The sequence below is a fragment of the Camellia sinensis genome, chromosome 12 (assembly GCF_055761805.1).
Source record: "Camellia sinensis isolate YWXY chromosome 12, ASM5576180v1, whole genome shotgun sequence".
Taxonomy (NCBI): domain Eukaryota; kingdom Viridiplantae; phylum Streptophyta; class Magnoliopsida; order Ericales; family Theaceae; genus Camellia; species Camellia sinensis.
The window spans coordinates 144,618,124-144,762,302 of NC_138972.1; the positions used below are offsets into that span (position 1 = coordinate 144,618,124).

Genomic DNA, 144,179 nt, shown 5'->3' on the forward strand with positions numbered 1-144,179 from the left:
AATCTCTCTATGAGTTCTGCCCTCATCAACCTTATTTCTTGTGTGGACAATTTGGAGATGATAGGTTCATGCTTGCTATATTGTTTTATTATATAGCAGACAAAGAGGCCACAATCCAGACTGCATACAAATTATAGGTATGGTTAGTTTTAAGAAACATGAAAATCAGATTATCTTATTTATAGATGTATGAAACTTACGAATCACTTTCTTGTTGTGGAGCATTGTTGACATACTCAAAGCCGTAACTTGTGTTTTGTGAATTTATTAATTTGAAAGAGGGTTGTGATTGAGCATCTCTTTCAAGGCAAGCCTTCAAAAAATTCTCCACGTAATCTTGCTGCAAAAAAATAATTTTTAAATAACAGAGAAATTTACGGACAAATCAATGGGATTCTATGAAAATTATCATCACATAAAGATGATGATGGATCAGAGAAATTTGCACTCGTTACCAATTGTTTTGCATCTTTGACATATTTGTCTTTTGCATCATCCCTTCTTGGCCTCAGTGAGTTGTAGAACCTCCATAAATTGTCTTGTTTGTCCAGGACAAGCAAGGTCCAGTGATTTCCATGTGTGGACTTCTCATTACCTCTAGTATTTATTGGGAAATTGAGGAACCTGTAGTTCCTCCATGCTATTTCAATATGCTTGTCAAATAAGGACACTCAAAAAGATTGATTTTCTGTCATCTTGATGAAATTCTGTGTTCAGAGAAAATCAAAATATGGTTTTGTTATGACTAGTGACACAACTGGCTTCAAAAAGTATCTTAAGAAGAGAAAGTAGTAAGTAAATTTCAGAGAAAATCAAATAAAATAGTAGTAACATACTAAGCTCATAGATGTGAAAAAAAATGAGGTTGGTTGTTGTCTTTCTCTTATTTGGTCAGCCAAAAGGATCTCTCCATAGCCACCAATGACCTGAAAAATATGATTTATAATTGTGATATTGGTTTATAAAGGCTGATGGAACATTGCAGAGAAATTTTGATGAAAGGGAAAGACTTACATTGTTGGCAATTTCTTTTTGCTTTATTAGGTTTCCAATGTCTTCAAAGGTAATGAGATTCAACTCACTTGTCCAAATTAAAGCCCTACAAGATGACAAAAAAGGGATTGAATTGTTGTTAATGCAATATAAGTTGTAATTTGTTATTTGTTATCTTCTATTTTGTTTGTTGTACTTACTCAAGTCCAGACACATTTGATATGTGCTGCAAGATGTCTTTTACATGATCTTTTATCAATCTTGAAATCGGAAGAGTTTGTGGAAAGACCCAAGATTTTATGATGTTCATAGGTTGAGGCAAGACGAACGCATCAGCATCAAGCACTTCTTTGTCCTTCGTGCTTTGCTCAGCTTGCTTTGCAGCTTGTTTTGAAGCTCTAGTCACTTTCGCAACTTTGAGATATTGGAATTCTAGATCGTGCTACTTTTCCTTCCTTTCTTTTGCCTTTAAATTTTTTATCATTGACGTTGGATCTTTTTTGACTGTAGACAGTGAAAATATTAATAAAAGTGAAATTTTTCTAAAGTAACAGATGATATTTCAATATGTAAATTTATTTGATTCAATATTTTGCAGTTACCATAGACTTTTGTCTTTTGTTTCGGTTGTTCTTTGTGTGCTATTTGTTCTTGTTGGGTTGTTGGATGTTGTTCCACTTGTATTCCAACTATATACAGTGAAAATCAAACAAGCCCCAAAAATGGAATAAGAAAATATACAGAGAAAATGAAATGAGCAGTAGAAATATAACTAATGTATTCAGAGAAATATAACTTCCAGAGAAAATTACCAATGACAGAGAAAATTATAATAAATAGAAATTTCTCTGAGTTATGTTGACACAAGGACATAACTTTTTGTGGCTCAAGATTTTCACTGACCTTGTGGTTGAAGTTGTGTTAGAGTTCGGTATGGTTGTGTTGCTAGTTGGATGGATAGTTCTTGAACTTGTTTATTTAGCATTTTCAGTTTCAAGCTTCGAATTTGAACACCTTAACTGTTGAATTGTTTTTGTATCGTATGCTTTTTTAACCTCCAACATCCTTAGTTTCATTTGGATTGTGCTTTCTTTTTCTTGAAGTTCTGAGTTAAGTGATATCAGAATTTTTATTGAAATATCCTTTTCAGCAAGTAATTCAATCCAATTTCTCTCTTCTTCTTTTTTAGATTGAGAAAGTGCCTTCAGTCTTTGACGTAGATCAGCAATTTGGGCATCCTTTGATTCCTCAAATTCTTCAGGCTGATGCATTATTGAGCCACAAATGCTATCACGTTATTGGTCCATCGGCTCATTATGTTCTTCTTCATCACTTTCCTCCTTGTTTTCTTCTTGTTGTTCATCTTATTCTTCATCTTCTTGTTCACTGTCTTCTTCTTTCTGTTCATTTTGTTCTTTGTCTTCTTCTTCTATTTCTTCACTTTTTTCTCTGGTTTCCTCTTCTCCACTGCTTGCTTGATGTTCTTGTCCATTGCTGGCTTCGTATTCTTCTATATTGCCTTCTGCTTGTTCATTCCCTCCATCTTCAAATGGATCTTGTAATGTCTCCTTGAATTTGACAATTGCCTTTTTTGATTCTTTCTTCGTCTTTTTGCTAAGACAGAACTCCTCTGATGGGTTTTTGACTAGCTGCTTGTTATCTATCTGTAACAGGAGACTCTTTTATTAGAGAAATGTTACAAAATTCACTGAGAGAAACAATTCAAATAAGGAAAATAAAATTCATCTAGATGATACTAATGGGAAACAAACTTCAGAGAAAATCGTATGGGCCAGAGAAAATTAGAGACAAGGAGTTAATTTTACGAGGCAGAGAAAATTATGAAACAAGCAACATAATTTAGATATCAGAGAAAATCAATCAAGGCATATAAGTTAATGTTTTACTATAATTGTGTCAGAGAAGTTTGGATTCCAGAGAAAATTCATTAGAAGAGTAGAAATAAACAGTGTTTATCAAAGATGTAAGGCACATAAGTTATGGGCAGAGAAAATTACACACAAGGAGATAAAATTTTATGGGCTAGAGAAAATTATGAAACAACCAACATAATTCAGATATTAGAGAAAATCAATCAGAGCATATAAGTTAATGTGTTACAATTGTGGTCAAAGAAATTTGGATGGCAGAGAAAATTGATTACAATGGCAGAAATAGACTAGTGGTAACCAAAGAAGAAAACATAAATTGATAGTTCAGAGAAAATTGATCTTAATCAATCAATGCACAAGGAGGGAAACAAAGCAGTGGTCAGAGAAATTTTAGAATTTCACTGAGATTTCAGTAGCAATAGGAATCTAACCTGTCGAGGTGCAAGAGAGTGGACTGGTGTCTTCTGCAGCTGTTTCGTCAAGGTTTGTAGGTTCCACTTGGCACATCTTGGGAAGTCAGCTGTGTTACTGTCTTTCGAGTCAATGATAGTTGCATGTTCACATAGCCAATACTGTGATGAAAATTAAAGTAAATAAAATTTTCTAAACGCACAAATTTGTAAGTATGATAACTGCAAATTTGAATGGATATTATACTTACCAGCAATGCAATGACACACCCCGTAACTTTTTCTGGAGTTTTGTGCAATGCCATGATAGAATCAATCAATGTTAATGTGATTACTTCCGGCCAACCATACTGTTTCATTGATTCAAGAGGTTCCACATATTTTATAAAAACCCAACCTATTGAATTCTCACTTGTTGCAAAAAATAGGGTGAGACACAAGTACAATGTAACAATGATTGCTACAACTTTGAAGTCAGTTGGTTGTTTGCCTTTCATTGCTTTGACCAAGACATTTTTAAGAACAGGACTAGTGAGCCTTGTGTCCTTTTGGAATCTTCTCCTGAGGAATGCAGAATTTGGCTTTTTAGGGTATCTTAATGACATGGCTCCTTTACCTCATTTCAAACCAAAAATCAAGGTCACGTCATTTGTTGTAAAGGTCAGGTTCTTCTTACCAACTGTGAATGCTTTTGTTTTTTCATTGTAACATTGGATTATGGCAATTACATCATCATCGGATTTCCTAGATTTCTTTGGATCCATCCTTCCAGTGGTTAGAGCTTGGATCAAATACTAGAATGGGGTCTTTTGAAGCTCTAGAAGTTGTTTTGAATTGAATTTAAGTGTTTGAAAAAAGGAGACGACAGATGAGAGGTTGGATCGGAATTGAATGCTGTAGTGAGCTCTCTTTCTGTGGAGTTTAACAGGATTTTTTCCTCCTTGAGCTTGAGTCTTTTGAAGTTGGGGTACTCATCTGGATGCTAGTTGCTGCATCACCTTGGACTTGTGTGTTTTGGTGAGGAGTTTGTGGTGTTTTGCTGCTGATTTTTGATCTTAGATGATAAGAAGACTAAGAGAGTTGTTATTTCTTGCTTGGTGTTTCTAGTGTTTTGCTGCGGGTTTTTGATCTTAGCCCATAAGAAGACTGAGAGAGTTTTTATTTTTTGCTTGGTGTTTCCGGTGTTTCGCTGCTTTTACGTTTTGCCATTTCTAGACAATGATTAAAACATAAAGATGTCAACATTAAATCCCAGAGAAAATTGGACATGTCAGAGAAAACTGCAGATAAGGGAGAAAATTACAGAAAAGAGAAAATTGGAGATGCCAGAGAAAATTACAGATAAGGAAAAATTACAGAAAATTGGACATACCAGAGAAAATTTGACATGCCAGAGAAAATTGGACATTAAAAATTAAATGTCAGAGAAAATCAACACAACATCATAAACGTGGGAGAGAAATTTTCAATAATTGTTAAAATTACATATAGAAGTAAACATACCAGAGAAAATGAATGATAGAAAAAAGTAAACATGGCAAGCCAAAGAAAATTTTCATTCCACAATTAGCAAGATAAAATAAACAAAGTAATGTAAACATGCCACTGAGAATTACACCATATTGAAACCAAGAATTGAACAAAATAAACATACCAGAGAAAAATACACATTCCGAAGAAAATTACACATTCTTGAGGAAATTTCCATTCCAGAGAAAATTTCAATTCATAATATTAAAATGCAAGAGAAATTTACATACACAACCAGAGAAAATTAACCATGATAGAGACACACAAGGGAGGAAAGTGGTGTGATGCGGTCAGAGAAAATTATAAATACCAGAGAAACTTAGACAGGGGCAAGAGAGTAATAGACATTGTAGAGAAAAATACATATTCCAGAGAAATTTACAAAGCAGAGAAATTCATAGACAAAATCATAAAAACATGTTCAAGAATAAGATCAAAATTCAGAGAAATAACTTTTTCTAAAAATACACATGTCAGAGAAAATTCAAAGAAGAAACATTCATTCCAGTCCATAATATTAAAATTCCAGAGAAAATTAAAAATGATAGAGAGACACAAGGGAGGAAAGTGATGTGATGTGGTCAGAGAAAATTATAAATACCAGAGAAACTTAGATAGAGGCAAGAGAGTAATAGACATTCCAGAGAAAGATAGACATTCCAATTAAAAATATATATTACAGAGAAATTTACAGAGCACGGAAATTTATAGACAAAATTACAGAAGCATGTTCAAGAATAAGATAAAAACACAGAAAATTATTTTTTTGAAAATAAACATGCCAGAGAAAATTGAAAGAAGAAACATACATCAAGCAAAAATCAGAGAAATTCAAATGCCAGAGAAATTTACAGATAAAATCACACAAACATGTTCAAGAATAAGTTTAAAACACACAGAAATAACTTTTTCCTAATTCAGGTAGCTTTTTATTACGAAATTGAAACCCTAATTTATGGAAGGTTAATATAAAATGCTATTAACTGTGTTTCCAGAGAAAATCTAGTTGTATTGTAGAAAAACTGACCAGAGTTAGGATGAAACTTGAATGACGAGCTGATATGGCCTGAGATGAAGATAGGACGTGACGAAGATGGACTGAGATGATGATGAGCAGTGAAAACGAAGCTTTAACGTAAGTCAGAGAAATTTGTGAGGAGGGAATGTGAATGATTTTTGCAGAAGATAACGAAGCTCTAATGTCGATGGTGAAGATGATGTTGAAACCTTAATTCTACTGTTCTCCTGTTCGTGAAGATGCTGGATGTTTGGAATGGAACTCAGACATCGGAATGAGCTTCGTTTCTGTGTTGATTTTGGCAAGGGTATTTTGGTCCACAAAATAATTAAAAACGCGCGCCAAGTTGTTCAGGGACCTAATGCATCACTATTTTTTTGAGTGTCCTTTATCCTCTAAATTATTATTATTAGGGACCTTAAAAAAAATTTCCCATTTTTTTAATTTTTAAACATACCTAACATACATATACCTAAAAAGTAAAAAAAATTAAAAAAAAAACCTTTTAAAAATTCACTAAATACAAAAAATATAAAAAATATACGAGAATTCAGTACATTTTTTATATTTTTATGTATTTATTAATTTTTAAAAATATTTTTTTACAAATTTTTTACTTTTTAGATACATCTAAGTAAGGTGCATCTAAAAAAATTTAAAAAAATGTTTAAAATTTTAAAAATATTCACTAAAAAGAAAAAAATACGAAAATCAAAAAACTCAATTGTTAAAAAATTTAATTCAAAAAACTCTAACCAAACACATTATATAATTTTTTGAAAAATGATCAAGACACCTTCCCCTTTCCCTTTGACCCCCTCTCTTTTTGATTGATTAGTTTTTTATTTTTATTTTTATTTTTATTATTATTTTTTCTTCTCCTCCAATTACCATCCGCTACGTGTGGAGGGTGAGTAGTGATTGAAAGGGTCTCAATCACCTTTCAATTTTTTTTACTTTACTCCCTCACAAATTCATTTATATCTCATATATTTTTATAATTTTTTTTAATGTCCACTTTAACGTAATTCCTCCATTCATAAATGCAATTTTGGCAGAGAGTGCAAGGGTAGAACTGCATAGATATTAGCGAAAATCGTAAATAAATTAAACTGTTTTAAAATAATTATAACACAAACAAAAACAATTTATAAAATTTATAAAAAAAAATTCAAAATTTGATATTTGTAACCAAATCAAACGAAACCATACTAAGTCTCAAGTCTCATCAAATGAGAAAATTTTGATATTTGTAGCAAAATAAATTTTAAGTTTTTAATTTTATCAATTTAAATTTTAATATTTTGAATTGTTTCAATCTGAATTACCAGTCAATTTTTGTTAAATAAAATCAATAAAAAAATATTTTAGTTATTAAATTTAGGTGTACATAAAAGATCTAAAATACTATTTTTCGTTGAGTTTAATTACTAAAATATCATTTTGCTAGTCAATTTTATTTAAAGAAAATAGACAAATAGTTTGTATTGAAAATAAAAAAAAAATTAGAATTTAAATTAATAAAATTAAAAATCTAAGATTTATTTTGTTATAAGAATCCAAGTCTAAAGTTATTTTTTGTAATTTTTCAAAAAACAATTTATGCAAGTCTCTGATATACAAAAAAAGACTTATACTAAATACAAAAAAAAAAAAAAAAAAAAAAAAAAAAACTTATATACTCATAAAAAACTTACACTACTATAAAATGAAATTATTTTTTACTATCCAATTAAAATACAATTTCCCTAGTAATAGTACAATTGGATCAAGACTCATTTATGTTTTTAATTTTTGTTGTTTTGGATGGTTATTTTAAAGTTATTACATATAGGCCTTATTTAGGAAGAGGATTGAATTAAAATAACTCACTAAAAGATAAAATAGATTAAAATAGTCAATAAGATAAAATGTTACATCTAATTCATAATTTTTTTTTTCTCACAATCATCAAATCAATTATGAAAAAACCAACGAACTTTTCAAGCGCAACTTTTTTACAAAGTTAAAATAACTAAAAAAAACTAAATAATCAATTAAATAACTAACTTTCTGAGCAAGACCATACTTTGGGTCAATTATAGGGGTAGGGTGGGTCTCATTTTTTTATTTTGTAAAAGCTTATCACAGGCATATTTTATTTGATGTCATGCCTCAATGACCCAAATTAATTTTTTTTTTTAAATAAAATAAAATCATGATTTTGGATGGGTTGTGATGATGAAAATTGTCTCACTTTTTCCCTCCTCTCTCTCATGAGTTTCCGTTTAGAAATTTGATTTTTTCTTTTTTTTTTTTGACTAGACAAGTTAAAAAGTGAAAATTAAAATTAAAAAACAAAAAATGCTATTAAAAAAATTAAATCATACAAACTAAACTTTCACATTTTTTCACACAACTGAAAAAAAAAAATCATTTTCAAACACATAGATCTTGTTTTTCTACTAAAAAATAATCAAAAAATTACTGAAAAAAAATGAAGACAAACTCCAATAATTTAAGTCACATATTTGAATTTTTTTTACAATTTGTCAATAAAAATTTTGGATGCATAGTTGCTTAAAAAGAATAAAGATTATTAAACTAAAAACAGAACCCAAAGCTCGACGGGGTGGTGGCGCAGTTGGCTAGCGCGTAGGTCTCATAGCTTCTCTGAGTTATCCTGAGGTCGAGAGTTCGAGCCTCTCTCACCCCATTTCTTTTCGTTGATAGGATTATATTTTTTTGATGCAATAAATCCTTTTAAATTTAAAAGAAAATAAAATCAAATATGAAAAAAATATTTTTTGCTTTGGTTGATTGGATTTTTTATTTGATGCAATAAATTCTTTTAAATTTAAAAGAAAATAAAATCAAATATTAAGAAAATATTTTTTGTTGGATTAGTTAAATAATAAATAAATATTACTAACAACTCTCTTTTTTTTCTTTTTTTCTTTTTTTTTTGGGGGGGTGTTCAATAAACTATAAAAATAAGCATGTATACAAAAATTTCTCTCATAATATAACTCCATTTCTGTATTTTTTAGTTGCAATAGCTTATTTATTTTTTGATGGGATATGCAATAGCTGAATTTAAGATTGCCTTTAAGTTTCACAAAATATATATATATATATACATACTACACGTCTCAGTTTTAAAAATTACACAACACCCCATATTTTAAAATTAATCACAAAACCAACCACATAGACCATTACAGATCAAATAGTGAGACTACAATAAATTAAAAAAAAATTCAAAATGATTTCCCTCAAATTACTTTTTATATTTTATGAGTTAGGAAAGATACTAGAATTATTAGCCAAAACTCTATGGAGAATGTCAATAATACCCTTTATGCAAGATAGGGGTGTCTATCTAAACCTTGACAGTATGTTTGGTTAGAAAATTTAAAAAGAGATTTAGAAGGAAAAAAATAGATAAAATATGAACAAAATATACTTACATTTCAACTTGTTTCACACATCTTTTTTTCTTTCCCTTTCAAATTTCTTTTCAAACTCCCCAACCAAACACGGCGTGAAGAAAACTGCAAGACTAATATAGAATGATAAATAACAAAACTGTGAGTTGGAATCAAAATGAACACTGTAATTTCCCATAAACATGTAGTCAAGAACGTGGGAACAGAAATACAAGTCCAATTTCCAGAAATAGTATAAAAGGTACATCCCTAAACTGTTTTCTCTTCCATCCTCAAGTATAATGTATAATGCACAGTACAAAACTAACACCGAAAAATTTCCTAATACAAAAAGCAGCCACAACTTGACCGATTGAGAAATCGGTGTGAAATTCACTGCTGTCTATACAATCACTCAAGACACACGGAATAAAAAGCCAAAGATGGCCATCTCCAAATTTCTACTATCTCCTACTGCTGGTTGCTTTTGCACTGTTTAGGTTAGCAAGTTCTTCAATAAGCTTCCTCTCTTCACTGCTCAGCCGTTTCGGGATCTCAACTTGAACCTTCACCAACTGATCTCCCCTCATGTTGCTTTTGTTTAGAAGCGGTACGCCCTTTTTCGCCATCACCAGTGTTGTTCCTGGCTGGGTACCGGGCGGAATCTTCAAGTCAACCATGCCATCAACCGTAGGAACCTTCATTGTTGTTCCTAAGATAGCATCGATATAAGAAACCTTGCAAGAGTAGAGAATATTGGTGTCGTCACGTTTCAATACTGGATCGGGAAGAACGTCGATCATCACAAAGAGGTCTCCGGGGGGCCCACCTCTCCTTCCTGAATTACCTTCACCCCGGACCCGTAACCGGCTACCGGCGTCAACCCCGGCAGGGACTTTTAGGCTAATCCTCTTTGACTTCCTCACTCGCCCGTCACCGCCACACGTGTTGCAAGGAGTAGAAGTCTCCCCAACACCACCACAAGCGGAGCAGGTCATTACCTGTTGGAAGACACCTAGTGGGGTCCTTGCCGATGTGACGACTTGCCCTTGTCCACCACACGTGCTACATTTGGATGGTGTGGTCCCCGGTTTGGCACCTGACCCATCACAGGTGCTACATGTCTCAAGACGGGTTATTTCAATCTCCTTTTCTACCCCAAATACCGCTTCTTTAAAATTCAAAACCAAATTGTAAATTTGGTCCTCACCCTCTGTGGCTCTATTTCGAGAGCCTCTTCCACCCATACCGCCCATACCACCCATGCCCTCAAATAAGGATTCAAACAAATCAAAGGGGTTGCTGAAATCCTGTCATTATGGAGAGCTCCCAATGTGAAAAATAGTGCAGTAAAATTAAGACAAAAAAATGTTGGAAATTGAAACGAGTGATTTCATCACTTAGTCTTTATAGTGGAATAGAACTCACCCCCGTGCCCACGCCAGCACCTTTAAGCCCAGCCTCTCCATATTTGTCATATATAGAACGTTTATCATCATCTGACAAAACCTGTAGTACATGTCTTTTGCTAATGAATCGTATGCTCAAATAGTCCACTGCCCAATCAAGAATCGTCAAGCAGGATGATACGTATAAGGTTCCATAAGTTTACCTCGTAGGCATTGCTGATCTCCTTAAATTTCTGTTCAGCTCCAGGTTCTCTGCAGGAAAGGAAGAAGGAGTTGTTAAAACAGAGCATTTTAATTCTAGAATTGAAAAACAGAACACAAGGCTGTAGTATTGGCGGAACTTCTTCTCTAGAGCAACAAGAATTCACATGGTGTAGGGTTCAAACGATTGACCTTCCACATAAAGCAAAGGCATGATACAATCTAGAAAAAATAATATTGGTATGCATGAACAAATTCCAGAGCCATAGATTATATGCCAACCTTTTGTGCCCTACTAAGAAAAAACATACTATACATGGAGCAACTGAAAAAATAAAATTAATCATAAGATATAAAATCAAAGTAAGTTGACTCAAGTAGAAAAGTGTGTCTAACATATTACGTGATTGATGAATACTAAGAAAATTAAAAGTAAAATTTATAGAATAGCTATAACACCGAAACTTTACAAGACGAAATATTTGGCAACTTAGAAACAACACATTCACAAAATGAGTGTAACTGAGATGAGGACGCTCACATAAATATGTAGCATGTAGGCAACCCACCTAAATGGGGCACAAAGGTTAATTTGGTTTGGTTATTTAACTCTAAATTATGCATCACTATGATTACTAACACTTCACAGTTTTTCATCCAATACTTCCATTATTTGATATAAATATCCACAATTTCTCTTTTTTTCAAAATTAGAGATATTGATATATATACTTGTGATAAATTTATCGATATATCCCCATTATTGGACATGTGATATATCTTTCTTATTTGAAATTTTATTCCCTAATTGTGGTAGCACAAAATATTTTCAAATTTTAGCATTAATTGATAAACAACAAGTCCTACACCATGGACATTATTTTCTTCAAGCAAACCACATCTTAATTTGCATGGAACTCAAAGCCTTGGGTTGAGCTTCCAAATAATGTCTTATCTAACTAAGAACAGGTAACACAACAAGCAGTAATTATGAAAATAACTTGGAAAATTGTCGGTGAAAAACAAGGGAGCTTGGCATGCAGAATCAATATAACACAGCAAATCATCAATCAGAAAATCAAAAAGAAATTATCAAAATAAAAATCCAAAGTATGACACTGGAACAAAAGTGTAACCTGTAAAATAAAATAAAAACACGGCAGTTCAACTTACTTGTTTACATCAGGATGATAACTCCTGGCAAGCTTTCGATAAGCTAAACAAGAAAGAAAAAATAGTTAGCCATATGATGTAAGCAAAAGATAATAATACGAATGGTTATAATTGAGATCAACAACAAATAAAAATGAACAGGGGCAGAATGATCCTTTTCATATAAAATAGAAATACTTTTTTTATGAAATACGCTGGAAAGCTCTACAAAACAAGCAAGGAGTACCAGAAAGGAAACAAAACAACCAAAGTGTTAGAATTGATGTATTATTGATTGATGTAATATTTTTATATTACAAATGGTGAGGGGCTCCTTATATAGGAGATGTAGTGGAGTAGGTGGTAGTAGGTGGTAGTGGTAGGTGTGTAGTAGGTGGTAGTAGGTGTAGTAGGTGGTAGTAGGTAGTGGTAGGTGTAGTAGGTGGAGTAGGTGATGGTAGGTTTTAATAGCCCCCCGCAAACTCAAGGGGGATAGGAACTAACCAACTTGAGTTTGGAGAGAGTAACAAAACAAGAAAATAATCTGAAAAATAAAAAATGGATAGGAGACACTGTATGGTCGTGTCAGACCGTTGTAGAAGACTGTATGGTTATGGCAGACTGATGTAGAAGACACTGGCTTGTGTTAGACCGATGTAGAAGACAGTTTATGGGGTCATGTCGGACCGTTGTAGCAGACAATGTTGTGACAGTTGTTGTGATAGTTTACGGAGTCTTGCTGGACCCTTGTAGAAACTAACCGGAATCAATGTCGGGACAGTTTACAGAGTCTTGTCGGACCCATGAAGGAGCTAACCGGAATCAATGTCGGGACAGTTTACAGAGTCTTGTCGGACCCAGTTTACAGAGTCTTGTCGGACCCATGAAGGAGCTAACCGGAATCAATGTCGGGACAGTTTACAGAGTCTTGTCGGACCCATGAAGGAGCTAACCGGAATCAATGTCGGGACAGTTTACAGAGTCTTGTCGGACCCTTAAAAAGTCGCACCCTCAAAAGGTGTGCCCAATTTTTCAAAAGGCGTGCCATCAAAAGGCGTGCCCAATCCATAAAAAGACGTGCCATCAAAAGGCGTACCCAATCCATAAAAAGGCGTGCCATCAAAAAGCGTGCCATCAAAAGGCGCGCCCATGTTGTCGTTGAGTGCCGAGCGGCGCATGATGCGCGTGTCTGCCTCTTCATCATGGTCTTTATAAACCGAAGCGGAGGCTGAGGCTTGGAAGCATAACAAACCAGTTGAAACCTCTTCGTTCTCTAAGAGCTTGTCGCTAAGAGCGGCAAATCTTGAAACACTCTGTAAACACTCTGTAACCAACCCTTCTCTGAAACACTCAGCAACCCATAACATGGCCTCGTCTTCCCGTTCAGCTACCCAGAATATGGCCTCTTCGTCCCGTGGTCTGCTCACTCTCTTTCCCGACCTCAACGAGTCAACAAGAGAGATAACTGGTGCGGTGGCCAGTGAACCTCAACCAAGCGCCTCTGGTTTTGCTCCGTTGAACTTTCCGATGCGGTCGGTGGAGCAAAAAATGGCGGTGCAAACTGATATTGAGGCCAATCAGTATACTTTGAAGTCATGTGTGGAGACCATGACGGCGGTCACAAACCTGTCGCACCGGCTGCAGAGTAGGACAAATGAGGTGCAGCAGTTAAACGCCCAACTGGCTCTGCTCCAATGCATGTATAAGGATGCGCGAGCAGAGATAAGTGTGCTAAAGACGGAAAATAAGGAGCTGAAGCGGAAGGCCACCGTGATGTTCCGATTTGGAGGTCCGCCATATGCTGTAATGGAGGAGCAGGGGGGAGGCAACGTGCTTGGTGGCCTAGGAAGCACGGAGGCCGGACTGGCACGGGACACCCAAGATAAAAGTAAGAAGAAGAGACCCGTAGCAGAGTAGAGAAGAAAAATCTCACTGTGGGTGTGGTGGTTTGTTTGTGTTTTTTTTTGATGTAAAATGGTGAACGGGGTGAGCCCCGACATGAATAAAAGGAGTTTGGTGTGCAAGTCGTCTTCGGCTGTGTTTTGTTTTTTTTTTTGTTTTTTTTTTTTTTTTTGTTTTTGTTTTTGTGCAAATCGGATGGCAAGAATGACACAATAGGGAGCAGAAATAATAATAGAAAAAAGATGAAAATTAAGGTGAAAGAAAAAGAAATAAAAATAATAATAATAATAATAATAATAATAATAAGATGAAGATATTGGAAATCAAAACGAAAGAGTGAAAAAAAAAAAAAAGAAGGAGAGATTGGTGCACGTGGGTTTCTTGGCCCACGGTTTGGTAAAAATTGTTTTTTTTTTTTTTTTAATATAATATAATAAAAAGAGATATATATATATATATATATATATAATAAAGAAAGTGGGGAACAAGAGTGTAATGAAAAGAAAAAGTATAGGTTGCATCGTGGGTCACATGGGTGAGTAAAAGAAAAAAAAAATAAAGAAATGAGTGGGTGCCCCCCATGTGCAAGGATAGTGCTGGCACTTCAAGAGGTGGTACAGCCTTCTGAGCATCAGCTTTGACAGGAGCTGCCTTTGGACCTTTTCTTTGCTGCAGACGAACAAAATAACCAGGAGGAGATGCATGTGCCTGGTCGGTTTGGGTTTGGAAGATCGAATTGTTTAAAAATGGAGAGAGATTTCTGCCGTGTGCACTTACAGAAAAGAAACTTTGTGCAGAGCAGAGCAACGCCTCCAACTTCCATCTCGAATCCGAATGCGAGATTTGAAGTGAGAACTCGATCAACTAGTTTTCTTGAAGGATGCGAAGTGGGTCTTGTTGTTGAGCATACAGTGGACGGAAGCAAGGGAAGCAAGTGTCTCTTTCGCTGCGTCCTCGCTGCCGAGGACGGAAGCAAGGGTGCGGATGAATTCTACAATGGATGATATGAGCTTAATTCAGCAGGCACAGAGACATCACCTGGTTGTTAGGGAGCTTGGAGAAGAAACTGATTTGGAAATTGAGCCTGGGGATGATGACCCAACATTTGCAAGCACTCCCCTTATCAGTGGCCTGCCAAGAGAGTCTTCAGTTGAAGAGCATGATGATAGCAAACAGATGCCAGATAGTGATGGTTTCCCAACTTGCCGGCGCAGATCTGGATTTGTCTAAGGCACAAAAATGTGAAAAGAAAAAGCAGGGTGGTGATGCTGTAAAAGAAAGAATCTGTGAAGAGGGCATTGATCTAGGTAACACACAACACACTTCCAATCTCAAAGGTGAAAGTGATGGTCCATGGCAGCAAGAAATGTGACAGCGGAGTGAAGGTATGTGTAGAGGTCCGGCGGGCGGCCAAGGCGAGGCTGCCGCCGGCCGGTGAAGCAGAATTATTAGATTCTAAACCTGCTCTGATACCATGTTAGAATTGATGTATTATTGATTGATGTAATATTTTTATATTACAAATGGTGAGGGGCTCCTTGTTAAAATTCACCTACTCTCCACCTACTTCACCCACTTAAACCTACTCCACTAAACCTAACCCACTACACCACTACCACCTCACCTACTCCACTAAACCTAACCCACTACACCACTACCACCTCCACTTCACCTACTCCTTACCTACTACACACTCACCCTCTTCTATATATAGGAATCATGAATCATTGTAATAGATATCAATAAACATCAATCAATAATACATAAATTTTTACATGGTATCAGAGCAAGGTTAAGACCTTAGTATTTCTCGCTTCACCGGCGGGCGGCAACCTCGCCTTGGCCGCCCGCCGGTCCTCAACCTATTCCGCTTATTTTCTACACATACCTTGACTTCTTCAACATTTTCTTACACCCCTCCTCCGCTATGTCGGCGGCGGCACCCGCATCATCGTCTAGCCTCTATCGCCGTTCACCTCGCCTCTCACATATCCGTGGTTGTACTCTTACTCGTCGTCGTCGTTGGCGTTTCTGGCGCTGCTTTTCTGCTCGTCACTGCTGTTTTTTTTTTCCCGATTTGCTCTCTCTCTCTTAGCCATGGATTTGGGTGTGGGGTGTAGAGCTGTGGCTCTGTTGTTGGTAGCCATGTTTGCTGGCTTGAAGGTTTCAATGGCAGCAGTGTACAAGGTTGGGGACTCCGCTGGTTGAACCATCATTGGGAATATTGATTACAAGGCCTGGGCTGCTTCCAAGACGTTTCATGTTGGAGATGTCATCATTTTCGAATACAATTTTCAATGTCACGTGTTGCAAGTGCCCCACAAAGAATACCAAGCCTGCAGAAGTGTAAGACAGTAACATGCATCTTCACATACAGCACAAGCTTCTTGGACATCCCTCTCTCTCTCTCTCTCTCCATGGACCCAACATCATCATCATGCACCCACTCTATCTCCCTCTCTCTCATCTTTTCCCACTTTCAAACCCACTTTAATCATATCTCTCATTTCTCTTAATTTATTTCATTCACGTTCTTTCACCCTTTTCTTTTATTTTAATATATATATATATTTTATTATAATATATTTTCCCTATCCCTTGTTAGTAAGCATCACCCGTTTTCCATTCTCTTATTATTATTTATTTTATATTCCACCAAAAAAAAAAAATCACACTGCTGTTTTTCTTATCACCCATCCACAAATATTTTTCTCTATTTTCTTTATCCATTATTTTCTTTTCTTTTATTTTTCTTATTAAACAAAACAACACCACAAAATAACACCAACAACATTCCACAACCTTGTCATTTTATTCATATCAGGGGATCAACCCCGATCACACTTTTACATCAAAAAAAAAAAAAAAAAAAAAAATCCACACAAACAAAAACAAAACTACCACACCCACAATGGGATTTTTCTTCTCTACTCAGCCGCCGGTCTTTTCTTCTTGCCTCCGTCCTGGGTGGTCCTTGCCGGTGTTGCCTCCGTGCTTCCTAGACCACCAAGCAAGTTGCCTCCTCCCTGCTCCTCCACTACAGCATACGGTGGACCTCCAAATCGGAACATCACGGTGGCCTTCCGCTTCAGCTCCTTATTTTCCGCCTTTAGCACACTTAACTCTGCTCGCGCATCCTTATACATGCGTTGGAGCAGAGCCAGTTGGGCGTTTAACTGCTGCACCTCATTTGTCCTACTCTGCAGCCGGTTCGACAAATTTGTAACCGCAGTCATGGTTTCCACACATGACTTCAATGTATACTGATTGGCCTCCACATCCGACTGCACTGCCATTCTTTGCTCCACCGACCGCATCGGAAAGTTCAACGGAGCAAAACCAGAGGTGTTTGGTTGAGGTTCACGGGCCTCCGCACCAGTTATCTCTCTTGTTGACTCGTTGAGGTCGGGAAAGAGAGTGAGTAGACCACGGGATGAAGAGGCCATATTCTGGGTAGCTGAACGGGAAGAAGAGGCCATGTTTTTTGGGTTGCTGAGTGTTTCAGCGAAATAGCAATTTCAGACTGATAATGTTCGGAAGGGGAGTGTTTCAAGATTTGCAGCTCTTAGAGGCAATCTCTCAGAAAAACGAAGATCTCTCTCAGAAAATGAAGAGTTTTTCAGAAGTTTTTTCCCAGGTTTTTTTGTCTTCGCTTCTGCCTCAAGCACAGTCTCCACATTGGTTTATATCGACACTGACGACGCGGCCGACACGCCACTCTGTCGCTCACGTGCCTCGCCGCGTCTCCGGCTCACCTTTTGATGGCTCGACGCTTTCTGTCGGGCACGACTTTTGATGAAGTGGGCGCGCCTTTTGAGGGCGCAACTTTTGATGGCACGTCTTTTTATGGATTGGGCACGCATTTTGATGGCACGTCTTTTTATGGATTGGGCACGCCTTTTGGTGGCACGCCTTTTGAAAGATTGGGCACACCTTTTGAGGGTGTGACTTTTTAGGGGTCCGACAAGACTCTGTAAACTGTCCTGACATTGATTCCGGTTAGCTCCTTTATGGGTCCGACAAGACTCTGTAAACTGTCCCGACATTGATTCCGGTTAGCTCCTTTATGGGTCCGACAAGACTCTGTAAACTGTCCCGACATTGATTCCGGTTAGTTTCTACAAGGGTCCAGCAAGACACCGTAAACTGTCACAACAACTGTCACAACAGTGTCTGCTACAACGGTCCGACATGACCCCATAAACTGTCTTCTACATCGGTCTGACACCGCCATCCAGTGTCCTCTACACCGTTATGACACCACCATACAGTGTCCTCTACATGGTTATGACACCCCCATACAGTGTCCTCTACAACGTTATGACACCACCATCCAGTGTCTTTACCAATGGTCTGACACGACCATACAATGTCTCTTATCCTCTTTTATTTTTATGTATTTTCTTGTTTTGTTACTCTCTCCAAACTCAAGTTGGTTAGTTCCTATCCCCCTTGAGTTTGCGGGGGGCTGTTAAAATTCACCTACTCTCCACCTACTTCACCCACTTAAACCTACTCCACTAAACCTAACCCACTACACCACTACCACCTCCACTTCACCTACTCCTTACCTACTACACACTCACCCTCTTCTATATATAGGAATCATGAATCATTGTAATAGATATCAATAAACATCAATCAATAATACATAAATTTTTACACTCCTTATATAGGAGATGTAGTGGAGTAGGTGGTAGTAGGTGGTAGTGGTAGGTGTGTAGTAGGTGGTAGTAGGTGTAGTAGGTGGTAGTAGGTGGTGGTAGGTGTAGTAGGTGGAGTAGGTGATGGTAGGTTTTAATACAAAGCTAGGCCAAAGAAAGCCAAATAATGGGATCCTTATAGAGCCATCAAAATAACTTAAGTAGCTCTCAACAGTAACTCAATAAATAGTCAATAACATAGTTTCCCCATTGAAACTCAGCGGTTCCATTTTCTGAGGGGTTCCCAGAAAAGTGTGGATAACACTGTAAATTAGAATAGCCTTTGAATGGTCACAAATCCAAGGAACTGTCAAAAAAATTGGTCTGCCACTCAACACCACAGTTATCATTCATAATAACAAAAGAATCATATGGTACTCTGAGATATACAAATTTTCAAATAAGTACAAAACATTTGGACTCAATATTTAATAAAGTTCCTAAATAAAATACTTAGTTACAAATTGCCCAAATTTCATTCTCATTCAAAACAAGTTTTGGGAATTTGGAATTTATTGTATGCTAGGTTTGGAAAATAAAGTTTCCAATTTTATAATCCAGATACCCTAAATGCTGTTAGGATGAGAGCAAGTGATGTTTATATAAAGAAAATAAAAGAAACTCCAAGAAAGAAAGGGTAAAACATAGGAAAGAAGCATTTACACAAGTAACAATAGCATGCACAAACAAGCATATAGTACATCCCATTAAAGATGCATTATAAGCAATGACCAAAGGAAGGGGGAAGGTAAATTAGGACAGGAAATAGTCATGACAGTGTCCTCACCACTTTTGATTTCTGATTTGCTAGCATTTTTTGACACCCCAAGGACAGCATAGTAATCCTGCATGTACACAACGTTAATACTAGAAGTACATATAACAATAAATTTTCAACAAAGCAGCAAAACCTAGAAGAGAACTCCCAAAAGAAATTTTTTTTAAAAAAAAAAAAAAAACTTACACTATCAGCTCTAACAATCAGGCGAACTCCCCTGCAGCGACATGGATTCCTAGATTGCACCAAATTGAACATTGCATGCAAGGAATTTTGAGAAAACATGGCTGAACTTGATGATGCCAACGCTCTTATCTCGCTTGAGACACTACACACAAGATGATAATGCATACAAAATGTTAATCTAAAGAATGTGTTATCTTTCCATGCATCAGGAAAATGCAAACCAAGAAACATCCAAAGCAACAAAATGCATTATGAAGCCTGGAAGGACATGAAACCATTAGATGATCAATAAGTTACCGTCTGTCAGTCGTATATAGCCTTAGAAATCTAAGGCTATAATAAAAACTAGCTCAGTCCAAAATGAAAACTACAACCATCACTCATACAACTTTACTAAGTTATGATAAACAAAAACAAACAAACAGGCTTTGGTGAGATGAGCAAGAAGCGATGGTGTTTTGCGATCACCAGTGTTGCAAGGCTGTAGCTGAAAGCTTCAATTTTGAAAAGGCTACAACAATGATGAGTAGGCTGGTCAACACAATAATCTGGTATGAACTTCAAACAATGATGAGTAGGTGTTTTTATACATATATTTTTCCATTAGTCGTCTAAGTAGAAATTACCTTCCACATAGAAGATCTGGCAAGCATAAAACCAACTTTATTTCTGCTCAATTACTCTCTCTCTAAAGATTTTATTCATAATTTTAATACCACAAAATAAGTAATACTTCTTACAACACGTAAAAAAGCCGCTCGGATCCCTTATGAAAATGAATCCTACTTTGAATCGTTTAAATGCTAGGTCGTTCCCCTCAAGTGACGCGTTGCGCCTGCCTCCGGGTGTTTCGAAAAGTGAGCAAGGGGCGCCGCATCGACGCCTGGGTGCGGTGAAAAATGGGCAAAGGTTTCCGCGCTTTTCTGGACGAGCGCGGGTAAAGAAGCTAGTCCAAGACTATAGGTTTAGGATAGCCACTTGGAACATAGGAACCTTAACTGGTAGGACGATAGAATTAGTAGATGTTATGATTAGGAGGAGAGTTAGTATAGCTTGCATACAAGAAACTAAGTGGACGGGAGAGAAAGCTAGGGAAATTGAGGATACTGGTTTTAAACTTTATTATAATGGTAAGGATAGACGCAGGAATGGGGTATGAATCATAATTGCCAAGGGTCTTGTGGAAAGTGTGGTGGCGGTCATTAGGAAAGGAGATAGGATTATGCTAGTTAAATTAGTTATTGGAGGGAATATAGTGAACATTATTAGCGCTTACGCCCCTCAAGTAGGGTTAGATGATCAGACTAAGAGGGATTTTTGGGAGCAAATGGATGAGATCTTACAGGAGATACCCGTAGGAGAGAACCTGGTTATAGGTGGAGATTTTAATGGCCATGTGGGCATAGATAAAGTAGGTTATGAAAAGGTGCATGGTGGATACGGTTTTGGTGACAGAAATGAGGCTGGAGAGAGAATCTTAGATTTTGCGTTGGCTTCTGACTTGGTGGTGGCTAATACTATGTATAAGAAGAGGGATGAGCATTTGATAACCTTTAAGAGTGGATTAGTTAAGAGCCAAATAGATTATTTCTTAGTGAGAAAAGTAGACTGCCTAAAATGCAATGATTGTAAGGTGATTCCTGGAGAGAGTCTGGTCTCTCAACATAGGATTTTGATACTAGATTTATGTTTTAGAGGGCAATACCAAGCTAGGAAGGATGGTGGGCATCGTAGGACGAGATGGTGGGACTTAAAAAGGGATAAACTAGAAATATTTAAGAATCGAATGGATAAGGAAGGTACTTGGGACTTAGAAGGTGGGGCTAACACTATATGGAATTCGATGGCCAATTGTATGAGGAGAATCTCAAGGGAAGTGCTTGGAGAGTCGAAAGGAACGGGATCCAGCTCTAGGGAAACTTGGTGGTGGAGGGAAGAGGTCCAAGCGGTAGTTAAGGCAAAAAAAGAGTGCTTTAAAAAGTGGCAGAAGGATAGAACTGAGGAAAACCTTAAGAGCTATAGATTGGCTAATAAGGAGGTCAAGAAAGTAGTGAGAGAGATTAAGTTGAAAGTTTATGATGACCTATACACTAGACTAGATAGTAAGGAGGGAGAGAAGATGGTATACAAACTTGCTAAGATGCGGGAGAGGAAAACAAGAGATTTTAATCAAGTAAAGTGCATCAAGAGTGAGGATTCTAAGGTATTAGTGAAGGACGATGAGATTAAGGAAAGATGGAAGAATTATTTTGAGAAACTATTAAATGAGGAACATGGAAGTACGACAATAGGGGAAGAAATAATCAGTAATACGATAAACCAAGACTATAGGTTCTATCGCAGGATTAGAAATTTTGAAGTGGAGATTGCACTTAAGAAGATGAAATCAAATAAGGCTTTAGGACCTGATGATATCCCTATTGAAGCTTGGAAGTGTTTGGGTAAAAAGGGAGTTGCTTGATTGACTAGGTTGTTTAGTAAAATTTTGTTGACTAGGAACATGCCAGATGAGTGGAGGAAGAGTATTTTAGTGCCAATCTATAAGAATAAAGGTGATGTTCAGAATTGTAACAACTATAGAGGAATTAAGCTAATGTGTCATATAATGAAAATGTGGGAGAGGGTGATGGAACGTCGATTGCGAGACATAACAGAGGTGTCAGAGAATCAATTTGGGTTTATGCCTGGTAGGTCAACAATGGAAGCGATCTATCTTTTGAGGAGAGTAATAGAAAAGTATAAAGAAAAGAAAAGAGACATTCATATGGTGTTTATCGACCTTGAGAAAGCATATGACAGAGTGTCCCGAGATATAATATGGTGGGCGTTAGAGAAGAAAGGGTTGACAAAAGGCTACATTGACGTGATTAGGGACATGTATGAAGGGGTGGTGACCACTATTAGATCGCCAGCTGGAGAAACAAATGAATTTCCTATCACTGTAGGGTTACACCAAGGATCTACCTTAAGTCCTTATCTTTTTGCTTTAGTTATGGACGAGTTGACGATAAATATTCAGGATGACGTGCCATGGTGTATGCTTTTTGCAGACGATATTGTGTTAGTGGATGAGACTAGAGAAGGAGTTAACACAAAGTTGGAGATCTGGAGACAAGCTCTTGAATCTAAAGGATTTCGGATAAGCAGAACTAAGACAGAGTACATGGAGTGTAAATTTAGTAACAGTAACAATGAAAGCAGAGGAGAAGTGAAGATTGAGAACCAAGAACTGCCTAAGAGTGAACATTTTCGTTATTTAGGGTCAATTATCACAACAGCGGGAGAGATTGATGCAGATGTGGCCCATAGGATTAAGGCGGGATGGTGTAAGTGGAGAAGTGCGTCTGGGGTATTGTGCGATAAACGAATACCTACTAGACTCAAAGGTAAGTTTTATAGAACGGCTATTAGACCAGCTATGTTGTATGGGACGGAGTGTTGGGCAACTAAGAAACAACATGTAGATAAGATGAGTGTGGCTGAGATGAGGATGCTAAGGTGGATGTGTGGTAAGACTAGACAGGACAGGATTAGGAATGAGTGTATTCGGGAATGGGTAGGAGTAGCACCGATAGAAGATAAGTTGAGAGAGAATCGTTTGAGATGGTTTGGTCATATTCAACGGAGACCAACAGAGGCAGTAGTGAAGAGATGCGATGCTGTAACGGTAGATGGAAGTGTTAGGGGACGAGGTAGGCCTAGATTAACGTTGACTAGCGTTATAAATAGAGATATGAATCTACTTAATTTGACCAATGAAATGGCCTTTGATAGGGCCGTGTGGAGAAGAAGGATTCATGTAGCCGACCCCATTTGATGGGACTTAAGGCTTCGTTTGGTTTGGTTTGGTTTATATTAGTCAACCAGACTGTCCTTCATCACCCAAACATTTTCAAACTTCAGTAGGAATTTCAATTGTTCCTACAACATATTTAAGATCACAGTTATCAAATAGACACATTCCTCCATCCAAACAAACAACTTAAGAGTATTTTTGCTCACTACACAAGGAGAAGTACACTTATAATATTCATAACAAGGCAAAGCAATATTCATCTACATATTTTAAAAACATGTTAACTGTGAAAAGTGATAATGCCCATTACAAGCACAAGTTGAGAAAACAGCTATTAGAAGTTGATACATTTGCTTTTCAAGAGGTTAGTCTTCTATGTTTCTCAAAAAATTACCACAACACTAGCTTAGAGTTTCAAAGAAATACAGCAAAAAGCCCTTTATCAATGGGCATACACAAGAAACAAGGGTAAATTCACCATAGCTACATTAACCATTCATTAAAAAAAAATAAAAAATAAAAAAGAAGAGCAAACTGATGCTTTTGGTTTAGTGTGAAAGGAACCTAAATCGCCTGTCTGATTTGAACACTCAAAGGACCATCTTTTTGTTATCGTTCAACTTCTAAGTAACTCCCACTGAAAGCATTTTTTCAATCATAGTTCCCCCATTCATCTACTCACTTTTATTATTATTATTTTTTGTGTGGAACATCTCTACTTGCTAGCACACCACCATCACATGGCAGAAAAATAACATCAAATGGGTAACACCAAAAATATCCACAATTGATAAGCATATATTACTACAAACAAAAAGTAACTAAATACTCACCACTGCGAAGATGTAGATAACTTCTTGTTTGTAACAGAAAATCTTAATACAAATTGAGGTTGTCCCCACCGAGCTACCCATGTACTTCCACAAGGTAATATTGCCATTTAATACACTATAAAAATAAATAAATAAATAAAGAAGAAAAAGAAAAGAAAAGGTCAGCATCTTTGTGACATTTTGCAATATGAGAAATGGTAGAAAATTTCTACAGAAGCTCTCAAACTATAAACCAAAAACTAGTATGCAAATTGTTTTTAGAACACATCCAATGCCTAACATTAAAAAAATACAATAAAAAATCATTTAGTGAAGTTAGTAGCATCAAAACATTATTAAGTACTAGAGCCACCCAGCACACCAAATTCTGAATCCCAAAATGGCAACTTGAGAAAGAAAACTCGTCTACCGTTTTCTAGGAAAACATATAAATCAGATGCACTTACACAGAACAATTTTCCGGAGAAAAAGCCTTCACACTAGAGCCAAACATGACCAGAGGGTGTATATATATATATATAAATATATACACTCAAAAACATTACCATTCTCAGTAACTCTTTTTTCACAGAACCTCTTGTTTTAGGGTTTGTGGAAGACCATATACATATATACACTAGCATATATATATATACAGAGAGAGAGAGAGAGAGAGAGGGTTGAAATCGAAGACGAACCTGGGGATTGTAATAAGCTGAGAAGTCGTTTACTGGTGGAATTCGAGCGGTGCGATTGCGGTGGTTGGTGGTGGCGGAGCAAAGCGGAGGAGAGGAGAGTTGTGTGTGTGTTTGGTGTGGTCTTCTTCTTCTTCTTCTTCTTCTTGGGTCGAAGATGAGGCTCTAACGAATTAGAGAGAGAAATTGAGGTCTTTCTAGACTAGAACTATTCATGTTATTTATATTTTGCTACCTAACTTATTATCAAATTCTCGTTTAACCCCTTTTTTGATACGTTAGGTAAATAAATATTAACAAGGCCGCATGTACGTTTGTCGCAAATTTTTACTTATTTGTTTTTAAAGAATTTTTAGTCGCAATTTATCAAATAATTTTTTTTAAAAAAATTCATTATAAAAAAATTAAAGGTAATTATAGAGAAAAATTACAATATAAATAAACAGATACAATGCTTGCAATTTTGTTGTATGCTCCTGCATTGCAAAAGAAATAATGTTAAATATTAATTGTAAGGAGGTGTCATTCTCTCATTGTTAGCTTTGTTTGGGAAGTTGACTAGTTTAGTTGATCATCTAATTTTTTTTTGACTATTTTAATAGTTGTGTTTGAGAAGTTGATTATTTTTTTTTGTAATTGATTTGGTGGTTGCGGGAGAAAAATTAAAATGATTAATGATTAGATGTAATATTTTATCTTATTAACTATTTTAATCTATTTTATCTTTTAGTGGGCTATTTTAGCCAACCCTCTTCCCAAACACCCCTTTTCTTATTTTCGATTATCTCTTGAATCTTTAACAACTTATCGTCGATGATCATAGTTATTTTTCATTTTTCCTATTCTTATGTCTTCTTACCATCTTTTACACTCTCTAAACAATTTCATCCATTCAATTTCTAAGGCAAAGGTTTCAGGTTGCAATGGTAATGATTTGAGAGTTATAGTATCTAGGTTTTGAGTGAATGTAATTTTTGAATAGAAATAAAAAGCTTAGAAATAATAAAAAAAAACACAATGAATGTGATAAAAAAAGAAACAACAATAATATATAGAGGTCAAAAGATGGTGAAATAGGATAATAATAATAGTTGGAACTACAAATGAGAGATTAGGGTGATAGTGGGAGGTGTGACAATGGAGTCCGGATCCTCGACCGCACTTCCCCGTGGCCCTTCTTGCCGCACTCGTCAAAACGACGTTGTTTTGATCAGAACCACGTCATTTTGTTCATCTCCTTTTCTCTCTCTGCAAACTTTGTGGGTGTTGTTCTCAACCTCCATTGAACATTCAGACCAAAAAAAGGAAAATGAAAAAAAAAAACAGAACTGCCAGCACCGACTTCCTTCCTTCCCATCTAATTTCCCTCATTTGTTTGGTATCAAAATCATCAACCTCTCACTGAACAACTTCAATAGCAAAGTGAGATTTGGAAATGTGTTTTCTTCATGTTTACAATTTCAATTTTAACACTTTAAATGCCCAAAATTTCATAAATCCACCTCACAAAATCACCAAAAAAAAAAAAACACAAATCCAAAAAAAAAACACAAATCCATGGTTGTGGATATGTATTGCATGTACAGGAAGAGAGAGAAACATAAAAATCTAGAGAGAAGGAAAAAAATATCAATGGAACAAGGCATTAAGTCTTCAAATTTCTTTATATTTTCTAAATCATATGTACAGGAAGAGAGAGAAACATAGAAATTTAGAGAGAAGGAAAAAAATATCAATGGAACAAGGCACGAAGTCTTCAAATCTCTTTATATTTTCTAGATTACAGTTTCAATTTGATCTCACGTGTCAACAATGCCCAATCGACCTTACCGCCAAGATTCTTCCTCCATCTTCCTCCGGCGAAGATCTTACACATCAATAGGTCACTCGTCAGACTTGCTCGCTGTCGTTTTCTCGCCGATTCGCCGATTTACTCTTTCTGTCGTTTCTCTCTTTCGACGTCACTACCACTCTATTTTCTTGGTAGGGTTTAAAAACGAAAAGGCGCTGAATAAGAAGGAAGAGAGAGGAACAAAAAAAAAATTATTCAAAACGATGTCGTTTTGAAGCGCCGCAAGGTGGGCTGCAGGGTAGTGCGACCAATGATCCGAACTCGTGACAATGATAGTGTGATGATGGGTTACTAGAGTTGCAAAAGAAAAATAATGAAAGAAGATGTAAATAAGATGCCTTTTGTTCCATTCGTTTGTAAATATTTTTCACGTTGTTGGCAAACATTTTTGATACCTCATTTAATTGGCAAGTATTTCCATTTATTTGCAAAATCCCCCTAAGTCTAACTTTGGTTATTTGATTATCAAATCAACAATGATTCATCCCACTAAAAATATCACCACTAATATCACTAATGCATTAAAAAAGTAAAAAAAAAAAAAAAAATACAACTCCAAGATCAAAACATCACATCATTAATGACGAAACCCACTGCCACCTAATTAGTGGGAGCACTAATTAGTGCTCCCAAGCATTTTTCTTATCAAATACTCAAAATTTCATCTTAAGGAGCCCTAGCCCTCCCCGTAACAGTGTGCTTATTATCACTTCACTCACTGTCACCCCCGCGGAAAAAAACGATGGACTCTCCCCCACCAGAACTCTCCGATCCCAACAATGTCACCTCCTCCGACTATTCGCCGGATAGCCACCAATCTCCGCCGCCGGAACCTCCATTCTCCGACTCCCAGCTCGACGACACTCTCGACTCTCAGCCCGAACCCTACCAACCCGACCCAACACCTCCCACCGCCAACGCCCTCCCACCTCCCAAGAAGCGCCGCCGTCGGAAAAAACAGTTCCCGGAGATGATCTCCTCCGCCGCCGCAGTCAACGGCCTCCGAGTCCTCCGCGCCCGAGAAAAATCGAACGACTCCGCCGTCGAGATCGACGACGCTCCGTCTAAGAATCGCCGCCGCCGGAGAACCTCCGATCTTTCCAAAGAAGTCGACATTGAAGCCCTAATCGCGATCTCCGTCGGATTCCCAGTCGATTCCCTCACGGAAGAGGAAATCGAAGCCAATGTCGTTTCGCAGATCGGTGGAATTGAGCAATCGAACTATATCGTCGTTCGGAACCACATTCTCGCGCGGTGGCGATCGAATGTGTCGGTTTGGATGACTAAAGATCATGCCTTGGAGTCGATTCGAGCTGAGCATCGAGGGCTTGTGAGCTCTGCTTACTCTTTCTTGCTCCAGCATGGTTACATCAATTTTGGCCTCGCTTCGGCCATTAAAGAAGCCAAATTGAAGCCCCCGGAGGGTTTCACGAAGAAGAATGTGATCGTTGTTGGGGCTGGACTCGCCGGATTGGTCGCCGCGAGGCAATTGATCTATTTAGGGTTTAAGGTTGTGGTTTTGGAAGGTCGAATTCGTCCCGGTGGCCGAGTCCGAACGAAGAAGATGAGCGGCGGAAAAGGACTAGTGGCTGCTGCTGACCTTGGTGGGAGTGTTCTCACCGGAATCAATGGCAACCCACTTGGAGTTCTTGCTAGGCAATTGGGTTTTCCACTTCATAAGGTGAGAGATATATGCCCACTTTACTTACCTGATGGAAAAACTGTGAATTCAGAAATTGATTCTCGTGTTGAAGTTTCATTCAATAAATTGTTAGATAGGGTCTGCAAACTTAGGCAAGCAATGATGGAGGAAGTTAAATCAGCAGATGTTTCCTTAGGGACCGTGCTCGAAGCTTTTCGGTGCGTTTATAAGGTTGCTGATGATCCCCAAGAGCGAATGCTCTTAAATTGGCATCTTGCAAATTTAGAGTATGCTAACGCTACGTTGATGTCCAATTTGTCAATGGCATTTTGGGATCAGGATGATCCCTATGAGATGGGTGGCGATCATTGTTTCATTCCTGGAGGGAATGAGAGGTTTATCCGGGCTTTGGCAGAGGATTTACCCATTTTTTATGACCGGACAGTGGACAGTGTTAGGTATGGAGTTGATGGGGTTTTGGTGTATGCTGGTGGGCAAGAATATAGGGGGGACATGGTACTTTGTACCGTGCCATTGGGTGTGCTCAAGAAGGGATCTATTGAGTTTGTCCCTGATCTCCCACAACGAAAAAAAGATGCTATCGAGAGATTAGGATTTGGGTTGCTAAATAAGGTTGCAATGTTGTTTCCATATGATTTTTGGGGTGGGGAGATTGATACTTTCGGGCATTTGACAGAGGACTCAAGTATGAGGGGTGAATTCTTTTTGTTTTACAGCTATTCTTCTGTATCGGGAGGGCCACTTCTTGTAGCTCTTGTTGCCGGAGAGGCTGCGATTAAATTTGAAAAGATGTCCCCAGTGGACGCCGTGGGAAGGGTTTTGGACATATTAAGGGGTATATTTAACCCAAAAGGGATTTCTGTTCCCAATCCACTTCAGGCGGTTTGTACCCGTTGGGGGCAAGATCAGTTTGCACATGGATCTTACTCATATGTTGCAATCGGTGCTTCAGGTGATGATTATGATATTCTATCAGAGAGTATTGGAGATGGGAGAGTGTTCTTTGCTGGAGAGGCAACTAACAAGCAGTATCCAGCAACAATGCACGGAGCTTTTCTCAGTGGGATGAGAGAGGCTGCTAACATATTGAGAGTTGCTAAGAGGAAGTCTTTGGTTACAGCAGAAAAATCAAATAATCTCAATGCTGAAAGTGATGATGTTGTGAAATTGTTTGAAATCCCTGACCTTAAATTTGGTAGCTTTTCTGTTTTGTTTGATCCCAGGTCAAATGATCTTGAATCTGTGTCTTTATTACAAGTTGCATTAAAAGGTGAGAAATTGGATTCTGGTTGTCTACATCTTTATGGCTTGATCCAAAGAAAGCAGGCTATTGAACTGAGCAAGGTGAATGGAGATGTTAGCAGGATGAAGTTGTTGAATTGTGAGTTTCGGGTGAGGTTGGTCGGGAGACAAAGTCTGTGTAGCGCTGCGGAATCTCTTATCGCATGCGGCAAATCAGCTCGATCCAGCTTAAATTGAGAATTCAAATACGATGACAAGTTTGCAGAAGTTTTCCTAATGGCTTTAAGCAATAGGTAGCAGTGGTAAACTCACTTGGAGTTTCTTTCTGTTCAAATGTGATTGACTTGCAGAGAGCTCTTGGATGATTTGGTTTATCTTCAGGATATATGACTCTTGTTGAACTAAAAGCCTGCTTTGTCTGTACAGTAGTGGTGCATTTTAGAGTTTACATTATTATTGGGTTCAAAAGAGATGCATAATTGGTTCCATTTTAAAATGCCTACAACTTGGTGACAGGAACGCTGAGATTTATCTCAATGTAGTTTATTTTCTTTGCCCACATTGTTGTACATTTATCTTTGTGGAGTATATGATAAATCACCATTATTCTCTTCATCATTTGTATTGTGTGGAATCTTTGATTTTTTCTTCTTCCTATCTCTATACTATAGGGCTATATATAGTGAACCCAGACAGCCGGCAAAAGAAAATAAAAGTGAAAGTAAAGAAAAGAAGTACCACATCAAAAACAATAAAATAAAAGAAACCCTGAACTCTCTCATCTCAATATCAGAACTCAATTTAATTCAATATCATAGTCTGAATGAACAACCCTAATACATAAAAATAAAAGAAACCCTAAACTCTTTGATTCCTAAATTTGAGTTTTTTTTGGTCTTTTGTCAGAAGACTATATCAACTTTGAGAGAAACTTGAATGGTTTCTATTGATTGTCAGGTAGAAGCTTCCACGTAAATGCTAGCTCCACCAGTAAGACTTTAAAAAGGAACAAGTGGCCTATTGGAGCTAATAATAATGCATTTTTGCTACTTTCTGAACTTTTGTAGCTCAAGATGTGACCTTATTGAATGGTTGTACAGAAATTTTTTTTGTGGGCAGTCTCTGTAACCAATACAAGACTTGGAATTACTTAACAGTGCTTGTTTTTAGTTGTGACAATCAAAACCAAATTGCAGAAGAGGAGGATAATCCAAACCTTCCAACAAAAGAAAACATGCAAAGGCTGTGAGATGGCTTGTGGATGACTGTAGGTCAGGGGACTCCTTGGTCTTTTACTTTTCTGGACATGGCTTATGACAACCTGATTTTAATGGAGACGAGATTGATGGTACGATGAAGCTCTCTGTCCTGATTTTATGACTGCTGGCACGATCCTTGATAATGATATTAATAACACCATTGTCAAGCCACTCAAAGAAGGCATCAAACTTCTTGCTATTATTTGATGCCTCTCATAGTGGAACAATTCTTGATCTAGAGTATGTTTACAGCTTTAAACAGTAAGTGATCCTTTATTTATTTTTGTTTGAATCACTGAATATTGATTTCTCAACTACAGTAGTGTCCTGAACAAGTTAACAGCAGTGTCTATGATTTTCAGCTGCTCCAATATAAGGGTCTGTTTATTCCATTAAAACTCACAATCTGAGTGCCATTATCAAATCGTCTTATGTTACTGTCCTGAAATATTTTTTTGATTTTTTATTTGACTAGTTTGGAAAAAAGGTTAATTACATTAATATCAATTTAACTTTATTTGCCAAAAACTTGTACGTTTTGACTCAATGATAAGGGGGTAAGTGGCTTTGTCAAAATCACTTTTTTGTCTTCCTACAGTATAAAAAGTCATTTTTTAACTATATCATTTCTGTGATTCTGATGCTATTTTAATACAGCAAACTCTTATATTAATTTTTGACCATTAGAATTATTTCTCAAAAAATTATGTAACAAATTTGATAAAGCTTACACAAGATATGACACACCATTTGAAGGGATTTTTGAAATTTTATTATTTTTATTTTTATTTTTTTTTACGATGGTATAGCTAAAAATGGTTTAACTAAATAAGCCATTTAGGCTTTGTTTGGCATAAAAAGCCTAGGTTAAAATAGTCACAAAAAAATAAAATAGGCTAAAAAGCTAATAAGACAAAGCATCACATCCAATCTATAATCATTTTATTTACAAAAGTCAAAAAGGCTATTCCAAACGAAACTTTTTAACTTCAGGTTAAAATAGTCAAAATGCTGAAAAGTCAAAAGCCAACTCACATTCCAAACGAAGGCTTATTACATTTATATACATAAATGGTAGATTTAAACTTGGTGTGACGTATGTTATTTTTAGAATAAATCCTATTCATATTTTAAATTTTAATCACCTTTTAAATATTTTTTTTAAAGTAATATCTCTATAAGATATAACCTTCGCCTTAGACATAATAAGGAAAAATTATGTAGCGGTCTTAGATTAATTAAACTATTTTTTAGAGTATCTCCAACGGTGATTCAAATTTTTCACCAAATTTGAGTAAAAAATGACCCATTTCATTAAATTTGATACCACTTACTCCAACGGTTCACCTTTCACCAAATCTACCCTGGGACAACCGGGTAGGCAAAATTTTTTTTTTTTTTTTTCCCGCGAATTGTCTGAACTTTTTTTTGAACTTTCTGAACTTTTTTCGGGATGACCGGATGGTCGACCGGCCGGTTGACCGGTTAGGCAATTTTTTTTTTTTTTTTTTTTTTTAACGGTTTGAACTTTTTTTCCTGAACTGTTTCAATCTTTTACTGGTTGACCGGTTGGTCAACCGGCCGGGCAACCGGCTGGTTGACCGGTGTACCTCTTTCAACGGTCAGTAACAGTGATTTGGTAAAATCTGTGTCTCGTTCTCAGTTTGATGCTTTTTTTGCTGAAAGCTCATTTTGATATCAATCTGGTGCAACGGTTGGAGCATAAAAAAGTGTCTTTTTCATCAAAATTTGAATCTGAGATGGTCTTATTGGTTAAAGGAGTGAAATTCAGTATTTTATGCTTTTTTTTTTTTTTTTTTTAAAAAAAGAACCCGTGTCACAAAGTGAATGATATAAAACATAGCTCCAAATAATAAATGTTAAGAACAGTGAAACCAAACATAGAAACACAAAATCAAGGAATGGATAAGATTTTTATGTGACATCTATTTCTAAAAACTTCTATCTGTTAATTTATTTTGTGTATCTGATTCTGTATCCAAAACCATCAAATAACCTCACCATAACAAAAGGCACCGCACCACCATTGGACTTTCATTTGAAGAAGTATGACTGTTTGGCTGACATGAAAGTTTTTGTAACCTCTGTTTCTCTCTCCTAGTTATTATTCTTTGAGTGGCTCTTACTGCAGTTCTGACAGAAGGTATATGTGCTTGGCTTCTCAAAAAAAAGCTAGTCCCCAAAATATATTTAAATTCAAGTCCTTCACTGCAATTTCACTGCCTTTAAAAACTTTTTTGTCATTCCCTCACTGGAACAGAGAGAGAGATAGAGAGAAAACAGATTTAATGGAGGAACGAGAATATTTTCATGAAAGAATGAGTTACAAATTACGGCGAAAAGTTTCACTATAAATTTACGTTCATATTTGAAGGACAGTAAAAAAAAAAAAAATTTATTATCAATGAAAAGATTATAATAAGCTGACTCTTTTAACTAAACTTATTATACAAGATCTCTAAAAAAAAAAATAAATAAATAAATAAATAAAAACTGTCAAATATTTGAAATTTTAAAATAATTCAATCTATACCAAGAAGAGTGGTCGAAACATAGCCAAACACAAAAATCAAATAGGACACCATGCCATTTGCTTATGAAACGGGTCATGCAGATTGTTAATGGGGTAATAAGCATAATTCGAGTTGAATAATTGTGATACACCTAACATATGCCGAGGTCATAACAGAACATGGCTGGTACATGTGATCACCATAACATTATTCTACTACAAAATTGGATCAAATACACAAAATATCATAAAAATAAAAGTAAAAAACTTAAGTTGGTGAAGGCAAGTGTGAAAAACAAGTCACATAAACTATTTTAGATTCATGAGGGAAAAAGGAAAACTTAATCAAAAGAAACTTGATCAGATTCCTTGAGTGGGATTTTCCTAATTTTGACTCTTTTCTTTGGAAAATATTATTTTAGTTTCACTTTAGTTTTGTTTTTCTTGATCTTCATTGCAAATTATTCTCTTTTTCTAAAAAAAATTAATTGACGGCGAGTGTCCATCGCCCATACTCCCATTACAGGATTTCAAAAGCGAGACTACTCTCATCAGATACACGCAATCACTCATTTTAGTTTCTTTGTGTATTCTTGGAGCAATATATCTATGTGTCCGAATCAAATTCTCTCATTTCTCTACCTCTTTGCCTCTGCAAATAAAAACCCATAACAATGGACAGGAAAAACAATCTACGTAGTTCCTTCTTGGGTTTGATGTTGAAAATGTCCGGCAGCAGCGGTGGCCAGCCGGCAGCAACAGCGAGTGCGGTGCCAACATTGCCGAAGCCAAATCCTATGAGTTATCATGGTGAACATCAAAAAAAGAGGGCTGTTCTTTGTGGAGTGAGTTACCAGAAGAAGAAACACAAGCTCAAGGGGACAATCAATGATGTAAAAAGGATGAAGTCTCTTTTGGTTGATCATTTTCAATTTCCTGAAAATGCTATTTGTGTTCTTACAGGTATTTTATGATTGCATTTTGATTCTTGTTCTTGTTTTTTGTTTTATTCAATTTGTTGTTTTAGTCGCTTTCTTATCGGGTATGTTATTCTATTTAGAATTCGACTTAAGCTATGTGGATGACTGGAATCGAGAGATAGAGAGTGTAGGAGAGGGTTCAAGAAAAGAGTTAGAAAATTCGAAAATCTTTGAAGATCCTTGAAGAACAGCTTCGAATTCTCTAGAATATGATGAGAGGCTTAGATTCTTCAATAATCTCAACTTAGGAACACGACAACAAAGGAGATGATGGAGATAAGAGATTGGGTGAAGAAGAAGGCAAAATGGCTAGAGAATAGAATAATGGCAAGGCTCTCCCAGGGATCTCCCACTTTCGCTCTCAAGGTTGATAATGGAGAAGGGAAATTAGTTCTTTCCCAAGAGTTAAAAAATCTCCAAAATCCATCCCTTGTAAAGCTATGGGTGGGTGTTATTTATAGGCACCTCATGATGTAGGATGGAGCCCATGTGCAAGGCACATGGGGGATATTCTCTCTAACCACCTTGTCCGAGGAGGTGACCTCTCCGAGGAGGTGACTTCTCCGAGGATGAGAAAACCCCGAAGAGGAGATCAATCCCTCGGCGAACCCTTCTTCTTAGCCACACCTAACCAATGATCCCCAATCATCCCAAAGGGTCAGGGGTAGTCCCAGAGGACGTCCTGCCGCAAAATATTGCCGAGTCTCATGGACCCCCCGGGGTCGTGCCACCTCGACCCGGGTATAGGCTAGTTTAACCGAAGAGTGAATTTATCTCCACTCACCGTCCTCGGGATCGGGTCCTTTGTTCGAACTCCATTACGCCCATGGTTCTGGTGCGTAGATCCCGGAAAGCTCCGAGCCCGCAAGTGTTCTGGGACTCATTAACGGAGCGACTTCTAGATTGCGTCTGAATCCGTTCGAAGCCAAGTACTTCGGATCTCTAGATTCGTAGATCCGAATCCTTTCGAGTCCGAGTGCCTCGGATCTCTAGGCTTGCTTAATACCCTTTCGAGTCCGAATGCCTCGGATCTCTAGGCTTGCCTAATACCCTTTCGAGTCCGGGCCTGAGTAAGTCTCTAGGTTCGTGGATCCGAACCCTTTCGAGGCTTAGAGCCATTTAGCCCGTTTGACGGTGATAAATCCAAGCCCACCAATCTTGGACTTGCGATAAATTCGGGCCCACTAATCTTGGGTTATTGGGCCTAAATAATTTAGTGGGCTTAAATTAGCTCCTCTTACATTTGCCCCTTGCGTGTGCGAGAAATTGTAATTTTCTCGGACATGCATACTGTCATTTCTTCGATCCTGCTTCGCATCACGTTTCCCAAAAAAAAAAAACATGTTGTCACGACAGAGCCTATGGATAAAGTTGATGACGCACTTCGATTTACAAAAAAAATTGACAAGCAAAAATTTTATTTTTTTGTACTCTTTTTTTTTTTTTGCTCAAGATTCACGGACGTTTTTTTTCTTCGTTGTTTGGCAAACACGGTATACATATATTTAGAATACTCTAATCAGTATATTCAAGGATAATGCTCCCCTATTATTCTATTTAAAGAAAGGCTCGAAAACCCTATTCTGCACACCTTCTCTTTTCTTCTTTGTTGCACAGCGGCGCTCTCTTGCTGCCGACACCACCAGCTTTCTTTTCTTTTTTTTTTTTTTTTTTTTTTTTAAATCCATGCGGCTGACTCTCTCTCTCCAAGACAAACCCAGATGTCCTCTTCTTCAATTGGAGCTCCGTAGTTGCTGGACCAAAGGCCACACAAGCCATTGTCGTCGGCCTTCGTGAGGTCACTGTTGACGCCGACCACGCCGCCCTCTCAACGCGTCGTTAGTCGGTCTAGCTAGAAATTTCTCGGACTGATTTGGCTCTCGGAATACCAGTGCTCACGCTGCTGCCAACCTGTCCTAGTTGTTCTTGGACCCAAGCCAGCTCTTCATTTTGATGAGCTTTGGTCTAATTCTTCCTTCCACAGTGCTTACTCTGCCCATTTCTTTTATTTCTTCTACACTGCTTCAGATCTGTGAGTGAGTTCTTTAAATGGGTTTTGATTTTTTTTTACTCAACTAATTTCATTCCCTTCACTGTTTCAGATTTATTGATCTTTGGACTTCAAGATCTAGTTGAATCTTTGCTCAAAGCCCTCTTCCTTTTTCTTTGTTGCACAGCCACTTCGACTCCCCCCCTTTACACAGAGATCAACCCAGCTGTTCTTCTTCTTCAAGAAGGCTCTGCCATTTGCACACTAATCTTCATCCAAATATCAGAGGTAAAGTTTACTATAGCACTTGAAAGTACAACGTAAGTGTGCATGGAACATGGTGCCAGTCAAAATTTCAATTTTAAAAGGTGAATTGATGTCCATCCAGTGTGTTCCTAATGCTCTAGTCACCATGAAACCAGTTTGCTTCAGCTTATTCAGTGTTCTTTCGTGTTTCAGGTGTGATATTTGTTTCCTCTGCGGCTAGATACATCTGGTTATCATTTAGATTCCTTTTAAGAGCGGTAGACCATGATGAGACAGGCCACTGGAAGGGTGTGACAGACACAAATTGGTGCTTAGCTCTTGCGACTACTATTTTATGAGGGATGTGGAAATACCATTGTGCTAGACGCTTTTGAGGGAAAGAGAATCAATACTAGTCAGGTTTGGGGTGCCATGGTGGAGTCATGCAGAAATAGATGAAGGTTAAATCTTCAAGTTCCAATTTGCAGTCATCAGAGACATTCTAGTGTCAAAGGTCAGAAGGGGTGGTCTAAACCACCAAGAGGTGCATTTCGAATATATATATATATATATAGATGGCTTATGATGTATATATATATATATAATATTTTATTTTATTATATAAATATGTTATTTTATTTTATTTTATTTTTTTTTATTTTTTTGCTTCGAATCTGCTGGTGCTTCGTTTTTTTTTTTTTTTTTTTTGCTGCTTGACAAACTTTGGGCAAATATATATATATATATATATATTGATTATCATATATATATATATATATATATTTTTTTTTTTTTGTTTAGAGCTCGGATTACCCACATTAGCCTTGGCTTGTGCACAATCAATCGCTGCTTCCGGCTTCAGCTTATCCGACGTTGACCACGCACGTTCGCCCTCTCAACGCAACGTGTGTGGTCTTGCCCAACCTAGCTCCACATCGCTGCTTCCGGCTTCAGCTTATCCGACGTTGACCACGCACGTTCGCCCTCTCAACGCAACGTTTGTGGTCTTGCCCAAGCCTAGCCCAGTCTTGTTGATTACAGTCTGTAAAGCCTCTCTGATTTCAGCTTAAATTTCCAGTATCGGCTTCGGACTTCACCTCTCTAATTGCCCAAATTTGTAAGTATGACATTCGACCCCCTCTTTCGAATATAAATATATTTAAATATATATAAATATATTTTTGTGGCAATGTAGAGGGCTCGAGCAATCTGATGAAAATAGAAATAAAATAAATAAATAAAAACTGAATCTGAATATGGACTCAATTTTTGTGGCAATCCCAATGATATTTTTTTAGCTCAAACACCGTGATTTTGGCCATATGGAAACATGCACTAGCACTTGAAACCTTATTGAGGTGTTTGGCTTGAACATAATTTGTTGAACTTTATCACCGAGGAAAGGCCGAATATAACTTGTTGACTAGTATTTGAGATCCATTTTTGACATGGAGAGAGAAAACCCTGGACTTATGAATATGGACTTTGGAAAGGACATTCTTGTAATTTGCATAATGATCCATTGAATCTTGCTACTGATAAGCAATGTAATATACTTCGGATCTCGGGCCTGAAATTTATTATTGAACTTCACTCTGTCCAAATTTTGAGCCCCGTATAAATTGGACCTTTAATATGGAACATAGTGACTTTAAGAAATTGACCCGATTGAACTTCATCATGAAGCGACCCATGACATTGCACCTCTTATTGATGATAGAAGACAAAAATCTATATGTTGATGATGCACCCATTGGTATTAAAATTTGTTGAGCTTGAAGAATATCCGAGAAAATGAATTGTTGATGACGTCCGAAGTTGAATTTGTTGATAAACCCATCATATTGCATGTAACAATATTCTGAATTTTAATACGGTCAACTCTTTAATATTTATACTGGTTATTTCAGCCATATGTCTTCTCAAAAGAAACCCGTTGTCTCGGGGTCATCGGAACCGGCTCTCATGAAAGAAAGGGATGTACCTCCGGCATCTGAGTGGAGGAAATCTCCTTATTTTGGTCGGAAGGATCCCTTTTGGCGGGCGGCTACCTCCACCACTTCTCTTCTATCTCCGAAGGCGGCTCCATTATGTCTCACTGAGGACACTGACTCTGGACATGAGGCCCTCATTTCTCCTTCCTCGGTGCTACGCTTTCGGATTGAGCGGGGGGACTTTCCATACTGTTATCCTCAATTCAAGGCCTTCTCAAACCCTCCTTTTGGTTGGCGGGAGTGGGTCGATGATGTCCTCTCGGACAAGAGCTTCTGTCAGCGGCTTCAAGAGGCCCGACTATTGATCCCAGTGAAAATATCTCGATCCCTATCCATCCGTCGCAACAATGCTAGCCTGGAAGCCATGGCTCTTCGGTGGAGCACCGAGACACACACCTTTATACTTGGCCAGCACGAGATGGGGCCCACCCTTGAGGATGTGTTCATGTTGCTGCGTCTGGAAGTAACCGGCCCTGATGCCTTCGACCCTGAGCAGACACCCCCCGAAAATGATTCTTTGATCCAATCTCTGAAGCTAAATCTTCAAACTTGTGGTCGGTGGAGTTCCGTTTTTGATGGTTCAGCGAGGAGGACTAGTCGAGTAAGGACGGACCGTGCCTCCTATACTGCATGGATCCGCCACTTCTTCAAAGATCTTCAGCCCTTGGCCAGAGATGCTGACCCTAACTCTCGGGAGTATGAGGTCGGTCCGATGTATGACTCCAGGCTCTATTTCTTGGGATTTCTGGCTTGCTTCCTTTCATTCTTCATTCTTCCGAGCACGCCTCCGGATTCCCTCAATCCTTTCGTCTTCCCCTTGGCAGTCAGGCTCTTCAGAGGAGATCGGATCCCTTTGGCTCCACTATTTCTTGGGAATCTCTACTATCGGCTGGATCTACTACATCGAGATATGGTTCGCTCCGTGGGTCGATATGAGCCTGTCTCCTTTATTCACAGCCAGTTCCTGCTATGTTTCTTCTTCGAGAGGTTCCCAAAATTTGCCCCTACTCCGACTGTATTTGAGGCGGAAGTTCTTCGGGAGATAGTGGATAAAGATGGCATCCCCGTGCTCGATACTGATGGATCTCGGACATTTGAGAAAGCGAAGTCTTGCCAGCCATTGATTACACGGTGGTCACGTACCATTTCCACCTTATCCTTGAATACTCTGGTGGATGATCCCCAACGCTTTGTGGCACAGCCGTATGTATGCCCACCTGTGGGTGTGGCCACACCGCTTATCTATCATGGTTCCTCCCGCTCGGTGTCCTTTCCTTTGCCGAAGAACATCCCTGCACCTTTTGTTGATATGCTGATTATGATTCGTCCGAGTTCATTACCGGTGTGGCATGAGGAAGGCGTTGATAGTGCCGTTTATAGGCCTGACCGCGTAGCATGTCAATTCGGGTTTGATCAATGTACCCCGGGGCCAGCACCTCCTTTATTATCATTTTCAGCGAGCTACGGGCGCTTCAGTCGCGGGCTTGTACACACCGTGCTTCCCATATCCGGCTCTTTGACGATGCCAGGCTTGAGCCGAGTAGGGGGTTTCACCCCATCTTTCAGGCGGTATTGGCAGAAGAATATCGATGCGTTTATTGCATTTGTCCAGAGCAGACCGACCGTATGTTTGCCTCCGCCGATTTATAAGAAGGATTCTTCTCTTCGGCTACCCGAGAGCCGAAAATCTGACCACATGTACGAGAGTTTCTTCACTTCATCTGCTCCAACTGACCCTTCTGCTCGGGCATCTGCTTCTAGCTTGGCAATTACTTCTCCGGAGCCAGTCCCTTTGAATAAGGCCTCTGGTCCTCGGACGACCCGCCTTAAAAAGATGGCTCACAAGAGGACTTCTGATGCCAGTCCTTCCGCTCCTCGCCTTTCCAAAAGGCTTCATGAGGTACCCGAAATTTTTGATTTGAAGCTACTTTCCTTTTTGCGACTATACCTTCTAAAAATGAAAACTTTTATTTGCCCATGTTGTGTAGGATCCTACGGTTGTTGACGTTCTCAGTACCGTGGCTCCTGGCCATGCTGCCTCCCCCAGGCCGGACTCAGACTTGGACGACACCCTCCCTTTGTCTGCAAGACTTGTGAAGATACGCACCTCTCGTATAGCAGTTATAGATGATGACGATGATGAGGCTGAGTCCTCCGACCATTTTTGTGACCTTATTCCACGTATGCGTCGTCACCGCCCTACCGTAGCTGAGGAGGAGCGCTATCTTGGTGACGAGGTTATTGGGGCTCACCGTTCTGATGTTGAGATTACTGGAGGGACTGATGCCTCAGAAATTGATGCCGTAGGCCATGCTTCTAGAAGCAATGTAGAGGCGAGGTGCGCCTCTGGGAATGGTGTGGAGGTGGATGTGCTAGAAATCTCTGAGACTCGCTCTGGCACTTATGGTGATTCTCATCCTCCGGCCCTCCTTCCTTCTTTAGGGATGACTGCTACTGTTCAGGCTTCATCAGACATTGAGATCGATCAAGTGGTCTCTACACGACCAAGTGACTTTGTTGATGCTAGGAGTCCTTCAGTTGCCCCTGCTTTGCATATTGATTCTCCCTCTGGTAATCTTTCTTTCTGAAGTTTGTCATTTACTTATATCTGTAAGAAATCTTTACTTAAATGACTTTCCTGTCCCCTACCTCTAATAAGGCCTTCTTATCTTTTCTTCAGTGTTAGCTGCTAACGGGGTCTTGCCTTCACCTACCTCAGACTCTGCTCCAGTGTTAGCTGCTACCGGGGTCCTGCCTTCACCTGCCTCGGACTCTGCTCCAGTGTTAGCTGCTACCGGGGTCTTGCCTTCACCTGCCTCGGACTCTGCTCCAGTGTTAGCTGCTACCGGGGTCCTGCCTTCACCTGCCTCGGGTTCTACTCCGACTCTCTTTGTAACTCCTCACGGTTCTCCTTCTCAAGGGAGGACACCTGCCTTTGAGACGACTGCCAGAGGTTCTTCATCGCCAGTGCCTTCGAATATTTTGGATCTGAATCTTAGTGATTTCCACATTGATAGTGATGCTTTTGGTCTTTCCCCTTATCGTTCGGCATTCTCAGGCTCGGGACCTCTGCCGGGAGTTACCCCTCCGGGTGGTTCATCTAACCCGATAGACATTGGGGAGATTCCTGAGACTAGCAGCTTTCCGGCCCCAATTCCTCCTTCAGCTTCTGGCAAAGTATCATTTCTCCATTATTGGGTAGCTCCTGAGTTTGCTTCAGTTCTACAGCTTGTGCATTCAAGTTACCCGGAGACCTTTGCTTCATTTGCTTGCCAGTGTCCACTCATTCAGACTGCTCTTCTCGAGTCTTTTGCCACTATCTTATATAGCTTGGACAGGCAACGGTTGTGTGACCTTAATGGGAAAGTAGTCGAGACGGCGTATCAGGGGATCTCTGACATGGAGCGTCACCAAGTGGACTTATCATGGCTTCGGAAGCGCCTGGATATAGCTTCGAACGCCAGTCATCAGCTGGAACTTATGTCTGTGCTTGCCTCTTATCGCACCTCTATAGATGAGATAAAGGAAACTCTTCGTGAACTTGAGTCGGGTTATGCTCGGGCCTTGGAGGCTTTAGAGGCACACTCTACTGTTTGTCCTCCAGATGTAGATATGACGGGCAGCTTCTTCGAGGGTGTCTTTAGGAAAGATTGAGTTTTTTTTTTTTTATCATTACTTTCTTGCCTCTTTCGATAAAAATGTTTTATCTAGGACAATGCAATGAAACGACAAAATTTTTGTTGTTTGGATATTTTCGCATTGTTTTCTCATTCTACTTGATAAAATATTTATTTCGAATGATACAATGGAAAGAACAATCATATGCACATATAAAAGCTGAAATATTCTCATTAGTTCTTCAACTTTCTTGACGAAAGTATAATAGATTCACTGTAAGTGATGGGATAAAACATGCACCATAGAGAAAACCAGCTTCTTCATAACGTAAGGGAAATACAACTTTTAGACAAAGTAAGAAAGTAAAAATGAATTTCAACATAGATGAGTCCAACTATGGGTAGTAATGCTTGATAAACTTTGCATTGAGCGGGCCAGTTCGGAAGCCGTCTTCAACCCTTACAAGTTTGTAGTACCCGCTTGAGCTCGCCCGAACCACCTTGTAGGGCCCTTCCCATTTTGGAGAAAACTTGGGCAAAGGCTGTCCTCGCATGATTGGGTCTACAATCTTCCATACTAGATCACATTCTTCGAACTTCCTTGGTATCACAGTCTGGTTATAGGCTCGGGCGATGGACTCATGATACCTTTCCATGACTTTTACAGCTCTGTCATGCTTTTCCTCTAATGCTTCCAATCTGGTGGTTCGAGGCTCCAATACCATCCCCGAGGCGAGAGCCATTCGAGCAGATGGCGTTTCCAACTCTATAGGTAACACTGCCTCGGACCCATACACAAGGGAGTAAGGAGCTGCTTGAGTTGGCTTTCTCTTCGAAGTGCGATACGCCCACAGGGCTACTATCAACTGTTCGGACCAAGTCCCCCCAAACTCATCCATCATCTTGCTCAGAATCCTTATCAGTGTCTTGTTTGTGGCTTCCGCTTGCCCGTTCCCTTTTGGATAGTAGGGTGTGGATTTGTGATGCTTCACTTGGTAAGTCTCTAGGAGGCTCTTCACATATTTGTTTATGAAGGGAGTGCCGTTATCCGAGAGGATGGTGTTTGGTACTCCAAATCGGCAAATGATATTCTCCTTGATGAAGTTCGCAACTGCAGGCCCCGTAGCGTTCTTCAGAGGAATTGCTTCGACCCACTTTGTACTCAATTCTGTGACTGCAAGAATCCACTTGTACCCCTTAGAAGATGTGGAGATGGGCCCTATCAGATCAAAAGCCCAGGTATGGAACGGCCATGGCGTTCGGATACTATGCAGGTCTACAGCTGGAGCATGGATCAAATTTCCGTGTTTCTGACAAGTCTGGCACCTCTTCACGTGATGGGATGCATCTGACTCCATGGTCGGCCAGTAATACCCAAGGTATATAAGTTGCTCGAACAGCCGAGCCCCTCCTTGATGTTCAATCTCGTGGGCTCTTCCGAGGACTAGACCTGACTCCTCCTTGGAGAGACATCTCAGGGGAGTGCCCTCAATACTTCTTCTATACAGCTTGTCCTGATCAAGAAAGTACCGCCTCGCTCTCCTCTTGAGGTGTGCAATGTCCCTCGGGCTCTCAGGTAGTGTTCCCTCTTTGAGATAGTCAATGTAGACTTGCCTCCAGTCAGGGGTATCAATTTCAAAGCAACTCTCATCCTCCCGGATGTATGACTGACACTTGGGGCATTCCCTCTGTAATTGATTTGAGTCCTTCTCCATCTCGGGCCAATAATAACCTTGTCTTTGGATCCTTCTATACAGACTGATATCCCCATCCCCGCAAGACTTTTCATGGATCTGTTGTAGTCGGAAGCTTGCTTCTTGTTGGCCAATACACCGGGCTAGGAATCCGGTACCTCCTCGGAAGTAAAGTTCACCTTGAATAATTGTGAATTGGGCAAGCTTGGCCATAGTCAGTTTTCCAACTTTGCTTCTGAGTTGCTCGAGGACTTCTCCTCTCCAGTCCTCCGGAAGGCCTTTGTCTTCGGGTATTATTGAAGGTTCTGTTCTCTTCTTGATAACAATTGTTGCCTCTTCCTCTGGAATGTCAACTCTTGCCCCTAATGTTGCGAGGGCATCTGAAAACTTGTTGTCGGAGCGAGGCACATGCTCTATTTCGACCTTCTGAAATTTGTCAAGAAGCCTTTGGACTGTTGTTCGATATGTGGCCAAGGCAGGCTCCTTTAAGACGAACTGTCCTGAAACTTGCTTCACTATCAACTTTGAGTCCCCCCGGATCCGAATCTTCTTGATACTGTGCTTCTCAGCTGCTATCAAGCCTAAAATAAGAGCCTCATACTCGGCTTCGTTATTCGAACAATGGAAATCCAGTTTATAAGACAAATATAACTTTTCCCCACTTTTGCTTGTAAGGACTATCCCGGTTCCTCCCTTCCCTCCGGCTGCTGCTCCGTCAAAGCTCAATGTCCAGAAGCTTTCCTCGGAAGCCATAGCTGCGTGCACCTCTCCTCTTAATTCTTCATTCACTGGTTCATAGTCACCACTTGGAAATTGGGCAAGGAGATCAGCTAAGGCTTGGCTTTTGATCGCCTTGGGGGCTACACATGTGATCTCGAATTCACCCAATGCTAACAACCATCTTGCCACCTTCCCGGTTAGAGCAGGCTTGCTGAGGAGGTATCGGATTGGATCACTTCTAGTAACAATCTGAATCTGATGTGCTAGGAAGTAATGTCTGAGCTTTTGGGCAGTGAATACCAAAGCTAAACAATGTCTCTCTACTGGAGTATATCGGACTTCTGCTCCTCGAATCTTCCGACTGATGTAATACACCGGGCGTTCTACTCCATCTACATCTTGGACCAATAATGCCCCTATGGACTTGGGGGTTGAAGTTAGGTACAACATTAGAGGCACCCCGGGCTGCGGGGCTATCATGGTCTGAGGCGAGGTCAAGGCCGCCTTGATTCTCTCAAAGGCCTTTTGGTGCTCTTGGTTCCACTCGAACTTGGCATCTCCTTTTAACAAAGAGCCGAAAGGCGCAGAGATCTCTGCCAGTGCTGGGATAAACCTCCGAATATAAGACACCTTCCCGAGGAACTTCTTTAACTCCTTCTGAGAATGCGGGGGAGGCATTGCTCTGATAGATTTGACCTTGTCTTCATCTGCCTCGATACCATGCCTATGTACAAGAAACCCGAGGAACTTCCCGGCCGTCACCCCGAAAGCACATTTGAGAGGATTCATCCTCATTTTGAATTTCTGGCACCTCTTGAATACCTTCTCAAGGTCTCGGAGATGGTCTTCTTCTTTCTTGGATTTCACCACTAGATCATCAACATAATCTTCCATCTCATGATGGATCATGTCATGAAAGATTGCAGTCATAGCCCTTTGGTAAGTTGCACCGGCATTCTTGAGTCCGAAAGGCATGACTGTATAGAAGAAGTTTCCGAGAGGTGTTCTAAAAGCGGTCTTTTCTGCGTCCTCTTCAGCCATCTTAATCTGATTGTATCCACTGAATCCATCCATGAATGAGAACATCTGGTGTCCCGAGGTAGTATCCACGAGGGTGTCGATGTGAGGAAGAGGGAATTCATCCTTCGGGCAAGATTTGTTCAAATCTCGAAAGTCTACACATACTCTGATTTGGCCATTCTTCTTCTTTACTGGCACGATGTTTGCTAACCACGTGGGGTACTGTATTGGCCGGATGAAACCAGCCTGTTGAAGTTTTTCAATCTCCTCCTTAATCTTCTCTTCGAGATCTGGATGATATTTTCGAGCAGCTTGCTTAATTGGCTTGGAGTTTGGGAACACATCAAGATAGTGGGAGACTAGGTCAGGATCTAGTCCGGGCATTTCCTTATATGACCAAGCAAACACATCTGAGTATCGGCTTATCAACTTTAACAACTGTTCCCGCTTTTCTGGGCTAAGGCTCGAACTTACGAATACCGGCCTCGGTGCATCTTGTCCATCACTCAGATCTATTTCGATAAGTTGTTCGGGCTGAGGCTTCGGCCCATCTTGCATACATTCTGGAGCCACTTCAGGCTTTATTACTGTATCATTGTCAGGAGGCTCTTCTTTTGACTCGGAGTCGGTGACTGAAGAAACCGACTCCCCGCACCTTCATAAATAATACACCATCTTGCCTCATTCTCGAACTTTCATCACCTTCCGAGGAATAGGCGGACTTTCTGGTCTAGACATCGCCCGCTTACTTGATTCTGTCATCGGCTCCTTGTCATCTTTGATATCCTCCCAACGAGGAATTTTGACCCCTCGAGGCTTAGAGGTGGTGGGAACTTCTTCGACAGCCAGTTCGGTGAAGTAGATGGCATCAGAATAATGAGCTTCATGGATCTCGAACGGCCTTTCTGTAGCCTGAATTGTCACCGTCTTCTTTCCCCATTTAGCCTTAACACACTGATGATAACTTGATGGTACAGCCCCATATCTATGCATCCAGGTCCTCCCTAGAATGATGTGATAATTTGCTTCAGAATCGATAATATGGAACTTGGTGGCCGAGCGAATCTCTCCAACGGCTAAATCAACTGTTACGCATCCGATAGTAACTCTCCTTTCTCCACCGAAGCCAGTGATGACTATCGGCTGCTTCACAATGCGTTCTTCAGAGATTCCGGCTTTTTCTAGAGTAGCGCGAGTCATAATGTTGATAGAGGCTCCACTATCTAGAAAGGCCCTTTTGAACTCAACCCCGTTAATAAAAACAGTCACATAAAGCGGGCGATTGTGAGAAAAAGGATACTTTCGATCAGCCTCGGAGAAAGTAATGGCACTAGATTGCTCTTTTGCCTTCCTCGGAATAGACCCCTCAGTCGACATGCATTCCTCATGGTGTGCCTCGGCTATATTAATGATAGACTTGGTGATTTCCGTTCTTGCCTCCCTGGAAAGTCCAAGCTGGTCAAAGAACTGTTTGAACTTTACACAGTCTTGCAGGGTTTTGGCATAGTGATCCGGATCTTTTTCCACTCTTGGAGGCTCGTAGTTAACCATCTCCTCGGTCTCCTCAAAATAAGATGCCACATAAACATGGTGTCCTCCTCTTCCATAGTATTCTTCTCCTCCTTCTGGATCAAAGGGATCTTCGCCATGAGTCATAAATGTTCTGCCCTCTGGATCGAGAGCACTTCCATAGTAAACTTGCTCACCCTCTGGCTCGAGGATGTCGTCCAGATAACAGTCATCGTCATCAAGATTAGCGATAGCCTCGATCATTGGGCCTTCATAAGCTATCATAGCAACATTCTTGCCCTTGTCTCGGTGTTGAGGATACGGTTGTTCTCGGATGTCTTGAGTCCCTCGCTTTTTGAACCTCAATTCGTCTGCCTCGACTTTATCTCTGAAGATTTTCCTGAGAGTCCAACACTTCTCTGTCGGATGTTTCAATGTACGATGGTAGACACAAAATTCAGGGCTCTCACGGTCCTTTTTTGATGGCATTTCTTCAACATAAGGCAATTTTAGCTCTCCGTCAGCCACCCATTCCTTAACTAGAGCTTTCACTTCCTCGATTCCACATGGATAAGAAACATTCCCCTTTTCACCATTATATTGCTTTCTTTTCTGGCCTCTATGACCTCCTCCTTGTGAATTTCGGGTATCCGGGGCAGAGGCAGCAGCAACGATAGGTCCACGAGATGACTTGAAACTAGTCTTGTAACTGGCTTTAAATCCGGACTCCTAAGCCTGAGGAATGCTAATGTTCCGAGCTGCTTCTATTAATGCCGAGAAGGTGGGTAGCTTGTGGTTAACTAGAAACATTTTGTACCTGCTCAATGCCCCTTCTAGACAAATTTGAACCAGATAACTCTCCTCAACAGCTTCATGACAATCCACGGCCTTGTCCTGAAACCTTTTGACGTAGTCAAGGATGTCTTCACTTTCCTGTTGCTTCTCTTTACACAATGTAAGTGTGGTCACCTTCTCCGCCACTTGAAAGAACTTGGAGTGGAATTTGTTAACCATTTCCTCCCAACTTCGGACAGAGTTTGGGGCCAAATTAACATACCAACTATATGCTCGGTCGGTGAGGGACTTAGAGAATTCTCTCAGTCGGAGGACGTGGTTTGAACCATGAATACCTAGAGTCTCGATGAATCGCACAACATGTTCTCGGGCATTTCCTTGTTTGCCGTCGAACTTGATGAACTTCGGCACTGTATACCCCTCAGGGTATGGATAGCTCAGCATCTCAATGGGGTAAGGCGGCTTGACGTCTGGATCAGGCAAAGAGGGTAAGGTCCTCTTGCCCCGTTCGAGATCGAACATGGCCTGCACATCGGCGAGAGTGAGAAACTGTTGAGGGAGAGAGTTTGATGGTTGTATTCCCGGGACTTGGCTTATGTACCCGAAGACTGAGCTAGGGGCGTCTTGGCCATTCTGGTGCTGCGAATTCATCATTGGTGAGGACATTTGACGATACTGGCCATCAGCGCCTATAGACAAGCCAGTTGGTGATGGGATATTGAATTGAGGCCCATAGAGTCCACCGCACGGCGCCGCTATACCGGGTTGTGCTTGCAGATTTGTTGTCGGCACCAAAGGAGGCCCGCTTGGTGCTTGGGTAACATTTATTGATGGCGTAACAAGATTAGGTACGGGCAGAGCTCCCTTTTGCGCCATCATGCTCCTTATGTTTTCCTGGACACCAACAGTCGTCGGAGCGCCATTCATTACACCAGAAACTCCCCTAGTCACCATTGGATCTTGGCTCGGCACGCCATAGAGCCCGGGCATGGGCAAACTGCTGCCGCCTACTGTGGTTTGAGCATGTGTTACTGTGGCCGTGTTGCCATGAGCCATAGGCTGATTGGGGCCTACTTCTCCTTGGATTTGATTTTGCGCTCCGGCGGGAATAACTCCACCACCAGTTTGATTTCCGTTTGGCGCCGGTGCAAAGTTAGAACTCACCACCAACATGGTGTGAGTGAGATTCTGAAGAGTGGTAAGAATCTCTTGCTGAGTATTTTGAAGTCCTTGAATGGCTTCAAGTAAAAGTGGTTGATCTGGAGCCATGGTTCTGTCATCACCACCATTAGAGGATCCTTGTTGGTGAACTTCATCTTCTCCCGCCATCCTTGTTGGAGTTGTGTGGATTCCAGATCTCGTTGAGACCATTAACCAATCCGCCTCCCCAGTGGAGTCGCCAAAATGTAGGAGAGGGTTCAAGAAAAGAGTTAGAAAATTCGAAGATCTTCGAAGATCCTTGAAGAACAGCTTCGAATTCTCTAGAATATGATGAGAGGCTTAGATTCTTCAATAATCTCAACTTAGGAACACGACAACAAAGGAGATGATGGAGATAAGAGATTGGGTGAAGAAGAAGGCAAAATGGCTAGAGAATAGAATAATGGCAAGGCTCTCCCAGGGATCTCCCACTTTCGCTCTCAAGGTTGATAATGGAGAAGGGAAATTAGTTCTTTCCCAAGAGTTAAAAAATCTCCAAAATCCATCCCTTGTAAAGCTATGGGTGGGTGTTATTTATAGGCACCTCATGATGTAGGATGGAGCCCATGTGCAAGGCACATGGGGGATATTCTCTCTAACCACCTTGTCCGAGGAGGTGACCTCTCCGAGGAGGTGACTTCTCCGAGGATGAGAAAACCCCGAAGAGGAGATTAATCCCTCGGCGAACCCTTCTTCTTAGCCACACCTAACCAATGATCCCCAATCATCCCAAAGGGTCAGGGGTAGTCCCAGAGGACGTCCTGCCGCAAAATATTGCCGAGTCTCATGGACCCCCCGGGGTCGTGCCACCTCGACCCGGGTATAGGCTAGTTTAACCGAAGAGTGAATTTATCTCCACTCACCGTCCTCGGGATCGGGTCCTTTGTTCGAACTCCATTACGCCCATGGTTCTGGTGCGTAGATCCCGGAAAGCTCCGAGCCCGCAAGTGTTCTGGGACTCATTAACGGAGCGACTTCTAGATTGCGTCTGAATCCGTTCGAAGCCAAGTACTTCGGATCTCTAGATTCGTAGATCCGAATCCTTTCGAGTCCGAGTGCCTCGGATCTCTAGGCTTGCTTAATACCCTTTCGAGTCCGAATGCCTCGGATCTCTAGGCTTGCCTAATACCCTTTCGAGTCCGGGCCTGAGTAAGTCTCTAGGTTCGTGGATCCGAACCCTTTCGAGGCTTAGAGCCATTTAGCCCGTTTGACGGCGATAAATCCAAGCCCACCAATCTTGGACTTGCGATAAATTCGGGCCCACTAATCTTGGGTTATTGGGCCTAAATAATTTAGTGGGCTTAAATTAGCTCCTCTTACAGAGAGAAAGAGAGAAGATATTTTCTTAGAAAGTGAGAGAGGAGATTAAAGAAGAAATTTTTTTTTGGGGACAATGTTTAGATGGCTGAAATAGAGAGAAGAGAGAGAGACGACAATACAAGTATCTAATATATTAGGTGGTGTAAAAATAAGGGTATAATAGAAAATTTATTAGAATCTAACTTTTTCTTTGTTTTGAATTGGGCTGCAATATAATATTATCAGGAGGAATGTAAAGATTAGATTCCTCTAACTTAAGGGGGTTTGTTTGGTGGGATTAAAGTATAAGATGAGCAGTGATTGGCACCCCCAGTAGGGAGGCACTCCCAGCACCCCCACCTGGGGCTGTGGACCAAGGGAAAGTAAAAAAAAATAAATAAATAAATAATTTCAACCAATCACATGCTGCCACATCACTGGGGGTCACTGGGAATCCTTCAAAAATGGGGTTCCAAAGCATTTTTGGTATAAGATTGGATGATAATAAATTATTACCTTTCTATTTTAAGTCATTTTAAATAATAGAATCTTAACACATTAACAATTTGAAATCACATTTTCCCTTATTTCAAGATTATTGTCGTATAAATTGAGTTTTATAATTCATTTGGTGTATTAGGTGAAAAAAGTAAATAAATGAATATAGCCTCTCATTTAGGTGAGGGAAAAAAAAGAAAGCAAGAAAGAAAGAAATGATTGTATTTTAAATGTGCGTGTTACACACACACACACACACACACACAAATCATAAGAATAAAGTGAAAGAGTTGGACTTATCTCCAATAACAATCCTCAAATAATTTTTGGGTTAGACAATTCAGTGCTTGTGAGCTGCACAATTCCTCTCACATTTTTTGAGAAAAAAAGGAAACCAATTAAAAATGAGATTAACCCTTAATTTTACTCCTCCAACATATTAAACTTTTACTGTGAAAATAAAAATAAAAATTTTGCAGAAGAGGAGAATGACCCAGAGCTGAGTCCAACAAAGAAGAACATACAAAACGCACTTCAATGGCTAGTGCAGGACAACATGGGTGGGGACTCTTTGGTCTTTTACTTCTCAGGACATGGCTTGAGACAGCCAGACTTTGCTGGGGACGAGAGTGATGAGTTTGATGAGACTATCTGTCCTTCTGATTTTGCCACTGCTGGGATGATTCTAGACAATTACATCAACTCCACCATTGTCAAGCCACTCAAGCATGGTGTCAAGCTTCATGCCATTATTGATGCTTGTCATAGTGGAACCATTCTTGATCTACCCCATGTTTACAAACCCAAATCGTGAGTATTCTTTGTTTCCACACTTGAAATTACTGTACTTTCATCAAAATCTCACTTTGACCTTTTTTTCTTTTCAATTGTAACAGTTAATCCCCACACTAAAAATCAAGTTCTATTTCATTCTTTCGTCTCTCTACCTTTAATAAAGCTAAAAACATATTTTTCGCAGCTTTCAAATTATCAATTTTTTTTCAAAAAAATGTATAAAATAATTTCACATATACTCTCAAAATAACATAAGTTATAATCAGTTTACTCGAGCAAACGGGGGGTAATAACATCTTCTCTTTTACGGTTGTTTTTCCATATTTGGATTTTACCAGCAAACAGTGGGGAGGCAACAAATCTTCATCAGGTGGTTGTGAAAGTACAAATGATGCACTGGCCATCTGTCTTAGTGCCTGTGCTGACAATCAACTGGCTACTGATACTAATGTAAAGGCATCACTGCCCCCTTCACAACCCTTCTACTTATCTGCATTAAAATTGAAAAATAAATAAATAAACAAACAAATTGTTTTTGTTTTTGTTTTTTGTTAAAAAAAAAAAAAAAAAAGTGGCAATAATTGCTAAAATTTACGGGATTAAAAAAAATTGAAGTGATTTCACTTGTTTCCAAACAAGTTTTATTCTCCGGACCACCCTTCAAACCACTGACGACCACCTCCAGCTGCTGGTCACTTTTGACAACTTATTAAACATAATTTTTTGTTTTTATATGTTTGAAAAAAATGTATTTACTTTTTAGAAAAAAAAAAAATATATTTTCATGTTTCAAAAACAAGAAATTGGCAACGTTATTAAATGTTAGTTTTTGTAATTTTTTTAAAAGTTTTTAAAAACAAAATGATTATTTATACCTTATTATAAGATGGGTACACAGATAGGTCAGACTTAGCAGATAAATTTTTTTCAATTCTATTTTTGATGACTTTATTGGGCAGGCATTCACAGGAAAGGAAATGAGCGGGGCGATGACATACAATTTTGTGAATGCAATTAAGGCAAAGAAGCGAATAACCTATGGTGAACTACTCGATGAGATGCATAACAATATTACTAAGCATGTTAACACAACAGGATGCCTCAACCTCAATGTTCTATGGAATGTGTTCCGCAACAAGCCAATACAGGTAAACCCCCCCTTCATTTCTCACTCTCTTTGGAGAATTTCCCTATTTTTTATCCCTACTTCAGCATGTTTACATTTCCCAACATTTTAATGTCTTTTAAACATTTTGGGTTTTGCAGGAACCTCAGATGTCATCTTCAAAAATCTTTAATGTTGATGAAGTGGAATTGAATCTGTAGAGATGATGTAACTGGAAAGTACTCTCCTAAATAAATTTAAAAAAAAAAATAAAAAATACTAACTTGAATAAGGCATGAGGGCCCTTTGTATCATTTTTATTTCCTAACAATATGATTACTTTGAAAGATTTAAACCTTGTATTGAGAATAAAGAGAAAATTAGCTATATCTACTTAATTTATTGGTTTGTGAACCAGAATACCTCATAATCAATTGGGTTAGTTCAGTTAATGAGAGGCCAAGGCAGTGACTGATTTTCTCATTCCTATCAGCGAGTGTTACTTTTTTGATCATTTATTTATTTTTCATTACGAGACTCTTGATTGTTGGTGTTAGACCTTTTTTAAATAGTTGATTGTACAATTTAACGTAATTGGTAAATTTTGTAAATATTCTCATAACAATTGAACCAAAAAAAGAAAAGAAAAGCTACAAAATCTCACAAAAACTTGCAACTTTTTTTTTATTGAAATTCTCCAATGGGTCGAAAAGAATGGAGGATTGGGTTTCAATGTTCATGATTCCTCAATTTGTGATCACAACTTTCTTGAAGATTATTCTATATTATCATTGTGTCTATTTAATTCTTTGGAATATCTTCTTATAAATGCCTTTTTAGAGCCAAAGAAAATTCAACCTAATTATCTCCCACAGTCAAATTGCAAGCACACTACTAAATCAAAATATTGTGGGGCTTTTTATTATATGGTGTCCATCAAGTTTTAAAACTTCTAATAATATCCTCAAATAGGATATAGATTCTTGTGGAGAGGCATATATTAGAGGCTTATCTTTGATAGGACTTGTGAAGTAAAAGAAACACTAGCCAAGGAATATGTGCTTTTCAAAATTTCTATATTTTATTAAGAGGTTAAGAATTAAAACAAATACACACAAAATTCTAATATCTCAAGTACTTAACCCTATCAAATTATGCTTAGTTTGTATAATATTAATGCATAATATCCACGCATCTGATAGTTGGAATTTATCCGCAACAAATTACAGATTACCAAGGTCTTTTTTTTTTTTGGGTGGATCAGCGAAGAGAATTTTATTAACTCCAAGGGGAAAAAAAAAGAGACATTGAAAGGAGAGGGATTACAGAAAAGAAGCTTTATTAAAAAGAGTGAATCTGGTTCTCCACCAGTTGGGAATAAAACTACAAATATGGGCAAGCACAAAAGTTGATATTCACCTAAATCTCCCCTCAATCATACTTCCAATCGGGAGAAAGAGGATAGGGAAAGGAAAAGTTGTGTTGCAAGGCGGTGACACTCAAATCTGAGCATCATGCTCAGTAAACAAGCGCGCACACCCCCCCCCCCCCCCCCCCCCCCCAAAACTCATACTTCCAATTGGTAGTGAGGGGAAACGAGGAGAGAGAGTTGCATTGTGCAACAGTGAGATTCGAATCCAAGCATCATGCTCGGTAAAGAAGCACGAAATCCCCCCTCAATTGTACTTCCAACCAGTAGAAATGGAATAAGAGTAGAGAAAGTTGCATTGCGCAACGGTGAGAATTGAATCCGGACATCATGCTTGGTAAAACAGTGCAAAATTCCCTCTCAATCATACTTTCAATCAGTAGAAAGGGGATAGGATGAGAGAAAGTTGCATAGTGAGATTCGAACTTGGACATCACGGCCAGTAAAAAAGCACCTCATACACCATACCAACCTGTCTCCTTCCTCAAACATACTATAAATATAACTGACCACTCTCTCCATAATTACACACACTACTACATCTACAAAAAAATGGCAAGACAGAGATGCAATTGTGGGGTGCTACTAGCAGTGCCAAACGGTGCTCAAACTTTTTGCTGTCCGGTGTGCTATGCCATTGTCGTTTGCTCCAATAACTATGGCTACGTTCCACCAGCAGCCTCCAACAACGGCTACAATGTCCCGGTAGCCTCCAACAATAATGGCTACATGGTCCCGGCAGCGAACAATTACAATGGTATTCCCAACAATTATTATCCTAATTACAATCGTACAGACTATGGTCACAATAACCAACAACCGTTGTGGCAATTGCCTCAGCTATTACCTCTTTCAGTGCATGGAAGGAGACGGGCAGTGTTAATCGGAATATGCTACCATGGCCAGAAAAAAAGCCTAAAGGGTAGCATTAATGATGCAAGGTCAATGAAAAATTTTCTGGTTAATAGGTTGGGTTTTCCAAATGAATCTGTCTTAGTCCTTACAGGTATCTCTCTCTCTCTCTCTCTCTCTCTCTCTCTCAAGCATGCACACACATAATAAACATACACACACGCCCAATTATTTGAGTGCACAGATAACTGATGATTCAGAAAAGCAATAAGAGAACTCCATTCCATGATCTCATCTGAACTTCTCACACTGAATTAAAAATAATAAGTAAAATTTACATTGAAACTCAAGCATAAACAGATAGTCGTTTCTAGAAAACACTAATACCGTATGAAGCACAGACACCTCCCCAGGGCCTGTGTACGAGTGTCAGACACGCTGTGGACACGTGTCTGACACTCTCCCTAACGGGTCCCTTGTTTTTTTTTTTTTCTCAATTTTTGGGGATGACACGTTTCGGACACGTGCGAGGTGGATTGAAGAAGCCCTAACCTGTTGGGGAGAGAGAGAGAGCGAGATCAAGGGAGAGGTCGATCGAAGGAAGCCTTGAAGCTGTTCAAAAGAGATCAATCAAAGAAGCCCTAATACCCTATTGATTTACGTTTTGGAACACACATTCCGAAACATAACACACTTTTGTTCCAAGATGGTGAATTTAGCGATTCTAGCAATCCCCAAAATATTTTTTAATATAAACCTTATAAGTTACCTTAGTTGGAAAAACAAATTAAATATAATAAACTAAAATCTAAGGGGAGTGAAGTTTTGGTATAACAAAACACACAAAAAAAAAAGTCATAATGATCTGTGTGTTGTAACATGATTAATTTGAACGCCGCCGGGGGGGGGGGGGGGGGGAATCTGTCTATTAGATATATAATTGTTAAAAAAAAATTTCTCTAAAAGTACATTAAATTCTAATAGTGTAATCTAAACAAATCTATCCCAATCATACTACATTTCAAAGAATGTGGTGTATCACGTCCTGGAACATAGGTTGTTTCACATGATATCCATATTTCCATTTCTTATTCAGTAACTAACAATAAATTTGCAGAAGAAGAGAATGACCCATACCGGATACCAACGAAGCGCAACATCAGGATGGCCATGAAGTGGCTTGTCCAGGGTTGCCAGTCTGGGGACTCATTGGTGTTTCATTTCTCTGGCCATGCCTCACAAGTGCCTGACCTCGACGGAGATGAGGTTGATGGGTATGATGAAGCACTCTGCCCCGTTGATTATCAGACCGAGGGAAATATATTGGACGATGAGATCAATGCCACCATTGTAAGGCCACTACCCCACGGAGCCAAACTTCATGCCATCATTGATAGTTCCTTCAGCGGAACAATTCTTGATCTGCCATTCATATGCAGGATGAACCAGTTAGTGATTTGCTTTCATTATTTGAAGAATGAATCTGAAAAATAGGCACTTCTTTCACACTAACATTCTAAACAAGAAAATCTTTACCATTGTTCTTCTCAAGCAGGCAAGGATATTATGCATGGGAAGATCACCGTGTCTCCACTGCTTATAAAGGCACAAGTGGTGGTACAGCAATCTGCTTTAGCGCTTGTGATGATGATCAAAACTCTGGAGATACTATGGTTAGTGGTCTCACTCTTGTCTCTCTTCATGCTTTCAATGTACCTGAGCGTACTTTTTAATGTCATTGTCAAATCATTTTGAAAGTAAATTCATTGAAAAAGGAGGATTTCAAGCAGGACGTTTTACCTAAAGTGGTTGATGAATCAAAATATATCATGAATACTGCTAAATTTTCCATGTAAATTCAAGGATGCCTTCACACCATGGTGATCTTTTTCTTCTTTGAGGCCGGCTACATGTTATGTTATTAACTTCAAAAAATATTAGCAAATATTCCCTACTTCCATGGATAACACTTGTTAAGGATCCCACATCAATTCTACAGGCTTTCACAGGCGACACTGCAACTGGTGCAATGACTTATAGCTTCATCCAAGCTATGGAAAATGAATGTGGATTGACATATGGCCGCTTACTTCCTAGCATACGCAATAAAATTTGTGAGGCTCATAAACGTCTCTATGGTCCTTGTGCACCTCCTACATCACAGGTATGTTTCTCTAAGGTGGTTGTGTTAAAACTAGTTCATATGTATGAGTGGAAGTGCATTCGATGCATATAAGTAAATTTAAATTTGATGGAGTAACAAAATAATATATTGATTTACAAGTGTTATTTGAGGGGGAAAAAAAACTTAAATCTAATAGATTATTACACCTAATTTAACATCAAAGATGCTAGAAACTGGTACTCAACATGAGCTAATAAGCCTTAATCCCAACCAATTAGGGCCAGTACATGGATCTGTTGGTGTGTAAAGCCATCTCTTTGGCAAAGTTCAAGGCAATCAAGACCACTGTCACCACACGATGTAAATCAACTTTCGCAAGAATTTTTTGGAACACCTAGTGGGCAAAATGAAGTTGATTTTTCAAAGTTAAAATCTTCTATATATAAACATTAAATTAAAAGAAACTCCTAAAAAGAATGGAATTTGAGCTATAACAATTCAAAAATCGTCTTCCAAGTGTCCCATCCCATCGATCAAGAATGTGCTAGCAATAGTAGTGGCCAAACTACAATTTCATATTGCGCTTGTGGACATTATCTAATGAACCATAAGTCTAATTTGGCCCTCATTTTGCACTAGTTTTAGGTTACTATGCAGCTAATTTGATTTTAATACAGGAGTCCGAAGCATTTAGATAATTTTTGGAATTGCTAGACATAAACTGTAGTAGTTCATGGGTTTCAGGTTGTTTACATTTTATGGTAATTAGGTCCACAATATTTTCAACAATCAAAAAATTCTAAAGCTTCCTATCTTAGTTGCATGAACCAAGGGCAAGGTTCAGGCAGGGGCAGGGGCACATAGAAGAGTCTAAAGTTGAGAGCACCTAAGGGAGCATTTATATGCAAATATATAAATATACTGTACAAAAATAATTTTGTTGCTTAGTAGTAATATATATATTAAAAGTCAACATTATTACACTACTGTTAAACATAAGAATGGTAAGTTTTCATTATAGAAGTAATAATTCATTACCAATAATAGCATATATCTTTTCTCCTCAATCCTTATACAACCCAAATGGAAAGATCAATCAAATTCTCATCCTTTAATTTCTAATAGGAGAGCTGAAATCTAGGTAAAATATATCTTCTCTACAAATTTTCTTATGCCTAGGGTGCTTTTCTTTTTATTTGTTTGGGATTTGTATGTTTGAATCGTAACGTGATTCAATCTCGACAAGTACATGGTTCTAACAAAATTCTTTCTCTAAACCAGCGGAATCACAGTTTTAAGAGGGAAAACATCACCCGCAATAGGAAATTCTAACCTTCCTGTTTTAAAGATTTGAATTTGTGTTATTTGTCATGTAACCCAAGCTTAAGGAGGTCATTCCAACAAAATTCTAGCTAGGGTTCCTAGAATATTTTTCCCCTTTCTATTCCTCATCTTCTTTTATTTTTTCTCTTCCACAAAAATATGATATTTCCTACTCACAGTATAATAGCCTCATGAAAACCCTAGTCTATTATGTCCTAATCAACTCTCTCTTTCTTTCCTATGGCCATTTATTTATCACTAGAAACCCTAAAACAAAAGCTCAAAAATCACTGCAGGAAATTGTGTTGCAATTTCAGCAACCGATACCTTCTAAATCAATCAAATTTCTTTGCTTCCCCCCCAGTTACGTGTACACAAACATTAGCACCTAGGGAGAATTGAATCCCCAACCTCTCGTGAGAATTTACGTCTTGAAAATCAGTTTTTTTAAGACACTTAAATCCTCATATAATCATGTTTATTCATAGATTTTTTTAAGCGAAATCTAATACTACGCTTTGTTTGGTGTTTTTGTAGGTGCCTCAACTGTCCTCTACAGAGATGTTTGACATTCGCTCAAAACCATTTGTGCTATAAGAGTATACTGTTCAAGCGAAATTAGTTGCTGCAATCAAAGTAATAAATGTAATTAGATGAATCAGACTGTTTATGAATAAACAAAGTACCATCTCCACATAATAGAAGCTTGAAACAAAATAAAAATTCGATTTTGAGAGAGATGAAGTGAGAAGTGTACCTCCATACATACATATATATATATATATATGTATATATATATATTGATTAGGCTTCTAAATATGCATTTTTGCTATATTTTCCTCCATCACTTGCAGGAATATGTATATATGGTCTGCTCATGTAATTACCATGTTAAGTAGTTGTACGTAATTACCCATTTCAATTGTCACTACTTCAATGTTTACCCGCTGTGAGGGTACCATTACCAAGTCTCTGAAATGACACAAGCATGCAGATTACACAGAACTCTGTTGGTGTGAAATGTTGCACTTTTTTCCATTCTAAATATTATCTCCAACAGAAATTAAAAACAAAAAACTTGAGTAAAGAATTCAATACATGTGTAAGATTTACTAGAAAACTACACCTTAGGCCCAAAAGAGAAGATTATTATGAAGACAAAAACGCATAATTAGTTGAGAAAATAGAACATTATCAAGGGTGGGACCAAATATGTGGCTAGGGTTCCTGGTTAAGTATTCAAGTTTCCCTTTCCTAAATTAACATGCTCCTTTTCAACAACTGTAGTTTTCTACTTGATGTACATGGGCTGCGTCCCTTTTTGATGTTTTTCTCAATAAGCTTTACTTGTACAAAATCTGCATTGTTTAAAGCCTAAAAAAAAAACCTCTAATTGGTTTTTCCATAAATTTAAACATTTTGAATTAATAAATTAAACTTGCATGATTTCATTCACAAACCACACACACCCAAATCAATCTCAGTGAAACAACAAACTACACGGGTTTTCCCAGGGGGAACAAAAAAACCCACACGGGAAATCCCATCTTGTGCTTCTAAAAGCATCCACAGTGGGCTGCCAAAGGAGCTACCAGTTGGCAAAAACAGGTCATCATCCCCCAACTACTTTCCTTCCTTCCCTCCCTCCCTTACTCATCTTTTCCCAGCAAAAACTCCCCCAAACAGAAAAATAATATTTTTTAACAAAAAAACAGACTAAAAACAACAACAACAACAACAACAACAATAATCAAACATGTTAAAACAAATTTCAAGCAAACTCAACTAATCACAAGCAATTTGAAGCAAATTTTAAGCAATTCTCGATCATCAGAAAGATGATTTCAGAAAAATAAATACCTGGATTTCAGGATGCGTGATGGATTTCAGACGATTTCAGCAATCTCGTCTTGTTCATCTGCTTGCTTCGTCTTAGGGTTTGTTTGTACTTCGTCTTCATCTTCCTTTTCTCCATCAGAAAGACGATTTCAAGGGTTTCGTATAGAGAAAGAGGAGAAGGATCTGGTGCAGAACGTCCTGTTAGGTCGAATTTTCAGATTTTTTTTTTCTTTTAAATTTTTAAAAACTAGTTTAGTGAATAAAGTAGAAAAATAAAATATACCAATCACCCTTTATAAAATATACCAATCACCCTTTAGTCTTGAGTTTTTTAAAATAATTTTATGAGTTTTTTATTTCTATATTTTTAATAATTTTTAAAATATTATAGTAATTAATTTTTTTTAAATTCACTTAATTTTGATATATTTAAAAAATAAAAATTTTGTAATTTTTTTTTAAATTTATTAAATATAACAAATACGAAAATTTAATATATTTTTATATTTTTGTATTTGGTGAATTTTTAAATTTTTTTTTAAGTATTATATTTTTTAAGTGTATCAAAATTAGATATATATAAAAACTAAAAATTTTGTATAAAATATTTAAAATTTTTTTAAAAATTAAAAAATATGAAAAATAAAAAATTATTTTTTTTAAAAGTTGAGTTAAACCAAACATATTTTTTCTGATATAGATTTCTCTTTTTTTGGGATAGAAAGATATATATATATATATATATATATTTAAAAAAAAAATTAAATATATTTTTTATTATTTATTTTTGTCAATCTATTTTCTAATTTTTTTTTTAAAAAAAAAACCATAAAATAAGGAGAAGGCTCTATGAGTTTTTGGTTTAGAAGCTTAAGCTCCCAGATTTCATCAAAATAATTTCTCCTTTTTTTATAACTAAATAAATTTGAAAAACTTAGTATAACTCATAATAAATAGATTTATTATCTAATAGGTCGTATGAATAATATTTTTCATCAAATACTATTAAAAAATGACACTAATTATTAATTTTTAACAATGGTTTAAAAAATGTCACTAATTATAAATTTTAGCGACAGTTTAAAAATATTGTCACAAAAAAATATCATTAATTTTTAACTTTCAGCAAGAGTTTGAAAAATTTATCACAGAAAAATATCACTTATTATAAGTTTTATTGACAATTTATAAAAAAATTAACAAAAAATTACTAATTATCAATTTTTGGTGACATGCAAAAAATGTTACTCCCTCCGTCCCAAAATATTAGTCCCTTATTTCATTTTTCATTGTCCCAAAATATTAGTCCCTCTTCAAAAATCAAGTACAAAAATAATATAAATTTCCTATTTTACCCTTCTTTTAAATTAATAAACAACATAAAAAGTACAATTATGCATTGATATTTCCAAAAAATGTACTATCAGAAGGATAATTTTGGAAAATCAACTTTTTTCAAATGCAATAATTGTACTACCAAAAAAAGTAAGATTCCCCAAAAGGGACCATTATTTTGGGACGGAGGAAGTATAAAAAATTATTTTTAGTGACAATTTATTAGGATTTATTTTCAATAGGACTTGATGAGAATTAAATCTAACTATGAGGACCTATTGGTAGTTTACCCAATAAATTTTAGGGGTAGATTTTAATATGTGAACTTATTATCTAATACGTTTTATAATAATTAATGACATTTTTCATCAAATACTATTAAAAATGACATTAATTGTTAATTTTTGGCGACAATTTTAAAATTTTATCACAAAAAAGTCATTAATTTTTGAAAATTTTATCAAAAAAAGTTACTAATGGTAAGTTTTAGCAATAATTTATAAAAATCGTAATAAAAAAGTCACTAATTATCAATTTTTGATAATATATGCAAAAAATGTTACAAAAATTATTTTTAATGACAATTTTATTAAGGCTTATTTTTAATAAAACTTGATAAAAATTAAGTATAACTATTAAGACTTATTAATAATTTATTCTAAATTTTATATATAACTCTAAAAAAATTATTGTTTTGTACCATAAAAAACATCTCAGACTGGTTTGCAGCTGAATAATGAAAACGATGTCTTCAGGACTTGTGCGGCTTCAATGCCAAAGCATGTTTTCCCCTTTTACTTTTCTTTTTTGTTTGTTTGTTTTTTTTGGTGCAAATTTACCAACTTACTTTTCAATCCTCCTGTGCAATACATAACCCTTGTCCTCTCCTCTCACCCAAGGAGCAATTTAAAAATCAACCACTCCATCGAAAAACATGCGTGGTTAAAAATGAAAAATTAACGGTTAATTGAAAGTGAAACAAAAATATTAAAAAAAAATGTTAGAAAGTATGAAAAGACTTATTGCAATGTTTTCACTGATTAATTTATCATTTAACTTTTACGTCAGTCAGTAAAATTATGCAGTAAGTCGTGTCTATCAATTTTTAAATATTTTTTTTATTAGTATGATGTGATTAATCCAAATGTTAGTCATTATTAACATCTAAGATGACATTTGATGAGATGGAAAAATTAGCATGTGTACATAACATATAAATTAGAGTTGTTTTTTTTTTCAACTTAATCGAAACCGACTCACACCAAATTACTTCTTAATTTGTCATATAAAGTACATTTTTAATTATACTACTATATTGAAATTCTGATGTCTCAAAATTAGATATTAAGAATGTCTTTTATCACCTCAAAATTTTAAGATAATTCATTTTAAGATGGGTAGATTTCATTCACCAAGGATCCTCTAGAGTGAAATTTCCTTAAAATTTCCTAGAGTGCTATATTGTGTGGTTGAGATTTACTGGCAAGTCACATCAGAAAAATTAATGTGACTTACCAGTAAATCTCAACCACACAATGTAGACTTTAGGAAAAAATCACTCTAGAGGATCCTTGCTCGATTTCATTGAAGGAGCAAGCGCTTGCGGCAGGCATTGCACCACCGGGTGTAGCAGGCGTGGAGGTTGGGCCAGTCGGAAGTGGGGTAGAGGGTGAAATGGTGGAGCCATAGAGACAACACCTTCTCCTGCTCTTCTTCTTGTTCCAACATCTCTATGGTGTCCTCCATTACTCTCTCCAACTCCGCTCTCTCCCTGGTGCTCAGGACCGGCACATCGGTACCATTGCTCGCTCGGCATAGCAGTGGTAGCCATGACATTAACATCTTCATTTGTGTCTGCCTTTGTTGCTCTTTCTTGCTTTCTTCACCAAACTGCTCTACTCCCAAGTCTCGGGCTTGCTTGAATAAGATTGCTACAAATGCATAAATAAAATTAAAGTCATTATAATCTCATGCAATTTGTATGAGTGCGTAATTACAAAGGAATTAGTGTGTGCAAGCACAATGGTACCACATCAATCCCATTAATGGTTTAACCAGTGTCAGTGCACCAAATTAAAGAATGAATAAATGTCATACATGCTTTTAACATTACTGAGGTTTAAAAGTTTAATTCCTCTCACTTGCGTTGATTCTTATGTTTGTATTTATAACTGCTCTTTTATTAATTAAAAAAAAAATATTAAATTTGCACCAACATATTAATAAAAAAATATATATATTAAAAATCCTAAATGTTTTATTAATACACCTTATAGCTCTTACACCCATACAAAATTTTTACTAAAAATATTAATAAAATATTTAAATTCCTAATATTAATCTTAATAAAAATCATTTATAATTCGACAATTATTCATGGATGTGAATTTTTAAAAAGCATAAAGGGCACTAAAAGACATGACAATGATCAAAAGTCATAAAATATACATCACAAGTCAAATCTAGAGCATTCTCACTAGGTGACATTATATATATATATATATACATATAAGAAATGATATATTTATTTAATTTGAGGACTTTAAAAGAATATTAATAATGTGAAAAATTAAAAAAAAAATTAAGGTCAAATATCACATTATATGAAACCCACACACCAATTAAAATTGTTAAAACTCTTAATTTAGAGTTTTTAATCTTTTATATATATATATATATATATATATAGAGAGAGAGAGAGAGAGAGAGAGAGAGAGAGAGAGAGAGAGAGAGAGAGAGAGAGAGAGAGAGAGAGAGAGGGGATATGCAGACAAAGTTACGCATTACAATTTCTACTCAACCAAACTCAAAATCTACCATGCAAATAATTGACCATAGAAAATATCAGGCTCGGTATTGAGAGGCTATTTTACTCTCATCATATTTTTTTGTAATTAATTTTATTGATAAAATTATTATATATATATATATATATATATGAAAAAATTAGTCTAGGGTCCCTCTTTCATTTTTCGTAATGAAAGAGATTCGCAAAATTATTTTTTGATGTCTAAGGTTCCTAAATATATCACAGAGAAATTTGACCTTACCAAATCAAAACTCATATCTCTCTCTCTCTCTCTAAACTTCTCCATTCTCAGACTTGTCCAGATCAACTCTTGTTCCTCACCCCTGACTTCATTCTCTAGTCGATTGAGCTTCACTTGCATCGGATCTGACTCGTGCAGCAAATTTAAGAACTCATCCGCGTCCAAACTCGACGGCCTCTACAGAGCTCGCCTCCTCGAACTCTTAAACGATCTCGACACCGTCAATGATTGCCGCCGTTCTTGCCGTAACTCAGTTCCGGCGCCACCGGTGACACACCTCTCATCTCCAGAAGAGAACGACGATGAACGGCTGGCTATCGTCGTTTTCTTCCTCCTCGTTCCCAGAACGGTACTTCGACATGCCCAGATTCGAAAATGCCAAAATTGGTCGACGAGTACATTGACCAGATCGGGTCGGTGTTGAGAAAAGGCGGGTGTGATGAATTGGATTGTTGTCAACTACAAAGGTGAGGACAAGCAGGTTGCAGTTGAGGAAATTTCTTCCATGGTTCTCATCAAAATGCGTGAGATTGCAAAGGTGTTCCTTGGTTCCACTGTGAAAAATGCTGTGGTCACTGTCCCTGCCTACTTCAATGATTCTCAACGTCAGCCAACAAAGGATGCTGGTGTAATTGCTGGTCTCAATGTGATGCGTATCATCAATGAACCCACTACCGCTGCCATTGCTTATGGTCTTGACAAAAAGGCAACCAGTGTTGGCGAGAAGAATGTGTTGATCTTTGATCTCGGTGGTGGTATATTTTGGTCCAGAGAAATCTAGAGAAATTCTGATTTGAACTAAATTTTCTCTGGGTTGGTCCAGAGAAATTCTTTGTTTGGACTGAATTTTTTTTTGATTTGAACTAAATTTTCTCTAGGTTAAAGAGAATTTCTCTGGAAATGTTTCTTTAGGAATTTTATTGATTTTGAGAGAATTTCTCTAGGTTAAAGATGAATTTCTCTGATTTGAATAAATTTTTCTGGGTTGTTAAGGGAAATTTCTCTGATTTTGAGAAAATTTCTCTGGGTTGAAGTGAGTCTAGAGAAATTCTTTCCTGGTCTAGATTTCTCTAGTTTAAAGTTAGTTTGTTTAATTTTCTCTGCCTTTAATTGAGTAAAATTGAATTAGACATCCACAATATTATGTAGAATTAGAGCATTCTCATTCTGATTCAGAGCATTCTCATTATGATTCACTGAATTGAAATTCTCAGTCCAATTTTACCAAAGAATAACACTAAATTGAATTTTCTCTTGTTTGGACCAGAGAATTTCTCTGGATTAAATTGAATTTTCTCTGGGTTTGGACCAAAGAATTGAATTTTCTCTGGTTAAATTTTCTCTGGATTGAATTTTCTCTGGATTGATGTTGAGGGCCCTTAGACATTATAAAAATATTGAGTGTCATTTATGCTATAAAATCATAATATCAGGGACCTTAAAAAAAACCTCTATATATTATATACGATTGTATCAGAATTGAAAATTAATTATGAATTAAGATTAAAATTATGTTGAAGCATAAACATGAATAAACTTGTGTGATTAAGAATATTCCACAATCATGTTCCCAATAAATTTCATAAACATACCTGAGACCTTAACAAGAGACCCTTGAATCCGTGGCTCGGCCGAGAGAGATAGCCAAGCCAAGTGTGTAGACGAAGCCCACTTACACACCGCCTCCTCCGCACATCCACAAGCCACCATCTTCTGAGCCAGCCACAGCACCTCCGCGGCCAGCTTCTCGGCTGAACTTCCTGACCATCTCGGCTCCACCCTTTTCCCTAAACGGGCCAACACCATATCTCCATAATACCGAACCGCCCTCAAAACCCGGTTCACGTTACCAAAATCCTCACTCGCCGCCACATCACCACTTGGACCGTCATGATTGCCTTCTCGATCCATCACCGCGGCTTCAAGCTGACTAAGCGTTCTCGAAAAAGCTGCTGAGAGGATCTTATAGTTGACCTCCCGGAGGGCTGCAGAACCCTCCTGATGGTTTTCATCTATAAGCTTCTCCGCTAAAGATCTAACAACTTCATACTTTCGTGAACTCACCGGTATGCCGTTAACAATCGACAACAACTGCGAAAGAGCTCTCCCAATACCCGATTCCCCACCCCCACCACCGTTGCCGCCACCTCCAGTATTGGTGGAAACGAAATTATCGTTGATCGGGGACTTTAAACGGTAACCATAGTTAGTTTCTGAGGACGGGTCGAGAGAGGGGAGGAGGCGGAGGAAGGCGGAGATGAGGAGGTAGCGGAGGAGCTGGAGGAGCTTGTACTTTTGGGCTAAAGTCTGAAGAGATTTGTCTGCATAGATAAACAAAGATGTCAAGAGGTTTCTGAGAAGCAAAGGAGATATGGTTGTGGGTGAACCAAAGCTTTCCTTCATAGCTTTTGTTTTGCTCTTTGGTTTCTGTGTCTCTTCTAACTATTATGGACTGTATAAATTATGTTTTTGTGTGTGGTGTGCGTGATTGTTGAATATATAGATTATATTATATGGGTTGGGATGTCAATGAATGGATGGTGTTGTGTTGATGTAATTTGAATAAGGCAAAGAACAAGTGGGACAAAGTTCTGTGGTTGATGAGGACAATCGTAGGTTGTGTCTGGAGAATTCGGATGTTTTACAAGTATTAAGTTCAACGTACAATAATATTAATAATTATTTAAAAACAAAAAATTTACCACACAAAAATAAGATATCACTTGAACTCGTGTTTGGCGCCGTTGAAATGCTGATATGTAGTGAAATGGTGGGCTCTCTCTCTCTCTCTCTAGATACGCGTATTCTCTCTCTCTCTCTCTACATGTATAATTTGAGACCAGAATGTTTGGTTTGAGTTTGGGAGATGTGTTTTAGAGATAAAATATACGAAAAGTTATTTAGTTTGATTTTTTTCAAAAGATGTTTTGAAAAATTATTTTGAGAGAGAGTTTTGGAAAAAGTGATTGATTTGATGTGCATGAGAGAGAGATTTGTTTGGAAAACTTGTAAACCAAACAGTTTTGGAAAATTTTTTTGAAAAAAATTTGTTTGTTTTGATTACTTTTGAAAACTTATTTGTATAGAATTTTTCTCAAAAATTTTTGAGAAACACAAACCAAACAAGGCGTCGTACTTCATCTATTTTTGTCATCTTTTGTATGTCATTAAAGAAACAAGAATGACAAATAATATATTCTCGGATAAATTATACTTATCTCCCTGAGATTTTTGATAAATACAAAAATTATTTTAATGATTTGAATAATTACACAAATTTTTCTTACTTTAACTGACATTGTCAAGATTCTCCCTTATGTAGAGCATCGCCAACGGTAATAGGCATTTTACCTATGTAAACATTACTATAAAGTATATATTTTATTTTGCCTATCAAATTTTTTTATGTTTTTACTCCAACCATACTCTTTATTTTTAGCTATTCATCTAAATATTATTAATTTTATAAAATGCCACATCAGCAACAAAGATAGAGGAAAATGATCCTAATGATTAAATACATTTTGCCTAACCTTGAAGGCTGGCTACATGTAGCTAGTAAATGTAAGTTGAGCTAAAATGCTTAATCATATGTCTAGTGCCTTGGAGTTAAAAAAAAGGAATTATACTAGGCATTTTGACTAACAAACATAATATACCTAGTGGGTTGGAGATGCTCGTTACTTATATATATTAAATATATTAAATGACTTTATTACCCTTGCATATATTCCGTCAGCCCCTCTTTATGTCATGCATAATTAAATTATGAATTATCTTTTAGGATTTATTACCCTTATTACTTTGCTTTTGTGGATTTATTTTTTTTTAAATATTAAAAAATATTTAAGAAAATCTTATTTTTTATTTGAAATATATAATTTTTATTTTAAATATTTTTAAATATTTTATTTTATTTTATTTTGTAAATATTTTAATTTGTTTAAATTTTAATATTTTAAACTCAAAATACAATTCCACACTTAAATCATAACCAAACAAATAACTCAAAACTCAATTTAAAAATTATTTTCAAAACTCATAACTAAACACATAACTCGAAACTCCACACTATTTTCAAAATTCTACACTCAAATCATAACCAAACATATAACAAAAAAAATTAAATATTTAAAAATATATTTATAAAATAAAATATTTAAAATAAAAAATAATTTTTTTTACATTTGTTAATATTTAAAAATGATAATTAAAATATTTTAAAAAATACAGCACATAAATATATGAAATATAATGCACATTAAAATACATAAATAAATATTTAAAATATAAAATATTTATCCTAAAAAAAATAAAATTAAGAAAGTTTTTAAATATTTAAAAAAAAATAAATCCAAAAAATTTCAAAATACAACTTAAAAGTCTTTTCAAAACTTATAAATAAACAAATTTTCTCTTTTCAAAATTCAATTTAAAACTCATAATTCAAAACACGACTCCACACTCAAATCATGATTCTAAAAATAATTAAAAAAAATGAAATAAAAAAATATTTTTTAAAATTTTCTCTTTTAAAGTAGAGTTTTGAAGAATTGTGTGTTTTTGAGTTTTGAAAATAATTTTTGAATTGAGTTTTGAATAGTTTTGAGTTATGTATTTAGTTATGAGTTTTGAAAATTTTTAATTGGAATTGTGATTCCAAGAGAGAACCAAACATGTTTCTTTTTTATTATTTGGCTAATTAATTGTTTATATTTCTAGTTTCACCTCATTGTAAACTAAAATTTTGATTAGGGTAATACTATAAAATAAATAAAAAATAAATAAATTTAAAGATAAATTACATTGACTACTTCTAAGAATTAGGGGGGGAAAATATAAATTTGACATAATTACATAAATCTCCTTTTATTAGGGTGAAAAAATATAAATTTTATAAATTTGACATAATTACATAAATCTCCTATTTAGTAAGATTAAATTGATAAAAAAAAAGAAGTAATGTATATAGTGTGTAAACACTAAAATAAATGACAACATATATATATATATTTTTTCTGTATATATGACTAACGAATTATTGGGAAAAAAAAAAATTAAAGTGTTATCTAAATTAAAATATTATGGCAATATAATGTGGGGAAGTATTTTGTGAATGACAGTATGTGGCTAAGGTGATGCCAAAGTATTAGCCGAGGTGCCACGTGCCCTGATCATATTACCGAGGTGATCTTGGCTAGGCCGAGGTTATCTGTGGAGATACATGAATCTGAGATAAACAGATAAGGGACAAGAGTCCTAGAACAAGGGAGGATCTCAGTCTGGATAGAGATAAGGCTCAAGAAAAGCTTATCTCTATCTAGATGAGGGTCCATGATGAGTATGGAGCCCGAGTCCCATGAAGTGAGGCTTCTAAGGGAATCAGGTCACTGCTGGGTATAAAAGCAGGACACCTTCGTGGGTTTAAGGTAAGTTCTTTCTTGTGAGTTTAAGCACAATTTGCTATTTTTGAGAAATATTGATTACTGACTTGTTCGTTGGAGTGCCCCCAGGTGGCGAACCACCACAGTATTCTTATCTTCTTGTTGCATGTTGTTGGGCTTAATCTATTCTGCCGGTGCTCTTCAACTGAGTTCTCCGTTTGGTTGTGAGGTTAAAAATCAGCACCCACAATTTAGCGTTGTTTGTGGGAACTCAGTAAGAACAGATGGCCAGACAGGAAGAAAAGATTGGGGATGACATTATCAGTGAGAGTGGTGAGAATACAGATTCTAACGCCGGAGAGAAAAATCGTAATGAAGAAGCATAGGATTCGAATCCAGAGGAGAAGGACGTCGGCAAAAAGGGTAACGCCCTGAAGAAATCATACCTAGATGAGTATTACAACGAAAGCAACCTCCAGGTATGGAAGGATAGATGCCTGAGGAGGGACGATGAAATGAAAGGAATGACAAACAAGTTAGTAGACCTACAGTCGGTTGTCAACTTCATGATGCAGAACAACGTGATGCAACCACCGTTCCCATTGTAGGACATGCTAGTACCAGCGACAAAGAATGATGCCTAGAAAGGGGGGAAAAAAACAATTCCAATAGTCCCACAGCATGGCAAGGAAAAATAGCGCTCATGTCGGCCTTCACGGGATGTCGGGTAAGCTGAGTTAGTGAGAGGTGAGTCACAGAAGATGCCTCGTACCAAGGGAACTTATGTCAGAGAACCTCAGCATGTCAAGGGAAAGGGCTCGTGTTTTGATACAGTGAATGAAGAGAAGTCGAAAACGATGCACAATGACGCTGTGAGCAGCGCGTCAAAAAGGCTGAAATCTGTTGATAGCCGAGCTCCCAGCCGAACGAAGGAGGATCTAAGAGACTACCTCTAGAGGAAGCGACTCAACACTGAGGTAACATCTTCCTTCAAGCCAAGGACACCGTTCTCAGTGGAGTTGGATAGGTTTGAGGCCCCAAAGAGAGTCCACAAGCCAAGGTTCCAACTTTACGATGGTAAGTCTAATCCGAACTTTCATATTGGTTTATATTTAAATTTAATAGCTTTGTGGAGTCGGAATGAGCAGTTGGTGTGCAAGGTGTTCCCTTCATCCTTTGGAGAAATCGCATTGGACTAGTTCCACAAGTTGCCGAAAGGAACTGTGAAGAATTGGGAAAGCCTGGCCGAAATGTTTGTGGCCAGGTTTGTTACAAACAAATTACAGCCACTCAGGGTGGACTCCCTGCTGGCTTTGAACATTAGCGAGGGTGAGAGTCTCAGGGCTTACGCCAAGAGATATTACGAGGTGTTTAATCGAATTCCTGCTTGCAACCAGGAGCTGGCGGTTGTGTCTTTTAAGAATGGCTTAGAGGATAAATGCCCGCTGCAGAAATTGCTGGCAAAGACCCTACCAAAAAGTATGGAGGAACTCATGGCACGGATCGAGAAATATGCCAGGACAGAAAAGGATAGGCTAGGAGCAAAGACACCAAAGCAAGAGAAGAAAAACGGCTCGCCTAGGTGAGGCCAAGGTAATGCTGGTTTTAACAGGCAGGAAACAGGGTTGAGGGCTGCACAAGTAGTCACCACTGTATTCAAAATCCTATTCTACAAAGTCTTGGAAAGGATCAGGAACCAATCGTATTACAGAGCATTGGAGAAGATCCCAGGCGAGTTTATGGGAAGGAGCCTTGAGAAGTATTGCGCTTACCATAATGAGGATGGGCACTTGACTCAAGGATGTAGGGCTTTGAAGACACACTTGGAGGATTTGGCCAGATAGGGTCACTTGAGAGACCTAGTAGATGAGGCCAGAACAAGGAAAGAGCAAGCAAGGCTACCCCAGGCACCGGCAGCACCACCTCTACCACCGCCACCGCAGCAAGCAGATGGACCTCGGGTGATAAATGTGATTCACTCGAAGGTCAATGAGAATGATGTACGTGGGGAGACTCAGAGGGTAAGGCACCTACAACATGTGTATCAGGTCTAGCAAAAGAAGCTTAGGACAAATGAGTACCAGGGGCCAGTGGTTTCTTTTACTGAGGCAGACCTAAATATGGTGCAGCATCTACACAACAATGCCCTGGTGATAACGTTGAAGATCGGAGAGTGCGAGGTGAGGCGCACACTAGTTGATCAAGGCAGTTCTTATGACATCATGTATGTTAGATGTTACAAGGAACTTAGCCTTTACCCAGATGATCAGGAATAATCTAACAGCCCGATGGTTAGATTCAATGGAACGCTGACATGGCCTATAGGTGCCACAAATTTGGAGGTACAAGTAGGCACCAAGAAGGTAAGCACAGAGTTTACAGTAATTGACACCCCCTCTTCTTATAATGTTATCTTAGGCAGATCGTGGTTGTATGCAATAAGGGCTGTTATCTCAATATTGCACCAACTGTTGCGATTCCCAACCAAACATGGGATTGAGGAGGTCAGAAGGGATTAGGTGCAGGCAAAAAATTACTCCATGGCTGCAATGAAATCCACCTGCAACGTGTGAGAAATAGAGACAATTGAAATTGAAGACGAGGACATAGAGGTTCTAGATGATGTCAGCAAAGAACTAGTTGACAAGAGTGAGGAGGCTTTGAAGAAGATTCTAGTCCAAGAAGATGATGGAGAGTGCTTCTTCCTTCTCGACTTAGGCTTAGCCAAGGAAGAGGAAAGAGAGTTAGAAGCTTTCTTGCGAGAAAACATAGAAGTGTTTGCCTAGACGCCTTATGAGATGCTAGGCATCGATCCCGAGGTCATTTGCCATAGGCTCAACATAGACAGGTCTACTAAACCTGTCATCCAGCGGCCAAGGAGGCCGACATTAGTGCATGTGGAGGTAGTTGAGGAGGAAGTGGACAAGCTGTTGAAAGCCAAGGCCATTCGGGAGGTGAACTACCCAACTTAGCTATCCAACACAGTAGTTGTGAAAAAGAAGAGCAGCAAGTGAAAGGTTTGCGTAGACTTCACCAGCCTGAATAAAGCTTGCCCCAAGGACAGTTTCCCACTGCCCAAAATTGATCAGTTAGATGGACGAATGAGTTTCTTAGATGCATACAGAGGCTACCACCAGATAGCAATTTATTTCCAGATGAAGAGAAGATGACATTCATCACCCCATACTACAATAAAATTAAATATTTATGGCTTGCGATGCATGCTGTAAAAACTCTTTCACGACATGCACACAAATGCCGTTATATGACATGCCGTGAAAAGTGTAGCATCATTTACGGCATGCAGGTAAAGTTGTAAAAAGTAATAAATTAAACATTAATGACATACTTTGTATGTCGTATATAACTTTTTACAACATTTTTATCATGTCATAAATCATCATACTTTCCATGACATAATTTTGCATGCCGTAGAAGATTATTTTTAATATATTTATGACATACTTTGTATGCCGTATATAGTATTTTACGACATTTTCTTGCATGTCATAAATCATCACACTTTTCATGACATAATTTTATATGCCGTAGAAGGTCATTTTTAATATATTTATAACATGCCTTGTATGCCGTATATAATCTTCTACGACATTTTCTTACATGCCATAAATTATTACACTTTTCACGGCATAATTTTGCATGCCGTAGAAAGTAATTTTTAATATAATATATATATATATATATATATATATATAGGAACTTGACCTTGTCTAACCGTATGTAGACAATAGCTTATAAAATGCAACCTGTTACAAACCAAGCAGAAGCAACAACTATGAAGTAAGCAAAAAAATCTAATATCTATGCACCAACCAACCTGCATACTAACTTTTATCCTCAACTTCTATCATATCAAGCTGATAACAACCTTAAACATACAAATCAAAAAAAGTATCCAAATCATAAGATTCGCTAATCTCTAAAATACGACTTTAAACATCCAAAAAGTATAACTACAAATCGTAAATCAATTAGTCCAATATTTAGTCCAAAAGAATGAATTGACTAGGCCATGCAACTGTACTTCCTATTGCATCTTGAAGATCATACATCTCACGAGTAGAACGAAACAACGGCACGTTGACTGTTATGTGGTTCACCCATACTTTCTAACACAAAGGTCCAAGAGTTGCATGATGCACCTTTGACTTGGGATCCCTTGATGCAATTTGGCCTTCTGCAACCACCAACTTTGACCCCTCTCAATACAACAACTTGCATTTGACATTTGCTAAGCTCGACACACCATTACTTTGATCCTACAAAAATTAAGAGTATATAAGCATACTGCATAACATTCATCCCATTTACGAAGTATTAGTTCAACAAAGGAAATGAAAGTGTCAAAAGGCTTCAACGAGAACTCACTTACATATGTCATCAATGTCAGAAAAGAAAATTTCAACATGATAAATACATATTTTGAGGTGGTCACACTTATGAGTCTACTTAACCTGATGAATATGACAAGGCTCAAAAAAAGACACATTTGAATGTCTGAAATTGTTACTATCATCAGGTGTTGGCTTAGAGCTAAACTGTTACTGCTGGACCACATTATAGCCCTAAAAATATGACAAGGCTCAAAAAAAGGATCTTAGGGCATACAAAGGCTATTCAACCACTACATAAACATTACCATCCGAGGTATAATTAAGACACATTTGAATGTTTGAAAAAATATGAATTGGATCACTTTAGGATTGGCTTATTAACAAATTAGATAAGTACATGTGTTGCACTGTAAAGATGACAACTAAAAAATTGATTAATTTACTTTCTTTGTGAGAATTTAAATTAGTTCATTTCTTTTAAACGTAGAATTACTGGCAAACAATGTGCAAAAAGTTGGGGACATTTGGGACATGGCTTTCCCTATTTAAGAGTGTGGTTTCTTCATCATTATGCATATCTAGCTCTTACAAGGTTTACATTATGTTATGCTTTTACAATTTGATGTGAGTAATCCTAGATCATATCAATTTCTTCAGTTACATCTCTGTCCAATTTTCCAACCTGCTTGTTCCGAGATCTAGGACTCCCAACTATCATGAATCTGTGTATGAAACAAAAGCGCAGTGTAATACAGGTGTTTGACTTTTAAGAATTTCATCATTTCTTTGTTATGTTTGGCCATATTTTAATACAGATTGCGAGAAGCATGATCTTGAATTGAGTGAAGACACAGAAAAGAACTTTGTAGAGCTTTTGTCCGAGGAGCTGAAGCTACGGGAAACTGAAGCTTTGGAAAGTCAGCAGCGTGCCGACATGGCACTGCTTGAGGCCAAGAAGATTACATCCCAATATCAAAAGGAGGCAGACAAGTCCAATTCAGGGATGGAAACTTGTAAAGAGGCAAGGGAAAAAGCAGAAGCAGTTTTGTTGGCACAAAAGAGACTGACTGCGATGTGGGAATCAAGGGCTCATTAGAGAGGATAGAAAGAAGGGGTTGCCAAGTCTCAGACTCAGTCTTAGGGAAATCATCAAGCCGCATAAAACATATGATGTTTATGAATTTGATCGACTGGGTTGAACCATCTGATATAGCTCTTAACATTGGAAGTTGTTTGTTATGTGGTGTTACGACACATTGTATATGTCCAAAAGATCACAGACCCTCCTCCCAATTGTTCATTATGGAAGTTGTTCCACTTGTAATGTAAAAACCTTGGAAGCAAGGATTGTGCATCTAGAATTATGTCAGCAACAGTTCAGCAGCAATTTTTTGTCTTCTAGTTTACATTTTGCCCCTCTTCTTATTTTGGTCCTTATATTTTTAACTGACTCAATTTTGATCTTTAATTTTAATTGTGTCAATTTGTGTAGCTCTTCTTTAACTAGCATTTTTTTTCCCTTGCTTATTTTACACTCAGGTAGAGCACTTTAGCTCAATAATCTCAATCAATAGGGATTGAGCCCAAAACCATAAAGCCTATCAGTGAAAATGAGTGCACATAAAGGTTTCAGTGGCAAAATTGACATATTATTAGAAGGTTGAATGGTTAATAGCAACATGTAATATATCTACTAATTGAAATCCAAAAGATCACCAAGAATTATGTCAATTGACAATTATTTTCTGTACATGAGAGAAACAGTGAGCTAAATCCAATGAAAACGCCATATCAAGTCAACATGCTTTATGTTGACCAAAAAAAAAGAAGAAGAAAAAATGAAAAGTTGTCATGCTTTGAAATTAGTAAATCTGCCAGACCACAAAACTTGGTTATTCTAATGAGTGGAGAATATGCAGCAGTGCCTATTTGGCTTGAAGCTCAATCTCCAGCAAATCAACAATGCAGTTTATAATTTCATTTCTACAAGATCTAATTTATACTACATGAACATACATAAAAACACAAGCATACATGCAGTCATAAATATATTACATATGACGTGTGAAGAACACTCATTACACAGCTATGCAACCACAATTGATGTTACAAAGCGGTAAAAAGGGCTTTTCAGGGCTGACTACTGACCATATGTGGCTGTAAAATTGGCAACAAGTGGTGACTTAGTAATGCAAGTGATTTTTTGAAAATTTTGATTAGTTCAGGAAAGACTGCACTACAAGACCAGTAGTAAACTGGAAAATGGACTTTGAAAAAAGAAAAAAAAGGCACTTCTAAAAACAGTAACTTACCATATCTAAACCAGTTGGAAGGTTTACAATTGAAGAACCACCACGTTTAGATAATTTCATAGCTTCAATGCTTTCAGTAACAGAACCAACTTCATTTACCTAAAAAACCATAAAAACACTTCATTAAGCGTATAGCTACCACATAATTCCATCAATTAAAGACATGAAAAGTAGATAAAAATGTTTTGAAAATACTATTTTCACTCACTGAAGTTGAAAGGTTGTCATGAGGAGTAGATTGGAGTAGATCGGAGCTTCTTTGGGAGGGATTGGTACCCTACAATCAAAGATAAGCATGCAAGTGATTTAAATGTAAAATAACAAATTAAAGACAAACAAATTATGTGCCATGACATTATATTATCATGTTTAGCTTTTCCTCTTACATCATTTTGCCTTTTTTCTTTGATAAGCATGGCTCTTATCTCATCGAGTTGTTGTTCTAAGTCCAGCACCTTGCTTTCAAGTTTTCTCATGTGCTCATTTTGGTGTACTTGTGCATCAACCTTAGATGGTAATGCCCTAAATCCCAGCCCTCGTACACTCCCACGATGCTCGGGACCAAAAGTATGAAAAATCACATCATCTTTTATAGATTTTGGACCCTCATCAGTAGAAGCCTTATGAAGTTCTTGAACATTTTTCTAAAAATATAAAGCATGTCTTAATAAATTGATGTGATTGCAAATTATAATACCAAAAAAAAAAAAAATTTTGAAGTAATATTGGTACCACAATTTCATCAAGCACTTCATTCATGGATTTTCCTTCCTTCCTTGTATGCCCTTTAATCCAAACATCAACTCTTGATATGGATGATGGTGCTCGACTTTCTCTTCTCTAGAAAATAAAATAGAAAATGAAAATCAACATGATTAAAACAATCTCAAAGTAACCATACTTCATACCCAATTTACAAAATTACTTGAATCACTCTTACATTTACCATTTCATCCTCTAATTGTGCATAACCTTTACGACTCATGGTGTGAAAGAGGGTTTGCTTTTTTCTCATTGCCCTAAATCTTTTACTCTTTGCCTACATATACAAAAGAAGAATGTCATAATTTATATGATTAATAATTCATAATTGAATCACTATGAGAAAATTTGTTGGACTAATTAGTTCATAAAAACTAGAGAATTTCTATGAGGAAACTTACCTTAAATTCTTTGGAAGTTCGTTGTTTCACAAATGCTTTCCATTCAACCATTTCTACATTATCAGGTTTGGTGAGGACAATATTGTGTGCTAGCTTAGCACTTTTACCAAGAGGTCTTATTTTTCGTGATAGTTCAGATTTGTGTGAGCGCCATAATCTACCAAACTTTTGCATGATGTGTTTCCTATGGCAATCATGTATTTTGAATCTAAGCTGCATTTGCATTTAAACAAAAATTTAGTGGTTAGGAAAAACACTTGAGTTGATAGTATAATAATGAATTAAATAAATATATGTTACCTTCACACAGGCCCATAGCTTGTCTTTAACCTCTTCTGGAATATCAGGCCATCTCTCTATGGTTATTGGCACCGTCTCTCGCACCAAGATCCCTTCTAAAGTCGATAGTTTAACTGACTCAAGTCTCACATGCTGATTCCTTTCATTGAAGTCAATTTCATCACACTTTTGTTTTCCTTTGTCATGCATCTTTAACTTTGATGCCCCCTTAGTTTTCTTCTTTGGTACTTGAGTGGAGTCTACAACTCCTTCCATATCATGTGATTCAACATGTGGAGAAGTAGAACACTCATCTAAAATTCTGAATGATGCATTTCTTCTTTCATCCATTGTCACAGCAATTATAGCTTCACGCTCCTTTCTAATTTTTTTCTCTGCTTTTTTTGAACTCTGTGCAATACATAAGGAAAAATAAGAAATAATGTGGACAAAAATTGGTTATAAATTCAATTTTATGTTAAATGAGAAATAAAGTACCTCTCCAATCATCTTGCTAGTTGACAATTTTAAGATTCAACTGTTAATAAGAAAATTTAACAACAATAAATTATGAATAATCAGGCTTAAAAGAAAGGATTCAACTAAACAAAGTAGCTACCATGTATCATACAACTTTGAGTTGAACCTGTTTCCTTGTGACCATTGCTCAAGCGGGAAAGAATGAAATAGATGCAATATGGGACAAACAAAGGGGTGTCAGACAATCCTAAAGACAGCCTAGTAACCTAACTGACGTATGATTTTTTACATGGGAAAAAATATATATAGAGGTGCAAAATATGAAACTGAAATCCAAGTACATGAAAAGCTCAAAAATGTTAAAATTAAATCATGAATATTAACATAGGTTATAAATGAAGTGAGGGAAAACTCTTGCGATGAAATTCCATTCATTTGTCCTGCTAAGTCCTATCTCTCTCAACACAAAAATAAATAAAAGAAAAATAAAATCATTACTTGCGTCCAAATTGTGATTGGTTCCCATAGCAACAGTAACTCTTACTCCAGGTTCAAGTACTTCCTCAATCAAAACATTCTGCACAATATGACATTCAACCAATATTTACCCAAATCGAGCTTATGATGTGAACTGTCACTTGCTGAAAAACATAAAAGTAAAAATTCTACATCTACAATGACAAGAAGGAAAATATACATATATGTATATATATGAATTTCACCCTAATTTACTGATGATAGCATATTATTCAATTTGGTCTAAGTTGAAGTAAATAAGAAATCAGTATAAGAATAAATGATAAAGGTGTATAGAAGAAAAGACTATTCCAATCTATAAGCCATAATCATTACATTTTGTCTGAGTTCAAATGCCACCGCCTATGTAGTTAGCAATTCAGTGGGAAAGGATAATTATAAAAGGGTTAAAAAAAAAAAAAAGGCGGCAACAAATGTAGAGCCTATTCTGGATTTCCCATCACTGTCGATTTGTGTGATTGATATTGGTCAGTGGGCTGGTTAAGTTCGGGCTTCCTCACCCATAGTACAGTGTAAATACATGCCATGCGATCCTCAATGATGTGATGAACAGAGAATGCTGCATGTGCACCAATTGACTTCCACATATGCTTACAGACACAGTGAAGAAGCAAAGACAGTAGTTGATCTGGGATAATCAATATAATAACAAGAGCCTAATTATATGTCATGTGTCCATCTATTGCTCAACGGACAGAGAATACTGTATGTGAACCTATCAAACACCTAACAAAAATAACACTGAATTACCACACACGCACACGCACACATTTAAATATGTACACACACACACACATAAAGAGAGAGAGAGAGAGAGAGAGAGAGAGAGAGAACCAGAGGACAGTTCCACTTCCCAAAAACAAGAATGAAATATAACAAATCAAACAATATAACCACCAGTACACACACAGTTCGTAATCATTTGAAACGACTGGAGAATTATGCATTAACTCATGGTAATACCATTTCATTTATAAAAAATATAAGATCTAATCATATACTCATGTGTCTCATTCTCATTTTCCTAAATAGCATACTGAAAGCTTATCAGACATTAAAAATTAAAACATTTCGAGAAATTATAAGAGACACATTTCCTAATGATAAGCACAAGACAACCCATCTACAGGTCACAAACGGTATGGCCAATATAAAATTTAAAAAACTATAAATTTCAAATCAAACATCAATACATACAACTTTACAAGCCAAACAATAAATCTTTATAAGCTAAACAATAAATTCTTGATAATATTGATTTCAAAGACAGCACAATATTCACCTTACAAGTATATTCACTCATATTAACTTCAAAGAAAATAGCTAGTGAAATTATATAGAAAGGAGAAAATAAAAAGAACGACAAGTAAAGGAGAACTAGTCAAGCCCAATAAGCATTCAGTTATATGAAAATCAAATGTTCCTACTTCTCATTAATCATGCAACACTTCCACACCCTCACAATCCATCCTCACGTAGTGCTCATCTTCATCATTAGTATTTGCACCAAGTCTAGATGCATCTAAAGGTGCAGATGGCATATAGGCATCTTCATCATACATATCCAAATCACGAAAGCCTCTTGAAGGTGCTTTAAGTACAACTTCCCAACTAGATGTATCATTATCCCTCAAATAGAACACTTGTTTTGCACGTGATGCTAGAATGAACAGATCTCTCTCAAATGGATTTCATCATTGTTGGATGTTGACCAATGTAAATCCATCTTCAACTTTGACACCGTTTCCAGTAGTTGCCCAGTCACATTTAAATAGAGGAACTTGAAATTTGTAGTAATCCAACAAAATTATGTCTCTGATAACCCCATAGAAACAGATTTTTTCAATACCTTGTGCAATGTCTTTTTTACTAGATCGACAAATAGTTTCTGCTTCAATGGAAACACTGCTATTTTGTGTGGACCTTTGGACATCACTTGTATGAAAGCGATGCCCATTAATGACATAGCCCAAATAAGACGTTGCATGTTTTCTTGGGCCAGCTGCAAGCCATTTCAATCTATCTGAAACCTCATTACTACATGATTCAATCTTTGCTTTCAACCACTGAGAAAAGGTGTCCATTTGTCTAGAATGTAGTAGAGCAGCATCCCTCAAGAAACGTCTATCCAAAAGCTTAAGCTCCTCTGCATGCATTCTGATAAGGAAGGCAAATTGTGAGATAAATATATCATATAAACACTCAATTAGTAATAGATGTTTATGTTATCATACTTACTCTAAATATGGTTGGACTTCAGAACTGTTTATCAACACACAACAATGAGCAATTTGTAACATATCATCAGGTATCATGATTGAATTCCCCAACGTAATCGGGCGTCCTTCTAGTATTGTTTCATTTTCAAATTCTTCATTGCGGTTATGTCGAGCACCTATTTCAGTTGCTTGCTTCATGTACCCACTACAAAATTGCATGCACTCTTCAGCTATATAGCATTCCACTATGCATCCCTTAGGTCTTGCACGATTCCTAACATATCCCTTAAGTATCTTCATATATCTAGACCATAATATAATTAATATTCAGGTTAATAGCTTTTTTGACAAATACATCAATAGATATACATAATAAAAAGTGATATACACCTCACCTTTCAAATGAGTACATCCAACGAAATTGCACTGGTCCACATATGTGAGCTTCTCATCCTAGATGGATTGTCAAGTGAACCATAATATCAAAAAATGATGGAGGGAAGAACCTTTCCAACATACATAAAGTCTCAGCAACATCTTCTTCGAGTAGTTCTAATTTATTCCTATCAATCACTCTTTGACATATTTGATTGAAAAAAGTGCACAATCGAAATATTGCATTCCTTGGTCCCTCTGGTAAAAGTCCTCTCAACGCTATTGACAACAACTGTTGCATCAAGACGTGACAATCATGTGACTTGAGGCCTATCAGCTTGCACTCTTCTAATGAAACACAATTAGCAATATTGGAGCTATAACCATCAGGCAACTTTAAATCATGTAACCTAGAACAAAAGATCTGCTTCTCGACTTTTGAAAGTGTATGTAATGCCGTTGGCAAATAAAAATGAGTTCCTCTGTTCTCCGCATGCAATTTTTGTCTAATGCCCATTTCTTCCAAATCTTTATGAGCTTTAAGGCCATCCTTTGATTTCCCCTTCACATTCAATAGTGTGCCAATGATACTTTCGCAAACATTATTCTCAATGTGCATTACATCCAAGTTATGACGCAAAAGTAACGCCTGTAACATCAATCAAATATTCATTCTATAAAAAATAAGAATAACAAATTCAACTAATTTTGAAAATAGGAATTCTACTTTCTTTAGACTTACATCCCAATATGGTAAATTGAAAAATATGGACTTTTTCTTCCGTGGTTGAACACAAACTGGCTCTTTTTCTTTGATGGTCTGGGACTTTTTCCTTTTTCTCTCCTTTGTTGCTTTTCCCAAATTATTTTCAATGTCTTTAACTACACTGAAAACATCAGAACCATTTAATGGTTTAGGCTTCCCTTGAAGTTCTTGCTTTCCATCAAACCAACTTCTTTTCATCCAAAATGGATGGTCAGGTGCAAGAAATCGCCTGTGGCCCATGTACACTGTCTTTTTACTATTACTCAACCATTGTGAACATGTGTAAGCACTACATATTGGACAAGCAACTTTTCCCTTTATGGTGCATCCAACTAAGTTTCCATAAGCTGGAAAATCATTTATTGTCCACATCAAAATAGCCTTCAAATTAAACATGGAGTTATTGGCTGCATCATAAGTCCTGACACCATTAGTCCATAATTCTATTAGGTCTTTCACAAGTGGCTCTAGATAAACATCTATGTTGTTGCCTGGTTGCTTTGGCCCTGGAATTAGTAATCTCAACATGATATTTTCCTTTGCCATGCATAACCATGGGGGAAGGTTATATGTAACTAACATCACTGGCCAACAACTATACTTTGAGCTAAGATTGGTGAAAGGATTAAATCCATCTGTTGAAAGACCAAGTCTAAGATTTCGTGGATCTGATGCAAAAGAAGGCCACTTTTGATTGATTGATTCCCATGCCAATGAGTCAACTGGATGTCTCATCTTGCCATCTTGGCTTTTATGAGAGGAGTGCCACGTTAATTGCTTTGCCCTCTCTTGTGACTTGAACATCCTTTTAAATCTTGGTATTATTGGAAAATATCGCAACACCTTCGCAGGAACTCCCTTTTTAATCTTCTTAGTGCGTTTATCTACTTTCCAACGTGAATAATTGCATTTCGGATACGTCTCCTTAAGCTTTAAATCTTTTCTAAACAAACAGCAATCATTCACACAAGCATGGATTTTCTCATATCCTAGATCAAAGGCTTTGAGCATCTTTTTTGCTGAATATATAGATTTGACAAGCATGTTATCTTCTGGTAGCATATCAGACACTATTCGAAGAAGTTCATCAAAGCTTTTATCAGAATGATCATGTGCAGCTTTATGCTTGTATAAAGCAACAATTGCTGAGAATTTAGTGTACTTTGTACACCCTGGATATAAAGGAGTGTCAATATCTTCTAATGATTGTGTTAATTCTCTCTCTCTACTTTCACTTGTAGACTCTGCAAAATCATCATCTTTAAAATGCACGTCTCTGAACATCTTATGTGTATCTGAAATTTCAACATCTTCCTGATGTGACGATGCAATTAGTTGTTCCCCGTGAAGGAACCAAGAAGTATATTTAGGATCCATCCCTTCCATGACCAAGTGCTCGTACACAATCTCGCAAAATTGGTGAGATATAGATTTCGACAATTTCTACAAGGGCAAACGATCATTTCGGGATTCCTTACATTCGCCTTGGCTATATCTACGAACTTGTGTGCTCCATCCAGATAATCCTTCGACACTCTGATAATTTTACATCAAACTTTATTATTCCAATAAAATGACCATATAAAAGCTTAAAAGTTATTGTGTTTGAGAAAAAAAAAACCTTGAAAGATGCACCCAAGATTTATCAATGTAGACTTAGGTAATCTCTTGGATACGATTGTGCTTAGAGCTACATGTAATCTCTGGATCCAAACCTAAGTAAACAAGTCCATTTCCAAAGAAAGAAGAGGGGAAAAAACAATTTAAAGCAATTTAATGAGAGAAAAAAAAAACAAAAATATCGTAAAACAAAAAAACAAAGACTCTTTCTGGGTATTGCATTGACCTCCCCTCTTGTTTTGAGAAAACATAGAAAATTCCACAATTTTAACATAATTACTTTGGATTCTCTTAAAGTTTTAAATCACATAACACAACTTAGTTTTCATACATGAACTTTTCTCACAAGAAAAATGAATTACAATAAACTAATGTTACTCCATCTCTATACTAAAACTCAAGTGCTAATTATGACCACTTGGACTAACACTCTATTGTATAATTAATTGGCTACTCTTGTAATTATTAGACGTCAAACTATTAACCGAAACTACTCGACGAAGCTGTCAACTCTCTGTAACAACGATTCAATGTATATTGTTTATCTGTCCTAATTGCCAAAAAAATACAGGGAAAACCATCTCTCTTTCTCTCTCTCATTTATTATTATTATTATTATTTTTTTGGGGGGGGGGTTCTCTTTCCTACTTCTCCCCCTTCATTTTGGATGGTTAAACATGCTGATTGCAGTATGCAATTCCTCTGATTTAAGCTGAAAATAAAAATAGTAACAGGGAATAGGTTTTGCAATCTTGTCAAAGTTCATTTCTTTAGGTGGATCCAGGAAGAGTTTTGATAAAATGAATATAAAGTACTAAAAAATATTAGCTTCGTTTGGGAAGTTGACTATTTTAGTAAGTTAAAATTTTTGTGTTTGGAAAGATGGTTGAAAGCTCAATAAATTAAGTAGATTATTGGGGATTGTATAAGAGAAGGGTAGAGATTTGGGCATGAAAAGGTGGGTTTTGGGTGAATATTCAGGGGCTATTATGGATAAAGTGAATAGTACTCTATAATAGTAATTAGGGGGCTGGGTTGGTTTATTTTATAACTTGTGATTAAAGGGTTGAAAGAACAATGGATTAAGCTTTAAATTAGGGTTAGGGGTGAAGAAATGGGTCTCTATAGATCATTTGGGAATTAAAGGCTTAAAATGCAGGAAATTGAGAACAAACATCTAAGGTTTTTATATTTTGGTTGTATATTGTATATCTACTATGCACACAAAACAGACAGCTATTCCTATTCCTTTTTCATCATAAAATGATTATTCGAATTTTCTTATTTGGATCATAATTCAATCAAAACTTATCAAGTTATCCTAATCTCTAACCTCAATGAAATCGAATAGTTGCTTTTATTGGTATATTACTACTTTTGAATGAAATCTAATAGGGTTCAAATATTGCTTATTTCTTATCGATTCCCGTTAAAAAAATAACGATTTCAGTAGAAAGCTCTTTCTTCTCTTTTTTTAAATGAATATGTTTTTATGTTATTTAAGAAATTCTAGGTATCACACTTTAGACAGAGCTTTTATTTTAGCTTGGGATCTTATTGTTTTCTCTTGTAGGTATTTGCTGACATGGAAGAACTTGGCGTCCAACCAAACATGTCAATCGTTTCAATGGTTGGAGATGCGTTTCAAAAGCTGGGTATGTTGGACAAATACGAAAAATTGAAGAAGAAATATCCACTGCCAAAATGGGAATATCGATACATCAAGGGAAAACATGTTAGAATTAGAGCAAAACATCTTGATAAATCTGGTGATAGTAGTGATGGTGTAAAGAAGTTTGATGGAGAAACTGACAAGAAGTCTAACGGATTGCAAGATGATGCTGAAGTAGTTTCGGTTAAAATCCAAGATGAATCTAATCTATTGGAGGATGAATCAGTACATCCTAACTTTTTATTTTTATTTATTTTTTAATTACCAAAAGAAACAGAAGTTCCCCTTTAGACATATCTTTTGTTTCTATTATAAGACTTGTTAGACATATCTTGTTAGATATTCCCTTCTAACCAAACTACGCAACCCCAACCCAACCCAACCCAACCCAAACCAATAGGACTTTCTTTCTTTCATGATTGATTTGATTCCTTCAAGTAGACCGCCCCTGTTCATGTTATTGGTTTTGTTTAATTTGCGTACTTATTATTGGCTTCTTCTCTTCTGATCATCGCTTCTGTCTGTCTGGGTTTCATTGCTATGCTCTGCTCTGCTCCGCTCTATTCTATTCTATGGATTGACTTCACTCTCACAATAATAATGTCTTCATTTCTTCCTTTTTCACACTCCAACTGAATTTTTATTCCTTTCTTCTTTTTCTTTTGGGGGTTTCTATTCTATCGGAACTATCATATCATTCAAATTGTGAATTGGCAAATCAAATGAAGCTCCGGTTCTTAACCATCTTGCTACCCAATACAAATACAGGTTTGGGAATTAGACTCTCTTTTCTGTGCATCTCTACTAATCAAATTTAATCTTCTCTATTTCTGAACCCAAGCAATTTCTCTTGCTTTTAAATTCTAAATCTCAACTGTGTAATCTTCAGTGGATCACAACATTATTGTCACCTCAACCACAACACAATCTTCATTTATCCCATTCATTTAAATTGTGCATTCCTTAAGTAAACTACATTTCTATGTCAGTCAAGGGATGACATTCAAGTCCTACTCTGCAAACTTGATTAAGCCTTTTAGCAATCCTGATAGGCTATAATTGGAACTCCAAATTTAACAAATGTTGAAAAAAATAGAACATGTAATATACTTGGTTTGTTGGGCATATATCACCTTATAACAAACCAAGTAGAATTTTAACCTACAAACTCAGAAACTGCTCATATGTTGAAAACAAATATCACTACCAACTAAACAAAAACATAACGTCAAATTCGTAACAAAACACAAAACTGATAATTAAGTCCTAAGAAAGCATGTTAAAAACTACATAACATGTCGCAATCATATGTTCTTCCTAGTTTATGCTAAGATATACAGGAATGGAACAACCACCATACTAAACAAAAACAGAGAACACAATACATACATCCAAATTCACTGACATATCCTATATTTGTTATTTATAGCATTTTGTGACCCCTAATTGGCATTTGTCATCAATGGTAACACAAAATCAAAGAGCACTACAAAGCACTAGTGGAATTTAATTGAGATTCCATCAACAAATTATTATTCAGCAAATTGCGCAAACTCGACGGGAAGGAAGTGCTTGAGGGAGAGAGAAAGAGAATACGAAACTGACAGAGAGAGAGAGAGAGAGAGAGACGGTGGTTCTTACCTTAGTAGACGATGGTCCTCGCTTCTCTGGCCGATGCAGATGGTAGAGGCGATAGAGCTTCGAAATTGCTAATCGCTCTGAGATTGGATCTGAGATGAATCACCAATCGCTCTGAGATTAGATCAAACGGGGCTGAAGAAGGCTAATTCGATCGGTTGAGAGAGATTAGGGTTTAGAGAGAGAGAGAGAGAGAGAGAGAGATTGACACCTGAGAGTGAGTGAGAGAATAAGGGGCCTAAAATGTTTTTCAGTTTTTTGTTTTAGTTATTGTAATATTTGTAATATTTTAAATTGTAATATTTTAAATAATTTTTTTTTTACTTTTTAAATTCAAATAATTTACATATATTAAAAGAAATATTTTATTTTAATTTTAATAATGTTTTACTTTTTAATTTTTTTTTAAAAAATCACTAAATTTAAAAAAATATAAAATTTAATACATTTCATATATATATATATATATATTATATTTTTTTATTATTTTTTTTACAAATATTTTATTTTTTAGTTGTATTCAGATTAGACACATCTAAAAAGAAAAAAATAAATAAATTATTAAAAGAAAGAAAAATATCAAATCAAGGTAATTTAAAAAAATAATAATTACAAACTAGTGAGAAGCCATATAAATATTAATCATTAAAATTATAAGCTTTGTCATGAATGTGTAATTTTTTTCCCCCAAAATCCCACTGGGTGCGATTATCCCTTAAAAGAGACACTAAATTATAAAATAACGTATAAATTATTTTTTATATTGTCCTCAATTAGGAAAATTTAAGGTGAGAAGCTTGGTTGGAAATTGTTAGCTTTTTTAAATAAATAAATAAAAAATCAGATTGAAATTTTTTTAATAAAAGTTTTCACAACATGCTAATGCATGCCGTGTAAAGTTATAATATTTTACGACATGGAATGTATGTCATCTTAAGTACAAATATTTTATGACATATTTTTGTATGCCGTGAAAATATACATTTTTTATGGTATGCTTTTGCGTGCCATAAAAAAATTCTGATTATTTATTTATTTTTTTTTTGCAGAAGTTTTTACGACATGTTAATGTATGCCGTGTAAAGTTATATTATTTTACAACATGAAATGTATGTCGTCTTAAATGCAAATAGTTTACGACATATTTTTGTAAGTCGTAAAAACATACATTTTTTACGGCATACTTTTGCATGCTATAAATATATGAATTAACGACTTACATGGTATGTATGCTGTTATTGACAAAATATTAACGGCTTGCAAAAAAAAAAAAAGCCGTAGAATGTACTAACTACGACATGCATTTAATGCATGTCGTAAACATGATGCCGTAAATAGTTAGTTTTGTTGTAGTGCCAAAAGGACTCTATTATTATAGAGTGATACTTTTCGGTTTGAAGAATGTATCAGCAACCTACCAGAGGTTGTAGACACCTCATTTTTGATGGCCTTTACAACTTGGATGCCATTGCATGCACACCCGGTGATGAGTTTATTTGCTCGTCAAGTGCTCGAAGTCCATGGTGGAATGCCACAACTTTGAGCACTTTAAACCCTACACCCTTGTTGCCTCATTCTTGGACCAAACTTTGGTTCTTCAAGCCTGCAACCTTTGGTGGCTTACCAGCCACCTTTTTGGGCTACCGGCCATTACTCTTGATTGCCGACCACTGATGTGGCCTGTCGGCCACCAGTGATGGCCGGCCGACCACTAGTGTCTTTTGTAGATATTTTGTTCTAGCTGTGCCAACTATTTGCACAGATGCTTGCATCTACCTCCATATGTAGGATTGGATGTTCTTAAGGGGAATTCATGTTTTCTATATATAGGAGGCCTCCCTCTTATGTTTTAGGGTTAGAAAAATTTTAGAGCAAAATTTTCCCTCTCTCTCTTCCAAATTTCTATACTTTAGCCTATAAATCCTTAACCTTTGCCTATACACCCTTAACCAAACCTTCTCATCTTTGAGCTAAGATACTTTTACGCTTGGTTTGAGCTCTTGAAGGGTGTGTTGTCTGGATTTGTTGCCTACAATTGGTCTTCTCTTCAAGAGGTATAAGGCTTTGCTTGTTGCTTTGTTTTATTTGCTATTTTGCTTGTAATTTTCCAACTATTTTTGGGCTATAAAAGCTCTATGTTTTTGGGCTGAAACTTGGGTTCTAAGGCCATTAAAGGTTGAGGGGTGGTTCACCCTTCTTTGCACCTTGTTTTAGAGGCCTTTACCCTTGTGTTTCCCTTCCTTTTACTATTTTTTTTGAGCTAAACCATTTTCTAGAGTTATTTCAGTGGGTAAAATCATGTTTTGAAGTCCAAATTTGGAGGGTTTAGCCTTTCCTCCTCATGTCTTGCTTACTAGCCTAGTTTGTGCTATGTTTTAGCATATTAATCTAGCAATTTTTGTCTGAATTACAACATGTTTTAGGACTTATTTTAGATTGTTTTAGCACTATTTTTGGTTGATAGTTGCATTTGAGCTTTGTTTTGCATGCTTGTAGTGTAATTGTCCTCATAAGTTTGGTGTTCTAGGCCTTAGACACCATCTTGTTTGAGTTGATTGCATTTATTTATGGCTTTCCATACTTGTAATCACTCTTAATCACCTTTGCAACCTCCCTCATTTTTTGGTTTTTGTTTTGCATTGAAAGTGGTTTCAAACAATTTGTTTGTTTAAGCATGAGATTGAGGTGTCATGCTTAATGGTTTAATCTTTTTGGGGTTCATCACCAACGGTATGCTGTCTCCTCCATGCCTAAAGTAACAATTGATTTGAGCCCTCTTTCCATTAGAGGACTTAAACTCACCTTTGGACTCAGTGAACTAAAGAATGGTTGGTATTCTAAAATTGAGGCTAAAATGGTGCAAGATAATAGAAAGTGTTGTGTTCAATCGGACGTTAATTGAACACATGGAAGCTTAAGGCATTTCATACTCATTAGTGATGAAATGATTCAAGTTTCCAAGGTCACCACTTCCCTTGATCAATTCATGAAAAGGAGGAGGTTTGAGTCTTATTTTGTTGCATTTATTGAAATTACACACTTTGGTTCATGAGTCATCATGCAATGAGATTGCTTGAGTTGATGGTTTGCGGACCAAGTTTACTACTCCTTTGATTTGTTCATGAAAACGAAGGGTGAATTGTGCAAACAAACCCTTGAGAATACCCTGTGCATGCTCTGTTTGTTCTCTGTTGCAGCAAGATGAACTAGGCAGTAGTGGCCGGTAGGTCCTCAGTATTGGCCAGCCGGCCACTGATGCAAAATTCAACAGTGTATTTTTTGACCAGAGTAGAGCTATTTTGGAAATGGACAAAAGTGTTAGTGTTTTATTGTGCAACAGAGGCCTTCTGGAAGCAAAACAGTGAATTTCAGGTGGAAACCGAGCACGTGCATGTGCATTCCTCGCGTATCGAGCATGTTTAAGTTTGAATATTTAGCCTTGATATTTGTTGTTATTAATTAGTTGTAGCTAGCTAATTTTTATATGTGTTGTAATTAATTAGTTAGTTAACTAGTTATTCGATTATGTTTTGTAATTATTTTAGTTAGCTAGAATAGTTAATTCAAGTGTTGTAATAATTAGTTAAGTATTTTAGCTAATTTCATTTGTTTTGTAATAATTAGCTTAGCTTTAATTAGTTGGCTAATTAGTTTATTCATTCGGACTCTCCCTCGTGAGAGCGCAATGTAATAATGTGTATGCCTTCCAATCCCACATCTTTCTCCCTTTTATTTACTAGCTTATGATGGTTAGTTTAGGGACATCATGTTTTGTTTAGCACACTTCATGTTTGCATCCATTTGTATTGCATGCACCGGGCCTTGGTTCATCATTCTAACTACATTGTTAGTTTAATACTTCTTTGAATACATGCTTAGACCGCATGTTATCAAAATTGCTTCACATATCATGTTAAGTAGCTGAGCCTATTTAGATTGCATATCACATGTGTTGCATTAGCCATATTGCATAAGTTAGGATCATGCATTTTTCTAACTCTTTTGTTTATTTTGGCTTGGAGTACTAGATGAGCCTTTTACTTGCTTTAGCGTATCGCATGTGTGTGATTGTTGCCATGTTTAGCATGCTTGCTATAAGGCTAAATGCTTAAGTGTTATAACTACTTGAAATCCTATAGATGAAGGCTTGTTGCTTGAATTGGAATAATTTGAGCAATGTTTATATGCGATCACTTTTTCAAGTGGTACATATTTCAAACCAATTTTCAAAACAAACATGAATCAAGTGTTTCAATTCTTGCAAATTTAGTTTATACTTGTGTGTGTGCGCATCACATAGTAATGCTAGCCTAATAAACTGGAACAAGAACATATAATGTACATAAGATTCATATCATAATTAGTAGAGGCTGATCTTTGATCGGGCAAGTGGGGGTGCTCAAATTCATTCATGACCTTCCCCTCTCGTACCTAAGTTCCTGAGCTGAGACAATTTTGGTGATGACAGACACGTGGCTTTTGGCATGAGCCTTGGGTTTCCTAAATTTTTCCAAAACAAAATATTTAAGTGGCGACTTTGTATCTAGCATAGCAGTCAATTTTTAGCATTTTTTTTTCAAAATTGATTTTCCAAAAAGATTTACCGGATTGGGACTCTTTGGTGTTTATCTATTTCACATTGCACTTATGGAATCAGATTGAAAACCGTGGGAGTTCGATACTGTAGGGCTTATTTCAACTTCTAAAAGGGGGCGCGAAAAAGTCGAGCTACAGTTTCTAGCGACTCTACTGGAGAAATTAGAGAACTTGACTTGAAATTCATGATATTAAATTTTATTTACAATTATATGTTTCTTTGCATTGTATTTGCATTGGTATGTTTAAGTCACTGTGTTTGCCATTTGCTATTCCTAGACGGTTTGTCGGAGGCTCGCCCAAAAGGCTTGCCAAAAGGCAGATCGGTCATGGGATTTGCCATGATGGGAACACAACCCTTGGATTTGGACTACCACTGTACCGTTTGATCCTTCGTTCACTTCTCAGTGTTAGGTGTGAGAGGTATATTAGGCAATTTTGCTGAGGTACCCTTTTGACCATTTGGCCTAGTTGCATATCGAAAAGCCATAGAGACTGTTCCAAACTAGGATAGGATGCTCACCCGAATACAGGATTGCGTGAAACCACTTTGTTTAAATAGTAAACCCTAGTTCCTGACGAAACTAGGACAGGGTAACCTTACCCCCTCATAGGGGTGTTTTGATTCTTATTTAACTGGTATGTGCTTTACAATGAAACTGTACAGGAATGTGCGTATCAGTTGCAAAGTTGGGTATTAGTTTTGGGGGCAGAATTTAGTGTTGAGTGCAGTCCTACAACTTTGATTACATTTGTGTGTTGTTAACGTCTCTGAGCTGAGGTGCTGCACAGTTTCTGGTTACTGCTTTCTTTTTGCTTTATTTATTTTTGCTAGGTAGTATAACACCACAGCTTCAGAAAGTTCGGGTATCCCCCAAGCGCTCTGTACCCGTGTCAGAAGGCTCTACAAAGTCGGAGATCTTGTTAGGAGACAAGCCGTGTTTACTTCACTCCCGCTTGTTACTAGACGGAGGAGAGTCAGACAGAGTTCGCCGGTCTAATTTCTAAAGCAGTCACCCCTCAATTAACCTGCATCTAGTCAGGCCCAGGGGCAGTCTTCTACATCTAGTCCAGTACGAGATCACTTGTCAATCCTAATGGCACAATATCTCCAAGTCAGCATGGACGAACTAATCCTCCACCTTCAGTAAACAGTTGAAACCATACAGCAAGACGCTGCTTGTCAAGTTGAGGTCACAGTATGTGAGGCTGAGGTAATAAATAGGTTGCAACAACAACAACCACAGCTGTTCACAACTTCTGCATCTCATGCACCTCCTACGGGTATCCCAGCACCCGCAGCCATTGCTCATGTTGAAAATCAGGGCAATCTGACAGAGCCGATCCCACCACAAGCCTCCAAAGCACCTGCATATCAAACTGAGGCTCCATTTGAGTTTGAGGTTGACCCGACCGTGCTTAAGGTCAACAAGCTGGAGAAGTTATTCAAACGAGCACAATGTGTTAATTCTATCCCCAACATAGAAGACGGGTATGCCGACTTTACAGTGACATTGCCAGATTGGTTCAAAATGCCACACATCGATTCGATTCAATGGTTTTGGAGATCCCATGGTTCATCTTCGGCTATTTTCAGACATTCTACAGCCGATGGGCTTGACTAGGTTGCAAAAGCTCTCACTCTTTGGCCGTACCATCTATGGTATAGTCGCTATATGGTATGTGAAGCTGGAAGATTCTGTGAAACAGAGTTAGGAGGAAATGGCTGAGGCCTTTGTTGCACAGTACTTATACAACACACAAATCGAGGTCACAACTCGTGATCTTGAGGCAACATGCCAGGAGCCAAAGGAGGGCTTCTTAGAATTCGTGACGAGGTGGAGGGCTAAGGCTTTAATGATGACCACACGGTCTTCCAAAAAAGATCAGATAAGGATGGTAGTCTGCAATCTGCACGAGAAATTGTTACAGGAAACGATCATCCTACCTCTGTTCACATTCACCGAGCTCTATGAGATGGGGGTTCAAATTGAAGATGCGATGAAACAAGGGTTGATTACTGATGAGAAAGAGCAAGCCAAAAGGCCTTTTGTGTGCAGTTCCAATGCAACCACCAGCGGTAGCACAACTACGTGGCCGTCGAATGTGAGTGTTGTCACCACCATGACCAAGATTATCAATCCCTTTGCCAATACAGCACCACAAACTTCAAACAACCCTACCCGATCCCAGAGGACCTTTACCCAACTCTACATGCCTTTATTTCAAGCCATGAAGGTGTTGATAAAAAAGGGGCATCTCAAGCCATTAGAGCCTTGCCCACTACCTGATCTTCTCCCACCTAAACCTAAAACAGCCAAGTACTGTGCTTTCCACCAGCAGCATGGTCACAACATTGACCAATGCTTCAGACTACGTCATGAGATTCAAGACCTTATTGACAATAAGGTGATTGCACCACTGTAAAAAGAAAATATAACTCCTAACCATCTCCTAGTCCACAATCAAGTTCCCCCACCTCACAACCTAAACCTAATCCATACATTGGCCATCCCCTATGATCCCAGTGTATATATTACCCTTCCTACCTACGTAGACCGATGGTGTTCATTCTTGAAAGCATGAATTTCTGCATGATGGACACGCTCACACTTCAACCTAAACCTGTGGTGGTGACAGTTGTAGTGTAAGGGAGGCTGGCCTTAGAGGAAAGTATGAGTCTGTTGCCTGAGTGCCCTGAGGACCTGTCTAAGGGGGTGTACGATCCAAGCTACTACATTGTGCCGATTGATCAAGCCAAGCCGGAAGTGGTATTGCCAATTATAGTGGAGGTCAATGTGGTTAGGGAAGATGGCTCGAGCCAAGGTTTGGATGATTTGGCGGAACTTGAGGAGGGCTTAGAAAACCTGCAGTTCTTTGACGAACAGGATCAAGGGGATGTGCAGATTGACTGGTTTGATTTGAATGGATCAACGGACAACTATGGGTGGTTGAGTGATGAACCCGACAAGGAGGAAGGAACTGAGACAAAATCGGAAGAAAAGAAAATAGGAATTGCTGAAGTTGCCGGAATGGCCGATGAAAAGAGAAAACTGTCGGAGAACACCGGCGTGGAAAGTTCAGCTTAGGAATTGAGTACTGTGAGTACTGTGGACAGAAAAAAGGAAGCTACGCTGAAGCAGTTTGCATAAGAGAGGATTGAAGACAACCAGGAAGCTATAATGGCCTAACACCCCGTGGGGCATACTTGTGATGTGAGAGTGATCAGAACAAATCCGGACAACTGTTTAGCACAGAACGGAATGGAGCCGGTCATGGGCATGGTGCAAATCAGAGTCCAGGTAGGCCCAGCTCAGTAGGATGTTGAGTTCCATGTCCTGGATGTTCCGGCCACCTTCAACTTGCTACTAGGGAGACCCTGGTTACATCTGTGAAAGTAGTCTCCTTTACCCTCCACCAAATGTTGAAGTACCCCTATGGGAAGGGAGTGGAGATTGTTTTTGGGAATTCATCCATTCATCCCCCACCAGAGGTAACTACACCAGTGCTGGAAATCACTTATGGCGAGGAAGATGTATTCCTTTTAGGGTTTACGTTAGTTGAGGCCCGGGTAGTGCAAACCATCTTGGCCGCTGATGAGGGCATGTATGTCAGTGCGCAACCAATTTATGTCATGAATAAACTACAGCATGTGCCAGGAATGGGACTTAGCAGAAGTGGCTCGAAACGCGTCACAGCATTGGCCGATGTGCCGCATAATCCACATGCCTTTGGTTTGGGATATGTACCTACCAAAGAGGATTGGATTAGGAAAAAGAAGAGATGACAGGCAGGGCCAGAGCCAAGTAGGCCAGGAAACACTATGAGTTCATTCACAGGCCAATCCGGGGAACATTGAACGACCGCTTTGTTCTGGAGGGAGAAGACTTCCCTTTTTGTGGCTTTCTTCAGACCTAGATGAATTCTGCGAAGTAGCGTGTTTTTGGATTCAAAATCTTCTTTGATCTGTAGCCGCAGGATAATGATGCCGAGGAAAAAGCTGAACCAAGTACTGAAGCTGAGCAGAGCATGGAAAGTGACTTGGACAACAGCGAGCTTGGAGTAGGGGCAACACTGGTATGTCTCCTTACAGATCCTCCGACAGATTCAGAGAACATGGTGGATAACCTTACCATCTCTATGATCGAGGACCAACCGGGTGTGAACCCATCCAGCAGCATTTTGAATGCATCGGAAGCACTATCTTTTATTTGGCAGCTGGAAGAGGGCTACCTGTCTAGTTCTGAGTCGGGTGATGAGCTAGAATCTGATTCCACAGAGTCTGTGGAATCGGAATCAGATTCCAGTTCTTTTGAGTCTGAATTTGGTATTCCTGGGGATGATAACCTGGATGCCAAGGTCTTGTCCAGGTCCTTTTTTTCTTTTGCATTTGAGTTGGTTGTAACTGAAGAGTTGGACCTTATGAATGAGAACATTTCCATTTCTGAGTATTTCTCTGTGTGTCTTGTTTATTGTATTAACCAAGATTTTTAGAATTTTAATGAAAATGAAAAGGAAGGAATTCCTCTAGTTTCGAAAAACTTGATTAATCGAGATGAAGAGAGGTTTGCAAAACCCTACGTTGATGAAATCATTGCTTTTAATGTCGGTACTGAGAGGGATCCACGTTGTCTTTGAAGGAGCGCGAGCGCTGAGTCGCTTTATTAAAAGATTTCAAAGATATTTTTGCGTGGTCCTATGAAGACATGCCTGGAATCGATTTTGAGATTATACAGCATCGGATCCCTCTTGACCCCGAGGCCCGACCCGTCAAGCAAAAGTTACGAAGAATCCGTCCGGATTGGGCATTGAAAATTAAGGCGGAGGTCACCAAGCAGATCGAGGCAGGTTTCTTGTTAGTATCTAAATATCCAACTTGGTTGGCCAACATCGTCCCAGTGCAAAAAAAAAGATGGTAAAATCCGAGTGTGTGTAGACTTCTGGGATTTGAATAGAGTCAGTCTAAAGGACAACTTTCCTCTGCCGCACATTGATGAATTAGTGGACTTCACTGTGGGCCATGCATTGCTATCCTTCATGGACGGGTTTTCTGGGTATAACCAGATTCTGATGGTGCTCGAGGATAGAGAGAAAACTGTATTTACTACACCGTGGGGTACCTACTACTATGAGGTTATGACATTTGGGTTGAAGAATGCAGGGGTTACCTATCAAAGGGCTGCAACCACCATTCTACACGACATGATCCACAAAGAGGTCGAGGTGTACGTGGACGACATGATTATCAAGTCCAAAAAAAGAGAGGGCCACTACACCGCCTTGAAGAAATTCTTTCAATGGATCAGAGAATACAAACTGAGGTTGAACCCGCAGAAATGTACTTTTGGCGTAACAGCAGGGAAAATGCTGGGCTTTTTGATCACACAGAGGGACATCGAGGTAGATCCTTCCAAAATCAAGGCCATCCTAGAAATACCACTACTAAGAACTGAAAAGGAGGTGCGAGGCTTTCTGGGTAAAGTGCAATTCATAAGACGGTTTATTTCTAAATTAACCTTGACTTGTGAACCACTATTTGGTCTCCTAAAGAAAGGGAAGAAATTCCGATGGGATGATCAATGTCAATTCGCCTTTGAGCAGATTAAGCAGTACCTTCAGAATCCGCCTGTGTTGTCACCGCCAGAGCCAGGAAGCCTTTAATTATGTACCTGTTAGTAACAAACACCACAATGGGATGCATGCTTGCTCAGGAATCTGAGGATATGGTGGAGAAAGCCATCTACTATTTGAGTAAGAATATGTTGGATTATGAGACCCGCTACACTCTGTTAGAGAAAACTTATCTAGACTTGGTATGGGCTACCAGGAAGTTGAGGCATTACTTGTTAGCTCACTCTGCAATCCTGGTTTCAAGATTAGATCCCATCAAATATCTCTTTGAAAAACTAGTGCTTATGGGTAGGCTAGCCCGTTGGTTGCTTCTCATCTCCGAATTTGATCTCAAGTATGTCAACCACAAGTCAGTCAAGGAAAGAACTATAGCGGAGTTTTTAGCAGACCACCCAGTAGAAGGGGATGAAGTGGTAGAATACTTGTTCCCAGATGAAGCCATTCTGTAAGTTGAGGAGGAAACTTGGACGATGTACTTTGATGGAGCGTCCAATCAATATGGTTATGGGATAGGTGTGTTGTTGATATCACCGATGACTCCCATATACCTTTAGCCTTCAAACTTCGGTTCAAGGTGTTCAATAATAAAGCAGAATACGAGGCATGTATCGCTGGTTTGGAAGCTGCCCTAGAACTAGGGGCAAAAAGATTGGATGTTATCGGGGACTTGAACTTAGTTGTTTCTCAAGCACATAGAGACTAGAAAGTCAAGGAAGACAAGATGAAGGCTTATCACTAGACCCTGGATTCTGATTCCTAGGTTTGAAAAGTTGACTGTCACGTATCTACTGAGAGAGAACAACAGGTTCGCTGATGCTTTAGCAACTATATCTTCTATGGCAGACATCCCACTTTGAGTTCAGATGCGTTCGATAATCATTGAGCAGAAATACACGCCGGCCTATGAAATTATCGCCACAATAGATAAAGCACAAGACAAAAACCCTTGGTACTACGATATTTGGAACTTCTTGAAAAAAGGAGATTTATCCACCAGGGGCAAATGCCAAGGACAAAAGGGGAATATAGCGGATAGCCGTCCAATTTATCATCTATGGAGGTAAACTGTACAAAAGAGGTCATATGGAAATGCACAAGTTGTGTGTTGAAGAAGAGGAGTTAAAGTGCCTGATAGAGGCCATCCATGGAGGAGAGTGCGAAGCGCACATGAATAGATTGATGTTAGCATAGAAGATTCTCAGGCAAGGTTACCACTGGTCCACTATGGAGGAGGATTGTATTAGTTTTGTTTGGCAATGCCACAAATGCCAAATTCATGCAAATCACATGAATATTCTGCCGTTAAAACTATACAACATGACTTCGCCATGGCCTTTCTCAATCTGGGAAATCGACGTCATCGGTGTAGTTACACCAAAAGGGTCAAATGGGCATGAATATATTTTGGTGCCAATTGATTACTTTACAAAGTGGGTGGAAGCTCAGTCTTATGCAGTGTTGAAAGCATCGCATGTGGCTAAGTTCATCAAAAACAATATCATTTGCCGATATGGAGTCCCAAACGAGATCATATCAGATAATGGCTCCATGTAGACACCCCATTTTTGACCGTCCTCAAGACCTGAATGTCATCGTTTGAACATTCGATAATCATCCATGCTCGTGTTCGTTTTGAGTTCCTGAAGGTCTCGGTTGTGCTCCTTGCCTTGGAGCCTCTCAATTTGTCTGTTTTGTGCTTGGTTGTGGACCAAGAGCTTGTGGCTTTGTTTCTGAGGGAAGGGGGTGGCCTGCTGGCCAGTCCTACAACCCATCGGCTAGGCTCTATGCCCATCGGCCATCAGTGGTGGCCGGTCGGCCTCACTGATGGCTGGTCGGCCCCTTTAATGGCCGGTCGGCCATATTTTTTGGCCGAGGTCCTTTTCTTTGCTTTTGTAGATATTTTTATTGCTAGCTGTGCCAGCTGGTGAGCACAGAATGCATCCTCCATACACGTGTATGGAGGGATTGCACCTAGCTTCTAGCTTGTCCAACAAGCTTGAGACTTGGATTTCTATAAGAGGGGAGGCTCCTCTCCCCTTTCAAAGGTTGAGAATTTTGATTAAGGAAAAAAACATGTCCCTCTCTCTTTATATTTCTCCCTCTCTCTCTATATTTGTACTAGTTTGTGCCTTAAAGTGAGTTTTCTTCACACTTTTGCACTAAAGCACCTAGTGAAACACCATTACCTTGTTGCTGAGGTACTTGAGGGTGTTGTTTGGACTCAAAAAGCTAGTTTTAACTCAGAGAACTTGCTGTCTTAAAGTTGTGCTTCAAGGGTGAGTGTTTTCCCTCTTTAAGCTTTATTTTGATCAAGTGTTTGCCCCCATTTGCATACTGTTTTAGGCCTTACTTTCAACTACAAAAAGTTCTGCTTTTAAGTGTTAAGGATGGCTGTTTGAGGCCTTGTAGGAGTTGGGGGTGTTTCACCCCCTTGTTTGCCTTATTTGTTAGGATTTTGAGCCATCCTTTGAGGCTCTTGTTTTGGCCTTTGCATGGCCTTTCTACCACTGAAACTCAGAGGAATTTCAGTGGTGGAAAGGTGTTTTTGATGTCCAAAATGAGAGGGGGTGGTCCCCTCTCCTCTTGTCTTGCTTCCATGACTTGTTGGCCTTGTACTTGAGTATGCTTTTCTACTTCTTTTAAGCTGAGTCCAAGCATGTTTTTGTGACTTTTTGAACCTGCCATAACTCCGTTTCGGTTGGTTTGGTCATCAGTTGCTTGCTTTTGGTACTTGTAGTGCAATCATGCTTGTTAGCCTAACATGCTTCATGCTTTAGTTCATCATTCTAGCATGTGTTAGCTTTGCTCCAGCACTTTTTTGCCACTGATTTGACATGCTTGAGGTCTGTTTTAAGAGGTCTTGGTCATATATGGCTTACTTTGTATAGCTATGGCATAGTTGAATTCACTAGCTTTGTATTTGAGGTCCTTAGCATGCTTGGAATGTGATGTTTGCATGGTATAGCCTCATTTCTAACATGATTTCATAGCATATTTCATTGCCACACTCTCACATTTTCCACTTCTTCAATGTGTTTGAGAGTTGTGTCTTCATGCCTTGTTTGTGAGCCAATGTGTATGCATGCTTGTATAAGCTTTTGGGCTCCATTTTCAGCATGTTTTGGCCTTTGTTTTGGCATGGTTGAGCTTTGTCCAGAGCTGGTTTAGTTGTTTTAAGCTTAGTATTGCATGCTCCTTGTGTATTGCTCTTTACTAGCCTTGTGCTTTAGGGCCTCTTACATGCTATACTTGTGTTGTTTGAGTGATATGGTAACACATAATTTCAGAGCATATAGCCTTGTTATACTCTCATGTTTATCACTCTTTCAATGCGTTTGAGGGTAGAGCTTTGTGTCTTGCTTGCGAGTCATGAGTTGAGCATGCTTTTTTTGCTTCTTGTGTTTAAGTTTCAGTACATTTGGCTATTGTTTGGGCATGCATGAGGTTTATTTGGGGTTGGCTTAAGTCTATTGAGCATTGTATTGCATGCCTCTTGTATGATGCTCTTTACTTGCTTTGATGCTTTAGCCTCCAAACATGCTATGCATGCATTGCTTATATGATAGAACCTCATGAGTGCCACTCTAGCATTGATAGATGAGCATGTTGTTTGCATGTGTGTTGCATTGCGTTGTGTTTGCGTCGAACGTTAATCCAAACACGAGAAACGAGGGGCGTTTCATACTTGAAGTGATAAAACGCGTCTCATTTCTTTGTCGCCGTCCCCTTTGATTGTGCATGATAGGGTGGAGGCCTCTCGAGTCTTATGTGTTATTTGTGCATTCATCAACATTGTGCAAGCTTGACTCTTTGGCCATCATGCATCGAGATGCGTGATTGGTGGCTTGAGAGCTGAGCACTACACTCATATGAGCTTGAGACATGATAAGGAGTGTGGTTGCATACACATTCCCCTGCAAATACACTGCCATGCCTCTATTTGTGCTTTGTTGCAGCAAAAGGAGAAATTGTAGGAAGCAGTGGCCGACCGCCATCCAGGCTGCTGATCGGCTATCAGAAGTGGCCGATGGCCATCAACTTTGGCCAATGGCCACCATCTCTAGCCGACCATCCCTTAGCATGTTCCTATGGTGGGTCAGAAGCATTCTAGAAGTTGGCACAATTTTCAAAAGTCCAAAAGAGTGCAAACAAAGGCATCATGAGGCACGGTAGTGGATTTCCAGGAGGAAGCCGACCGGGCATGCATGTCCCTCGTCCTTGAGTCCATTTAATCACTTTTGTTAACTTAGAATAAGTTAGCTATTTCATTCATGCAAGTGTTGTAATTAATTAGTTAAAGTGTTTAATTAATTCATTTGGTTTGTAATATTCTAATTAGCCTAGATTAGCTAGTTATTCAATTGTGTTGTAATTAATTAGCTAGAATAGTTAGTTAATTAGTTGGCTTGTAATAGCTTAATTAGCATAGTTAGTTAGCTTTCGTTCTATTCAGACCCTCCGTCAAGAGGGCAAATGTTGTAATAAGTGTGCGTGTGTGTGTGAATGTCTTCCAACCCCACGTCTTTCTCTCTTTTATTTACCTGCTTTTAGTGGTTAGATTAGGGCATATTTTAATTAGCATCATTATGCTTGCATGCGTGCATAATTCATTCGTGTTGCATGCACCAGGCTCGTCACATCATTCAAACTACATTGTATTTCAATTCCTATTTGAATACATGTATCAAATTGTAGCATTCATATGCCATCTTAGAATAGTCAAGCCTATTTAGCTGCATTTTGCATGTGTTGCATTAGGCATCTTAACATAGCTAGGATCATGCATGATTACTAACTAGCTTCTGTTTTCGCTCAGAGTACACTGTAAGTGTTTATGCTTTAGCATTCTTGCATGTGTGTAAGTGACTGCCATGATAGCATGCTTGCCATGAGGCTAATTGCTTAATTGATTAACTGCATGAATGCTTGTGGATGAAGGCGTCATTGCTTGAAATGGAACAATTCATCAAAATGTGTGTTTTAAGCCCACTTTGCGGAGTGGCAAAATCATGTTGTTTTCTAAGCCCATTGAGGGTGGCAAATCCGCATCTTAGCCTACTTGCAAGTAGCACTTTCAAACCATTTTCGAAAAACAAACATGAGACGTTTTGTTCCAATTCTTACGATTGAGTCTATACTTGTATGCTGTGCGCATCACATAGTAAGTTAGCCAATAAACAGGAATAAGAACACATGTGTTTTCAAAACAACATATCATGATTACTAGAGGCCGATCCTTTGATTGGGCGAGCGGGGTTGCTCATTTCATGACCTTCCCCTCTCGTACCCAAGTTCCCGAGCTGAGGCAACTTTGGTGATGATGGATACGTGGCCTTTGGCATGAGTCAGGGTTTCCTAAATTTCTCAAAAACAAAATATTTAGGTGGCGACTCTATAATCTGGCAAAGCAGTCCATGTTTGGCATTTCTTGATTAAAATCGATTTTCCAAAACGATTTGTCGGATTTGGACTCTTTGGTGATTTATCAGTCTTACATTGCACTTTGTGAGACTAGATACAGAACTGTGATAGGAGTCCGAATTGTAGTAGCTAGAACACAACTTCACGCCCTCTCCGAAAAGGAGGGCGCGTGGAGCGAGTGTGGGCGGTCTACACTCCCGCTTCAAGAAAGAGGTGATAAACTTGTTGAAGAAATACAATGTAGCTTTTCATAAGTCATTTGCATACAGGCCGCAAAACAATGAAGCCGTTGAAGCTGCCAACAAGAACATCAAGAATATTTTTCAGAAGATGGTTAAGACCTATAGGGACTGACCAGATAAATTATCATTTGCACTCTAGGGCGATAGAACCTCAATTTGGACGTCTACAGGGGCAACTCCTTATTCTCTCGTCTATGGGATGGAAGCTGTTCTGCCAATTGAAATAGAAGTCCCGTTGCCGAGAGTTATGGCTGAGTGTCACATAGCAGAAGTGGACTGGCAACAGAGCAGATTTGAAGCGCTGATGCTATTTAATGAGAGAAGGCTGAAATCATTGTATCATGTTCAAGGCTATCAATGCAGAATTGCCAGGGCTTTTAACAAGAAGGTTAGGTCCCAGAATCTCAAAGAGGGAGATATGGTGCTGAAAGACAACCGAGCTCCCATCCATGACCCTAGGGGCAAGTTCAGACCCAATTGGACTAGTCCTTATATCATCAAAGCTATTTGGTTGGATGGAACTATTATTCTCATGGACTTGGATGGCCTGGAATTCTCACAACCGATCAATATGAACAAGTTGAAGAAATACTATCCCTGAGAGGCTCGCTAGGTCAAAAACCCAAAAGGGTGACCTAGGCAAAAGTTAGAGCATAAAAAATTAAAAATAAAGAAAAACTGAGCTCGCAAGGTTGAAAACCCTAAAGGGCGACTTTGGCAAAATTTAGAGTGCAAAAGGAGGAAGTTAATACTCGAGTGAACCTGAATCGAACTACGTAAGGCCTGATTCCCATCTTTGGGATACGTAGGTAACTTCATCCTGAAGTTTGGCTGTAATCACCTCTAACTCAATTGTCCTGTCCATGTGATTGTTCAGGTCATCTCTGTTTGTTCATTACCTAAGAGTTCGGTTGTTATCTTCATTATGAGAGAGAAGCTGGTTACAATGCTGAGCAAGGGGCAATTTATGATCTTTTGAGTCGGGGTTGTACATCTTGAGGATTGATTCCGTACGTGTCAAGTGGTGATCCTTTCTCAAAATGGTTTCGGAAAGTTTTAATAAAAGTTGATTTTGTTCAAATTTTACCTTTTGCAACTTAGACCATTTTTGGACCAAAAAAGAAAATTTTCAGTGCTCACAACTTTAATTTCATTGATTTCAGCATAAAGTTCTCCAACTCTTTGATACAAATCAAAGTTGCTTTTATTACATTGAAAAACTTAAAAAGAAAGGTCAAAGTAATAAATTAGGGGCACAGGTGAGTCAGGTGCTCTTACGTCCCTTGCTCGTGCTTGTGAAAGCTTCTGAAGCCAAAATGGGCCCATTTTGTGCCTTATCCTCGAGCCAAGCCAAGCATTCGCCAGAAAGGGCACAACTGGAACTAGGGGCAGGGGCCAGAAGCTCTCTCATCCTTCAAGTAGTGAGGTACCTAGCCAAATGTGAACCATAGATGAGGAATGAAACCGGGTACTCTACCCCCTCCTCTGGGTGGGTTTGATTATGTCCAAATTGATGTCTGAACCGGAAGGGGAAGTAAAACACACAGTGTGCAAGGCCAATCAACTGTATGCCAAGCTGTCGAGCCATGCTGTAACTTATCTTGGTTAGGTTGAGCCAGGGGCAACGCTAGGCTATGTCAGCAGCAGACCTGTTGCACATCCAGTGGCACCACCATTCCTCATTCGGGAAATCCACTAGATAGTGGCAGAAAAAATAGCCCCGAGCTGAGTACTCAGAGAAAGAGTCCACTACATTCAGCTTATCCATAATCCACACTTGGGAAGGGATGAAAGAAAAGAGAGATTGAAGAATAGAGAGATGTATGTTGAGAGAAAAGTGAAAAAAGGGCTTTGAGAGAAAAATAGAGCATGAGTGCTGAGTGATGTGAGAAACACATATAAGAAAGGGTGGGAAACAATACCTAAAGAAGTAGTGGGCTTCCCGTGAATCTAGTAGTCTCCTACCAATGAAAGGCGTCTAAACCCATCGAAGTCTCGGCCAGTGCCAAACCAATTCAACTCTTGCCTTCTTTCAAACCTTGGGCCACTTTGACCAATTGAATGCTGGACCCGCCGAAACTAGGGGCAAGAAGGAAATGGGCAAGCATACATAAGCAGAGGGCATGTTGCCGAAAACCTCGCTAGAGAAGGTCGTCTCCGTCACTGATGTCGGAAAATCGATGGATCAAACTGGGAATGTCTAGCTTTCCGTTGTGGGCCAGAGATCAAGCCTCGTGCAAAATAAGCCCACACATCCGTCCCAAAGCTTGGGTGTGGGGTTGAGGTATGACTTCTTCATCGCGCCAGGATTTCATTAGTGCTTGAAATTCTTCAATTGTCAGGCATATCTCTTGTCCCCCGTAGCTAAAGACGTGTGTAGTCGGGTCCCAACATTGTGCTGTAGCATGAAGGAATGGAAAGCAAAGTGAAGTTCGGCTCAATCGAAAAAGTGCATTTATGTCGAAATTAAGGGTGGGCGCGGGTCGGTTGCGGCCACGGAACTTCCAATCCACCATTCGTCCGCCAGATTGGCGGATTAGAGAAAATCAATTTGCATCCATCCGCCAATTCGGCGGATGTGGATTGAGTGGATTGACGATTTGGTGGATGGATGCGAATTGGTTTGGCGGTTTAAAATTTTATAATTTTTCAACATAATTCAGCTTGTGCACTTCCTCAAAAAAGAAAAGAAAAAGAAAAAGAAAAAGAAAAAGTATTACAGTTAATGACTTAAAAAAATATTACAATCACTGCATGCCTCATCCAAAGTAAGAAAGTTTGAAACTTTAGAATATCAGAATCACTGTATGCCTCATCCACATACTACAATCACAACATGTCTCATCCACATAAAGTATTACAACCTATGGTTCTTAAAATATAAAAACAATTCAAACCACCAAAATCATAAACAGACCAGTAGTAGAGATTATATGTCTCTGTATTGTTACATCTATATTTGTTTTTGAAAACAAAAATCAACCAGCATATATCATATTTTCTATTTATTATTTTTAGAGATAGATTTAAAAAATAAAAAATATAGATAAATAATACATTTATTTATTTTAATTCAAAAAAGATATTCAAGTTAAAAACTTTTTTTCAACAAAATATTTAAACTATTTTTTAATTGAAAACACAAACTAAATATTTAAACAAACTAAAAACACAAAGTTTTATATATTACTAGGGGTGTTTGCGGTTTGGCAGTTCGGTTACGGCCAAAAGAATCTCAAATCCGCCATCCGTCTGCCAGATTGGCAGATTGGAGAAAATCAATCTGCAACCGTCCGCTCGTCATCATGCATCTGTCCAAAATGCGGCGGATCGGTTCGGTTCGGTTCAGCCAGTTTTCATGGATCAGTATATCCGCTGCTCACTCCTAGTCGAAACCCCAAAAATTTACCTTTTCCGTGCCGTCTAAAGTCATTATCCAATCCGAGAGCTTTTCGGCAAAAAATGGCTCCATTTGTGAAGAAATTGCAGCTAAAATGAAGTTCAGGAGAAGAAATCACGAAGCTGAACCTTTTGTACAAAATAAGGCTGTGAGTAGAAGCCAGCTGTCAATAATCTGGCGATCCTTAGATTTGATGGCCGGTAGGTGGCTGTAGACACCCCATTTTTGACCGACCTTAAGACTCAGACGTCATCGATTGAGCGCTCGGTGATTGCGTATGTTGTGCTCGTTCTGAGGTTACGGTGTCCCAGCTGAGAGCCTTGCCTCTAGACTTCGGGACTCTTTTGTGTTTTGTCTCGGTTTGCGAACCAGTTTCTGCTTTCTCTTCCCGAAGGGAGGGAGAGGTCTCGTAGACCATCTCTCAGTGGCCGTAGGCTACTTTTCGTGGTCGTAGACCATTGTTCCTGTTTGGAGACCATTTTTTGGTTTTTAGAGCCGTCGGCCGTGCACGGGACAGCTGAACTTTCTCCGTTTGCTCCGGTTTTTGGCACAAACCTTGTTTCCTCTCTCTAGAGGGACACTGTGGCCCGGGAGACCAGCTTCATGGTCGCACGCCACTTTCGATGCTTAACAGTCAGTTTTCGGGGCATCCGGTTGCGCGTTTGGGCCCCCGAACCCTCGTTTTGCATCCGTCTTGGTTCATTTTTGGCATGGACCCTATTTTCATTGTTTGGAAGGTGGTACAAGGGTGGGAGACCACCTTTTCTCCTTGGAGACCACTTTTCCCCGGTCGGCCGGTTTTCTTGTCAGGTAATTGGTCTTCCTCACTTTTGGGCCATAATTGTTGGTCTTCCACCACACCACTAGCTTGCATTCAGTGTGGAGACCACCCTGGGAGGTAGCCGACCACCTGACCCTTTTGAACCTGGTCGGCCGACCAGGGAAGGTGGTCGGCCGATCACCTGAACTGGTCGGCCTACTCCCTCCTGTCTTGTCTCTGTGAGTTGTTGCCAGCTGTGCCAGCTGGAAAGCACAAAATTGATCCTTTATACATATGTATGGAGGATCTTCAAATTTGTTTTTTAGCTTCTTGGAGAAGCTTTGAACCCCTTTGGCTATAAGAGGGACTCTCTCCCTCATTAGCAAAGGTTGAGAATTTGGTTTGAGGCATACACATATATCTCATTTTGTCTTTATATTCTAGGCTTAAAAGTCCCTTGTTCTTGCACCTTTGCACTACACTTCATAGCATAACACCTCCAACACCAACCTAAGCTTCTTAGAGGGTCTTGAGAAGTCTTGAAGGTTTGGTTTTTGGTCCCAAAGTGTGCTGTCTTGCTGAGCTTCAAGGGTAACACTTCTTTCCATATTTTAAGCATTGTTTTTCTTTATCTTTTAGCTATACTTGCAAGCATATTTAGGCTTTGTCATAAACTAAAAAAAGTCTTATTTTGAGGTCCTTAACATGTGTGTTTAAGATCATGTTTCTGTTGGGGGTCATCTACCCCCTTGCATGCTTCATTTCACCTTGTTTTGAGCAATGCATTAGGGCCTTTGTTTTGAGCTTTGTTTGCCCTTTTGACCATTGAAATCTAGCAGATTTTCAGTGGTTATTATGTGTTTTTAAGAGCCAAAATCAGATAGGGGTGGTCCTCTCACCCCTTGTCTTGTTTACTAGCATATTTGGCCTAACAAAGGAGCCCTTATTTGCATGTTTTTTGAGCCATGTTTTAGGCCATTTTTGGTGGGTTTTAGGACCTGCATAGGCTCTATCCAGAGCCCATTTTTCTATTTTGGGTGTCCATCATGCATGTGTAGAACAACCCTCTTTATAGCCTATCAAAGGAGCCTATCATTCTTGCATGCATAGACCATGTTTCAGTGGTTTTTTGGGCTATATTTGGCACGTCATACCTTTGAATTTTGCTGGTTTGGTGGCCTCTTGATTGCCTCACATGCTTGTAGTGCAAATCCTTTTTACTAGCTTACATTGCATGCTATTTTGGCCTTTGATTCTAGCACTTTTTGGCCATGCTTTAAACTGATTTTATGCATGTTTTGGACTACCTTAGCTCTATTTTTATGCCTCATGGTCGAATGATGCTTGCTATGCATGGTTGTAGTTCAATACCCTTGCCTAGCTTTGAGTTTTGGAGCCTATTGCATGCTTATGTTGAGGTGTTTCCATGTTTTGGGGCCATTGTGCATCATATTTCAGAGCTTACATGTATTCCATATTCCCATGTTTTCTACTCTTTAAATGCGTTTGAGAGTCGTGCTTGTATGCCTCGTTTTTGGTCCATTGCATGAGTTTCATTTCTATGCATTTTGAGCCATCATTTTAGATCATTTTCCCCCTGTCTTGGACCTGCCTAGGGTCTGTTTGGGGCTGGTTTTTCCATTTGTGCATTGCTTTGTGCACTTCTAGTGTAATGCGCTTCACTAGTTTCGGTATTCGGGCCATCTAGCATGCATTGTGTGAGGTGTTTGCGTGATTCGGGACCATCTTACATGTCATTTTAGAGCTGGAAAATGTATGATTGTATGCCATATTTCATCCCTTGCCATGCTTTGGTAAAGTGGCATTTGATGCCTTAGGTTCGGTCCTTTGCATTGGGCATGTTTGCATGTGTGTTGTTGCTTCATTTTCACCATGTATGGCCACTAATTTGAGTGTGGCTGAGGCCCATTCATTTTAGTTTAAGTCCATCCTGCATTATGTATGCCATATCCATGTTGTCGCATGCTTGATCATCGCATTGTGTATGCCTTGTTCATGTCTTCGTGCATGTCCATCTTCGTATGTGCATTGTGTATGCCATATAGTTCATGTGCATTGAGTATGCCATTCTTAGTTCATAGCATTGTGTATGCTAGTTGCACCTTTGCATGTCATTCGTTGCATGTTTGCATGTCTTAGTTGCATTTCGTTTAGGATTGCATGCCATGCCATTCTAGTTATTGCATAGTGTTTGGAGTAGGGTTTAGTCCAAACACGGGAAACGAGGGACGTTTCGTACTCAAAGTGACGAAACGTGCCTCAATTCTCGGTCGTCGACACTCCGAATTACCCATGAGGGAGTTTAGGCCTTGTTGTGTTTATATGTGCATTCATTTTACATCGAGTCGTGCAAATTCGACTCCTCGGCCATCATGCATCGAGATGCGTGATAGGTGGCACGAGGATCGAGGACTATACTCCCTGGAGCTTATGCAATAACGGGGAGAGTGGTCGTGCATACATATGTTGAAAATACTTTGCCATGTCCCTTTCTTGCTCTCTGTTGCAGCAAACCGGAAACCAGCAGCAAAAACTGGTCAACAGCCTTTTGGAGCTTTGTACAGTGTTCTGGGACCAGTAGCAAATAGAGGCAAATCGGGGCATTGCAATGGATTTTTCGGCAAGGTGACTCGAGCATGCATGCATGCCTTACCATTCAAGACCGAGCTGAGGCGGTCCATCACATGTTAGTTTGCATGCTAGTTCATTTGCTTATTTAGTTAATTTGTTAATTAGCTAATGTTGTGTAATAATTAGCTTGATTAGCGTAGATTAGCTAGTTGGTTGTGTATTATTCATTCGGACCCTCTGAGGAGGGCAATGTTGTAATAAGTGTGCGTGTGTGTGATGTATGTCTTCCAACCCCACGTCTTTCTCCCTTTTACTTACTTTCGATGGTTAGTTTTAGGGCACGTTTCAATTAGCATCCTTATGCTCGCATGTTTGCATCCATTCATATGTCTTGCATACACCGGGCTCGGCGCATCATACTAACTGCATTGTATTTCAATTCCAAGTTGAATACATGTTATCTGTTGCATTTCATGTGCCATGTTTAGAATAGCCGAGCCTATCTTAGTTGCATTTTGCTTGTGTTGCATTAGCCATCTTAACATGAACTAGGATCATGCATTGATTACTAACTAGTTTCTATTTTGGCTTGGAGTACTCGGTGAGTGTTTATGCTTTAGCAACCTTGCATACGTGTGAGTGACTGCCATGATAGCATGCTTACCATGAGGCTATTTGTTTATGTGATATAACTGTCTGAATGCCTGTGGGTGGAGGTTGGGTTATTTGAATTGGAACAATGCATTGAATGAGAGTTTTAAGCCCACTTGAGAGTGGCAAAATCATGTTTTCTAAGCCCACCCGAGGGTGGCAAAATCCACGTCTTAGCCTACTTGCGAGTAGCATCTTCAAACCGTTTTTCAAAACGAACATGAGATGTTTTGTTCCAATTCAGGCGACCCAGTCTATACCTGTATGCTGTGCGCATCACATAGTAATTCTAGGCTAATAACCGGAATAAGAGCACATATGTTTTCAAAACTCGATATCATGTTTAGTAGTGGCCGATCTTTGATTGGGCGAGCGGGGGTGCTCATAGCTGACCTTCCCCAATCGTACCTAAGTTCTCGAGCCAAGGCAACTTTGGTGATGACAGACACGTGGCCTTAGGCAATGAGTCAGGGTTTCCTAAATTCCCCCAAAATAAATATTTAGGTGGCGACTTTGTATCTGGCAAAGCAGTCCATGTTTGGCACTTCTTTCTAAAAATTAGTTTTTCAAAAACGATTTGCTGGATTTGGACTCTTTGATGATTCATCGGTCTTGCATTGCACTCTACGAGATTAGATACAGGACCGTGACATTGAGTTCCGAACTGTAGTGAGCCCAATGAACAAAACGGGATTTCCTCCCGGGACGTTCGGGGACGTCTACAGTGGCCGGCAGGCCACATTGGTAGCTAGCACCTCTTGTGGTCGGCTGGCCACTCTCTAAGGCCCGCAAGCTCCATCTCTGGTTGGCAGCCTTCTTTTCAGGCCTGCCATCCACCTGTGTACTGAGCAGTGTTGGAAGCATGTGTTTTGCTTTGATCTTTGTGTGTTTTAAAATCTTGTTTTGAATCTTTTTGTCTTTAGCAGGTTTGTTTATTTGTATTTGAGCTATTTTTGCTTATCGAGTTATATGTTGTATTTTGTATTTTGTTTGTTGGTTGGTTCATTACCCAATTAAGAACATTGTTTCAATCAAGCACTCTGGGCCAATTCAATCCACGCCCATTTTCATGCAAATATGGTGCTCATGATGCAAAAACGATAACACTTTTTATAAAAATTGCGAGGTTTTATTTCGATCATGGTTTTTTACAAAAGAGAAGTACAAGTTTTCAAAGCAAATAAACCTATCTGAAGCTATACATCTGCTAATGCTACCAAACAAAAAGAAACTAAGCAAAAAAAAAATCAAAAATCAACATCAGTCGCCTTAGGCCCAAGAGGCCCTCTTCGTTCTCTTCCTCGGAGGAGAGGACTCGGGGGCACTATCTCCAGCAGCGCTGCTGTCTGAATCAGTCTCTAAGCTAGAACCAGAGTCGACATCATCTCCGCTCTTTGCCCCAAAAATCGCCTCGGCATTATCACCTCTGCTCTTGGATCTTGAGCCAGCATTATCATTTTCACTCTCGGATGACTCAGAATGCTGTCTCATTGTCTCCTCAGAGTCACTGGTCTCAGCATCGTTGTCGCTCAAGATGGGCTTTGGAGGACTGCTCTGGCCTCGGGTGCCCCTATCTCTCTCTCTCTCTCTCTCTCTCTCTCTCTCTTCTCCCTACTACTGGAGGAGGAATTGTCGGTGCTGGTGCTGCTGTAGCTGCTGGAGCCCTCGGTATAGATGGGATCTGAAAAAGATAGTTATCAACATATCAGTTACAGTCTGTGTATCAGATACAAGCATAGTGTACAGAATAAGTGGTATGCAGAAATCAGATACAATATGAGTACATTGTGTGAGTAAAGTGTGCCAATGTAATGTATCAGTGTGGTTTAGGAAAGACTACAGTTGAAATGCCTATGTATCAGTGGAAATTTGATAACATGAAGCGTAAACTGAAGGAAATTACCGAGATGCCGTGGAGACCAAGCAGCGTCTCCCTCCTCTGTACTATGCCCATCAAGGAGACTATCAGCTCGAGAGTGCTCCCCATGTACTCTATGGATGCCTACAAATGCATTTGGATGACCAGTGTCTGCAATAAGCATATCTAAAATGAAATGAGGGGTGCAAATCGTAAAGTATGGTCCATACTTGAAACAAACCTTGAACTCCAACAAGCTCGTGACTAGCCGCTGCAGGCTTAATCGGGATCTAGTAAGCTGCCCAGTATGTCTCCAGCATATGAGCGCGATAGGAAGCTCTAGCCAATGGGTGCTCTGCTCCGTAAGAAGCCCCTCTAGCATAGGCCCTAGCCGCCCTAGTTGCCTCTCTCGCCATAGAAGCCCTCACATCCTCGCCTCCACAAGCTTCTATCAAGGGTGACATGAGGCGAGTCTGAGTAAAGGTCGCGTAGTCGCCCTCTTTCCTAAAGTAATCAGCATCCAAGCCCACCATAAACTATGTAATTGCATCAATGAATAGGCTGTCTGCTGATCTCATAGACTCTGGTGGTGGCATCAGAACGATCGGGTCCGGCAAGCCCACGGTCTGGTAGACGAACCGCTCACTCAGGAACCAGGCCTGACAGACTGGGTCCTCAAGTAGGATCTGGAAACGAGAAGTGGCCTAGGCCCCTGCATATTGGTCCCGCACCCCAACCGACATCATGGCTCAAGGCTGCCACATGATCTGCAAATAGAGAGTGTATAGATTGTTAGTCGCTATCAGTTGCTAAAGTTTGAATCAGAACAGTTGTAAAGCAGAAATGATTGTGTTTTGGGTTACCTCGTGGGCAGCCACAGTGTCAAAGTAGTGGCAAAATAATGCGAAAGACTCGCGGCTCCTGCGCTGACACCTGCTATCATACCACTTGGAGTAAGGAACTACCAGGGGAAGCTCCTCCATGGGTTCTGGGGCAAGAGCTGGAAAATATGCATGAACCTACAGCTGCAAGGAAAGTGTAGTAATATGTGATCAGCACACAACATGAATAGATCCAGAAAGTGCGAAGTAGAAAGCATACAGCATGAACAAATGCAGAAAGTGCAAAGTAGAAATCACAACGTATGAAAAGATGCTAAAAGTACAAAGCAGAAAGCACAAGTGTTGAATAGATATAAAGCAGAAAATGTGAAGCAAAAATGTAAAGTACAAAGAAGGAACTGAAATACATACCTGATAGGCTCGCCAATAACCTCCGATCAGCTCTCTCTTCAAGCGGGAGGTAGAGCTCATATATCCGTACAGGGTAGCGAGGCTAGCTCCGCCCCAGTCATAGAAGTGTACTCTGGGGAGAGTCACTAGGGCGTTTAATAGATATAAGCCCACGGTGTTCCACCTGTTTGAAAACAAGGTGGTATCGAGGACAAACATCAAGAAGCCCCTGGTGTACTGCTCCATCTCCTTTAATGTCTCTAGTTCACTCCCTTGAAATTACTTAGCGAACCAGCTGTATCTGACCATAGCTGTCCACAACAAAGGTGGACGTACTCCTAGTAGCTCGATCCAGGCTGCCTCCCACTTCCCCATGTTGGTGTCGAAAAGGATCGGATCACCTCCTACTCCTAAGCCAGTGATCATGGCAAAGTCGTAGGGAGTCATCGTCATCTCCCCGGTAGTGGAGAAGTGGAAGGAGTTGGTGATGTCCCACCACCTCTCCACAAGTGCGCCTAGAAGAGGATAGCTCGCAATGATCCGTGTCAGGCCAGAGTAGAAAAGGTGAAAGCCTGTCTCGTTAACAATGTCACGAACTCCTGTGGGGAGCTCATCATATCAATCTCTCACAATCGTAGCTCCGTACCCCCTATAGGCACAGGACTCTCCCTATGGCAAAGAACAGATGAGTCAAATAAGGCAGTGATGAAAGTACAGTCAAATGAAAGGCAGTACAAGAAATACAGTGAAAAGAGATGAAAGGCAGTGCAAGAAAGGCAGTGAAAAGACATACACAAATGCATGAAAACAGAGTTCATACCTCAGTGGCGCTGGATGAAAGGTGGGAAGCCAGCTCCCTTACCAAGAGGTCCTCCAGTACACCGCGAATAAAGTCGCAGAAGTGCCTAGTACCTCTGGGTGGTAAGATATGTGTGCGGGGATGATACCTCGCTGGATCAAAAGGCTGTACCCTCAATGGTAGTTGCTCCAGCTCAAGTTCAGGCTCAAACTCCGCCTTGAGGCCGACCTTAATGCCCTCAGCCGCCTCATCAGCCTTGGCAATTGCCAGCTTCTCTGCCTTGGCAACAGGTGGGAGTATGGGGGGAATCTTTGGAGGAGCCCCGTCAAGTGGAAAATCATTTGCCATCTAGAAAATGGGTGAAAAGAAGGTGAAAAATGAAGAAATGGAGAAAAGAAGGTAAACTTGAAAAAAGTCAACCATAGGAGAGAGAAAATGGGAGAAAAAGTCAAAGTCAGGAAAAGTTCACGAAACCTGAGAGAAACTAGAGGGGAACAAGCCTAAAGTGGTGGAAACCCAAGAAAAAGTTTTGAAACCAAAATCCAATCGGTTCAAAGTGAAGAGAACTAAGAGGATTTTACGAATAAAGTGTATGTGGGGCATTGGAAAACGCGTGTAAAGCGCAAATCTAGAGAGAAGGAGCACCTAGAGAGAGAGAGAGGAAAGATTTTCGGTCTTGTGGGTGCAAGGAAATGAGCCCTTGTGATGTATATTTAAAGACTCGAGGCAAAAAGACCGAATTACCTCGAATCTGCTATCGATGGCTAGTAGGTGGCCGGCAGGCCACATTGGTGGTTGACAAGATGTTTTGATGGTCGGCACGTGGCCGACAGCTTCCCCCTGTGGCTGGCAAGTGGCCGGTGGCCCTCCTCTGTGTCCTGGTGCTGTTTGGGGCTTCTTCTTCTCGAGTAGTTTGGGAAGGTTTTGTTTTTGAAGCTTGCAGCTATGTTCCGATGTGTGAACTTGTCCTAGTTGCTACTTTGAACAAGGTGTATCCTTTTGAACATGTTGCAATTCCTTCAAGGGGTAACTCGGAGGTTCCACTGAGTATTGTTTTATTCGTTTTATGTTTTTGCTCTTTTCCCTTGCATAGAATGTGCATTTCCTGTACATGCATGCTGCGTGCATGTCTTGCATCTATTATGATTTATGCGTAGAACATGCTGTCAAGTATTTCACACAGAATATGCTCTTATTTCATGCATAGAATATACTTTTGTTTCTTGCATAGAAAATGCCATCAACTAACATCATACGTCGGTTGTCTATCTTGCATGGAATATGCATTGTGCATCTATCGCACTTGTTCACCTTGTGTATCTATCGCACTTATTATTGTTCACTTTGTGTATCTATCGCACTTGTTCACTTTGTGCATCTATCGCACATGCTCATTCCTCTTTGCATACTTTGTTGTGTATCTTAAGACACGTGAAGTGCGGCCCTGGGTGTGTTTCATCTCTGGACGCATAAGGCGAGAACCCGAGCAGTTTTCTAGTATCTCAAGACGTGTGATGCGCGGCCTTGGGTGTGTTTCATCTCGGGACACGTGAAGCGCGAGCCGAATGATGTTCTAGTATCTCAGGATGCATGATGCGTGGCCTTGGGCGTGTTTCATCTTAGGACATGTGAAGCGTGAGCCCGAGCAATTTTCTAGTATCTCAGGACGCGTAAGTCGTGGCCCTAGGCGTGTTTCATCTTGGGATGCGTGACGCGCGAGCCCGAGTGGTTTTCTAGTATCTCAGGACGCATGACATGCGACCCTAGGCGTATTTTATCTCGAGACGTGTGAAGCGTGAGCCCAATCGATTTTTCTTGTATCTCAGGACTCGTGACGCTCAACTTTGGGTGTGTTTCATCTCGGGACGCGTGAAGCGTGAGCCTCACCGATTTTTCTTGTATCTCAGGATACGTGACGCGCGCCCTGGGCGTGTTTTACTCAGGATGTGTGAAGCGCAGGCCCGAGCAATTTTTCTTGTATCTCAGGACACGTGACGCGTGGCCTTGGGTGTGTTTCATCTTGGGACGTGTGAAGCCCGAGCCCGAGCAATTTTTCTTGTATCGTAGGATGCGTGATGCATAGCCCTGGGCGTGTTTCATCTTGGGATGCGTAAAGTGCAAGCCTAAGTGGTTTTTCTTGTATCTTAGGACGCGGGATGCGTGGCCCTGGGCGTGTTGCATCTCGGGACATGTGAAGCACGAGCCTGAGCAATTTTTCTGGTATCTCAAGACGTGTGACGCGCAGCTTTGGATGTGTTTCATCTCGGGACGTGTGAAGTGCAAGTTCAAGCAGTTTTCTTGTATCTCAGGACGCGTGACGCGCGGCTATGGGCTTGTTTTATCTCAGGACGCGTTCTACGCAAGCATGAGCAATTTTCTTGTATCTTAGGATGCGTGAAGCATGGCTCTAGGCGTGTTTTATCTCGGGAAGCGTGAAGTGCGAGCCTGAAGGGGTTTTCTTGTTTCTAGGGTGCGTGAAGTGCGAACCCGAGCGCCTTTTCTTGTTTCTCAAGGCGCATGAGGCACGACCCCGAGCGGTCTTTCTTATTTCTCGGGATGCGTGAAATGCGATCCCAAGCGATTTTTGTTTTTCAGTTTCTCGGGAAGTGGGAAACACAATCCCGAGCAATTTTCTCAGTTTCTCAGGATGCGTGAACATGACCCTGAGTCGTGTTTTCGTCCCTTGTTTTGGCGTGGTTAGAGTGTGGTTTTATCTTTTTGCATAGGATCTGTGTTGGTTTTAAGCTTGAAGCTGTTCATTCATTTATTATTATCTCGTTGTCTTGCTTATCGCACTTGTTATTGCTTATTGCATCATCTCGCATGATCATGAGTTTTGAAAATAGCTGGCTTTGCGAAGCGTGTGAGTACAGCTTTCAAAGTTTCATTGTGCATATCATTTGCATCTTGCCCTAGAACTACGCTGGTTGGATTCCTTGCAAAAGGATACGTAGGTTACCTATGGGCGCAACCATTTATCTCTGTTTTGTTTGTTTGTCCAAGTCTTACTGCCTTGTCAAAATTGGTTGTCTTCGGGCTTTGACATTCACTCACGTCATTTCATGGTTCTGAGTTCTGTCAAAGATACGACTTGGACATCATCGCATACAGACCCGATGATGAGTTTATTTGCTCGTCAAGTGCTTGAAGTCCTCGGCGGAATACCACAACTTTGAGCCATTCAAACCCTACACCTCTGTTGCCTCATTCTTGGACTAGACCTTGGTTCTTTAAGCTTGTAACCTTTGGTGGCCTACCGGCCACCATTTTGGGCCGCCGACCATCACTCTAGGTTGCCAGCCACTAGTGTCTTTTGCAGATATTTTGTGACAGTTGTGCCAACTGTTTGCACAGATTCTTACATCTGCCCCCATGTGTAGGGCTAGATTTTTTTGAGGGGAATTCATGTTTTCTATATATAGGAGTCCTCCCTCTCATGTTTTAGGGTTAGAAAAATCTTAGAGCAAAATTTGTCCTCTTTCTTCCAAATTTCTACACTTTAGCCTACAAATCCTTAACCTTTGCCTATACACCCTTAACCAAACCTTCTCATCTTTGAGTTGAGGTACTTTTGAGCTTGGTTTAAGCTCTTGAAGGGTGTGTTGTCTGGATTTGTTGCTTAGAATTGGTCTTCTCTTCAAGAGGTATAAGGCTTTGCTTGTTGCTTTATTTTATTTGCTATTATTCTTGCAGTTTTCCAACTATTTTTGGGCTATAAAAACTCTGTGTTTTTGGGCTGAAACTTGGGTTCTAAGGCCATTAAAGGTTGAGGGGTGGTCCACCCTTTTTTGTACCTTGTTTTGGAGGCCTTTACCCTTGTGTTTCCTATCCTTTTATTATATATTTTTGAGCTTTTAAACACTATTTTTCAGAGTTATTTCAGTGGACAAAATTATGTCTTGAAGTTCAAATTTGGAGGGGTTAGCCTCCTCTCCTTGTGTCTTACTTACTAGCCTAGTTTGTGCTATGTTTTAGCATATTAATCTAGATATTTTTGTCTTAATTACAACATGTTTTATGACTTATTTTAGATTGTTTTAGCACTATTTTTGGTTGATAGTTGCATTTGAGCTTTGTTTTGCATGCTTGTAGTGTAATTGTCCTCATAAGTTTGGTGTTCTAGGTCTTAGACACCATCTTGTTTGAATTGATTGCATTTATTTATGGCTTTCCATACTTGTAATCACTCTTAATCACCTTTGCAACTTCCCTCCTTTATTGGCTTTTGTTTTTCTTTGAAAGTGGTTTCAAACAATTTGTTTGTTTAAGTATGAAACTGAGATGTCATGCTTAATGGTTTAATCCCGTTGGGATTCATTACCAACGGTATGATGTCTCTTTCATGCCTAAAGCAACACTTTATTTTAACCCTCTTTCCATTAGAGGGCTTAAACTCACTTTTGAACTCAATGAACTAAAGAATGGTTGGTAATCTAAAATGGAGTAATTAAAATTGAGGCTAAAATTGTGCAAGATAATAAAAAGTGTTGTGTTCAATCAGACGTTAATTGAACACATGAAAGCTTGAGGCATTTCATACTCATTAGTGCTGAAATGATTCAAGTTTCCAAGGTCATCATTTCCCTTGATCAACTCATGAAAGGGAAAAGGTTTGAGTCTTATTTTATTGCATTTATTGAAATTGCACACTTTGATTCATGAGCCATCATGCAATGAGATTGCTTGAGTTGATGGTTTGTGGACCAAGTTTACTACTCCTTTGATTTGTTCATGAAAAGGAGGGGTGAATTGTGCAAACAAACCCTTGATAATACCCTGAGCATGCTCTGTTTGTTCTCTGTTGCAGCAAGATAAACTGGGCAGCAGTGGCCGACAGGTTATCACTGGCGGCCGGCAGGCCCTCACTACTGGTCGGCCAACCACTGATGCAAAATTCAATGGTGTGTTTTTTGAGCAGAGCAGAGCTATTCTGGAAGTGGACAAAGGTGTTAGTGTTCTATTGTGCAATAGAGGTCTTCTGGAAGCAAAACAGTGGCTTTTTGGGTGGAAACCGAGCACGTGCATGAGCATTCCTCGCGTATCAAGTATGTATAAGTTTGAATATTTAGCCTATATATTTGTTGTAATTAATTAGTTGTAGCTAGTTAATTTTGATATGTGTTGTAATTAATTAGTTAGTTAACTAGTTATTCGATTACGTTTTGTAATTATTTTAGTTAGATAGAATAGCTAATTCAAGTGTTGTAATAATTAGTTAAGTATTTTAGCTAATTTCATTTGTTTTGTAATAATTAGCTTGGCTTTAATTAGTTGGCTAGTTAGTTTATTCATTCACACTCTCCATCGTGAGAGCGTAATGTAATAATGTGTATGTCTTCCAACCCCACGTCTTTCTCCATTTTATTTACTAGCTTATGATGGTTAGTTTAGGGACATCACATTTTGTTTAGCATACTTCATGTTTGCATCCATTTGTATTGCATGCACCGGGGCTCGGATCATCATTCTAACTGCATTGTTAGTTTAATACTTTTTTGAATACGTGCTTAGACCGCATACTATTAAAATTGCTTTACATATCATGTTAAGTAGCCGAGCCTATTTAGATTGTATATCGCATGTGTTGCATTAGCCATACTGCATAAGTTAGGATCATGCATTTTTCTAACTCTTTTGTTTATTTTGGCTTGGAGTTCTACGTGAGCCTTTTACTTGCTTTAGCATATCGCATGTGTGTGATTGTTGCCATGTTTAGCATGCTTGCCATTAGGCTAAATGCTTAAGTGCTATAACTGCTTGAATTCCTGTGGATGAAGGCTTGTTGCTTGAATTGGAATAATTTGAGCAATGTTTATATGCTATCACTTTTTCAAGTGGTACATATTTCAAAATAATTTTCAAAACAAACATGAATCAAGTGTTCCAATTTTTGCAAATTTAGTATATACTTGTGTGTGTATGCATTACATAGTGTTGCTAGCCTAATAAATTGGAACAAGAGCATATAATGTACATAAGATTCATATCATGATTAGTAGAGGCCGATTTTTAATTGGGCGAGTGGGGGTGCTCAAATTCATTCATAACCTTTCCCTTTTGTACCTAAGTTCTCGAGCCAAGACAATCTTGGTGATGATGGACACGTGGCCTTTGGCACGAGTCATGGGTTTCCTGTATTTCCCCAAAACAAAATATTTAGGTAGCGACTCTGTATCTGGAAAAACAGTCCATTTTTGACATTTTTGATTCAAAATTGATTTTCCAAAAAGATTTGCTAGAGTGGAACTCTTTGGTGTTTATCTATTTCACATTGCACTTGTGGAATCAGATTCAGAACCGCAGGAGTCCGATACTGTAGGGCTTGTTTCGACTTCCGAAAGGGGGCGCGAAAAAGTCAAGCTACAGAGGCTAGTCAAGATGTTTAAGCATCTGATTGGGAAGACAATAGAGGTCCACATTGATGATATGGTCATGAAGACCAAAGAACCTGGGAATCATCTGGCCGACTTAAAGATAGTCTTTGACATCTTAAGAACATATCAACTCCGCCTTAATGCTTTGAAATATGCATTGGGAGTCAGGTCTAGCAAGTTCTTAGGATACTTAGTCACCAAGAGGGGCATTGAGGCAAACCCAGATCAGATCAATGCCATCATTGACATAAAGTGCCCAGCGTCAGCCAAACAAGTCCAAATTTTGACTGGTAAGGCAGCAGTCTTGAATGGATTTATCAGCCGAAGTTCTGATAAATGCAAGCCATTTTTGCAATTATTAAAGAAGGCTATAGAATTTTTGTGAAGAGAAGAGTGCGAAGTTGCCTAGGCCGACTTGAAAAGGTACCTGACAACACCTTCAGTTTTGTCAACTCCAATACTTAGGGAAGAACTATTTCTGTACTTGGCGGTATCAGACCACGCTATTAGTGCAGTGGTAATTCAAGAAGAGGAGGGAGAGCAAAAGGCAGTATACTATGTAAGTAAGACCCTAGCAAGTGCAGAAACCAAGTACCTGCCCTTAGAGAAGTTAACATTAGCCTTGGTGATAGCTTCCAAAAAATTGAATCACTACTTCTAAGCCCACAAAATATTGGTGCTAACTGAGCATCCCTTAAAGTCCCTGTTGCAGCATGGAGATCTGACATGAAGGATAGCCAAGTGGGCAGTGGTGCTGGGCCAATATGACTTGGAGTTCAGGCCTAGAACAACAATCAAGGGCCAGGTTTTGGCCGACTTTGTGGCCGAGTTCACCCTCGGTGCCATCCCACATCGAGCTCTGGTGAGTCGCGACTTAGGGTCTCGAGGAAAGCAGGAAGAAACCCAACTGGGGCAAAAGAACCCCACGCCAACGGCACAGAAAAATGTAGAGAAACCAAAACCCTACGACATCTACATCGGCGACTCCTTCTGCCTATTTGTTGATGGAAATTCAAACTGTCAAGGGGTGGGGCAGGAGTGGTTTCGGTATTGCCAGATGGCCAAATGATTGAGCAGTCTATTCGTTTAGGGTTCAAGGCCTTAAACAACAAAGCAGAATATGAGGCACTAATTGCAGGATTGAGACTACCAGCAGCCATAGAAGCCGATGAGGTGGTAGTCTTCTGTGAGTCCCATCTTATTGTAAATCAAGCAACTGGCGAATATACAACCCGAGATGAGACGATGATAGCCTATGTCAAGGTGACGCCCTAGCAAACCTGACTAGTGCAATAAAGTTAGGGGAACTGAGGACAATCATGGTTGATTACTTGACAGGACCAAGTATAGAGCCTCTAATAACAGAGTACAAAGCAATGTGCGTGAAAATGGGTCCCAGTTGGATGGACGCCATAGTTGTGTTCCTTAGAGAGGGCAGATTGCCTAAGGATAAAAAAGAGGCTCACAAGACCAAGTTGAAGTCAGCCAAGTTCTGCTTATCAGTAGAAGACCATTTTTACAGACGATCCTTCACTAGACCTCTACTTCAGTGTGTGCACCCCTCTCAAGTAAAGGACTTTTTATATGAGATCTATCAAGGATTTTGTGGAAGCCATGCAGGGGGCTGGTCACTCGTCCATAGAGCCATATCCCAGGGATATTGGTGGCCATAGATGCAAAAGGATGCCGAAGCCTATGTCAAGAAGTGTAAGAAGTGTCAAAAGTTCACACCTTTGATACATCAGCCAGCAACAGATCTAAACCTAGTGTCCAGTCCTTAGCTGTTTGCCTAGTGGGGCATGGACCTAATGGGACCACTGCCCTAGGCAACTAGACAAAGAAAGTTCTTGCTAGTAGCCACAGACTACTTTACAAAGTGGGTAGAGGTTGAACCTCTTGTGAAGATTCAAGATATTGATGTGAAGAGATTCATCTAAAAGAACATAATAACTAAGTTCGGGATACCAATGGCCATTATAACAGACAATGGCACCCAGTTTGGTAGTGCTAATTAAGAGCTTTTGTGCAAAGTACAAGATTAAAAACTACTACTCTACTCTTAGTTTCCCCCAGAGTAATGGTTAAGTAGAAGCATCCAACAAGACCATCTTGGATGGGATCAAGAAGAGATTGAAAGCAGCCATGGGAAAGTGGGTAAAAGAATTGCCCAATGTTATGTGGGTATATCGGACTACGCCGAGAAGATCAATTAGAGAGTCTCATTTTTCCATGGCATATGGCGTTAAAGCAATCATCCCACTGGAGGTCGACATCCTTAGAATTAGAATCTAGGGAGTGGAGAATGGGACCAACAAGGTATTCCTTACCTGAGACTTGGATCTATTGGAAGAAAGAAGGGAGAGAGCAACAATTCGACTGGGGGCATATCAGCAGTAGCTTTCCAGGGCTTATAATAAGAAGGTCAACCCAAGGGAGTTCAAGTTTGGGGATCTCGTCCTAAGGAAGGTTGTCGGAAATAAAAAAGATCCTAGGGAAGGCAAGTTTAGCCCAAACCAGGAAGGGCCTTACAGAATCATCTCGGTTGCCGACAACGAAGCATATCGGCTAGAGGACAGTAATGGTAGAGAGTTGTCACGACCTTGGAACACTTGCAATTTGAAGTTTTTCAATCATTAGTTTTTTCTTTTTGAGATTTATGTAATGCTTTTATTAGCCACAGTTTTAATAAAGTGCTAGTCTGATTTTGTCCTTTTAAATAAATTGTTGAAATTTGTGCGATAGGACTAAACAATCTTATGACGATGTTTCTGATTGAAACATGATGAGTAACTTAGACTTATCAAATGGTAGAGTTAAATTATACTTGCCATATGATAGAGTTGAACTAAGTTGGCGATATTTTTGATTGAAACATGACGAGTAACTCAGACTTAACATATGGTACAGTTAAATTATACTTGCCATATGATAGAGTTGAACTAAGTTGGCGATGTTTCTGAATGAAACAAGACGAATAACTTAGAATTAACATATGGTAGCGTTGAATTATAATTGCCATATGATAGAGTTGAAATAAGTTGGTGATGTTTTCGAATGAAACATGATAAATAACTTAGATTTATCATACGGTAGATTCGAATTATACTTGCATATGATAGAGTTGAACTAAGTTTGATTTAGTTAGATTAACAGAGAAACCGAGGTAGAAAACCTAGGCTATTCTTTGATTGAATCAGACATCAGCCAGAATCGGAGTTGCATGCTTAATATGAACATAAGTGGTACTTAGGTTCACATTAGGGAGCAGGAAGTGGGAATGGAATAACAACATAACACTTGTGAAAATTTTTCTGAAATTTCACATTGAAGTTATGAATAAACACTAGAGAAATTTTCTAAAATTTTGTTTGAGCTCTTTGATAGATAGAACTATCCAAGATGAGCTAATCCGAGATGGAAGTACTATTTTATGCCTGAAGTATGAATGACCGAGATACCCAGCTGAGATGCTGGACTTGGAAGGGTGAGGTCTTGCTAGTAGACAACAAATACAAGTAAAGCGAGAACACTTATAAAAATGTTTGAGTAAAATGTTTTTTAGTGTTGCTTGGACGAGATCACAATAAAAGGTGAACTCCGAGGTAAGTTGGTCCGAGGTGACCAGCTAAGGGTGCAGCCGAGATAAAGTGGATCCATGGCGATACATGTTAGATGTGTCCTAACCCGAAGTAATTACATAGTTAAGGTGTACTTGGAAGAACTATAATAATATTCTAAGTACGGAAGCATGCAAGACAGTGAAGACGTATAAAACTTAAAGAAATAAGCACACATGGGGGGAACATTCAACACTTAGAAGAAAAGAAAGAGTGCATTCATTTAAAGAAAACTTGTTCAATTGCAGACAAAAAGTCACTTCGGCCTGGCATAGAAGACTACTTGTTCAGTTACAAAAGAAGGCACATCGGCCAAATTGAAACTTAAAATGGTTCAAAACAACAAGAAGTTACAACTGAAAAGTACAAGTAAGGAAGAAAAAATAAATTCTAAGTAGACTGTTCTGCTTCGGCAGTTGACGGTGTTTTGGCCTCGGTAGACAGCTGCGAAAGCTTCTCGGTAGTCTTCTCAGCCTTGATCTCGGCATTGATCTCAAGAAGAATCTGGTCAAGGCTCTTCTCAGTGGTCTAGACCACGATTTCGGAAGTGGTCCTCTTGGGCGCGGCACTCTTGGAGGCCTTGTCCTCCTCATCTTGAGTCAAGTCAAAGACTTGATCATTCAGAGTTGGACATTTGGCCCCAACAACAGCTTCCTCCTCCTCTTCAGCATCGGTCTCCTCCTGATTGGCCTTGTCATTCGATCCTTTGGGAGTTGGAAGGAAGGGCACTTAGAGTTGGTTGATATCTCGAAGGGGAGATTCAATTGGGATAGAGAGTTTGTTGAGAGCTGCCGTCCTGTAGAGATAAAAGCCTCAGTTGCAGGCTTGGTTGACCTGGGCTTTATAAGCATCACGCACATCGGCTTGGCCTTCGACGTAGGCTTTTTCATTGGTTGCCTTGATTTCAGTAGCCTTGGTTGCCAAGGCCTCTTGGAGCTCAGCCTCGACTTTGGAAATTTTGGCTTCGACCTCTTTGGCCTGGGCCCTACGAACCTCGGCCATAACTTTTTCTGCCTTAACCTCTTCCTCGGCTTGGTCTTGCGTATGTTTGGTAGCTTTGGCCTAATCTAGCAAAATCATCATTTTTTCCTCAGCATTGTTAAGGGAGGCAAGGAAGCTAGTGGTGTCTTGGGTCTTCCTAACCAAACCCTTCTTCAGTGCCTCGGCTTTTGTTATAAAGGAATGAGTATGCTGGATGGCCTGGAAGAAAAAGAAACAAAAAAGTTAGTGAAAATTGCTTAGGTATTGTAGATTGACTTTTCGTGCCCCCTTTCAGAAGATGAATAAGCCCTACAGTATCGAACTCATGCGGTTCTGAATCTGATCTCCCAAGTGCAATGTGAAATAGATAAACACCAAAGAATCCAAATTCGGCAAATCTTTTGGAAAATCGATTTTGAATCAAATTGCCGAAAATGGACTACATTGCCAAATATAGAGTCGCCACCTAAATATTTTTGGGAGATTTAGAAAGCCCATGACTCATGCCAAAGGCCACGTGTCTATCATCACCAAGATTGTCTCAGCTCAGGAACTTAGGTACGAGAGGGGAAGGTCATGAATTGAGCACCTTCGCTCGCCCAATCAAAGATCGGCCTCTACTAATCATGATGTAAATCTTATTTATATTATATGCTCTCGTTTCGATTATTAGGCTAACATTACTATGTGATGCACAGACACACAAGTATAGACTAACTTGTAAAAATTGAAACACTTGATTTCATGTTTGTTTTTGAAAAGAGTTTGCGAATGTGCCACTTGAAAAAGTGAGCTCAAATGTACATGAATCAAACTATCCCAATTCAAGTAATTAGCCTTCATCCACAGGCATTCAAGTAGTTTATCATTTAAGCACTTAAACTCATGGTGAACATGTTTTAACATGGCAACAATCACACTCATGCAATTATGTTAAAGCAAATAAAAGCTCACCTAGTACTCCAAGCCAAAATGAACAAAAGAGTTGGAAAAAAATGCATGATCCTAATGAATGCAATATGACTAATGCAACGCATGCGATATACCATTACTAGGCTCGGTTACTAATATGGCATATGAATCAATTTGATGGCATGCTGTCTAAGCACGTATTCAAAGAGGCATTTAACTAATGATGTAAGTTAGAATGATGAACCGAGTCTCGATGCATGCAATATAAGTGGATGCTAACATGAGAGATGCTAAATGAAACATGATGCTTCTAAACTAACCATCATAAGCAGGTAAATAAAAGGGAGAAAGACGTGGGGTTAGAAGACATATACCTTATTACAACATTTACGCCTTTACGCAGGAGGGTCCGAATAAACTAACTAGCTAAGCTAATTACTACGAATTACAAAACGAATTAAATTAGCTAAACTACTTAACTAATTATTACAACAACAAAATAATTAACTGTTCTAGCTAACTAATTATTACGACAAATTAATTAGTCGATGCAACTAGCTACTTAACTACACTAATTAACTATTAAGCTAACTACTCTAACTACTCCACCTTGGGAAATGAGGAATGCACATGTATGCGCGTACCTCCACCCAAAAAAAGTCACTGTTTTACTACCAAATGCCTCTGTTGCATAGTAGAACACTTGTACTGTTTTTCATCTCAAAACCAACTCTGTTTTGCTAGAAAAGTACACTGCTGGGTTTTGCAAAGGCGGTCGGCTGGCAGTCTACCGGCTACGAAAGGTGGCCTGCCAGCCACTGATGCCTGGCTTTTCCTGCTACAGCAGAGAGTAAACAGAGCAAGCACAGGATATTCTCAAGGGTTGTTTGCACAGCTTACTCCTCCTTATCATCAAACAGCTCAAAAGAGTAGTAAATTTGATTCACAAACCATCAATTGATGCAATTTCATTGCATGATGGCCTATGAACTAAAGTGTGCAAGTTCAATAAATATAACAAATAAGACTCTCAAACCCCCTCCCTATCATGGATTGATCAAGGGAAGTGGTTGACAATGACTCTTGAACCGTTTTCATCACTAATGAGTATGAAACGACTCAAGACTCAAGGGTTCAATTAACATCCGATTGAACTCAAACCAAGTTATTATCTTGTATCATTTTATTCCAAGTTTTATATCTCCATTTTAATTACCTTTCCATTCTTTAATTCATTAAGTCCAAAGGTGAGCTTTAAGTCATCTAATGGAAAGAAACATCAAACCAAGAGTTGTTTTAGACATGAGAGGAAGGGGCATGCCATTGGTAATGAACCCCCAAAGGGATTAAACCATTAAGCATAAGACCTCAATCTCATGTTTTAAACAAGCAACTAGTTTGAACCAACTTTCAAAGCAAAGCAAAAGCTATGAAAGAAGAGAGGTTGCGGAAGTGATTAGATATGAAAACAAGTATGAAAAGCAAGAAATAAACACAATCAACTAAAATAGGTTGGTGGCTAGAGCCTAAACCACCAAGCCTATGAGGACAATTACACTACATGCATGGAATACAAGGCTCAAATGCAATGAACACTTAAAAATAGTCCTAAAACAGTGGTAAATAAGCCCTAAAACATGCTGGAATTAAGACAAAAAAAAAAAAAAAAAACTAGAATAATAAGCTAAAACATAGAGCTATGTAAGCTAGTGAACAAGACACAAGGAGGGGAGGCTAACCTTTTCAATTTTGGACTTCAAAACATGTTTTTAGCTACTAAAATAACTTTGAAAATCAGTGCTTAAAATCTCAAAAAAAGAAATTGTAAAGGTGGGAAACACAAGGGTAAAGGCTAGAGAAGCAAGGTGGAAAGAAATGTGAATCACCCCTTCACCATTTTAAGTCCTTAAACCACAAGTTTCAGCCCAAAAATACAGAATTTATACAGCCCAAAAACAGTAGGAAAGAAAGCAAATAAGGTAATGAAACGAGCTAAGCCTTATACCTCTTGAAGAGAAAAACACTTTTAAGCAACAAGTCAACACATACACACCCCTCAAGAGCTCAAAGTAGGTTCAAAAGTAACTCAGCTCAAAGATGGCAGGGTTTAGTTAAGGGTGTATAGGCAAAAGCTCAAGAAATTTCAAGAGAGAGAGAGAGAGAGAGAGAGAATTGTAGAGAGAGAAAATTAATTTTTGCTCTAATTTTTCTAACCCTGAAAATGGGAGAGGAGGTCTTCTATTTATAGAAAAATAGGCCATTCCCTCATAAACATCCATCCATACACATGGGAGCAGATGCAAGTATCTGTGCAAACAGTTGGCACAACTGTCATAAAATATTTGCAAAACACACTTGTGACCAGCAAGCCACCAATTTTGGTTGGCAGGCCACACACTTGGCTGGCATGGCACAAGGGTGGCCGACAGCCAAAAGGGAAATCCGTTAGCCTACCAAAATAGGCCTGCAGGTCCCAAGTTTTTCAAGTTTGAAAGGCTGAGGTTTTGGTGCAAAAACAAGGCACAAGGTTTGTAGGGTTTTGAGGTTCAGAGCTGTGGCATTCCGTTGAGGACTTTCGAGCACTTGACAAGCATATACGTTCATCATTGGGTGTGGAAGTGATGGTACCCAAGTCATAAGGGAGGTAAAAGATGGGGTGTCTACAGTTGCCCCTCTTTGGCAGAACTCGAAGTCATGAAATGACGTGAGTAAATGTCAAAGCCCGAAGACGACCGATTTTGACGAGGCCATAAGACTTGGGTAAAACAAACATGACATAAAGTAAATGGTTGTGCTTGCAAGCTGCCTACGTATCCCTTTGCAAGGAATCAAACCAGCGTAGTTTAGGGGCAAAAAGCAAATCACATGCAGGAAAAATAATTTATGATCATGCAATGAAACAAAGCAATGCAACATAAATTAAAGCAAAACGAATCAAGCTGTGTCTCATACGGAAAGACGCGAATAAATCAACACGTGTTATGCGATCGAGACAACAAAAGAGCAAACCAATCTACGTCCCACGTAGAAAGGATGTAAGAAAATATAAGCCAAGCCAAGTCTCACAAAGGGAGAACGAAAAAGGTTCCAAACCCAAATTGCACCTCATGTAGAGAGGGTGAAAAGATGGTACTCCAGGCGCATCGGATTTTTTTTATTATTATTTAAAATCGAGGAAAATAATCCCAACGCGTCTTACGTGAGAGGAGGAAAGGTGGTGTGAACACTGGGGACACCCGATGTTTTTTTATTTTAACCAAGGAAAACAATCCTAACGCGTCACACATGAGAGAAGGAAAGGTGGTGTGAACACAAGGCGCCCCCGATGTTTTTAACCGAGGACTCGAGATCCTAACGCGTCGCACGTGAGAGGAGGAAAGGTAGTGTGAACAAACAGGCGTACTTGCTGTTTTTAACCAATTTAAACAATCCAAACGCGTCGTATGTGAAAGGAGGAGGAGTGGTGTGAAAAAATAGGCACACTTGCTGTTTTTAACAAATTTGAACAATCCTAATGCATTGCACATGAGAGGAGGAAACATGGTGTGAACACTGGGCGCACTCAATGTTTTTAACCGATTTGAACAATCCTAGTGCGTCGCACGTGAGAGGAGGAGGGGTGGTATAAGCAAGTAGGCACACCTGTTGTTTTTAACCAATTTGAACAATCCTAACTCGTTGCACGAAAGAAGAGCAGGGGTGGTGTGAACAAACAGGCACACCTACTGTTTTTAACCGATTTAAACAATCCTAACGCGTTGCACGCGAGAGCAGGAAATGTGGTGTGAACAAACAAGCGCACCTGTTGTTTTTAACCAATTTAAGCAATCCTAACGCATCGCACGCGAGAGGAGGAGGGGTGGTGTGAATAAGCAGGCGCACCTGCTGTTTTTAACTAATTTAAACAATCCTAACACGTCGTATGTGAGAGGAGGAGGAGTGGAGTGAACAAACAGGCGCACCTGTTGTTTTTAACTGATTTAAACAATCCTAACGCGTCACATGCGAGAGAAGGAGGGGTGGTGTGAACAAACAGATACACTTGTTGTTTTTAACTAATTTAAGCAATCCTAACGCGTCGCACGCGAAAGTAGGAGAGGTGGTGTGAAAAAACAGGCGCACCTACTGTTTTTAACCAATTTGAGCAATCCTAACACGTCACACGCAAGAGGAGGAGGGGTGGTGTGAACAAACAAGTGCACCTGCTATTTTTAACCAATTTAAGCAAGTCAACAAAGGAACAATCAAATAGTCAAAACTTAAGTAAGATTATCTCTCCCCCGGGAAGGCCTTGGCCTCGGAAAACCAAACCCATGGAGATAATAAAACAAGGTATGAAGCGAACAAGTGCGATAGATGCACAAAGTGAACAAGATGACAACTCAACATATTGATAATGCATGTTCTATGCAAGACAGACAATCGATGTACGATGTTAATTGAAAGCATATTCTATGCAAGCATACTCAATGTGCATACTCAATGCATGAATTATAAACGATGCGAGGCATGCGTGTAACATAAGTATATGTGAAAACGCATATTTGATGCGACAGAAGAGAACAAATACGTAATTTGATAAAACGAGCAAAAGTAATGTTCAGTGACAACCTCCGATTTACCTCCCAGAGACGTTGTAACATGCTCAAAATGGATACACCGCATTCATCTTGGCAAGTGGAGAACGTTTGCGTCCCGGAATGCAGTTTTGAGATCTCTTAGAATCAATCTAAACCCAACAGTGAAACTGCCATACACTTCTCGAGAGGCATAAAACAGCATTGGGACACAAGTGAGGGCCACCTGCCACCTACCGGCCACAAGGAGAAGCCGCCGGCCACCTGCCGGCCACCATTTGTTCTTGCCGTCCACAAATGTGGCCTACTGGCCACCTATGCCAGTTCGGGGCAGTTTTGTCTTTTCAGTCTCGAGTCTTTAAAAATACAATTCTAAACTTCATTTCCTCACAAATCCTTGTCTGAAATTTCTCCCGCTCTCTCTAGGTGCTTCATCTCTCTAGATTTGCGCTTTATACTCGTTTTCCAACACCCTACATAAACTTTTTTTGTAACACCCTCTTGATTCTCTACATTTTGAACTGAACATAATTTGATTTCGTCATTTTTTCCTGCATTTTTACCACTTTAGGCTTGTTTCCTTCGAGTTTCTCTCAGGTTTCGTGAACTTTCTAGGGTTTTGACTTTTTCTCCCATTTTCTCTCTCCTACGGTTGACTTTTCCCAAGTTTTCCCACTTTTTTCCATTTTTCTTCATTTTTTCACCCACTTTTCACATACTTTTCTAGATGGCTGACGATATTCCACATGACGGGGTTCCTCCCGAGGTTCTGCCTCCACCATCACCCGCTGCTGAGGTTGAGGGGCTAGCGACGGAGGATATTACAACTGACCTAGAGGCAGAGTTTGCTCCGGGACTTGAGCCCAAGCCATTAACACTGGGGATTTAGCCCTTTGATCTAGAGACGTATCATCCCTGTACATATATATTACCACTTGGAGGCATCAGTCACTTCAGCAACTTTGTACGTGGCGTGCCAGAGGATCTTCTACTGAGGGAACCAAGCTCCCATCTTTCTTACGGTGCCACAGAGGTAAAAACTCTATTTTCATGTATTTCTGCCTTCCTTTGAATTGCATTTCTTGCATTGCCCTTACTCTGAATGCTCATTTATCATTGTCGTTCATCTAATTCACTCTTCTTTATCACAGGGAGACTCCCGTGCCTACAAGGGGTATGGAGCGGTGATGGCCAAGGGCTGGTACTACGAGCTCCCCGCGGGGATCCGCGGTATTGTCGACAAGGCTGGCTTCGACCTTTTCTGCTCTGGACTTTCACACCTTATAGCGAGCCGGCCCCTTCTCGGAGCATTAGTGGATCGGTGGTGGGACACCACCGATTCTTTCCACTTCTTTTCCGCTGGGGAGATGATAATGACTCTCTACGACTTCTTCATGCTGACAGGCCTAGGAGTAGGGAGTGAACTGATCCCCTTCGACATGGACATGGGCGAGTGGAAGGTAGCTTGGATCTTTCTACTTGAAACGCGCCCATCTATAGCCAAACTAGCGATGGTGTGGTATAGTTGGTTTTCTGAGCATTTCCGCAGGAGCGAGCCCATGACCCTAGAGGAGATAGAGCAATACGCCTGGGGCTTCCTGATTTTCCTCCTCGGTACCACCTTGTTTGCGAACAGGTGGAACACCGTAAGATTATATTTATTGAGTGCTTTAGTGACCTTGTCCTGGGTCTGATTCTATGACTAGGGCGAAGCTGGCCTCGCCACACTTTACGGCTTCATGAGCTCCACTTCCCGTATGAGGGGAGAGCGGATTGGAGGCTACTAGTCAGCTTGGGAGGTATGCACTCCACTTTCTACCTTACACTTATGCTTTCTACTTCACATTTTCTGCTTTATATTTGTTCTATATCTGTTGACACTGTACACTCTCTGTATCTGTTGCATTTTCTATATATATTGCACTTTCTATATCTGTTGATACTATACACTCTCTGTATCTGTTGCATTTTCTATATCTGTTGACATTGTTGATAACACTGTTGCCCATTCTTTTACAGTTATAGGTTTACGGATATTTTTTGGTCCTTGCTCCGGAGCCTGTGGAAGAGATCCCTCTTGTTGTCTTTTACTTGCGACGGTACGATGATCGGTGCCGGCGCTGGAGCTGTGATGATACTACCTTCGCCTTCTTTCGCTGCTACTTCGATACAGTGGTTGCCGACGAGGTAACCCCGAAACTCACAATCATTTTTGCTTTAATACAGCTATTATTCATACTTTGGCAACTGACGGCAACTAACAATCTGTATAAAAAAAAACTATTTGCAAATCACGTGGTTGCACTGGGTGACGATGCCGGCCGGGGTGAGGGACCAGTATGTGGGGGCTTGGGGCACATCTCGTTTCTGGATTCTGCTGGAGGGCCCAATCTGCCAGGCTTGGTTTTTGAGTGAAAGGTTTGTACACTAGACTGTAGGCTCGCCTAATCCAAACATTTTTATGCCACCCCCAGCGTCTATGCGGACAACAGATAGCCTCTTAGTTGAGGCTATTATCCAGTTCATGGCAGGCTTGGATGCAAACTTCTTCAAAACAGAGGATGATTATGTAACATTCATCTAGACTCATTTTATAACTCCTCTGACAGGTGTTCATGCAGGCAAGGGAGGAGGAGCTCTTGCGGCGGGTGGGGCGACTCGGGCGACCAGGGTTCATACTAGAGGGGCCACCCATGTTGGGCAGATGACTAGTTGGCCAGAGATTCCTACTGCGCTCACATGTTGGCGGTTGACTGGGACTGTTTACCAGATTCTGATCGAGCCAGCAGAGGCAGGGCACAAGTATATTAGAGCTGGAGGTGCATGGACCACACTTTACAATTTGCATCCCACATTTCCCATTTCAGATATGTTGATTCATGATATTGATCAATCAAATGCACTTGCAGGCACCTACTACGGAGTATACAGAGAGCCTCCTCGAGCTAGTTGCCTCTCTGATCGGCATGGTGCAGAGGAGAGAGATGCTGCTCGGTCTCCACAGTATTAAGGTATTTTCTCTATTTCAGCATGTATTTCACCGATACATTGGCATTTCCATTATAGTATTCATACCATCTCACACACTGATACACTGCATTGGCACACTATACTCATATTGCATCTATTTTTTGCATGACGCTTATTCTGATAAACTATATCCTGTAACTATACACATTGTATTTGATATGATGACACCTGTGTTTTTTAGATCCCAACTGTACCAAGGGCACCAGCGGTGGCGACAGCATCAGCATCAACAATACCTTCTCCAGCAACAGAGAGAGGAAAGAGATAGGCCCCAGCACACAACTGTAGACACCCCACTTTTGACCATCCTTATAACTTGGATGTCACCACTTGCACACCCAATGATGAGTGTATATGCTTGCTAAGTGCTCAGAGTCCTTAGTGGAATACCATAGTTTTGAGCCTTCAAACCCTACACACCTGTTGCTTTATTTTTGGACCAAACCCAAAGATTTTCAAGCCTTCAACCTCTTGTAGCCTACCAGCCCCTTCTATTGGCTGCTAGCCACTGCTTTTGGTTGCCGGCCACTGATGTGGCTGTGTTTTGCATATATTTTTCTGCTAGCTGTGCTAATTGTTGGCACAGATCTATGCACCTTCTTACATGTGTATGTATTAATATTTCTAAGGGAGTTGTATGGTTTTCTATATATAGGAGGCCTCCCCTTCTATTTTCAAGGTTGGATTTTTTAGAGCAAAAATTCTTTCTCTCTCTCTGCAATTCTCTCTCTCTCTCTCTCTCTCTCTTTCTCTATATATATATATATATATATCTCTATCTCTTGTAATTTCTTGGCTTTTTGCAAGCTTTTGCCTATACACTCTAAACCAAACCTTACCATCTTTGAGCTGAGGTAACTTTGAACCTAGTTTGAGCTCTTGAGAGTGTGTTTGCCTTGATTTATTGCCTAGAATTGGTTCTCATCTTTAAGAGGTATAAAGCTTTGCTTCTCTACTTGCTTTAATCACTCTTTTTCTTACTATTTTTCCATTGTTTTTGGATTGTCTAAACTCTATATTTTTGGGCTGAAACTTGTGATTTAAGGCCAATAGGGTTGAGGGGTGGTTCACCCTTCTTTACACCTTATTTCCAAGGCCTTTACCCTTGTGTTTCTAATCTTTACACCATCTCTTTTTAAGCTTTTAAAAACTAATTTTCAGAGCTTTTCTAGTGGCTAAAATGTTGTTTTAAAGTTCCAAAATTTGAGGGGTTAGCCTCCCCTTCTTGTGTTTGTTTACTAGCCTAGCATGCTCCATATTTTAGCTTATTGTTCTAGTTATTTTTGTCTTAATTCCAGCATGTTTTAGGACTTATTAGCACTATTTTAGGACAATTTTTAAGTGTTCATTGCATTTGAGCCTTGTATTGCATGCTTATAATGTAATAGTCCTCATAGGTTTAGTGGTTTAGGCCATAGCCACCATCCTATTTGAGTTGATAGTGTTTATTTATGGCTTTCCATACTTGTGATCAATCTTAATCACCTCTGCAACCTCCCTGCTTTCTTGCCTTTTCATTTGCTTTGAAAGGGTTCAAACTAGTTGCTATTTAAAGCATGAGATTGAGGTCTTGTGCTTAATGGTTTAATCCCTTTGGGGGTTCATTACCAATGGCATGAAGCTTCTCTCATGCCTAGAACAACTTTTGGTTTGATGCTTTTTTCCATTAGAGGACATAAAGCTCACCCTTGGACTTAATAAACTACAGAATGGAAAGGTAATTAAAATGGAGTAATAAAATTGAGGACTAAAAGTGATGCAAGATAATAATTTAGTTTGGGTTCAATCGGACGTTAATTGAACCCTTGAGTCTTGAATCATTTCATACTTGTTAGTGATGTAAACGGCTCAAGATTCATGGTCAACTACTTCCCTTGATCATTCAAGATAGGGAGGTGGTGTTGAGAGTCTTGTTTTGTTGCATTCATTGAACTTGTACCCTTTGGGTCATAAGCTATCATGCAAGAAAATTGCATCTGTTGATGGTTTGTGAATCAAATTTTGCCACTCCTTTGAGTTGTTTAATGATAAGGAGGGATAAGTTGTGCAAACAACCCTTAAAGATACTCTACTCTTGCTCTGTTGGCCCTCTGTTGCAGCAAAAAGGACCCGATAGTAGTGGCCAACAGGCAACCTCTTGTGGAAAGCAGGGCATCAGTTGTGGCTGGCAGGGCATCAGTTGTGGCCTCTTGGCCACCTGTGCAAAATCTAGCAGTGTACTTTTGAAGCAGAATAGAATTGGTCTTGAGGTGGAAAAACAGTGCAAGTGTTCTACTATGCAATAGGGGTATCTGTCAGCAGAATAGTGGTTTTCTTTGGGTAGAAACGAATTCATGCATGAACCCTCCCTCGATCCTCAAGATCCGTGAAGTGATATTAATATTAATGTCGTGCTTAAAATAGTGGCTTTGTAATAGCTAATTTGCTTCATATTGTAATTATTTAATTAGTTAGAATAGTTAATTAATTTGTTGTAATAATTAGTTAAGTAGTTTAGCTAAATTCTTCATTTGGATTTGTGATAGTTAATTAATTAGCTTAGCTTAATTAGTTAGCTAGTTTATTCATTCGGACCCTCCTGCATATGGGCACAAATGTTGTAATAATGTATATGTCTTCCAATCCCATGTCTTTCTTCCTTTTATTTAATTGCTTATGTTGGTTAGTTTAGGGCATTATGTTTTGTTTAGCATCTCTCATGCCTTGCTCCATTTGTATTGCATACATTGAGGTTCGGTGTATCATTCTAACTCATATTGTTAGTTTAAATACTCCTTTGAATACGTGCTTAGATCACCTGCGATCAAATTGCTTCATTTGCCGTATTAGTAGCTGAGCCTAGTAATTGCATATTGCATGTGTTACATTAGTCATATTGCCTAGTTAGGATCATGCACCTTTCTAACTTTATCATCTTTTTGGCTTGGAGTACTAGGTAAGCCTTTACTCGCTTTAGCATATTACATGAATGTGATTGTTGCCATATCTAGCATGCTTGCCATGAGGCTAATTGTTTAAATGCCTATGGATGAAGGCTAATTGCTTTAATTGGAATAATTTGAGTAATGTATTTTTTCAAGTGGTACATATTCGAAACAATTTTGCAAACAAACATGAGATCAAGTGTTCCAATTTTTGCAAACTTAGTCTACACTTTTGTGTGCGCGCATCGCATAATAATGCTAGCCTAATAATCGGAACAAGAGCATATAATGTAGATAAGATTCATATCATCATTAGTAGAGCCAATCTTTGATCGGGCGAGCGGGGGTGTTCAATTCATGACCTTCCTCTCTCGTACCTAAGTTCCCCGAGTCAGGACAATCTTGGTGATGACGGACACGTGACCTTTGGCATAAGTCATGGGTTTCCTAAATTTCTTAAATAATATTTAGGTGGCGACTCTGTATTTGGCAAAGCAGCCCATTTTTGTCATTTTGATTTAAAATTGATTTTCCAAAAGATTTGCTAGATTTGGACTCTTTGGTGTTTATCTATTTCACATTGCACTTGTGAGATCAGATTCAGAACTGTGGGAGTCTAATACTATAGGGCTTATTCATCTTCCGAATACGATTTCTGGCAACTCTACTGGGGAAATTAGAGAACTTGATTTGAACTTCATGATATGAAATTTTATCTACATTTATATGTTTCTTTGTATTGCATTTGCATTGGTGCACTTAAGTCACTATGTTTGCTATCTGCTATTCCTGGATGGTTTGCCGGAGGCTTGCCTAAAAGGTTACCAAAAGGCTGACTGATCATGGGCTCTGCCATGATGGGAGCATAACCCTTGGATCTAGACTACTGCTGTACCATTTGATCGTCCTTTCACTACTCGGTGTTAGGTGTGAGAGGTATATTAGGTAGTCTTACTGAGGTACCCTTTTGACCATTCGGCCCAATTGCATATTGAAAAGCCATAGAGACTGTTCCAAACTAGGACATGATGCTTACCCGAAATGCAGGATTGGGTCAGACTGCTTTGTTTGAATAGTGAACCCTAGTTCCTGACGTAACTAGGACAAGGTAACCCTACCCCCTCATGGGGGTGTTTTGGCTCTCACTTAACTGGTATGTGCTTTATAGTGAAACTATACAGAAATGTGCATATCAGTTACGAGTTTGGTATCTGTTTTAGGGCCGAAATTCAGTGTGGAGTGCAGTCGTACAGTTTTGATTACATCTGTGTTATTAACGTCTTAGTTGAGGTGCTGTGCGATTTCTGATTACTGCTTTCTTTTTGCTAGGTAGTTTATCACCATAGCTTCAGAAAGTTTGGATATCCCCCAAGTACTCTAGACCCGAGTCAGAAGGCTTTGTAAAGCCAGGAATCTTGTTCGAGGACATCCCGTGTTTACTTCACTCCAATCAATTACAAGACGGAGGAGAGTCAGGCAGAGTTCACCGGTCCAGTTTTTACAGCAATCACCCCTCAATTCACTTATATCTAGTCAGGCTTAGGGACGGTCTTCTACTTCTAGTCCAGCACGAGATCACTTGCCTATTTTGATTACACAGTATCCCCCAGTCAGTATGGAGGAATTGATATATCATCTTCAGCAAATAATTGAAACGCTATAGCAAGATGCAACTTGTCGGGCCGAGGTAATAAACAGACTACAACAATAGTAACCACAGTCGGTCGTGGCGTCTTCATCCCATTCACCTCCCCTGGGTATCCCAGCACCTGGAGCCACTGCTAATATCCAAGAAAATCAGGGTAATCTAGTAGAGCCAATCCTAGCACAAGCCTCCAAAGCACCTGTTTATCAAACTGAGGCTCCGTTTGAGTTTGAGGTTGACCTAACTATACTCAAGGTCAACAAACTGGAGAAGCTATTCAAGAGAGCACAAGGTGTTAACTCTATCCTGGACATAGAGGATGAGTATACCAATTCTGTAGTGACATTGCCAGATCGGAATGCCGCACATTGATCAATTCAATGACTCCGAAGATCCAATGGTCCACCTTCGGCTGTTTTTGGACATCTTGCAGCCAATGGGCCTGACTAGATTACAAAAACTATCTCTCTTTGGCCATACCATGTCTGGTATAGCGCCTATATGGTATGCCAAGTTAGAAGATTCTGTCAAGCAGAATTGGGAGGAGATGGCTGAGGCCTTCATTGCACAGTATTCGTAAACTACACAAATCAAGGTCACAACTTGTGATCTTAAGGGAATACGCCAAGAGCCGAAGGAGGGCTTCTCGGAATTTGTGACGAGGTGGAGAGCTAAGGCTTCAATGATGACTACAAGGCCTTCTGAGAAGGATTAGATCAGGATGGTTGTCTGGAATTTACATGGCAAATTGTTACAAAAGATGATCGTCCTACCTCTGTTCACATTTACAGAACTCCATGAGATGGGGGTGCAAATTGAAGACGCCATGACACAAGGGCTGATTACAGATGAAAAGGAGCCGGTAAAAAGGCTGTTTGTACGCAGTTCCAATGCTGCCGAGGGTAGCACAACTGCGAGGCCGTCAGACGTAAGCGTTGTCACCATAACCAAGACTGCCGACCCCTTTGCCAACACGAGCTCACAAACACCCTCCAATCCTAACCTATCCCAGAGGACCTTCAATCAACTGTACATGACCCTGTCTCAAGCCATGAAGGTGCTAGTCAAAAAAGGGCACCTCAAGCCATTAGAGCCCCACCCATTGCCAAATCCCCTTCCACTCAAACACAACCCCGCAAAATACAATGCGTTTCACCAACAACATGGTCATGATATCGACTAGTGCTTTCGATTACGTCATGAGATTTAGGATCTCATTGACAACAAGGTGATTGCTCTACCTCAAAAACCCAACGTGACTACAAATCCACTCCCATCCCATAATAAAGTCCCCCACCTCGAAATCTCAACCTCATCCATACACTGGCCACCCCCTATGACCCCAGCATAAATATTACCCCTTCCCACCTACCAAAATCGACGTTATTCATTCCAGAAGGCATAGATCTGTGCATGATGGACACTTCTAACCCCAAGCCTAAGCCTGTGGTGATGCATACAATAGAAGGGGAGTCTATCTTGGAGGAAGGTATGAGTCTGTTGTTGAAGAGTTTTGAAGACATACCTAATGGGGTGTATGATTCGAGCTGCTACATTATGCCAACTAGTCAAGTCAAACCTAAACTAGTATTATCGACTTGGGTAGACATCAATGTCGTTAAGGAAGATGGCCCGAGCCAAGGGTTGGATGATTTGGCGAAACTCGAGGAGGATTTAGACAATTTGTAATTCTTTGACAAGTAGGATCAGGTGGATGTGCAGATTGGCTGGTTCGACTTGAACGGATCAATAGACAACTCTGGATGGCCAAGTGATGGGTCGAATAAGGAGGAATAACTGAAATAAAATCGGAGGGAAAGGAAACAGGAATTGCTATAGTGGCTGGAAAGACCGATGAGAAGGGAAAGCTGTCGGAGAACGACTGGCATACAAAATCCAACTCAAGAACTGGGCACTGTGAGCACTATAGACATAGAACAGGAAGCTACACTGAAATAGTTTGAAGGAGAGATGGTTGAAGACAACCAGAAAACAGTAATGGCCCAACACCCTATGGAGGATACCTGTGATGTGAAGGTAATACAAACGGAGCCGGACAACTATTTGTCGGCTGCTTAAGGTGAATGGTGGGATGATGACGATCTATTTTTGCCCCACACCAATGAAGACTGGGGTGAGTGCCTTTCGGACAATACGTGGTATGTGGAAGAAATAGATCACATGACAAGAAGTGGGCGGTATTTTAAGCCACCGTATTTAGATCAAGCTAAGGCATCTGGAAAAGACAGAGAGGTTGAGAAACAAAAAGAGAAGCAACTAGAAGAAAAGGTAGTGTTGAAACAGCTTATGAAAATCTAAGCCAACATCTCAATCTAGGGTCTTCTCATGGCCTTCTGGGTGTACCGACAGGCAGTATTGTTAGCAACGGACAAGGCTAAATTGTCCATTGATACCACGCCTGAATAGCTTGTGGGATTGGTTTTCCCAAGTGGTGCCAGGCTAGCCTTGACCTTCTCTGACAAAGAACTGCCGCCGGAAGACTCAGCTCACAACAAACCTTTGCACATATTTGTGGAGTGCAAGGAGAAATAGGTACCAGTGGTGTTGGTAGACACTGGTTCAGCCATCAATGTCTGTCCTTCTCGCACAACCTATGCAATCGGCCTTAAACTAGTAGACTTTGTGCCCACAGCCCAAGTAATTTGGGAGTATGATAATATGAGTAGGGAGGTCATGGGTATGGTGCAAGTTAAAGTTCAGGTGGGCCCAGCTGAGCAAGATGTCGAGTTCCATGTCCTGGATGTGCCAACTACCTTCAATTTGCTGTTAGGGAGGCCCTGGTTGCATCATGTGAAAGATGTTTCCTCCACTCTCCACGAAATGTTGAAATACCCTCACGGGAGAGGAATGGTGATTGTTTTTTGGGAATTTATCCATCCATCCACTGCCAGAGGTAACTACACCAGTGCTGGAGATCACTCATGGCAAGGAGTATGTATTCCTCTCAGGGTTTACTCTGGATGAAGCCCGGGTAGTGCAGACCATATTGGCTGCAGATGAAGGCTTGTATGTCAGTGCCCAGTATATCTATTTCATGAGTAAACTGTAGCATGTTCCGGGAATAGGACTTGGAAGGAGTGGCCAGAAAGATGTGGTAGCACTAACAGAAGTGCCACACAACCCACATACCTTTAGACTGGGCTATGTGCCCACCAAAGGACTGGATTAGGAAGAGGGAAGAGATGAAAAGGCAGAGTCAAGGCCAAGCAAGCCAGGAAACACTATGAGCTCATCCATAGGCCAATCTAGGGGACACTAAATGGCCATTTTGTTCGGGAGGGAGAAGATTTCCTCTTTTGCGGCTTTCCAGAGCCTTGGGTGAATTCCTCGAAGGTGTGGCATACACATCACCATCATGCATCCAACTACCCGATACCACTGCTGCTCATTATGAGATTAAGTCTAGCACTATACAAATGCTCCCATCACTCCATAGACTAGCTCATGATGATCCTTATAAACATTTGAATGAATTTCTGGAAATTTGCTTTACAGTGAGGATCCAGAATTTCACAAATGAGGCCTTAATGTTGCAATTGTTCCCATTCTCATTAAAGGACAAAGCCAAACATTGGCTGAACTCCTTATCTGCTAATTCTATCACAACTTGGGACCCATTACAACAAAAGTTTCTGGAGAAATACTTTCCCATTGGAAAGACCAACCAACTTAGGGTAGCCATCACCAATTTTGCTCAAATTGATGGCGAGCAATTTCACGAGACATGGGAGAGACTTCGTGGCCTTCTCCAACAGTGTCCCCACTATCAAGTGCCTGATTGGCAACTTGTTCAGACTTTTTACTATGGCTTAACTGAGGCTCACCGCCAAATGGTGGATTCATCTTGTGGTGGGACATTCATGTCCAAAAATGATGCCGAGGCATGGCAATTATTTGAGAACTTAAGTGTTAATTCCCTTCACCATGCCTCTGCAGCCCAGCAAGTTCGGCAACCAGTAGTTGGAGCCCCGAAGACGGGGGCATTTTGGGCAAAACCTAGAGTTAGCCCAACAAGTAGAGGCATTGTCCCACAAAATGAACCAATTATTAGCTGTAGGACATGGCCCTACACAGCAAGATCAGCCTCAATTTCATGAGGCATGTTCTATTTATGCGAGCCCTGCTCATGACTTGAGTGAGTGCCCTTCGGCATCACAATTTCCGGAGTTAGTCCAAGAGCATGTGAATGCGGCTCAAGGATTCTCCAACCTGGGTAATGATCCATACTCCAATACATATAATCCGGGATGGAGAAATCACCCTAATTTTTCATGGAGACCTCATTCACAAGGCACTTCTTACAATCCTCTACCACTAAGGCAGAATTTTAATAATTTTGCCAACCAATCTTCCTACTGACCACCACAACCTTACCGACCCCCATAACCTTACCGGTAACCACACCCCCCATATGTTCCTCAAGGTAACTTTGCCTTTAAGACACAGGTGTTAGAAGTTCTCTCAGAACTTAAGGGGTTAGCACCAGTAGTTCACTCCCATACTCACTCCATTACCAAGATAGAGGCCCAATTAGGTCAAATGGCTAACAACATGAATAAGAGAAAGGAGGGAAAATTACCGAGTCAGATTGTGGCCAACCCTAAGGGTCAATATGGGGCAGAGGGTTCGAGTGGAAATGGAAAGCACCATGAGCAGGTGCAAGCTGTGATTACCTTGAGAAATGGGAGGGGGCTAGAGCCTTGGCTAGTTGCATCTGATGCAACTCGAGCTAAGAAGGGTGACCACGGTGGTACACCCAATGAGAGCAAGGGTGAGGGGGAAACACCTAAGAGGGATGACTTAGTCCCTAGCACTTCACATGAGCCTAAGGCACCATATGTGCTTAAGGCACCCTTTCCCCAATGCCTTGATACATCGTCCCCTTTCAATAAGAAAGCGGCATCTATGGAAGTGATGATGGAGGTCTTTAAATAGGTAAAAATCAACCTCCCTCTGTTAGAGGCGATCAAGCAAGTACCCTCTTATGCTAAATTTCTAAAGGACCTATGTATGCAAAAACGTAAATCTAGGACACATGTGTCCCAAAAGGTTATACTCACAAAGCAAGTAAACTCCATCTTGTTGAATGACACTCCCCCTAAGCTTAAAGCCCCAGGTGCCCTAACCATTGCATGCATTATAAGGGACCATTTCATTGATAGGGCCTTGTTAGACTTAGGGGATAGTGTCAATTTGTTGTCGTACTCTGTACGAGGAATTTGGGCTTGGTGAGTTGAAGCCCACTACTGTTACTCTCCAGTTGGCTGA

General features: G+C 39.2%; 6 protein-coding genes, 1 long non-coding RNA gene and 1 other non-coding gene across 20 annotated transcripts; 4 read left to right on the forward strand and 4 right to left on the reverse strand.

Moving 5' to 3' along the window:
• Positions 1–8,451: 8,451 nt before the first annotated feature.
• On the forward strand, positions 8,452–8,538 carry TRNAM-CAU (transfer RNA methionine (anticodon CAU)). Its single transcript is given in 2 exon segments — positions 8,452–8,489; positions 8,503–8,538. It is a non-coding gene; the product is annotated as a tRNA-Met (tRNA).
• Positions 8,539–9,417: 879 nt separating this feature from the next.
• On the reverse strand, positions 9,418–25,117 carry LOC114259673 (chaperone protein dnaJ A7A, chloroplastic). The gene is made up of 8 exons (XM_028199698.2): positions 24,888–25,117; positions 24,211–24,325; positions 19,582–19,723; positions 19,405–19,462; positions 12,034–12,076; positions 10,863–10,911; positions 10,679–10,759; positions 9,418–10,560 (listed from the first exon to the last, which is right to left on the reverse strand). The coding sequence occupies exons 2-8, from the start codon at positions 24,315–24,317 to the stop codon at positions 9,715–9,717; spliced, it is 1,326 nt and encodes a 441-aa protein (XP_028055499.2). The 5' UTR covers positions 24,318–24,325; positions 24,888–25,117; the 3' UTR covers positions 9,418–9,714.
• A 2,262-nt stretch (positions 25,118–27,379) lies between these two features.
• Positions 27,380–30,256, forward strand: LDL1 (LSD1-like 1). Its single transcript, XM_028199699.2, has one exon. It carries the CDS (start codon positions 27,479–27,481, stop codon positions 29,876–29,878), a length of 2,400 nt encoding a protein of 799 aa, XP_028055500.2. The 5' UTR covers positions 27,380–27,478; the 3' UTR covers positions 29,879–30,256.
• Positions 30,257–33,542: 3,286 nt separating this feature from the next.
• LOC114259676 (metacaspase-1) lies at positions 33,543–53,382 on the forward strand. Its single transcript, XM_028199702.2, has 5 exons — positions 33,543–34,396; positions 51,475–51,805; positions 52,129–52,240; positions 52,750–52,938; positions 53,057–53,382. Exons 1-5 carry the CDS (start codon positions 34,108–34,110, stop codon positions 53,114–53,116), a joined length of 981 nt encoding a protein of 326 aa, XP_028055503.2. The 5' UTR covers positions 33,543–34,107; the 3' UTR covers positions 53,117–53,382.
• Positions 51,965–60,750, reverse strand: LOC114259677 (uncharacterized). 4 transcript variants are annotated; one of them, XR_014347426.1, is made up of 5 exons: positions 60,485–60,717; positions 56,977–59,664; positions 56,713–56,892; positions 56,314–56,598; positions 51,965–52,280 (listed from the first exon to the last, which is right to left on the reverse strand). It is a non-coding gene; the product is annotated as an uncharacterized LOC114259677 (long non-coding RNA). The 4 variants fall into 4 exon arrangements; XR_003628372.2 differs by lacking the exon at positions 51,965–52,280 and having other exon boundaries at positions 56,060–56,598; positions 56,977–59,596; positions 60,485–60,750; XR_014347425.1 differs by lacking the exon at positions 51,965–52,280 and having other exon boundaries at positions 56,060–56,598.
• LOC114259675 (metacaspase-3) lies at positions 54,580–59,403 on the forward strand. Of its 4 annotated transcripts, none has more exons than XM_028199701.2 (5): positions 54,580–55,330; positions 56,294–56,624; positions 56,732–56,849; positions 57,176–57,340; positions 59,162–59,403. In XM_028199701.2, the coding sequence occupies exons 1-5, from the start codon at positions 54,877–54,879 to the stop codon at positions 59,219–59,221; spliced, it is 1,128 nt and encodes a 375-aa protein (XP_028055502.2). In that variant the 5' UTR covers positions 54,580–54,876; the 3' UTR covers positions 59,222–59,403. The 4 variants fall into 4 exon arrangements, with proteins under 4 accessions (XP_028055502.2, XP_082756192.1, XP_028055501.2 ...); XM_028199700.2 differs by having other exon boundaries at positions 54,787–55,330; positions 56,729–56,849; XM_082900066.1 differs by lacking the exon at positions 59,162–59,403 and having other exon boundaries at positions 54,782–55,330; positions 56,729–56,849; positions 57,176–57,412.
• A 2,233-nt stretch (positions 60,751–62,983) lies between the features above and the next one.
• Positions 62,984–67,565, reverse strand: LOC114259679 (uncharacterized). The gene is made up of 4 exons (XM_082900068.1): positions 66,441–67,565; positions 63,376–63,729; positions 63,163–63,198; positions 62,984–63,128 (listed from the first exon to the last, which is right to left on the reverse strand). Exons 1-2 carry the CDS (start codon positions 67,249–67,251, stop codon positions 63,380–63,382), a joined length of 1,161 nt encoding a protein of 386 aa, XP_082756194.1. The 5' UTR covers positions 67,252–67,565; the 3' UTR covers positions 62,984–63,128; positions 63,163–63,198; positions 63,376–63,379.
• Positions 67,566–74,034: 6,469 nt separating this feature from the next.
• On the reverse strand, positions 74,035–87,880 carry LOC114279453 (uncharacterized). 7 transcript variants are annotated; one of them, XM_082900072.1, is made up of 11 exons: positions 87,652–87,880; positions 79,320–79,398; positions 78,840–78,879; positions 78,363–78,752; positions 78,063–78,275; positions 77,846–77,938; positions 77,632–77,739; positions 77,286–77,543; positions 77,108–77,176; positions 76,900–76,998; positions 74,035–74,512 (listed from the first exon to the last, which is right to left on the reverse strand). In XM_082900072.1, the coding sequence occupies exons 3-11, from the start codon at positions 78,849–78,851 to the stop codon at positions 74,456–74,458; spliced, it is 1,299 nt and encodes a 432-aa protein (XP_082756198.1). In that variant the 5' UTR covers positions 78,852–78,879; positions 79,320–79,398; positions 87,652–87,880; the 3' UTR covers positions 74,035–74,455. The 7 variants fall into 7 exon arrangements, 6 of the variants coding, with proteins under 6 accessions (XP_082756198.1, XP_082756195.1, XP_082756197.1 ...); XM_082900069.1 differs by having other exon boundaries at positions 77,840–77,938; XM_082900071.1 differs by lacking the exon at positions 79,320–79,398 and having other exon boundaries at positions 77,840–77,938.
• Between the last annotated feature and the right edge of the window lie 56,299 nt (positions 87,881–144,179).

What these genes read in the sequence shown, in the direction of transcription:
- LDL1 (XM_028199699.2), top strand. Translation starts at nt 27,479, where the DNA reads ATGGACTCTCCCCCACCAGAACTCTCCGATCCCAACAATGTCACCTCC.
- LOC114259679 (XM_082900068.1), bottom strand. Translation starts at nt 67,251, where the DNA reads ATGAAGGAAAGCTTTGGTTCACCCACAACCATATCTCCTTTGCTTCTC. An exon ending in GTCTCTTGTTAAGGTCTCAG is followed by an intron (nt 63,730 to 66,440) that starts GTATGTTTATGA and finishes ATGCATTTGTAG; the next exon opens with CAATCTTATTCAAGCAAGCC.
- LOC114279453 (XM_082900071.1), bottom strand. An exon ending in AGCTATGGGCCTGTGTGAAG is followed by an intron (nt 78,276 to 78,362) that starts GTAACATATATT and finishes ATGCAAATGCAG; the next exon opens with CTTAGATTCAAAATACATGA. An exon ending in TAGAGGATGAAATGGTAAAT is followed by an intron (nt 77,740 to 77,839) that starts GTAAGAGTGATT and finishes TTTATTTTCTAG; the next exon opens with AGAAGAGAAAGTCGAGCACC.
- LOC114259675 (XM_082900066.1), top strand. Translation starts at nt 54,877, where the DNA reads ATGGCAAGACAGAGATGCAATTGTGGGGTGCTACTAGCAGTGCCAAAC. An exon ending in ATCTGTCTTAGTCCTTACAG is followed by an intron (nt 55,331 to 56,293) that starts GTATCTCTCTCT and finishes ATAAATTTGCAG; the next exon opens with AAGAAGAGAATGACCCATAC. An exon ending in TTCATATGCAGGATGAACCA is followed by an intron (nt 56,625 to 56,728) that starts GTTAGTGATTTG and finishes GTTCTTCTCAAG; the next exon opens with CAGGCAAGGATATTATGCAT.
- LOC114259673 (XM_028199698.2), bottom strand. Translation starts at nt 24,317, where the DNA reads ATGGCAATATTACCTTGTGGAAGTACATGGGTAGCTCGGTGGGGACAA. An exon ending in TTATCTACATCTTCGCAGTG is followed by an intron (nt 19,724 to 24,210) that starts GTGAGTATTTAG and finishes TCTTGTGTGTAG; the next exon opens with TGTCTCAAGCGAGATAAGAG. An exon ending in TGATTGTTAGAGCTGATAGT is followed by an intron (nt 19,463 to 19,581) that starts GTAAGTTTTTTT and finishes GTGTACATGCAG; the next exon opens with GATTACTATGCTGTCCTTGG.
- LOC114259676 (XM_028199702.2), top strand. Translation starts at nt 34,108, where the DNA reads ATGGACAGGAAAAACAATCTACGTAGTTCCTTCTTGGGTTTGATGTTG. An exon ending in TGCTATTTGTGTTCTTACAG is followed by an intron (nt 34,397 to 51,474) that starts GTATTTTATGAT and finishes AAAATTTTGCAG; the next exon opens with AAGAGGAGAATGACCCAGAG. An exon ending in CATGTTTACAAACCCAAATC is followed by an intron (nt 51,806 to 52,128) that starts GTGAGTATTCTT and finishes GGATTTTACCAG; the next exon opens with CAAACAGTGGGGAGGCAACA.